Source organism: Molossus molossus, unplaced genomic scaffold (genome assembly GCF_014108415.1).
Source record: "Molossus molossus isolate mMolMol1 unplaced genomic scaffold, mMolMol1.p scaffold_m16_p_19, whole genome shotgun sequence".
NCBI lineage: Eukaryota > Metazoa > Chordata > Mammalia > Chiroptera > Molossidae > Molossus > Molossus molossus.
The window spans coordinates 45,238,232-45,377,287 of NW_023425354.1; the positions used below are offsets into that span (position 1 = coordinate 45,238,232).

A 139,056-nucleotide genomic window follows, 5' to 3' on the forward strand; every position below is an offset into this window, starting at 1 on the left:
CTCGAGAGGAGGTCAGAGGTGCGGTGGTCCCTTCTCCCCCTGCCTGTGGGGCTGGAGGCAGGGAAGTGCTGGGGTGGGAGAGGGTGATGGGAGAGGACCTTTCTCCCCCACCGCCCTCCTGGAAGGAGCTCCCGGTGGAGGCAGGGACTGCTGCGTTGTCGGGTCTACACGGCAGGAGCGAGGGTCTGAGGCAGCGGTCCTCAACCTTCCTCGTGCCGCGACGCCTGAATACAGTTCTCATGTTGTGGTGACCCCAACCATATAATTCTTTTTTTTTATCCTCACCCAAGGACATTTTTCGATATTTTGTTCAGATAGAGTGGGAGGGAGAGAGAAACATTGACGTGAAAGGGACAAGTGGCTGCCACCCGCACGACCCAATCAGGGCCTGGGACAAACTGCAACCGAGGTACGTGCCTTAGCAGTAACCGAACCCGGGTCTCTCCAGACCGCAGACCAACGCTCTAACCGCTGAGCCAAACCGGCCAGGGCTAAATTATTTTCGTTGCTACCTTATAACTGTAATTTTGCTGCTGTGATGTCTTAGGCGACCCCTGTGAAAGGGTTGTTTGACCCCCAAAGGGGTCGCGACCCACAGGTTGAGAACCGCTGGTCTAAGGGACGCCCCCTGGGCCATCAGCGAAGGAAGGGACTCCGTGCCGAGGCAGAAAGCCCCCGTGTTCCTGTGGCAGAGTGTAGGCTTCCTTAACTAGTGCGTGTTTCTGCAAGGGACTCGTTTTAGCAGCTCGAGAGGGCGACGAGAGTTCCGGCAAGACCTGTAAATCGAGTGTCTGCACTGTCACCCGCGTCACCGTCACCCTCGGAAGGGCTGGCTGCTGAGCCCCGTGGTTCTTGGGGCTCTGGGAAACCAGGAGAAAGGCGGAGGCATGCCTGCCTCCTTCCTGAACATTGGCCTCGCTCAGCTCTCAGTCCAGCGCAGAGGTCTGGGGTCCGCTTCGACACTGGCAGTGTATCGGGTGGTGGAGCCCAGCAGCGTGGGCTCGGCTGGAAGCGCTTCCGCCAGACATCCATCCGAGTGCTTCCCGTCAGCCTTCAGCGAGGGCCCAGGAGATCCCAGATGGCGACCCCTCTCCCACCACCAGTCCCGAGTGAGCTCAGTCACCCATCTGTTCGTGGGGGTCCTGCCCTGACCCGGGGCTCACCACTCTGACAACCAGACTGCCCCAGACTGTCAGTGGTCCTTCCCCTCACACCGCCACTCCGCTTGCCCGCCTGCTCAGGGCCCTGTTCCTACCACAAGGCCCTGCTGGCTCTCACCAGTCCTCAGAGGGGCCTCTCACCCTCAGCCTGCGAAGGGGGCCCCCAGACCACCCATCCTCCTGGATGAATCTCCTTTATCTGCTGCTTTGTGGTGGTGACCCTCTTCCATTTCTCTCAAACCAAACCCGCTGCCTCGGCATTTTTTCTGGCCGACTTGCCACTTATCCGACCTGACCTTGCTGTGGCCTGCAGCTGGGTCCATCCATCCAACCCTGCCACCGGTCTGCCCCACCCGGTCTGCCCCACCCGGCATGCAGTGGGTGTGCCCGGAGGGCGGTCTCCCGCTGTGTCCTGCAGCCATGAACAATATAGCACCTTTGGTTCTGCCTCCCCTGTGGCCTAGCTCTCCAGGGCTGTGCCACGGGGCTGTGCCACGGGGCTGTGCCACGGGGCTGCTCCCCCTCCTTCTCTCCGGCCTCCATGTCTCTTCCTGACCACTGCTGCATCCTCACCACAGGGCGGTCTCTCTCCTTGGGAAGTCCAAGCCATCTGTGTATGCCATCTCTGCTGATGTCCTTCACTGCCCAGGAGACCCCTGGGTCTCTCCCTCCACCCATTCCAATACCTTAAAATTCTTTGTAGAAATCCTTAAAAAGTCTAATAGTTTCTGGAGCAGTCATACACCCAACCGTAAGTGTGCCCCTGGGAGCCAATCATCACCCAGACGCTGCTGGTCCCGCCTCTTGTCACAGCCTTTGCTTCCCGGGCGGGCGCTGTGGTCCTTAGCTTCATTGCATGCCCCCACCAGCCCTCTTCTGATCCCTCCCCTGGGACCTCTTCCTACCTCGCTTTACTCCCGCCCTCCCCCAGCCCGGCCTTCCTCCTGCCTGCCTCCTGAGACCTGGTCATGCATTTCCCTTCTGCTCCATGGGGCTCCCTAGAATTTCCCACCCATGCATCCTTCCTCTGTGTTCCCCGGTCTTGGTGGGCAGCCTTAGCCCCCTACTCCCGGCTGCGGAGCCCTGCAGAAGGTCGCTGCGCCTGTGCTGAGTCTACTGTGCATCGCTGCCACCTGCTGGGCAGGGCCCTCAGGACCAGTCTGACTCCCGCCCTGCCTGGCCTGGCGGCCCTCTGGGGAAGGGGAGAAGTCCAGGGAGCTTGCTGCCTCCGAAACGCTGTCATCGAGTGGCTGGAACATTCACGTCTTGAACATGTGGGCTCTGCCATTCACCCCACAGTCCCAGGGTTCTCTAAGCCTGGGCTGGATCTGACTCAGGAAGCCCCAGCGAACACTGACCCCTGGGTGCACACAGGAGGCTGGAGCCCAGAGCTGGGAGATGAGGCTGCCTCGGGAACCTGCGCAGCGTCCTGTACGCCCCGGAGGCCTTCTGGGAGAGGCCACGCTCCAGCCCGAAGGAGCTGGTTCTCCTTACCCCCACCTGTTCAGCACTCTGTCCTGGAGAGTTCCTGAGAGACCAAGAGGCCAGTGAGCACCACCATCCACATCTGCTGAGCGCTTTGCAAGGAACTGAATTTAAATGCATTCTCTTCTCTCTTCAGGTCGTTGTAACCACCCTGTTTTGTGTATTAGCAGTAGCTCAGCCTAATTAAGAATACGAGCCATGAATTAAAATCACCTCCATTTGCCCAGCCTGTGTGGCTGGGTGGATTGAGCATCATCCCATGGACCAAGAGGTCCCAGTTCGATTCAGGGCACATGCCTGGGTTGTGGACTCGATCCCCAGTAGGGGGCGCGTAGGAGGCAGCTGATCCACGCTTTTCTCTCACATTGATGTTTCTATGTCTCTCTCCCTTCCCCCCTCTCTAAAAAAATCAATAAAATCTTATTAAAAATCAATAAAATCTTATTAAAAATAAATAAAATCACCTCCATGCCTCAGTTTCCTAATCTGTGAAAGGGTTAATAACAGTAGTGCCCACCCAGGGTTATGGTGAGGAGTAAGGGAAATATAAAACACCTGGAAAAGCAGCCGGCCGATCACACGTACTCCCTCAACGTTCACTCAGCGATCACGGAGGTTGATCGCCCAGAAGCTTGTGAGAGGAAACCTCGCGGTTGGTTCTCACAGCCTTCGTTGTCAAGACTTCCCTCCCCTCCTTCCTGCGGTTCTCTCCTGCTTGTAATCCCGTCGCTCCTTCCCGTCTCAAACCCTTGGCAACACTTGTGCTAGCCATGCCGGCGGCGGCCCTGCCAACTAAACGCATCTGGTTCCCCACTGCAGGTGGTCTGCCCGGGCCACCTCAGATAACCGCCGTGGCCGGTGCTCCTGCAAGCTTGCTCGGGCTCCCGGTGCCGCCAAGACCGGCTGACCCGGGCCGCATCCTGTTGGGCGGGCGGGCAAAGTATTAATCACCCCATTTTACAGGTGAAGAAATCGGGCCCTACAGAAATCAAGAGACTTTCTTGGGGCCTTACAGACACACAGTGATGGAACCAAAACCCAATGTGCATCTTTTGACTTCAAACCTAGTATCCTTTCTTTTCTGTCGCAATTTTGTTTTTCTCTCAAGTAGATGATTCTTAAATGGTCTGGAAAACCTTGGCAGGTGTCAACTGTAAGTCCAGTCTCCATTTTTAAGTACTTGCTATGGTCCTGCTCTATGCCAAGCCCTGTGCTTCGTGCTGGGCCTACAAAGACAACTAAGATGTCCTTTCTACCTTCCTGACAGAGCCCAGCACAGCGGTCCAGCCGCCCAGAGCCAGGCTGCTGCCTCCGTGAACATGCCCACCCATCATGCCTCACCCCTGCACTCCTGCTAGGGCGGGGCCCTGCCCGGGACCCAGCCCTCAGAGAAAGGGTAATAACCCACTCTGAGTGCCTAATTTACGTGATCTCGTGGCTCTCACACTAATCCTGAAATAGAGAGTAGTAACCCATTCTACAGATGAAACCGAAGCCATCCGAGATGGGAACGTTCCCCACTAGAAAGCAGCGTCGCCGAGTCTGACTATACTTTGCTCTTCCCGGTGCACTGCAGGGGCCTCCCTGGGCGGGGCCCCCTTCTTCCTCCTGAAGCCTCCTGCAGGGGCTGGGGCTCCACCTGCTGGCACGGCCACACTTCCTCTGGGGGCTCACCCGTGTCCTCCCTCCTGTGCCAGGGGCATGTGCTGCATTGGACATGCTCGTACCGGCCCTTGTTCGGGCGGTTCCTGGGCTCGTTGGGCCTGCCCAGCACTGTTTTCACAGATGGCCTCCTGTCCCATCCGGGCCAGCCCTCCGATCTAGTTTCCTCCTGTCTCCTAAGCATTGTTCTCTGGCAGCCCCTCCGCGTGCTGGCGCACTGGACCCCGCAGCCCCAGCCTGACCGTTTTATATTTAGCAACTGTAGCGGAGAGGAGCCCCTCACTCCCAGGAGAGCCGGCGAGTGCCACTGGGATGCTGCTCATTGGACTTACTGGCTCCGGTCGGGCAACAAGTCAGTCCTGACATAATCCCTGTGCTGTGACTGGTCAGAGCTGAGAAACACACCCTCCCTGGGTAAGGAGGTTAGATCAGCAGCGTCCCAACCGCAGGGACCGAACGTGGAAAATCAGGCCCTGCTACCAGAAACGGAGTGGATGCTGGACAGGCAGACCCGCCGGTGCGCACTGCACAGAGTAGCAAGTCTCCTGGAGACGATAAGACACATTTTAATGTGCACCAACACTCACTTAAGGTTCTCTACATGCTATGAAAATGCGGAGGTAGTAAAAGACCCCCCTGAGGCAGAATGAAAACAAAGGTAAAATAGAGCAGAAAGCAACCACATCCCTGTGGTTTTGATTTTTACTGAGGGCTGCAATTTCAGCGGTCTTCATGGAGAAGGTGGCATTTGAAAGATCACTGAAATTCTGCTAATTAAATAGGAGGGGGAAGGACCTGAGGGCAGAGGGAAGGGCCCAGACAAGGCCTTTCTTGAAAGGGGAAGAACGTGTGTGAACGCGATGCAATCAGGTGGAGGTGCTGGAGGGGTTTTGCCAGGGCTGAGAAAACTCTATTTTGGTCTTAGCCCCAAGCAGGTGCAAAGGGGAGCATGTGTGCCAGGGACTGAGGGCATCTGCGCGGTGAGATTGATCTCCCAACCAAGGACCTTTGTCCTGCCCGAGAAGATGCCCTTGAATGGGAGTAAGCCGATTCTTCCTTCACCGCGGCCGCCCTCCCTTCCCTTGAAAGCATGATTTGCCCCAGATTGCCCTGCTCAAGCTTCCTAATCTTTATTCTGTTTCTAAATGGGGGAGTCTGTGGGGAGCCCCAGGTCCCTGCCAAGCGCTCCATCTGTAATCAATCCCGGCTCTGAAATCCAACCCGTCAAAAATTCCAGCCTCACAGTAAATGTGCCGAGAGGTCTGCAGGGACGAGTTTTCATAGTGAATGAGAAGCAGAATCGCTGCCCAAAGTATTGAATTGAGGACAATGGGAACCTGATGGAGGGGCTCTCGGGAGGGGCGGACATGGAGCCCCAGCTGCGGAGGGGCCGCCAGCCAGGTCTGGGCCGCAGCACGCCCCCTCGGCCAGCACGCCGACCCCAGCCTGGCCTCCTTGCCGGTATTGGCTCTTGGTAATGGATTTTATATCTGCTCAGTGTGACAGAGGAGTCTCGGCAGTCTTCAAAGACCTGCAGAATCCCCCGTGGGCCCTCCAATGAGAAGCCGGCAGCCTCGCAGCCGCGTAGGTGGCTCTCCGGCCAGCGCGGACTTTCGCGTCAGAAAGAAATGCCAGGCGTGTTGGACACAGTTGTGGGCCCATGGGCGGTGGGGTCTTGTGAGGACAGTCTGGCCCAGCCTGGGGGCCTCGGCCTTGATGTCAGGGTCGGTCATGCTGTCCTCGTCTCTGCAGGGAAGCCGGGCCTGGCAGACCGGTGTCTCAGTCCATGCTGGGCCCCGAGACGCGCTAGGACACAGCACGGCTGCGGCAATGTGACCTGTGGCATGTGTGACAGAAGGCCACCTGGCTGTGGGAGGGGACGGGGATGCTGGCTTGGCTCTGCCAAAGCGTTTAATTAACTCAGATAATCGTTCACAGCTTTAGACACCAACAAGCCCCAGACTCCCACACTTGCTTAGGGGGCCTGTTTCCCGTCCACACAAAGGGATGGATGAAAATAGGAGTTCTTGTCATTCTGAAGGGTCAAGATCTCTTTAAAAATCGGGAAAAAGCTATAGATCCTTTCCTCAGAAAGCATACACGTGTGCATACACACATGCACACACACATGTTTATATGAACATGTGCTCGCAACACAATGCACACATAGAGTGTCCCCACCATCAATTACTCCCCGATCTCTTATTCTGAGGAGTAAGAGGAGGATCTATTACCTCCTGATCCACAGACGAGAATAAAAGCCCAGAGTGGGGATGGGTCTCACACTAAATCAGAAACCAAATAGAGTCTAGACCCCGTCTTCTCCTGTCTAGCCTGGGGCTCCTCAACTCCATCACTGTTTCTTCTCTCCTTTTGTAGGCTATGCACCCTTTTGATGCATGAAAAAAAATCTTATTTCCCCCACTCCCCCAGTTTTTTTTTTCTTATTTTATTGATTTGAGAGAGAGAGAGAGAAACATCGAGGATCTGCTGCCTCCTTCACGCCCCCTGCTGGGGATTGAGGCTGCAACCTGGGCATGTGCCCTGACCAGAAATCCAACCAGCGATCTCTCCGTGCATGAGACTGAGCAACCAACTGAGCCACACTGGCCAGGGCCACTCCAGGAATGTCTAGTCACTCACTGTGGGGAGGAGAGCAGAAATGTACCTCCCCAAGGTGAGGTTCACTGTATCGTAGGCCGAGCAGGTTTTTGTTAAGTTTTATTTTCTATAGCTTGAAATATCATTTGAAGTCTGAAAATTTTAGTTGTCCTTATTTCCCAAATACGAAATATCATAATGTTGAAACATGAAAAAATATACAGCCTGCAGCAGCCCCAACTAAAAAGCCTCTCCAGGCATTAGCGCCTTCGATCTAGCGCCTTCCTGGAGATGCCCCAGGACCCTCACGCACGGGGAGTGCCGATCACAGGTGCACTGAGAACTGCCTCCTCCACACACCCCTAAACAGCAGACAAAGGTGCTTTCCTGGAGCTCACTGGAACTCTAACTTTGGCGGGGATTCAGGAGTGAGCTGTGTGTTGGGGGAGGGATATTGCGGGGTCTGCAAGGCGACATAGGTCCCAGTATCTGAGTAATTTGCAACTTCACGGTGCAGCCTCTCATGAAAATTGTCCAGCCCTCAGAAGTGTATGACGCTTCCAGTACCCTGAGAATATCGTCCTGTGGCTGCAGGAGCCCACTGCCCACAGCAAGACTCTCAGAGGCCCCTCTCCCACTCCTGGAAGCTGGGCATGCCCACATGTCCCAGGCTTGGCCAATCAGGCCTGGCTGGAGTGAGTGGTGCAAAGATGAGGTTCCGCTAGAACCCGTTCCGTGGTGGGGGTGTCATGGTGAAGAGAGTGGCCATCAGGCCCGAGTCACTCTGCTATAAGGTAACTGTTGTGCTTGATGGTTCTAGGCCTCCTTGAGCTGCCCCAGTTCCTGCCTGCTCTCCAAATCTCCTTGCAGCCTCCTTGGAGTCTCGGAGACCCCGATTGCCTGCCACTAAATCCTCTTTTTGCTTAAGAGAATCCAGCTCTGTGCCTGTCACACAGGGAGCACCCTTGTTGCACACACAGCATCTGCACCTTGTTTTATGTCTGCAAACGAATGCAGTCCACACCCCAGCAACAAGGTGCTGCCTCTCCAGGCAGCGAGGGGCGGAGGGGCTACGGGGAAAGAGCAGGAGACTCCTTGCCACAAGCCAGTGAGCCTCCACGGGAGAGTGTGAGGAGGAACCGAGCTAGGAGCCTGGAGATCCTCCTTCAGCATATTCTGTGCCACCAACACCCTGTTTCTGATCCCAGTACCTAGGGCCCCACTCTCCTCTCTGTACAGAGGGGTGCGGGGTCCACTGAGTTGGAGCTGGGTCCTGCTGACTCCACAGGTCCCAAGTCCACATACACTTCTCATTTTTTTAACTTCCTCATTGGCATTAGGAAGCCCCCATCCACTTAGGAGTCACCGCCAGGGACTCTGGATCTGAAAACAAAGAGGTGTGCCCCCTGCCCAGCATCCTGGTCCATCACATTCTTAGCGCTGCGCCCGCCCGGAGTGCCTCTCCCTCCCCTCTTCTTACATTGCAGGACCGGAGTCAAGCCTTCCCAGGACTACTGTCCTCAAATCCTTTGCCTTCCTGCCTTTGGAAACGGATTTATATAAAATGACCAGAGGGGATTTCTAGAGCTGCTTCTTCATTCTCCGCAGCCCTTCGGGGCCACGATGTTTTCCGACGGACTGCGACCAGCAGGTAATTTAATTGGCGCCTGCCTTGTGCACATCTCCCACCCGGTTTACCGGGAGCGACTCTGCAAGGCACGCGTCTCTCTCCCTGAAAGGCTGCGATTCCGGGAGTCCCCAGAGTGTCCTATACTTAGCGAGTAATCTACTGTATCTTTAATAAGTGAAGTCAATTCACTATGAAAACCCTTGTAAAATTCAGCCTTTTAGTTATTCTGACCAGACGCACTCAAATTCCAATATGAATAGATCGCGGGAGGGTGTGGGGCTGGCCGCCTCGGAGGAAGGAGGCTCTGATGGGCCCAGGAGCATCTGTACCCTGGAGAGTCCAGACTCAGCTTCTCTACCGGACAGGCCACCTGGCACAGGGCTTGGGGAACCCGCGCTACAGCCAAGCGGCAAAGGCTCTGGGCCACCACGTGCAAGTCTAGCGCAGGCAAAGGCAGCTCAGGGTCCCGGGGGGGGGGGGGGGGGGGGGGGGGGTTTGAGGCTGCACCTGAGTCGAGGGGCGGAGCCTCACTTCTAGGTTTCCTGTCTTGTTTTCAGCTTATTTTTTCTGTCTTCTCCCCTCTAATGGGTAAGGTGAGATCATGTGCATCAGAAGGCTTGGGTTAGCACATTGCTTCACCACTTGCTGGCTGTGTGACCTAAAGAAAGACACCTAGCATCTCTGACCCTCAGTGTCCTTATCTGCAAAATGGGAACGGTCATTATAACGCCTCCCTCATCGTGTTGCTGTAAGTATTAAATGAGGTAAAACATGAAAAGCACTTCAAACACTTCTGGGCGCATAGCAGCCACTCAGCAAATACCTACTACTGTTGTTGTCGTCATTATTATCGTCTTGTTATTACCGTAGTAGAAACTAGAGCAGACACAAGGAAGGACTTCCCACTGGCCTCTCTGTTAAGAGGTCTCAAGATTTTAACAAAGTCTGGAGGCAGGAGGATGGGCAGAATGACCCTTCCTGAGGGGTCCCCTCCCCCCAGTGACTCTGTCTTGGCATTCACTCAGCAGCTACCTGAGCCCTGAGCAGTAAGGGGTCCTCTCTGGGGAATCAAGACCAATGCACTGTGAGATCTGTATCAATAAGTGCAGAGCTGAGCCGGTCTGGGGGAGGGGGGGAGGCTGCAGCTAAAACCTGCATCACACACGGGTAGTGGGGCTGCCAAGGTTCATTTCTGAGTTTGCAAGGGAGGCCTTTCCAGGCTGGCTTCAGCGCAGAACTCTTCTGCTCTCTACTGCCTCCTGGGAAGGTTCCTGGTGGGTACAGGGACACAGAGGGGAGAGAAAATGTTATCACAGGCCGAGGTTCTGGATCTGTGAGGCTGCAGCTGCAGGCTGGCTCCAGGGGGCTGCCAGGAGCCCGTGGAGACGACGGAATGTTCTGAGCAAGCGGACCCTGGCTGCGGAAGTCGGAACACTCAGGTGCTAATCTAGGGCAAAGCCACTGCCCTGCTGGGGCCTCGGTCTTGCAGTCTGTCACTGTGGGCGTGGACGGAACAGCCTCCCTGGAGAGCAATTAGACATTGCGGGACAGGGGCATGTGCCCAAAGCTCCGCCATCCGCTGTGCATGTGCCCCAGAGAACCCCTCCCACGGGGACACGAGAAGCTCCGGGGATGTTTGTTGCAGCAGCATTTGCAGCAGTGAGGAGCTGCGAAACCAAAGGGGCCGCGAAGAGGGGACTAGAGAAAAAAGATGAGGTGTTCTCACACTAAACGCCCTGATCGGTGGGAGAGGCCGAGGGACACTAACACCCGTGCTATCCCGTCCTGTTCTGGGCATCTCTGGTTAAAACAAACATAGAGATTTGGGTCTGGATGATGCTCAGGACCTTCCAGCTCGGACCGTCCTGTTTCCGGGGCCCTCGGTCGGCGTGGCCAGAGCTGGGAGCACGACAGCATCTAGGGCAAGGACCACGGCTGAGCGGGAGGAGCTGTACCTGCGCCAAGGTGTCCAAGAGCCATAGCAGGCGTAGCTCGTATTCTAGGTGCAGGTAAAGCCACTGTCTATTACACATGTTTACATAATCTGGCTGTGATTTCTGCCCTTGTCCACACCGTTGCATTAGTCATCAGGATCCACAGGCCACTCTCTCTGTTGACCTGTTGTGGTTTCAGGGTCTACACTGTTTGGTTTTCTGAGTTCTGTAATTGGTCATAAGCAAACAACACGGTGGGGGGGGCGGGGGAGCCACGAGGCTGAGGTGAGAGCCGGGGTGTGCCCTGTCCGGACTCTGGGCGCTGGCCTTGCCGTGGGCAAGGACTACTTCTGCAGCACAGTTTCAGGTTTTCACCTCGTTTCCAATTCATATTTGGTCTAAGTATAACTGGAAGACAGCTGAACTTGCTCGGGGCCAATCTCCACAGTCCTGACATCAAACAAACACAAAACAGCTCCCACGGCGGAGCCGAAGCTGGAGGAGTACACTGCAGCCGCGGGTGCCGTGGGCAGCGGAGGAGCCCACGCTCCGTCACCCCGCAGGAGCGATCGCTCGGCCTCCCTCGTTAACTGGCTCGGTCCCCACGGGTGTCCTCCTCAGAGCAGCTGCTACATCGCTCTGCCTCCACTCAACCACCCTTTTCCTTGAAGCACCGACTGCTCAGCCTCTCCAGACCCTCTCTCCACAACCCCACTGGGCAAGACAGAGAAGCAGGCTAAACTGCAATCGATGGAATGAAACCCAGGCACAGGCCTCAAGTATTAAATGAGGTAACAGCTGGCCACCTTCAAGGCCGAGAAAGAGCAGGCTGTGGTCAAGTAAGAATATGATGAGGTCCCGTTCAACAGGTTCTGCGAGGTGTCTGTAAATATCATTTCAAAACACGGAGGATACACACACGTGAATGCTGTCTGGATTTCATGGCCCACCCGTGGCACAGAGTGGGAACTCAGTCTGCAAACTAGAGCATTCGGGTTGGCCTGCGGGGTGGGCATCTGTCTTGGCTGGGGTTCCTTACATAGGGGGCTCTGAGGATCTCCTCAGGGGTCATTTGTTTTTTGTTTTAAAAAACTTTTTTTTTCTTTATTGATTTTAGAGAGAGAGGAAGGGGGAGAGGGAGAGAGAGATAGAAACATTGATGAGAGAGAACATCAACTGGCTGCCTCCTGCATGCTCCCACTGGGGATCAGGCCCACAACCTGGGCGCGTGCCCTGACTGGGAATCGAACCGGCGACCTCTTGGTGCATGGGTCGATGCCCAACCACTGACCCACAGCAGCCAGGCCATTTGTTGATCTTAAGGGAATCTTCCTGCCTCTGCAGGAGACCACAAATGAGACCCTTGGTGACCAAGTGCCCCCTTTATTGCATCAGCTGTGAGGGTGAGTGAGGCCACAGTTGTCGATATACCTGCTGAGAAGGGGCTCTCACCAGAGGGGATGGGGACAGGCAGGGTCCTAACCCCTCTTGGGGCTGATGGTCGAAGCACAGACTGGATAAGCCACAGTTGCCATCAAGGAGGAGAACCAGCAGTGCCGATGGAAGGACACATTCCACCTGGTGTCCTGGCTGGTGGGCAGAACCAGGGGCGGCCTGGGGCAAGAAGGTGGTCGTGAGAACACACCAGCCACTCTCAGAGCTATTCTGGAAAGCTCCAAAGAAGAGCGTCTGTTTCTGTTTTAGTGATTGGAGGTGGACCCCATGGCAGTGGGCAATACCAAGGGACTTGAAAATGTGGGCACCAGTGAAGAGGGGGCTAAGAAGGGTACAGAGCCCGGCCAGGAGACACCGCAGACAGTGGCTCAGATGAGCGAGAACAGTGTGGCATTGGCAGAGGCGTGGGACTTCTCTGTCGTGGTCACCTTTGATGAAGTGCTGAGCTGGCCCACATTCTGTCCCAGGCCTTCTTCCATCAGCAGTGGTCCCTTGACCAGCCCACTGCCCTGCTCTTGACTCCCATGCTGTTCAGAAAGTCACCATCAGAGTTGGGCAGCAGCCGTGCCAGGCCCAGCAGGATGGCAATACCTAGCTCCACAGTGCGTAATGTGTCCAAAAAGGAAGTGAGCGTAGCCTGGCACGGCTGCCTTTCCATGGGGCCATGTTGGCTCCTAAAGACGGTCACTTACCTTTCCAAATGCTTGCATGCCTACCGCCAGGATCGATACCCTGGCCTCGGGTCTGCCGTGTTGAGCGTCATCCCAGCCAGCTCCCACTGCCGGCCTGCAGCTATCCGATCTGTCCACATCTGTGCACACACGCTCCCAGATTACACAGCGCTGGCCTCTGCACAGGTTTTGTTCCAGTTCTCTGAGCTGTAATGCTTGGCTGGGCCTGGGAGCAGCTGGCCACTCTGGAGGCAGAGACAGAACAGACTGTGGTCAGAGGAAAGGGCCTGGGCAGCAGGTCCCAGAGAAAACGTTTGGTCTGGAACCCTGACACCGTCACAGAGCTGGGAGGCCCAAGAAACACCTGCTGGCTCCTGCTTCTTTCTCCTGCGGCAGTCAGCCGAGGTCAGCATCTCTAAATTGCTAGTTATTCTCTTCTTCAATTAAGGGCGATTCAACCGACGCAGGAAGTTAACTCCCACCGGTTAATCTAATGGCCTTGAGTCCTGAAGTATTTGCTCTGTCTGGAGGCCTGGCCAGACTTCCTCGGCAGCTGGTAACGGCCAGCACGTTCAGGAGCTGCCTGGGGAGGCCAGGGCCCCACGTTCCTGGTCAGACTCTCCATCCACAAAAGGGGACTGCATTTCAAACGGGGTTGGGGCTGTGGTGGTTTAGACAGAGGAGCAGTGGATCAAACCTGGAAGTCTGTTGTCATGTGGCAAGTCCCCTCCATCTCTGGTCCATTGTCTTCCCATCTGAGAAATGAGGGTGTCTGGCTAGGTGATTTCTACAATTCCCATCAACTCTGTACCTCCCTTTAACTGTTCCACCTGCCCTCTCCCAAGGGTTTGAGGTGACTAGACTGAGTGGTGGGAGGGGTCTCAGTGCCCACCTCAGGACACACCTCCCCTGAGCAGGATGTGTTTGCCTGTGCGTGTACGTGTGAATGCATGCATGTGCACGCGCGTGCACGCACATACACACGCAGAGGTGCCAGGAAATAGCAGGGCCCCTGCCAGATTGTAGTCACTATTGCTGCTGTGAGCCAAGGGCTTGGGAGGTGCTCAGACCCAGGTGTGTCCCCTGTGAAGCAGGTATATTGGTCCTTTGTGACCCCTCACACCCACAGACCAAGTGGCCAAACCTGAGCATTATCCAGGCAATCAGGCCTGACTGTGCCCCACCTGCAGGATAGGGGAGGGCAGGACAGAGCACAGGCCTGAAATCTCCCCCTGCATGGCCAGGAGCACCCCACTTTCTGAGCCTCTATTTCCTTCCATGTTAATTGGGGGTGATGTAACAGCCCTCAGAGAGCACCTGAGGGTTAAATGACATGATGTGGGGTATAGCCCTGAGCACCCCGCCTGTCCAATAAATATTCATTGCTATTCCCATCCCCACCTCACCCCAGTGCTGGGATCCATTCACGCTCTCTCAGCTGGTGACCAGTGGCACACACGGGAATAGCTCTGGCTTCACGACCGACCTTGGAGCTTCTGAAATTCTGTCTGCTGGAGTCAGCACTGCCGTCTGGCTCTGAGATCCAGAGTTCTTGGGACTGAAGGGTTTGCTGAGGTGGGACCACCAGTGCTACAACCAGGACAGTCTCTGCCATATCCAGATGGCCGGAGAAGCCACACTAGGGCTATTGGACAGGATCCTGGCCCTGGGGAGCTTTGGATTTGTTGGGTGAGGCATCAGAAGAACTCATGGATGGGTCATGAAGACACAGAATTCATCTGAAATGAAGGACAACATTCTCAGTCAGCACCATCCAAAGATGGAAGAACTCTTGCTGAGAGACCGAGCGCTCTGTCCTTGGATGTAATCAGCCAGGAGCTGAAGGGCCACTGATGGGGATTCAGTGGGTGGAGTCAGAGCCCTAGAGGGGTTCTGGACTCAAATGCCCAGTGGGTCTCCTTTCTGCTCCATATGTGCCCAGTTTCCATAGAGGGGCTAATGGAAGCCTGAAATCAGGACCATGGCTAGCCCAAGGATGGGATTATCTGATAGGCCATTTCCCTGGAAGGCTGGAGGTGGGGCAGGGTGTGTGTGTGTGTGTGTGTGTGTGTGTGTGTGTGTGTGGCTGGCCGTGTGTAGATTGTAACTGGGCTTTAATCCGTACCAATTCCTCAGAAGGAAGCAGAGGGCATCTCAGGGGAGAAAGAAAGTCATTTGAGAAGTAGCTTCCCTCAACCCCTTTCCAGCAGCGGGGAGCCAGGCATCTGGCCTGGGGATGTTGGGGGCTGCCAAAGGCTGGTTAGACATCTGTTGGGCCCACAGACCTGGTCTGGCCCTGACTAGGGAGAGGCCTGCTCTCCCCTGGGGCCTCCGCCTGGCTACCACCCAGGTCCCACCAGAACAGCTGGCCATCTCCTGCCCCCTGTAGGGCCTGGGCTGTGGATCCCTGGCTGCGGAAGCCAACTACACAAATCTCCCCAACCTCCGCCAGGCCTGTTCCCCAAAACGTCTGCATCCCAGGTGTGGGAGGTGGAGGGGGTACTGCTCACAGCTAGGCTACTGGCCTCCCCAAACCCCCCTCCAACCTGGAGTCCCAGGGGGATTTGCTTGTATTGTACAAGTCTCTCTGGAGTTAAGGGCATAGGAATCTCTTCCCGTCTGAGGCCAGGTCCGACCCTAGAAACGATCCAGAGTTCTGGGGTGGGGGTTGTTGAAGGGGTCCATCTCTCGTCTCTGATTTCTAGAGCCACCTCCTTCTTGGCTTCTCGGGAGCCTCTCTGTGTCCCTTTTTCCTTCCCCTCTCCTCATCTCTGCTGGCTAAGTCCCTCTCCCGTGCCAGGCACGGGGTTTCTAGTCTCTGAATTTTATCCGAATTTCTCTCCCCGCCGGTGGTTCAGCTCCAGGGTGGTGTCCCCAGCGCCGTGTCTCAGTGTCTTAGCGCCTCTGACTCCCAGTCCCCGTCCTCATCTCTGCCTGGACTGCAGTATCTCGTGTCTCTCACGCGGTCTCTGCTCGTCTCTGCGTCCGCCAGGGGCTCGCGCGCGACTGCGGTGGCCGCGCGGGCCGGAGAGGAGCGGGCTGGAGCGGCGGCCGCGGCCCGGGCGGGTGCGGGCCCGCGGGGGCGGGTGGGGCGCTTCCTCCGTCAGTCCCTCCCAGGCGGCGGGGGGGCCGGCGCGGCCGCCGCTCGGCGCCTTTAAGGGAGCGGGAGGGAGCGGTGAGGCGGCGGCGGCTGCGGTGGCGGCGGCCGAGCGCGCGGGGTGGGGGCGCGGGGCGCGGCGCTCGGAGTCCACTCGGGCCGGAGGCGGCTCGGAGCCGGGGCCGAGCCCGGGAGCTGCGAGGAGCCGGGCAGCTCAGCCGGAGCCCGCCGCCCGGGACATGGCCAAGGCGGGCCGTGCAGGTGAGGGCGGGCGGGCGCCGGGAGGGCAGGGCCGAGGCTCGGGGGAGGGACCCGCGCCGCTCGAGGAGGGGCTGCCGGCCCAGGTGAGCCCCTCGCGCAGGTGGGCGGACGCTCCGGAGGGCGGCAGGGGCGGCGGCGAGGCGGACCCCGCGCGTGCAGAGGGAGCACCGCGCCCCGTGTCCTTCCTGTGCCCACAGTCACCTCGTGGGACACCGCGTCCCGCTCGCCTTGGCCCCGCTGGAAGGGCCGGGGCTGCGGCGCCCCTGTCCAGGCAGGCTGTGGGAGCTCTCGCCACCCTTCGGAGGACCTGGACAGACCCGGGCAGGGGACCGAAGGGGCTGTCCCGCGGCCGCCGCTCCGTCCCACGCTCCCCAACCAGGACGCGCCCCCACGTCCTGCCGCTCGATCTGTCCAGGACGCGACAATCCCCCAGCCCCCAGCTTAGTCAGGAGACCGAGATTTCTTGGCAAGGAGGTGGTGCTCCACACCGCATCCGACAGTGACCGTCCTGCCCCCTCCCCCTCCCCGACCCGGGAGGCAGAGCCGCAGGTTCGGAGGTCTGTGGTGAGACCTCTTCTGGGGTCCCGTGGCGCTGCCCTCCATCAGACTCAGGCGGTGTAGCCTGCGGTGTGAGGAAGTGGGCGTTAGTCGTTCGTTCATTCATTCAGCCAGACGTTCATTCATCAACATCTGCTCTGTGCCAGGTTCTGAGCTGGGCACTGGGGATCTGGATGTGGGCCAGACTCTGCCCCTACCTGCACACTATGCCCCCCCCCTTGGGAGGCTGGGGTTCAGGAAAGCCCAAAGGGCTGGCCATACAGTGGGGGCAGCAAGCTTGGTCTCAGCAGGGCTGGCTTGTGAGGCTGGCATGTGTAAATAAATTTGCCATGAACTCATACCCAACTTGTGACCTTGGCAGGTGCCATGCCGTCTCCTGGGACTAGGCATTGGTCTGGCACAGACCCATAAGTGGTGAGAGTGATGGAGTGAGTGTGAATTCCCATGTGCACGCACTCGGCGCTAATACCACTGGGCTGTGTGTAATCCACTGCCATTACAAATGATGCGCTGAACCCTAGGTTGGGTTCAGACCCCACCCCCACCCCCTGTATACCACCTGGGTATATGATGTAGGTGCCTGAGACTATATTCCCATTCTGTCCCTGGGGAGTCCTGTTGGGGTGGGGCTGGTTGTGTGAGACACAGCAAGTATGAGACACATTTAAACACCCCCTTTCTTACTTCTCTCCCTTCTCCCCTCTTGGGGGAGGGGGGCACGGTGAGATGGCACCATTGAGACTAGAAAAGGCTACCTCTCTCCTTCCCCCACTGAGCTGACTCCTTACCCATCTCCACTCCTCCCAACAGGCACAATTCAGGGTGTGTGTCCGCCTACTGCCTCTGCTCTATGTGGGCATGTGTGTGCGTGTACATGCCCACCCCAGGCACAGATCACCTGCCAGGGCACCGCCATCGCAATAGCAGTTAATACATACTGCTTGTACTATGCACCAGGCAATGTGCACAATGATCCTGGGAAACAGAAAATGTTACTCCCCCACTCTTGAAAACATCTGGGCACAGATACTCAGAGAAATAGCTCTCTCAAGGTGGCCCAGAGGGTCTGAGCAGAGCCTGGACTAAGCACCAGCTCTGTTGGACTCTCGGAGCTCTGAGTGGTGGGATTTCTTCATCACTGCTTTTATAGGTCACCCTTCTCAAGGAATGGAGGTGCTGTCTCAGTCCCTGTCCTTGGCCTGTGGGTCCTTTGATCCCGAGGCTGAGAGACCGTGGGAATTTGTTCCAGTAACAGGTGAAGAACTGCCCTGCTTTGAGCATCAAACAGTTTGTCTTTCGTGCTGCAATTTCACGCTTGGCCCTTTCCCTCTGGGCAGCACAAACTCCCCTCTTCCGTGGATCGAACCGTCCAGGTCTTCTCTCCCACGCTCGGCTGCCGCCCCCAAGGAGCCTTTGGGTACTGACCCCAGCAAAATCGGATTACTCCTTTCCCAGCTCTTCCAGGCTACTTTGCATTTTGCAAATGTCCCTCTTCTTTAAGCTCCTAAAACTACTGAATTAAAAACAGCATGCAGTCGTGTGATGGGAGACACATTTCCCCCACTGGCAAAGTCTCTGGAGATAGATCGGTGAGCCTTAGAGTGGAAGGAGTCCTTGCAGACAGGAGTCCAAGCCCCTCACTTTTCAGCTAGAGAAACTGAGGCCCAAGGAAGAGATGGAACACAGAGAGGGATGGGTTATTCAGGACCTCCCACCTACAGGATGGTGGTCGGAAATGATCAGGTCACTATGGGGACAGATGAAATTAGAACCAAGGGAGGCTGAAGGCCAGGGGGGGAGGCGGTGGGAACCTGGCCTGTGAGTGAGGGGTCTGCTTCATGATTTGTGAGGTGTTCCCTCTAAAAACTGGCCAAGGACCATCAACTCCTGGGAGTGGCTCCAGAGCCACCGTAGTGCGTGGCTCCAGGGTCATCACACTGTCGTTGGTGACTGTGCAGCCTGAGCAGCCAGCCGTGGCCACGTCAACTGTGCCAGGCACGAGCTGCAGGGAGGCGGTGAGGCTCCTTCACATTGCCTGGGGGTCCCGGGTACAAGAGAACATGTCATCGGGTCCCAGGCTGGATGGGATCAGTCCTAGAGGGTGGATGCCAGATGGGCTATTACCAGTTCCCCATCTGTGGGGAGATGGCAGTCACAGAACAGGATCGTTCTGGTGCCTGTGCTCAGTCTTGAGAGGAGAGGTGAGGGAAGGGGAGGCCTTGCTGTTGCCCTGAGGCAGCTCTCCGGCTGGTGGCCAAAGGGGGAGAGGGCCTGCCTCGGGGATGGGGCGAAAGGTGGCCAAAGGGGGAGAGGGCCTGCCTCGGGGATGGGGCGAAAGGCAGCTGTAGGGGCCGAGGGTGGGGAAGGACCTAGGAGCTTCCCACCGGCAGGCCGCAGTGCAGCACGGACGCAGAGGAGGCCAGTGGTGGCTTGAAATGGAGAAAGCTGGGTTTCTTGGGCCTCAAGGACTAGCAGACTTTGGGCAGGAAGGTAGCGTGGGGAAGGCTTCCTTCCAGGTGTGGCTTGAACAGGGGCTAGGAGGTTGCAGTGGAACAGATGGGAGTGTGGTGGGAATGGGGTGCGTGGGCAGGAGATGCCCACCGGTGCAGAACTCTGTCTGTCTGGGATGGCGTGCTCCTAGAGGGGCGCAGAGGGCTGAAAGGAACTCTGGGGAGCATCAAAGATGGGAGCAACAACAGTGAGATTTGGGTGTTTCATCAGGTCCCTGGGAAGGTGGAGAGAGGCTTTGCCAGGCTGGGAAAGGTTTGTTCTGGTTCCGGCCAGCCCCTCCCTTCCTCTCTATGCCCCTGGGGCCCTCCCTCTACACCTCAGCTGGCTGGCAGGGGTGTCTGCCAGCCCTGGGGCAGGGTAAGTGGGAGGCCCCTGGCCAAGCAGGAATAGAGGGAGCAGTCAAGAGGGTCTTGGAACCTCTGGAGAAGCTGGGCTGGGACAACAGGGCTGGGCCTTCCGGGCCAGGCCGGAGAAACCAGTTTATTTGCTCCCAGGTGTTGGCCTCTGTTCTGAGGGGAGGAGCCAGTGGGCTTGAGTATATCAAACCCAGTCGTTCGAGTCAATGAAATACTGATCCTACAGGAGTACAGCTGGAGGACCCTTCTAGATACCCATTTTCACAGCTCTTGTCACCAGGGGGACACTGAAGCCACAGAAGGTTGTGGCAGAGCTGGGCCCAAACCTGCCTTTTTGAAGTCGCAGTTTGGACCTTGCTCAGCTGGGTCAGCTGCCCTCTCCCCATCCCAAAGCCAGACCTCCTCCTGGGACCCTGCTTCTTGGCCTCCGGAGTGGGGGACAGTGGCCCGTGTCTCAGGGGAGCGGATGTTTGGAAGCGAGGGAAAGGGACCAGCACGGGGGTTCTCAGGACGCTGGGTCGGTGCCAGGGGATTTGAGGCAAGACTCTTTTTTTTTTTTTTTAATCCTCACCCGAGGACATTTTTCCATTTTTTGTTCAGATAGAGCGGGAGGGAGAGAGAGGAAGAGAGAGAGAGAGAAACATCGATGTGAAAGGGACACATCGAGTGGCCGCCACCCGCACGACCAACCAGGGCCGGGGACAAACTGCAACCGAGGTACATGCCCTTAGCGGGAACCGAACCCGGGTCTCTCTGTACCGCAGGCCGATGCTCTAACCGCTGAGCCAAACCGCCCAGGGCGAGGCAAGACTCTTGAGAAACCGCAGACGCAGGGTGTCAGGATTGCTCTGGGATGCAGCATGGGCAGGGCCTCATGTTCTGCAATTGCAAATTCACCTTCTCAGGTGCCCAGGAGGAAGGCTGGGGCCGAATCGGATGCCCATGTCCCAACTCAACGCCTTCCTAAAACTCTGCCTCCCGGAAACCTTTGTGGACATCCCTGCAGCCTGGGCAGTGCTGGAGCTGGGGCAGGCCTCTTGCTCCTCGCTGAGCTGCCTGTCACCACAGACCTGGCTGGCTGTGACAGGCCCCAGCCTGAGACCCTTGCTGCGTCTCAGCCAAGGCTGAACGTGGTTGCGTGAGTCAAAGACAGCGCAGCTCAAACAGAAGCCCCGCCTGAAGCATGTGACCCTGAGCCCAGAGAGTGCCCTGTCCCAGCTGCAGGCCCTGTGACTTGGCTGGTGGAGGAAGCAGAGAGTGAAGACATAGCTAGACACCCCCTTGTTGGTGCTGTGTCTGTGTTGCACTGGCCAGCAGGTGTGGTATTTTCTGGTATACCTTAGTATATTGTGATAGTTCATGGCTGAAAGAGGCTTGCAAGTCTTCCAGTCCTACCTGTTTGTCGTGCAGGGTGGGAGACCAAGGCCAGAAAGGTAAAGGCTTCTTCTCCGAAGTCTGGTGTCTTCAAGGACAGAGGGTGTGAACTCCCAGAGACCAGTGAGGCTGTGAGGACGAGGGACTCCTGGTAGGACCCGGCTGCCTCCCAGGAATTCTCTGGGATTCCAGGCTTGTGAGAGGGAGGACTAGGTCAGGGATTAGCATCCTGAGAACAGTCTGGCTCATTTATTGGTAGCAGTCCTCAACATACTTTCCTGTCCAATGGGTCAACAACATCTCTTTGAGGTGAGGCCAATGTTATTCCCATTTTATGGATAAGAAAACTGAGGCCCAGAAAGGTTCAGTGTCTGGGTCTGGAAATACACATAACGTTGGAGGTGGAGCTGGAGGCAGCAGTTAGGTCTCTTCTACTCTTGGAGTCAGCCGTTCTGAGTTAAATTGTGTAACAGAGAAACACCTGGCTTTGTCGCTGGTTGACCTTGAACTACTCCTCTGGACCCCATTTTTCTCATCTGTAAAAGGGAAAGAGTTAGGGGGTCAGAATGAGATTTAAATCAGCTCCAGCTCTAATATATTGCTCTTTCTTTAGCTTCCCTCCATGCTGGCTTTACTGTGCCTTAAGGGGCCTCCCCTCCTCCCGTCTCCTGCCCCACAGGACCTTACTAGAAGGGTGGTGAGGGTTGGGGGGACAATTGGGGTGCTGAGGACAAGGACTTAGAGAGCACCCGCCTTCTGGGCTCAGGCCCAGCCCATCACCAGATTTCCAATCTGGAGCCATGTGGAAGGGGGTGACCAGAGTCCCCAGGGGTGGGGCTGGGGGTAGGAGGGGCAGGAGAGAATGCCTAGCAAGTGGGCTTGGAAATCAAATGAGATCTGAGCTCCCCACCTCCTCCCTCAACCCTCTCTACACTCTTGCTTCTAACATTCTTGTTTTCTAAGGAGAAAGGAAATGCTAAATTGTGCCCCCTTCCACAAAGGAACAGGAGCCTCAGTGAGTCACTCCGGAGGTAATGCCACCTCCTGGGCCCCACATCTGCCCTCGAAGGCCTGCACAGCTGTATGGCCACCGGCCTCCATGGAGGTCGTGTGTGGAGAGGGAGGAGGGGTGGGGGAGCCTCTGCCTGTCAGTGCCTCTGGGGTGGGAGCTGGGTCCCTGCAGTGGGGCCCCACCCGCTTCCTCGGGGCTCTCTCCAGGGCTGCATTTGTGAGGTTCACTTGGGAATGGGGCCACGGCTCAGGCTGGGGCCAGGCTGAGACCTGTGTGGCCACATCAGGACTTGGTTCCAGACTGGGGGTGGCATGGAGAGGCTTGGGCGATGGTTTGGGCGATGGCGGGGTGAATTCAGGACCCTGAGGGAGATTTTGTGGCTGTGGGGAGTGAGGTCAGTGTGTGCAGCCAGGGCGGGCAGGGAGCAGGTGACTTTGCCTCTGGACACCAGAGTTCTTGGGTGTCTCGCTGTCTCTAGGCGTCTTGGTGAGGTTCTCCGCCAGGGCTGTGAGCAGGGGTGCTCGCTGCTGATGCTCTGCCAGGGGAAGGTGCCTGGGGTCTCTGGGGGCCCGTCCTCTGTGAGGGTCAGCCAGTGTATTTGCAGACCTGGGGCAGGGGCGGCCAGCGGAGAGGTGTTTCTTCCTCCCAGATGACCCGTTCCTCTGGAGGGAGGGGAAGTAGCCGACTGTTAGCTGGGGATGCCAAACAAGGGTTGAAAGCAAAAATAGAACGCATGGGGCTCTGTCTGGGAGGGGCGCTGAGTTCTGGCAGATCCAGAGACCTCTTCTGCGCGTCTGCTGCTGACGCGTGTTTGCTTTGCTCTCCGTGTTTGCTGAGCACATCCCGCCCTGCGCTCCTGGCCGCCTTCCTCCGGCGAGACTAGGTGTGCGGGGCGAAGGAGCTCTCTGGGGCTGCAGCTGTTCTAAGAGTCTGTCTTTGGGAGTTTGGAGCATCTGGGCTGCCTGTCACTCACACACACCTCTGACCTTTCTGGGACTGCTCCAGACCGGTCAGATCATCACCCTCCTGTGGCTTCCTCCTCCTTTCCCCACCCCCACTTCCTGCCTCCTGCCTCCCGTGAGGCTGGTCCCAGCTGAGCAACCTTGGCATCATCCCTGGTGGTTAAAAAAAAAAAAAAGCTATTTTCAGCTTTCTTATTACTGCCCAATTGGGGGAGGGGGGGTGTTTACCCCTCACTGCCTGTTTGTTTCCTTCATGTACAGTGTAATCTGAAGCAGTCACGAGAGCATTATCCAGCCCCGCCTCCGGTCCCGGCTGGCAATGCTCAGTTCTCGGTGCTGGGATCTGGCACCAAATGGACAGCCCAGGGGTCAAAGCAACCTGAGGCCTCATCTCCACTCAATAGCAGCCTGGAGCGGCAGGTGGCGGGAGTGGCCCATGGGGTCACCTAGGTCCTTGCTGGGGGTGGCGCTGCTTTCATGCTGCTTGCTTTGGGGCTCATGGTAGCCTTTGGTGCCCTTCCCAGAAAGCTGGCTCAGTCACTGAGGCGAGCGTCTCTGAAAGCACCCCCAGCATGCTCCATGGAATCTGTGACCAACCTGGCCTCCCCACACCCTGGTTGGGTGCCTGGGTCCCTACTTCCCACAGGGGGTCCTGGGATGATTGGAAGGAGTGCCTTCCTGTGGATGCTGAAGGGGTCCCTCATTGGGGCTCTCCCTGCTCCCAGCTGCCCTCCTGAGGAGACTGCAGGTGACAGATGCTATGGGAACTCCCTTTAGAGGGAGGAGAAAGTTTCTTCCTTATGGAGCAAGAGTCTGGAGGGACAGAGCGGGGGCCATCTGGGGCTTGGGAGAATTGTTCCAAGCAGCTCGGAACTGTTGGGAGCCGAATTGGCAGAGCGAATGAAAGTACAATAGATAGCCAAAGCTATTAATCACTAATTAGTTCCCAAATAAAGTAATTAATGGGTATTTAAATGGCATATTTATGAGATACCAGCAGGTCTTCAAAAAGCACATCTTTTCCAAAGCAACTGATTTGGCCAACTGTGTCCTGCTGGGAGACCAGACTTCTAATCCCCGCTCAGCCTCCCAACCCCCCCACCCCCACCCTCCCCGGGAACAAGGAACCTGATGGGGGCCAGGCCAGCTTCCTCCGCCGAGCTTCCCTGTCCCCGTCTGCAAACGGGATCCTGGCCCTTCTTCACTGACCTCACTGGCTGTTGTGAAGACAATAAGAAGTGAAGGCCATGCAAATCCCTGGCAGTGGTGGAAAAGACTGTACACACTTTAGTGATGGCCCTGAAAACACCCTTGAAGTTATTGGATATGGCCCTTGACGGCGCGTCGTGCCAATTATGGCCAGCATCAGGCAGATGTCGGTGGCTGCAGTCACTGCTCGGCAGGTTGTTGAATTTGTGGCCGGGTCTGTGACGGGGTAACAGTTTAGTCTGTGTGTGATTAGCTTCATAGCTTGGTTTGAGATTGGGGTTGTGGCCTGACCTGCAGCTGGGTCTCGGTTTGTTTGGTGACCATGGCTGTGACTTGATCTGTGGCCAGTTCAAGGTTCAGGCTATGATGGAGGTCAAGGTTGGGGTTGTGGCTAATCACAGGATAATTCTGCAGCCTGGAGACGCACAGCCTCAGTCCCTGAGTCCACGGCTGGACTGATGGAACTGCCTGGTTGCCCCAGAAGCCAGATTCCTTTGGGTCCTTCAGGATCTGGGCTCCAGGTGCTGGGAAGCCCAGCAGACAGGCCCTCCTGGGACTCCTGGCATGTCCCCTGAAACAGCCTAGCTCACAAGCTCATCAGTGGCGCATACAGCAGTTTGGGAGATAGTTAGGATGTGTTTCTATAGCAACCAACCCCCAACCAGCACTGGTTTCCTTCAATAATGCCTTTTTCTGGAAGCAGCCTCTCTGTCTCCTGGCCTCTCCTCCCTCCCTGGGTGGCCCCACAGCCCCTCAGCATGGGTTGGTTGGCCCTGGATCAGTCTGGTTCCCACACTCATCCTGACCCAGGGAGGGGGCCTGAGGACGCTTCCCTGAGGGTGTCCTCCTGAGATCTAGCCCATGCTGGACCATGCTGAGCATAACAACAGCTTTCTCTGTGCCCATCCCTGGACTGGGAGAGGCTATGGCCCAGAGAGGATTCTTACCAGGTGCCTGCCTTTGGGGAGTCCCCAGCCCAGGGGGGCAGGCAGGCCTGGACCCAGTCTGGGGATAGGTGCTCTGGTGAGCACAGGCAAAGGATGTTTGGGGACCTAGCTCATAGTTTGGGGGCAGACAAGACACAGCCCCAGGAATGAGGGGAGAGGAGAGAAGGACCAGCCATGCACCAGGAGCACCCCACGAGCTTTTGGGGACAGGCACTCCCAACCTCAGGGAGAGGAGGGCAATTCCTGTTTTGCCCTCTGGGCTCCCATTCCAGGGGCCTCAGGAGGAGGGGGCTCACTCCTGGGAGTTTCCACATAGGAAAGGACCAGAGAAAGGCCTGTGGATGACCATGACTTTCCTGTTAGTGACCAGGCCTCTCCCAGCACTGTGCCAGGCACTGTGTGAGCCTTCTCTGAACAGTCATTCATCTCACCCATGGCCGCCCCATGCAAGCACTACTGTCGCTCATTTTTCAGGAGGGGACTGAGGCACAGAGTGGTGGATGGTGACATTTACTAGATCATCAGTTGATAAGTAGCAGAGCGTGGATTTTAACCCATCCCACGTGGGAGTGGGACAAGGAAGGAAGAAGGCCAGGCTCCTGGACAGGGGCAGAGAGGGGGCCTTTAGGGTCACGCTGCCTGTGGGAGCCCCGCACAGACTCGATGCCCTCACGCCACATCCTGTGTGGTCCTCTGGGACCCAGGCCCGAACTGAGAAGCAGTGAAGTGTGATCTAGATGTGTGTGAGGCTGTGTGTGTATGTATGTGAGGCTGTGTGTATGTGAGGCTGTGTGTGTATGTGGGTGTATGTGAGGCTGTGTGTGTATGTGAAGCTGTGTGTGTGTATGTGAGGCTGTGTGTGTGTGAATGTGAGGCTGTGTGTGTGTGTGAGGCTGTGTGTGTATGTGTGTGTATATGAGGCTGTGTGTGTGTGTATGTGAGGCTGTGTGTGCGTATGTGAGGCTGTGTGTGTATATGAGGCTATGTGAGTATGTGAGGCTGTGTGTGTGTGTGAGGCTGTGTGAGTGTGAAGCTAGGTGCATTGTGGGGCTGTGTGTGTGTGTGTGAGATGCTGTGTGTGTACGGGAGGCTGTGTGTGTATGAGGCTGTGTGTGTGTATGTGAGGCTGTGTGTATGTGGGGCTGTGTGTGTATGTGGGGCTGTGTGTGTGTGTTAGGCTGTGTGTGTGTATGTGAGGCTGTGTGTGTATGTGAGGCGGTGTGTGTGTATGTGAGGCTGTGTGTGTGTTAGGCTGTTTGTGTATGTGGGGCTGTGTGTGTGTGTTGGGCTGTGTGTGTGTTAGGCTGTGTGTGTATGTGAGGCTGTGTGTGTATGTGAGGCTGTGTGTGTGTTAGGCTGTGTGTGTGTTAGGCTGTGTGTGTATGTGGGGCTGTGTGTGTGTATGTGAGGCTGTGTGTGTATGTGAGGCTGTGTGTGTGTGTTAGGCTGTGTGTGTATGAGGCTGTGTGTGTATGTGAGGCTGTGTGTGTGTTAGGCTGTTTGTGTATGTGAGGCTGTGTGTGTGTTAGGCTGTGTGTGTATGTGGGGCTGTGTGTGTGTATGTGAGGCTGTGTGTGTATGTGAGGCGGTGTGTGTGTATGTGAGGCTGTGTGTGTGTGAGGCTGTGTGTGTATGTGAGGCTGTGTGTGTGTATGAGGCTGTGTGTGTGTTAGGCTGTTTGTGTATGTGAGGCTGTGTGTGTGTTAGGCTGTGTGTGTATGTGGGGCTGTGTGTGTATGAGGCTGTGTGTGTATGTGAGGCTGTGTGTATATGTGGGGCTGTGTGTGTATGTGAGGCTGTGTGTGTATGAGGCTGTGTGTGTATGTGAGGCTGTGTGTGTATGTGAGGCTGTGTGTGTATGAGGCTGTGTGTGTATGTGGGGCTGTGTGTGTATGTGAGGCTGTGTGTGTGTTAGGCTGTGTGTGTATGTGGGGCTGTGTGTATGTGGGGCTGTGTGTATGTGGGGCTGTGTGTGTGTGTTAGGCTGTGTGTGTGTTAAGGCTGTGTGTGTATGAGGCTGTGTGTGTATGTGAGGCTGTGTGTGTTAAGGCTGTGTGTGTGTATGAGGCTGTGTGTGTATGTGGGGCTGTGTGTGTATGTGGGGCTGTGTGTGTATGAGGCTGTGTGTGCATGTGAGGCTGTGTGTGTATGTGAGGCTGTGTGTGTATGTGAGGCTGTGTGTGTTAAGGCTGTGTGTGTATGAGGCTGTGTGTGTATGTGAGGCTGTGTGTGTTAAGGCTGTGTGTGTATGTGAGGCTGTGTGTGTGTATGTGGGGCTGTGTGTGTATGTGGGGCTGTGTGTGTGTTAAGGCTGTGTGTGTGTGTGAGGCTGTGTGTGTGTGTGTGTGTGACAGAGACAGAGAGGAGAAGCGGGGCCAGCCTGGATGAGCTGCATCTAAGCAGCCAAGCACCTTTCTCCCCCTCAGCCCCTCTCCTCCTCGGAGGCACTGACCCTTGAATCCCACAGGCCCGCCAGGCCGTGGTTCAGAGACGGCCTCACAGGGCTGGCACAGAAGCCGCAGCCCAGTCAGAGTCACCCGGGGCTCCCTGGAGGTCTGGCAATTTGGGGTGTTTTTTGAGCACCCCAGGGCTGTGGCTGTCACAGCAGACACCCATGTGCCCCTCCTTGTTCTGACGAGCCAGACTTCTTACTGTGGAGGAGAAAGTTCTAGATCCAGCTTCTCCTGGAAGTGGCCTGATTGCTTGGCCCTGTGTGTCTCCTCCCCCGCCCCCCCCCGCCCCCCGCCATGGCAGCCCTGCTCACCCTTCCTTCCAGGCTCAGCTCGCCCTCCCCAGCCTGCAGGGTCTCTGCCTAGGGAGGTGCCCTCTCCACCTAGGGGATGGGGGCCTGGGGGGTGGATGGCATTTAGCCCGGGTCAGGCTGTCTGCTTCTTGTTTGTCCTGTGATCTGTGCAGGGGTGATACAGGGCTGGGCCCCAAGGTTGGCATCCCAGGGGCAGGGACTGATCCAGTTCAGCTCTGTCCCCAACTCCTTCCTCTCGGGCACCATCTGGTCCAAGGTCTGGCCCAGGGAGAGTCGGCCAATACCTGCATCCGTCACCGCCCTGTGCCAGGGCTTTTCTCACTGTGAAACAGCGCCCCCCTCAGCCCGGACTCCTGGCAGCAGGGCCACGGCATCCTTCTGGGGGGACGCTGGCCCTCTGACTAAGGCTCAGGGTCCTCGTGTAGGGCAGAGCACCAACAGCAGGCTCCTGTCCCTCTGCCCATCTGCCCATCTGCCCATCTGCCTATTCCTGTGTCCCTGGGAACCAGGAGTGAGGTGGGGAAGGCGGGCATGTGCAGCGGGTAACCTGAGCCAGGACCTCTGGCTGCACCCATTCTGGGGAGACCCTGGCCCAGGAGGCCACACTGGACCTGCAGGCAGTGGGCGACGGGCCAGTAGAGGGGTTGGCTCCAGCTTGGAGCTCTGCGGGGCGATCAGGGCAGTGTGGGCGGTAAAACATCTGTTGTTTCTCTCTGGACGCTGGGGCAGGGTTGGGATAGTACCTTTCTCTTTTATCCTGATGTAGAGTTTTACAAATTGTGGTAGTAAAGGTGGGGCAGAAGGACAGTCTGCTGGAGGGTGTAGGTGGGGCCTACAGAAGGAACTCTGCAGCTTTGGAGGGGACCTGGGGGCTGCCAGAGCCTTGCCTCAACCTTGACCCTGCAGCTAAGGAGGCCACCACCTCCGAGTGCCAGGCAGTGCTGGACACTGTAGTGGATGATCCTAGTTAACAGTGATGTAAGAATTATGACACCCACTTTACAGATGAGAAAAGTGAGGCTCAGAGAGGTTAATTTGTTTCAGGTTGTAGACTAGTAAGCGGTAGCATTGAACCCAGGTTTGTGTTGCTCCAAAGCCCATGTTCTCACTTTTCTGCTAAATTTTCACCCGTGACTGAGAGCTGATGTGTGTATGCATGTGTGTGTGCGTGCGTGTGTGTAAAAGGGGGGTGATGAGGGAGAGAGTACATGGGAATGTGTCGTGGATGTGTCCCAAGGATGGGTTTGGGAAGGGGGCGTGGCTGCTGGGGGAGGCTCACATTCTCCAAGGAATGTGGGCACACATCTAGATTTTCACACCGACGCAAGGATACCCAGACACTACTTTGAAGACCTGGTGGGTGGATGGTTCTAAACTGAAACAGCTGCCCCCAGGGCTGGAGCCCCAAGAACAACCAGCAGCAGGTGTCCGGCCCCTTGCCCAGCTGGCCAGCAGCAGGTGGGAGGGTTCCTTTGGCCAACAGAGAGGAAGATACTTGGGACCCCCGCCCTGAGCACTGACACAGAGCACCCAGCGTGGTGGTCCTGAGCACAGACCCTGGAGCCACATGGCTCCGGGTTCAAATCCTGCCTCCCTCACTTCCTAGCTTTATGGCCTTGAGCAAAGGACTTCCTGTCTCTGAGGTTTTACTTCCTTAGCTGTAAGATGGGGGCCCATGATATCCACTCCCCCAGGCTTGGCGAGGATGGACCATACCTGTGAAGCAGCTAGCAGAGTGTATTTACTCATCAGACCATTTTTATGAATGTGCTTGTTTGCCCAAAACAGTTCTTGGCCCCACCCCTCCTGGGACCACATACTGGACACAGAAAATGCAGAGGTGCAAGGCCGGTACCGGCCTCCAGGTGACCAAGCTTCTGGGCTTTTTGCCCTTGCAGTTTGGGGGTCATGGCGCTCACTTTTTCTGACTCTCAAGACTGTGCGTGGCCTTTAGCACACCTGACCATGACTTCCTGACGCTCTGGGGCGTCTGTGTTCCCTCTTCCTGGACTGTGTGAGGGATGGACTCTGGGTGAGGGCTGGAACCTTAAACCTGCCTGTTCCGAGCTCCCATCCAGGACGGGCCACACTTCTGGCTCCATTTCCCCTCCCCCCTCCTCTTCCATCTCCCCCTCCAGGACAGCCTCCAGCCACCTGGCTTCCTTTCTGCCCCCAAATGTGCCAAGCTCACGTGTGACTTTACCCTGCAGTTTCTTCCTCGGGGACGGCTCTCAGCACCCGCCCGTCCTGCCCGTGTGTGTATGTGCAGGAGTGTGGGCACACATGCCCTGCCCGTGTGTGTATGTGCAGGAGTGTGGGCCCACACACCCTGCCCGTGTGTGTATGTGCAGGAGTGTGGGCCCACACGCCCTGCCCATGTGTGTATGTGCAGGAGTGTGGGCACACACGCCCTGCCCGTGTGTGTATGTGCAGGAGTGTGGGTACACACGCGGGCATTAGTGCATCTCGCTCCTTCTCATTGTTCAAGCCTCCATTCCTCTGACACCATCTCAGAAAGCCCTTCCCCTCACACCCCTTTCAAGACATTCTGTCCATCGCTGTTTCTCTTTTTTGAAATGCGACCTTTGCCATTTGCTAAAAAATCTGCAAACTGGAGGAAGAGCTGCAGGGAGCATCTCCCACCCTGAAGCTAGGTGATGGCTGTTTCCTAGCAGTATCCATCTGCCCAGGTTCTTTTTTATACAAGGGTGGATCGCTGAGATGCCCCCATGCGCCCCCTTTTCCAGAGGTTGTTTCGGGGGTCTCTGCCTGAGAGGAGGGAGGGACTGGTGGCACATGAAAAACGCGTAGAGTATATTTTTAAAAACCAGTGCATTTTGAAAACAAGGAGGATCACAGTAGACAAAATACAATAAGCCTTTGAAAAGAAATTCACTTATAGGTTTTGGCCACAAAGAAGAGTCAACAGTCAGGTGAAGGGTCATCGGAAAGGAGAGATGCAATGTGTGTTCAGCATCTGTAAATTGAATAGGTGACCAAGTTCTTTGGATGACTGGGGCCGATTGCCTTCATCCTTCTCACTCGGTGGATGTACACATGTTCATCCCTGCCTGTCCTGTTCTAAATCTTCACCTGAGGATACATTTTCATCGGGGGGGGGGGGGGGAGAGAGAGAGAGAGAGAGAGAGAGAGAGAGAGAGAGAGAGAGAAGATGAGAGAGAAACATCATCAATTTGTTGCTCAGACCAGGGATCAAACTCACAACCTGGGTATGTGCCCTGACCCTTTGGGACACTGGATGATGCTCCAGCCAACTGAGCCACACCAGTCAGGGCCTGCCTGCCTTTCCTTTAGGTTCAAGGAGAGGGACATGGAGCTAGGAAGGGAGAGGTTTTATATTGATCATAGCACTTTCCACTACTGAAATAATGCTTGTTGCTCACTTCCCCTGGCCCGTCTCCCCTGGCCCCTGAAGAAAGCAAGCCTTGTGAGGGCCTCACTTTGTCCCTAATAGCCCCCAAACCTAACACTGTGCTTGTGTGACAGGCAGATCCCTTTGGCACCCAAAAGCCCTTCCCTCTCTGCCCACCTGTAGCTGGGCAAACATCTCCCTCAAATGGAGCTGGACTGGCCTCCCTGCAGCCCTCCCATCTGCCTGGTCTCTCCACTGGGACCCCGCGAGGGCCAGCTCAGCATGCGTGATTCCAGTGTTGCCATGACCTAGGACAAGAGTGGCTTGAAGAGATGGATGCAGTGGGGGTGGTGTGGGAGGAACAGATTCTAGAACTTTTGTCTTTTCCTCGGGCTCTATCTAGCACATGCTATTTGTGAGGGGGAGGTTGGCTGGAATGTCCTTGTCTCTGTTCTTGGGTGGAGAGTACACTGTGTAGGTATGAAGGCCACCATATCCAGCAACTTCTCCCTGAACCCCCGCTTTTCAAACTCAGGAACCAAATAGACTCAGATAAACTCCAGATGAACCGTCACTGCTTAAACTCTTGCTGCTGGCCACCCAAATGAGGATCGTGGGACTGTCCTGACCATCCAAATTCTTGCTTCTTAGGAATGAAATAGATTTGGACAGCAAGGGATATATGTATATTAATAAGGAAGGTGTGATAGTTTTTAGACCTTTAAGTATCTGTTGATTGGGAAAACATAAAATTAATGTAAATTCAGAAAGAATTGGCATTTAAGTGATTATATTTTTTGAGTCACAGAAATCTCCATATACATTTGATTTATATCTCAGATTTTATTTTGTTGATTTTTTGGGGTGCTACTGTAAATGGTATTGGTGGTATTGGTTTTTAAATGTCAAATTCCAGTCCGGCCAGTGTGGCTCAGTGGTTGAGCGTCAAGCCATGCACCAAGAGGTCACCGGTTTGATTCCCGGTCAGGACAATTATCCCCATGTGGGGGCATGCTGGAGGTGGCCAATCAATGTTCTCTCTCATTGATGTTTTTATCTCTCTCTCCCTCTCACTTCTTCTCTCTCTAAAATCAATAAAGGGGGGAAAATGTCAAATTCCAGTTGTTCATTTTGGATATAAGAATGAAACTGACTTTTTTATATCCATCTTTTATTTTGGGGTCTTGCTATACTCAATGATTAGTTCCAGTGGGGTTTAAAATAGATTTTGTAGGGTTTTTATTTTCTATATAGACAATCATGCCACCTGAGAATAAAGGCTGTTATATTTTTTTCATTTCAATATGTACCCTTTTAATTTATTTGTCTTGTCTTATCACACTAGCTAGAACTTCTTCCACATTCATTTGGGAAACAGTTCCATATCCATGTTAGAAATACTCAGTTATGGTGCATTTGGATTCTTAAACTCCCTTACAGCAAATCCAGGGCCCAGAGATAGTAAACTGCTGACCAGTCAGTCTGTCAAGCCTCCACACTGGTGGGTGATAATCAAAACTTAGAGGGTCCTCCCGGGGAGTGTGGGGCAGACCCAGCTTTGCACCCAGAGGTGACTCCTGGTCAGTGTTCCCTGTGGATTCTGCCTTTTCTGAGTTACAGAACATGCTTTTGCTTGGCTCCAAGCCATAGAGTTCAAACTGGGTGTATTTTTGGCAGTTTGTGCTGGGCGGGGCAGGAGGCGCAGGCAGGAGGGCTGTGTCCCTGGGCTGACCTGGGCTGGCTTCTTGCTTCAGGAAGAGTTTATGTTCTGAGATCGGGGCTCAGGGCAGGGAGCAGTGCCGGCATGCTGCAGGGTGACAGGGTGTGGTGAGCAGAGACTGCAGTAGGTTCTCCGAGGACTTCATCATAACGTGAACCATAGCTGTGGCTGGGGGAACGCCCACCTCTCACTTGTTTATTGTGCCTGATGGACTCCTCAAACATCAGTTAGAGTTGAAAAGTTTCAAGGGACAGTCTTTGTCACGGTTTTCATTGTACATATGGGGAAACTGAGGCAGGGGCTTTGTTGATCCAGAAACTCAGGTCTCTCTGAAGAAAGGACATGTGTGCTTGGTGGCCGGGGTTGAAGCCTCAGAGAAGATAAGATATACTCTGTGGGTATGGTGGTTTCACTGTTTTCCACTGAATCTAAGATACAATCAATGATAGCATACACCAATTATAAGATACTCCAAGAAATAATAAATAATGCCAATTAAATTATGGCATGCCAACATGTAAGATGAACCCCAATTTTAAAGAGTTAAAGTGTGAAAAATGTGCATCTTAGAACTGATAAAATAAGATGAATTTATAAAATTAATAATCACATAAAATTACATGTGCAGTGTAAAAACTGAGTTTTTCCTGCCTCTTCTTATCAAATTCTACTCAGGAGAGGTCATCTCTATTGACATTTTGGTGCATGTCCTCCAGACGTTTTAATGCATCTGTAAGTGTATTTACACAATAATTATTGTTGTGAACACCTGCTATATGGTAGGCCCTGTGCTAAGCACTTTGATGCATTTTATTTCATCTTTACAACAGGTTTATGAGGCAGGGATGAGCTGTCCTCACTTTATAGCTGAGGAAACAAAGGCACAGAGAGGTGAAGGCACTTACCTGACATCACACAGCTTCTAAGACGCAAGGCCTGAGCTTGAATCCAGGCCTCTTCGACCTCAGAGCCTGATCTCTTAACTAACATGCTGCATGTATGCAGATATGAGTATGTTTTTCAAAAATGGGCTCAAAAGGAACATACTGTTCTGGGACCCACCTGCAATTTGTTTTTCCTAACCACATTCCATGAGCATTTTTCCATGTCAATACCTTAGGAGCCACTTCGTTTTGCTAACAGTTGCAAAGAATTCTCTTACAACTGTATCTGAACATACGTCCGGTCTCTATAGCATTTCTTGCAGGGTTTTTTTGGTATTGGCAGCACACTGAGGTGATCCATTGTATGCTTCCTTCTCTGATTATTTCCTCAGAAAATTACCAGGTCAATTTCCTTCTAACATGTTCATGGTTTTTATTTTTACGATTAGATTTTAATTCATCTGCAGTCACCAGTATTTCATATGTCAAGGGAGCATGCAGAGAGGTTCATAGAGGTACTGGGCACCAGCTGGTCCCATGTGAGTCCCAGAGTGCCTAGTGGCAGGATGTCCAAGAATGGGGGCGAGGACAGAGGCTCCTGTCTCCAGCTCTGTCTCTGGCTGTCCTCCCACTGGTCCCAGGGCAGGAGGTGGGTTGGGGCAGAATTCAGGGAAGGGGCCACATTCTCTGTATGTCCCTGCTCCAGAGAACCCCTCAGTGCATGTCCTGGCCTCTATAGATATTAATAATAATAGCAATGGCCATGACTGAGATACAGGCTGTAAGCATGATTCGTTTTTATCTTTCAAGCTTAGGGTTGTTGTCAATATGCTATAGATGGGGAAACCGAGGCTGCCATCTGGAAAGGGAAAGGCTTACAAGTGGCAGAGAGGGGCAGAGCTCAAGTGCAGGTCCCTTGCTCTGGGTGCAGCGTCTTTTCTCTACTGGGGGCTGCGGTCCTGGCCTGGCCTGCACACGTTGTGTGTAGAGGACACGACTAGTTAGCTCATGAGGATTTCTGCTTCTCCCTCCTCCACCCTCTGGAAGTGGGGCATGGCTATGTGACTTGGTTCGGCCAATGAAATGTGCACAGCAACGCGTTCCTTGCGGGAAGAAGCATTCACGACTGGGTGTGCTTTCCTGTGCTCTTCTCTCGCTTCATCCGACTTTGAAGCCTCGTTCTGAGGTGATGGCGTCATAAGGTCACCACCATGAACAAAGCCCCCTTCCAACCTGCGTGTGAATGAGAAATGAACCATTGAGCCTCTGAGCTCATTTGTTAACCCAGGAAAACTTACCTTATGCTCACTGATGCACCGTGTCACCTTGGCAACGTCTCGTCACCGCCTCCGGTCTCGGTTTTAGTGCATACAAGATGGGCACGCTTGTAGCCGCCCCACGGCCCTGTCTCAGCGAGGTCTTGGTCTCTGCAAGCACTGAGCACCAGGAGGGAGGGGACAGGGATGTGCCGGGCACTAGCTTACCCTTGGTCCAGGGCCCATCTTGCTGGTCTCAGGCTTGGTTAACAGGTGTGTTCCCTTTGGCAGGTGGCCCTACCCCGGGCGGCGGTGCCCCCTGGCACCTTCGAAATGTCCTCAGTGACTCCGTGGAGAGCTCAGATGATGAATTCTTTGATGCAAGAGGTGAGTGAACACCCGTCCTCCCATCATTGACTGTCTGATCTTTCTGGAAGCCCCAAGAAAGGATTTATGTTGGGGGTTAGTATCTCTCCCCATTCAGACACTGCAGTTCCACTCTTCATCCTTACCCTTCTGTGGGCTCCCCGAGGCCTGGGGCTCAGCCTTCACGCGCTCGCTCTTTGAGACATTTGCCGAGTCCCTCGTGAGCTGTGCGAGGTGCTCACGACACTGCTGTGAACTGATGGGCATGGCCACGCCCTCAGCAAGCTTGGCGTCTAGTGGGAAAGGCAAACACTAAACAGTTACACAAAGAAATGCGGTCCGGTTGGTGTGGCTCAGCGGTTGAGCATTGACCCATGCACCAAGAGGTCGCGGTTGGATTCCAGGGCAGGGCACATGCCCAGGTTGTGGGCCAAATCCCCAGTGGGGGCATGCAGGAGGCAGCCAATCGATATTCTCTCTCATCCATGTTTCTATCTCTCTCTCCCTTTCCCTTCTTCTCTCTCTAAAATCAATAAAAGAAAAAAAAGGGGGGGGGAATGCAATCACCTATGGGGTTAATGCCACAGAGTAAAAAGGCCCAGCTGTTGGTACAAAGAATGGTGATAGGGTGCGGAGGTGGCACCTAATTTCGTTAGGGGCGGGAGGTCACAACGTCCTCTTGCAGAAGTGAGGGGAGGAGGTGGCTGGGTGAAGAGTGGGACCAAGAGCCCTCGGGTCAGGGAGCAGGAGGTGTGATGGTGCTGATGCGGAAACGTGGGGGCATCCCGGGAACTGGCGGGGCACCCGCGAGCCAGGGGGAGAGGAGAAAGGAGGCTGCCTACGATCCAGCAAGTGACTCCTGAGATTAGCCCACGGATGGAGGGGAGCTGCGACGGGGTGGGACCAGCGAGGAGACTGCAGCAGCCATTCAGATGAGCAATGACGGTGGGCGGGGTGTGCCGACTGCGCGGACAGCACACAGGACACAGCAAGGGGCGCCCTTCACGTGGAGATGGAAGAACAAGAAGCATGGTAGAAAGGGTGAGAGGGGAGCAAAGGGGTGGGCGTTTCAGGCGGAGGGATCAGCCTGGGCGAAGGCTCAGGGGAGCCGTGCAGGGCAGCCTGAGGCCCAGCAGGGGGCGGAGTCTGTCTGGAATTCCGCAGAGAGGACCCTCCAGGGAGTGTGTGGAAAGAACCAGGGCCTCCTCTCTGACCTGGCAGAGTCCCCAGTTCTCACACGGCTGGCTCGGTCCCACTCTGGGGCGTCACCATATTGGGGGCGGTTAACTTCCTTCAGAGACAGGACCAACTTTGCAATGCCTGGCAAATGGGGTCTTGAAAGAGAAACAGATTGTGCTGGGGAGACATCTGGCCCCAGAACAGCACACGCAGGTCATGGGCTCATCCATGCCATTGACTTGTTTATGATCTTGGGCAAGTCTTTCACCTTCTCTGGGCCTCAGTTTCCCTTTTAGCTCCATGCTTCCGGGCATGGAGGAGCCCCAGTCCAGGTGATTTTCGGGAAGCACAGCTGGGTGGAGGTTGCTGTCTGGCTCAGGCCTCCTTCGTTCGAGGGCCTGGGCAGAGATCCCCTCCCTGATGCCAGCCTGAAACCAGCCCATTTGGGGCTCACTTCCTGTCTCCCATTGGAGTGGCTGCCAGGGCCGAGTTCCTCCATAGCAACTAAGACACAGTGTGACAGCAACGGCCTCAATATTTTGATGTTTAGAGCAAGCTTATTTAAAATATTTAAAATGTTGCTACAGTTCGTCAGGGCTCTGCGTTCTCAGATTCTCAGATGACAACACAGGCTGACTGCGGGAGGCATCTGGGTGGCTGGGGTCAGCTCCATCTGCATCCCTCGGGGCCTGCTCACCTGCTTTCCCTGAGAGCCGTGGGCACCTCTGCCCTCCTCCCCGCTGACCGCTGCCTCCTTCAGCTGTCTGTCCTCCCCGCCCACGATCTCACCGCTCAGTCTGAGGTTCCCAAATTGGCCTCGCCTCTCACTCCTCTTACTGGAAGCCCCGCCATCTCCATCCTCTCTTCCCTTGGTCTCATCTGCTCCCCCTCTTCTCCCTTCGTCCTTCCTTCTCTTCACCGACCCCGGGTTCCAGACTCTCCTGTCTCCCTCCCAGCCTCGTGTCTCTGCTCCTTCCTCCCAGCTCACCCTTCCAGAACATCACAGCCTCGGCCCTGGGAGCTGTTCCACAGGCGGCTGGGTCCTCCGACCTTGTCTGTTCCATGTGGCCTCCCTGGACAAGGCCGTTGCATGTTTCCCTGGCTCGAGGCAGTAAGAGGTGAAGCAATCCGACTCCTCTGCTCCCTGGAGCTGGTCCAGACCCCCACAGGCCTGGTCCCTCAGCATCCGGACCAGGCCATGGGGGTCCACCTCTCTGGCCTCTTTTCTCCAGGCAGCTGAGCCCTGGCCCTGACCTGGGGGTGATCTCTGTCCCCACCTGAGCAGGGCCCTGCATCTTGCTGCCTCCTGGTTCTGACTCCAGCCGCGGCAGAGCTACACGGCTACGTGTCAGCACTGAACAGGTCCCTGGAATGTTATGTCCTCCTCCTCAGTGCACCAATGGGGAAACTGAGGCCAGACCGTGGAAGGGCCCTCCCAAGATCACAATCAGCGTGGGGATGAAGGGGCTGGAACCCAGGAGTTGGATGGCCAGATCAGATCTTTTCGATTTATTACTGAAATATGGGCCTTTTCCCCTCCTTCCTTCCTTAAGCTCCAGTCTGTTGGCCCAGCACTGGGTTCACCTGGTGGGACGTGAGACCCTTATGGCTCATGGTCCAGTAGCAGAGGGGAGACTCGCAGGCTCTGGGGGCCCTGGGTGTAGAAAGAAGGCATAGGAGGGCCTGGGTCAGTCAGGCAGGAGTGTGGAGCCTGACTGGTAACCCTGGGCAGTATGCCGGCTCCTTAGGCCAAGGCAGCGGGCCTGGGGCCTGGGGCCGCTGAGGCCCTGGTTGGATGCTGCAGGGTAGGCGACGGGGTGCAGGCTCCAGGCCTGAAGAGCTGCCTCTCTTTCTCTTGTCAGTGCAGTGAAGGGACCCCTGGCCTGTCTACCGAGGTTGGCGGCCAGAGTGAGGGATGTGCCTCGAACCCAGACCACATCCGATCTGGGGGGCCCTTGGGACTTTAGTTCCATGCCCATCGCATTTTACAGGCTGGAAACCTGGGCGAGAGAATTGGGAAACTTGCTTGGAGTCACACCTAGTCAGAGGGCAGGGGCTAGAATTCAAACTCCTTCCTTCACCCGTTCCAGTGTTCCTGAGCACCTGCCAATCGAGCGCCAGGCAGTGTTCCAGGCTTGGGGAGACGGGCACTTAGACCCTGTCCCAGGCCTCACGGAGTCTGCAGTTTAGTGTTGATGGGTGTGGGTGGTGAGACAATCTACAAAAATGTACATTATATTGATAATTCACATAAATAAAATAATGTAAAGGAGCAAACACCTCCCCAAAGAAGACACATGAATGACAAAAAGTTAAAATATGCTCAACATCATTCAATGCACATGAAATACAATTAAACCCACAATGAGTGACCACTACACACCTATTAGAACAGCTTGTTAAAACAACTGGTCAGGATATGGGGGAGCTGAGGGGAGCGGACAACGGTGGGTACAACCATTTTAGAAAGTCGACGGCAGCTTCTTAAAAAGCGAATCAGAGTCACCTGCCACATGAGCCAGCCCTTCCACTCCGAGGTAATTTACCCAAGAGGAAAGAAAGCACGTGTTCAACCAGGACATGTCCATGAATGTTTATAGCGGCTTTATTTATTAGATCCCCAAACTGAAAACAACTCAAACGCACATCAACCGGTGAATGGATCAATAAGCTGTGGTACGTTCATGAAATAGGCAATAGGAAGGAACGAACCACTGCGGCACGCGCCAGGGGGATGAATCTTGAAATAAGCAAGCTGAGTAAAAGGAGTCAGATGGAGAACGAGTACACACTGTATGATTCCACTGACATAAAACTCTAGAAAATGCAAATGAATCTACAGTGACAGGAGCTGACCCATGTTTGCCTGGGGGCGGGAAGGAGGGCTAGCGGGGACAGGAGAACTTCTGAGGCTGATGGATGCACATTCACTGTCTCAAATGGGGATGGTTTCACGGGTGTGTTCATCAAAACGTATCAGATTGTACATTCTGTTTTTTATTTTATTTATTTTTTCATTTGAAGGTCTAATTGGCTTTATTGAACAATTCATGAATTGAGGTGCTCTCTCAAATTGTACATTTTAAATGTGTATGCTTAATTGAATGTTGATGATATCTCAGTAATACTGTTAAAAATGGGACGACACCCCCCAATATAACACGAGGGGACGTGATAGAGTGACTCAGTGACTGCAGGAAGCCCACAGAAGTGGCCTTGAGCTGAGAGCTGAATTACAAGAAATGAACCGCGTGGGAATCTGGGGGACAGTGCTGTGGACAGTGGAGCAGCCAGCGCGAAGCCCTTGCCAGAGGAACGGACGGGAAGGCGGGTGTGCTAAGCGTGAGCAAGGGGCGCCCACTCAGTGTCGTTGGCCCCTGCCCGGTAAGGGAGGGAGAACAGACCCACCCCAGTGGCCTCAGGACATGCTCTCCTGCCCAGGCTCAGGGGTGGCCCTGGGTGCGCCTGCCTGAAGAGACCAGAAACTCAGAATTCAGGACCCCTGGTGCACGACCAATCCGCACAATGGAAGCGTGCCCGAGCCTTGAGTGACTGTGCTTTCGCTGGGTGCTGCAGATTGCGGGGTGACCGGTGGCCTGGCCAGAAGCCGTGGCTAAGAAGAGCTCAGCAGGCCCAGGAGGGACAGCCCAGATGTCACATGGTTCCCGGCTATGAAATGCTGAGTTCTGGAGAGAAAATGAAAATGTTCTTTTTAAATGTTTTAGATAGTAGTTCCCAGCCTTTTCTTTTTTCCTTTTATTTTGTCTCTTAAATATGATTTTATTGATTTTTTGTGTTTAGAGAGAAAGGGAGGGAGAGAGAGATAGAAACATCGATGTGAGAGAGTTGTCGATTGGCTGCCTCCTGCGTGCCCCCTACTGGGGATGGAGCCTGCAACCCGGGCATGTGCCCCGTGGGGAATTGATCCGGGACCTCTCAGTCCATGGGACCGCGCTCAACCCACTGGGCCACATCTGCTGGGCAGTTCCCAGCTTTTTCAAATATGAAGCATTTTTTAACGAATCCATTTAAAATGTTTTAAATTCTTGACATTACAGACCTAAACTGAAGTTTATTAACAACATTCCACTCTCACATTTCTTATCGACAAACGGAAATAAAATTCATAAGCCAAAGACCCCAAACAAAACCCAAAACAGGGAAAAGCCTATACAAGTAAATATAGATCCCGGCATTAACTGTTGAACAGAGAAGGTGATTTTTAAATTCTTGGTGGATGGTCAAGTCATGTAGAAACCGAACACTTGCAAATGATTTAAAACCCGGACTCACTGACCAGAAATGACACAGCTGGATCTATGGAAAACAGCAGAAAGGGTTATGTGTGGACCTGCTGTGTCCTAGCTGCCCTCCATGCCCTTCTCGGAGGACAATGTCCTTTGGCGCTGCTGTCCCGACAAGGGTGCCCGTTGAGGCTAAAATGACTGCTGTGGTGTCAGACGGGTTTGTCGGGGCTGCAGCTGGGGATGACAGGCATGAGCCACTGTGGCCTGTTTCTGTAGCCAAGTGCTTGTCTTATTTAGAAAGTATCACGTGTGTCCTTAACTTTAACCTTTTACTTAGATTCAGTAAGTAGTCTAATTAGAGGAACCTTGACAGTCACCAAGCCTCTGGGTGTAAGCAAAGGCTCCTACTTGCCATGAACTAGCAGGTGGAAGGTAGGGTTCTGGGGGACGCCCTGAGCCAGCAGGCAGGAGGCCTGAATTCTTGGCCCAGCCCTGCCCCTCAGGCGCTGGGTGACCTGGGCCTGCTGTGACATGACGGTGCTGGACTCCACCTCGATGGCTTTCAGCCCTCAACATCCCAGGAGGCGCCTAACTGGCCCATGAGGCCCTGTTGGCAGTCGTGCCCAGGACCATTCCCTGGCTGTCGCGGGAAATATTTGTCTTCTGTTGACTCTCCCCGCTGTGAATAGGCACCAGCAGGCCAGGCCCTGACAGCTACAGGGGGCAGATGTTGGCAGAGTTGGGGGTAAGAATACGGGTGAGAAGAGAGCCGGGGTTTGTTTTGAGGGCACATCTGGCCTTGGGCAGCTTGACAGAGAGCAAAGCATGGGGCTCTCATCTTGGCGGGTGAGGGGAGTCCTCCTGGGGGCGCAGGAAGCTTTGGCCTGTCCTGTCTCCTGTCCAGTCTCCTCTATTGTACTTTGTTCTCTTGCTCTTTCTGAGCTCAGCTCCTCCTATGCTCCCCTCCCCCACCCTGCAGGGAGCTGGGGGCCCCGGAGCTGGTCTCCGTCCTGCAGAGACTCTGCTTGTTCCTCTAACTCCCTGGCTTCTCACAGCATCCAGGAGAGGAGGGTAGCACAGGCTAAATCATCCCACTTTACAGACAAAGATGCCAAGGCAGGGGCGGGCCTGGAAAGAATGAGGGCCACACCCCAGGTCTTCTCCTCCTGTCTGGGCTTCTACTGTGAGAACACAGCTTCTAGGACCCCAAAGGCAGGGGACACTAGAAGAAAGCAGTGCAGGTCATCGGGGGTCAGAGGACCCAGGTGTTCATTGGGTTTGGGCCACTGGTCATGTGTGACCTCAGGCAGGTCTTGAGTCTCTGGCCCTGGGTCCCTCCCACACAACCTGGAATAGGTTTGTTTGTCTCGTGGGGGGAGAGGGAGGATGTCACTGTGGGAAGCTGGGCATAGGAGCCCTCACGGAAGCAAATCATGGTGCGTTACGCTCCTGCCCCTCCCTCTCACTGGGTGAGGGAAGGGAAGCAAAGGCCAGGACCCCAAAGGCTTCTGGAAGGGCTGAGTGGGGATCCCCCCACTGGGTGGAGGCCAAAAAACATCAATACTTTAACTCTCACCTTCTAAGATCTTCCTGGCTGGGCTAATAACCCAGTTAACAGGAGAAAATCAAAGTTTAATACACACACAGGGGGAATTCACTTAGGCACAAAAAGTGCATGAAAATTCAGAGAAGCAACACTGGGTGTATGAGACATGTTTGGACAAAGGAGAAAGCGGGGGACAGGGTGTTAGATTTGAGAAGTGAGAATTGGCCATTTGCAGGTAGTTGAGGGAGCGTGGACCGCACAATGCAGGTCAGTCTTTGCTAGGGGACTCAGAGATAATGGGACGGGGTATCTAGCTGGCAGACCACTGCCTGAACCCTCTGTTTACCATACTTAATTCAAGTTAGGCATAAGGGGCCTCCTAGACTCTCCTCCCTGACGCAGGTTTGTCTGCCTGAATCTCTTGGGCAGAAAAGCGGTGTGGGTCAAAGTTCTTTCTGAGTTTCGTTTAACAGCTTAACATCAATATTCCAAAAAGCAGCTTCATGATGGCAGAATTTTGATCCCTTCAACCACAGTGAAGAGAGGGCAGTGGTGATGGCCAGCCACAGGTGGGGGGCTGGGGCCAGTGGGAAGCAGCCCCAGGGAGGGTAGCAATCTTGTCTCCCAGAGGCACGGAGCAGTGCACATCCAGGCCCTTGGAAAAACTGGCCTCGTGGCCCTGATGCACGGGGGTTGGACCAGAGAAGGTGACCACGCCCTCGGCTCCACGAGCTGGAGGTGAAGTCTTGCTGATACAGGACAAAGAGATTGTCTACTCTGAAGGCCCGTGGACCCAGCAGAAACAGAGGCCTGGGGTAGGAAGAAAGGCTTTCCTTATGGCACTGGAGGCTGTGCCTAAAGGGATATATCCAGGCTTTGGTCAAGGTTGGAGTGAGTCTGGGATCAAGGCCAGGGTTGTAGTGCCTCTAGGTGGGATTCAGCCTACCATCCAGGCTGAGCTCAGTAGGGGTGATATAGATGCAACAACTGTGTCTACACCAGAGGTCACTGGGGATGAGTGTTAACGTGCAGGGAAGAGTCACCAGAAGTAAAAAACAAAACCAATAACCAGGATATTTATCCAAAGAAGCCCTTTGTGGCCTCTGTGGGCCCTGATGGGAGGCACGTACCACAGTGAGGGGAAGCAGAGCGGGGACCTGAAGCCCTGGTTTGCCTGAATGACTCCGAAAGGAGCAATCTTGTGTGTGTGTGTGTGTGTGTGTGTGTGTGTGTGTGTGTTCTCACTGCCTTTCAGGGAACATAGTGAGAACCTGAAGGCTGAGTGAGTGTTGAGAGCGGGGGTAGAAAGTGGGGGGCGAGGAGCAGTTGGAGAGGCAGGGATGTGGTGGAGGAGCAGGGAGAGCAAGAAAGTCAGGGAACAGATGAGACAGCAGAGGGACAGAGAGCAAGAGAGACCCAGAGAGGACTAGAGAGACAGGGACACACACGTACACACACCCAGCAGAGAGCCAGAGAGACTTGAAAGAGAGCCAGTGACCCAGGAGAGAGAGAGAAGACCAGAGAAAGCACGGAGGACCTGCATGGGCACAGAGATCCTGAGGGGCAGGACCCAGAGAAAGAAAGAGAAACCCAGAGAGCGAGAGAGATCAAGAAAGACACATCCACCCAGTGCGAGGAGAGAGACAGAGGCTGGGATGGAGAGAGGAAGAGCAAAGAGTATGGAGCACCATCGAGACCCGCCCAGAGAGAGGGACAGGTGTGGCCGAGGGCACTGGGAGCCCGAGAGACAGACATCTAAGGACCAGGAGGAACAGAGATCAATGGAAAGGGATTCGGCGAGATCAGGTCTGAGTGGGACAGGGCCAGACGTCCAGCATAGAGGAACACGGCAGGAGTTGGAGAGGACACAGTTACTAGAAAGACAGACAAAAGACCAAAAGGGAAAGATGGAGGAGGGTCATGCACAAGACTAGAAAGAGAGGGAGGAGGCCGAGGAGGGTGCCAAGCGGGCGTGCTCCGACCCCAGAGCCTGGGCGAGCCTCGGGGTTCTGATTGCCGCACACAAGGAATGGGGCCACACACTGTGGAAAAAACCCGAGAGCTCGGCTGTGTGAGCACCTGTGGAACACCTGCTGCATGCAGGCACGGGGCCAGGACTCCCCACATCCTCATCTTTCTGCATCTCTTACTTACTGTCATGTCTTTTCACAAAACCGTGTTCCTCCAGGACAGAGGTGCTGTCTCATGGCACACCCTAAGTGCTCAGGAATCCATTCAGTGTTGAATGAGCATGTGGGCAACTGAGTGCTTGTGTGTCTGAGCCAGGAGACACAGGCACTCAAAGTGGGCTACAGCAGACCCTGATCACCCGACTCTGGAGCTGGGGCAGGCTGGTGTGGGGGCAGACCACAGCACAAGTGGTGAGCGTGGGGACATAGCACCCCATGCTGTGGTGGTGGGACCATCTCTCCATGAGCTGTTACCCAGCTCTGCGCTCTCATTGTGTGCCAGTCATGCTTGGAAACACCTGACCATCACTGTCTCATTGAAGCCTCACAGCAATCCCATGATGTCGTCATGACTGTGATATCATTTTATAGATGAGGAAGCTGAGGCTCAGAAAGCCGAAGTTACTGTCAAAGGTCAGATACCTCGCAGGATTGAAAAGAGTCCACGTAACGCCAGAAGTGAGCGCTCACCGTTTCATGACCCTGCTTCCCTCAGAGAAATACTACCTGATATGTGTTCATGGCAGTTTGGCTTGCGGAGCTTTTGCAAATGTAGTATATAATTGTCCTCAAGGCGGCTTGCTAGAAAGAGTCTGAGAACCAGAGTTGCTATCCCCATTTAAGAGATAAAAAAGGAAGAGTTGAGGGATGTCTGCAAAGTACAGGCACACATGTAGCCAGCTCTGGACTAGAACCGGGCAGGGCTCTGCCCAGAACACAGTGCTGCTAAGAGGTGTATACTGGTGCCCAGAAGGAACACACCACACTGAGTGTATTGTCTGGGTATGAGTGGTGCCTGGCTGCAGTACTGGGCAGCCAACACAGGATGCACAGGGAAGGTCTTCAGGGGAACAAGATTTAAGGGCTCTTGAAATAGTATATCTGGATTTAGATCCTGTTTCTAGACAGTGACATTGGGCAAATTTCTGAATTACTCCATACCTAAAATGGAGATAATAATAACTGTACTTTTCCGGTATTTTATGAGAATTAAATAAATTAATATTTTAAAAAACTCTTATAACAGTCTCAGTGCACAGTAAGGATTTTATGTGTTGTTAAACAAATCAAATACATAAATGAAATAAGGCAGGAATCATGGTCATCATCGAGACCCCCAGCCAGAAATGGGTCCTGGATTAATGTACTGAGTGCTAGAGAAATTCAGAACGCTGGACAGCTCCATGAGCCCCAGATCCACCATATTGGTTCCACCTGCTCTGTAAAGTGCTTTGGCAGTGAAGTGGGTCTCATCCCCTTATTTTTGGTTATCATGGGCTTGAGGATTCTCCTTGCCACTCTTTAATGTCTATTCTGTGAGGGAGGACACAAAGCTCTTTATCAGGAAGGCCCTTCAAAGAGAGAGGGGATACATTCCTGTGGGATTGTTCTTGAGGAAATGCCCCTTTCTTGGATGAGGGACTATACCAGATGTGTGGGCCCCAGGGGCTTGTGTTCAGTGTGGTTAGGGAATGTGGCCCCATTGATTTCTCTCAGAGTACTCTCTAAGCTCCGACTGGGGAAGAGCAAGGGTTGCGACAGGGTTGCCAGGAGGTTTAGTGATGGGGAATGAAGGGATTTAAGTTCATAAGGTTGTGATGTGGGTAAGGGTTTCACACAACTCAAGGCTTGCTTAGTGCCAGAGGTCTTCTGCTCTTCTAGTTACTCCAGAGCTGCCCCTGCCTACTCAAGTCCTGGTCCACTCAAATACTAACAGCAACTACTTCTCATGTGAAGACATAACTGTGACATCTCTCGTTGATGACCACACTCTATGCACTGAGACCTCTACACCCATCATTTTTCTTAGTCCTCACAACAACTCTGTGAGTGAGACATTTCTGGTCCCATGTTATTGATGGAAAAACTGAAGCTCAGAAAGCAAGTAACTTACCCACAGCCTAGCAGTGGCAAGGCTGTTGTGTTCTTTCCCCCCCAAACACACTTCTTCTCAAGAAATATTGCTCTTGGGGTCAGGAATGGAGCCTTCTATGGATTTTCAGCCTCTCTTGTGACTTTTTTTGCAATGAAAAACTCCGTGAATATCTCATACCTGTTATAATTACAGACACTTCAACTCAAAGAAAGGAATAAGTACTCCCTCAGATGTAAGCTCCTGTTAGCGCTACCTGTACCCAGCCCTCCCTGCTCATGCCCATCTCTACTCCTTCCACAGAGGAGGTGGCTGAAGGGAAGAATGCCATTCTCATCGGGATGAGCCAGTGGAACTCAAACGACCTGGTGGAGCAGATCGAGACCATGGGCAGACTGGAGGAGCACCAAGGTGAGGCTGCTGCTCTCGAGCGGGGGTGCACATGGCGCTGCAGGCCGGGCAGAGGGCTGGCAATTTGGGGTAGGACGTGGTCTTCTAGGAGGAGTCATTTGTCTGTCTGGACACCTCCACTTCCTGAGCCTGTGACCCCTGGATTCTTGGACCTGCAGGAACCCTCATGGGGACTTCTGCGGGGTTTTCCAGAGAGTACTTCAGCAGAGTGTCCTTAGTCCCCAGGAGCATGGGTACCTAAGGCAGGTGGCAGGGTCCGAGCTCCTTGGACTGCCAGGCCTATGGTGTCAGAATCTGTTTGATAAAGTAGGGTAGCAACTGGAGAAGCCTTTGAGAGGGAACAGGGGAGGGGGGCAGGAGTGGGAGTTGAACTTTTTGGCTGAGTTGTTAAAGAAGGAGTGTGTGGCTGGGCATGAATCCAGGAGGCTTTTTATGGAGAAGAGTTTTGACCAGGAGCTTAATCAGCAGACAAAGCAGGCATATCCTTTCAGGCATCCATCCATCTGTCCATAGGACCACATTGCATCACTGACAGAATGTTTGTCAAGCATCTTCTGTGTACAGAGTGCTGCTAGGAAGGACCAAAGGTGACTCAACTGAGTCCTCTGACTTGTGATGCATCTCACAGTATAAGTCAAGACATGAGGGAGGCAGGCTTGAGCGGAGGGTGGTTGGGCTCAGAAGGGAGAGGCAGGAATTTTAGAAGGAGGCAGGAGAGGGGGGCTCAAGGAAGGGTCCCTGATGATGAAGCGATGGAACCAGGCTTTGAGAGGCAAGTGGAGGATGCAGCTGAGGCCATACAATCTGAGATGACGTATGGGGAAACCAAGGCTCGGAGAGGAGCTGCACAGGATTCAAGTGCAATTGGAGTGAGGAACAGAGCTGGGGTCTAGCATGCTAACCTCTGTATCTGTTATCCTGAGGCCCGTGTTTTCTATCCCTCCTCCCACCCCATGTCTCACTCCTCCTTCCCCTCTTCCTCATCTCCTCTTTCCTCCCTCTCCTGGCCTTGTCATTCCTCAGGTACGGTCTGGGCCAGAGCTCCTCGCCTGGGTAAGGCCGTGCTTTCAGGAGCTGTTCGGTGAGATGGTCCCGACCCAGCCCAGGAGAGACACGTCTTGATACTGGCCATCTCGGTGGTGGCTGTCTTGCCTGTAGCCTCGGCTCCTTTCCTTGCTCCCATCCTGCCCCCTCAGTTTCGAGCCCTCCCCATGCCAGAGTACCCATCCTGAGAGATGGATGGGCCTGGGATGACTGTTCAATCTTACAAATGAAGAAAGCCAAGGCTCAGAGAAGCTCTGTCTTGCCCAAGGTCCTCCAAGTTGATGACAGCCTCATGCTCAGATTTCTGGTCTCTGGATTTCCAGACCAGGAATTTACCTCCCAAATTGGACTAAGGCCAGGCATAGTCCTGGGCCCCTGCAAAGTCAGGTCCATGAAATCCAGAGTCTTGAAGAATAGTCCCTCCCCCAGGCCACTGTGACATTCATAAGAAGACAGACTCTGAGTCAGGTCCTCCAGGCCAGTCCAGGGGTAAGTTCCCAGTCTGCACACATTTGTAGAAGGACCCTTACCTGCTCTTTCATCCACTCATGAACCCTGGAAGGGCCCAGAATGGGTCATGGTTTCCAGCTGCTTCCCCAAGACAATGCTTGGTAGCCATGAAAAGACAAACCCAGACTTGTACTCAACACCCATCTGGCCATCCATTTTCCACCACCACCCTCACTTGTCTGCCAAAAGCTGTGTGACTCAGACACAGCATGAGCTAGGGAGTGGGTGCTCGAGAGGCAGTGTAACTGGGAGGGCAGGGGAGAAGGAAGCAGAGGGGGGATTGGTGGGAGAGGCTGGAACTGCAGCTTTGGCATCTAAGAGGTCTGGGTTTGAATCTTGGCCCTGCCAGTCTGAGGCTTTGTGACCAGGGAGAGTCATACCATCTCACTGAGCCTCAGTTCCTTCATCTGCAGAGTGGGGCTAGTGAAAAAGCTGCAAGGATTAAATGAGCTAATACTTGCAAAGTGCATTCATTAATGGGTCATTCTAGCTGGACGAGGGAGAGAAGAGTGAAAGATGGTGCACAAGTCAATTCTCACAGCTTCACAGTACTCGTGAGAGGCTGAGTTAGGGGCCATGCTTTCTTGGGTCTAGAATTGATGCTGTTTCCTCCCGGTACAGAATAGAGAGCAAGAGGGAGAGAGAGAGAGAGAAGAGGGAACCAGCCGTGTTTCCAGCTCCTTCTGAGTCTCATTTCCCGGGAGATTCATAATGTGAATTCCCACAACACGACAGAACACATGCACATTAATTCTATTCATGTCAACCGTCGTTTATGGAGCCATGACAGAGGTTCAACCCTGTGCTAGAAGTGGGGGAGTAAGCAGCAGCAGGCTGGGATTGGCACTGTTTTAGGGGTTCACAGCAGAGGGGAAGACTATGCAATAAGACAGGCTGAGTAGGGGGCCATAGGAGAGGCTCTGGGGACTCTTTTGGGGAGAGGAAAGCCTGGAGACACTCCATGGGAAAGGCAAAAATCAAAATTGGTGGTATTGATAAAGATCTACTCCTGCCTCCTTCAATTTTCCATTCCTGAAACCTGGGGCTTGATCCCCTTTCGTTGCTCATGCTGTGGCCCGTCGCAGCTGCCTTTGGTGATGACCTCCAAGTTCACCTTCTGCCAAGACCCCTCTCCTGGGCTCTACACTTAGATTTTCAGGACCCTCCTTCTTCCCTCTACCTGGATGTTCTGAAGACTCTTCATGCTCTGCAAGTTCCAAATGGAGCCGATCTTCTTCCTCTTCCATCTTTTTTTTTTTTTTTTAAATCTTTATTGTTGGGTGTAAAATGTATTACAGATGTTCCACATTTTTCCCCCATTGACCCCCTCCTTCCCACTCCCGCCCCCTCCCACCTTTTCCCACACTATTGTCTGTGTCCATTGGTTATGCATATAAGTTCTTTGGTTTATTTCTTCCCACCCCTCCAACCCCTTTCCCTTTGAGGTTTGTCAGTCTAGCAATGAATTTGTACTTCTTAATCTCTTCACCTTTTTCACCCATTCCCCCAAACCCCCTCCCAACTGGCAACCAACAAAATGTTCTCTGTATCTATGAGAGTGTTTTGTTCTACCTGTTTATTTTGTTTGTAGATTCCATTGTTGAGAGATATGTATTCATTGTCATTTTGTTTGTTCATATATTTTATCTTTTTCTTCAAAAAGACCCTTCATCATTTCATATAATAACGGTTTGGTGGTGATGAACTCCTTTAACTTTTTCTTGTCTGGGAAAGTTTTTATATGGCCATTGATTCTAAATGACAGCTTTGCAGGTTAGAGTAATTTTGGTTGTAGGTTCTTGCTTTTCATCACTCTGAATATTTCTTGCCACTCCCTTCTGGCCTGCAAAATTTCTCTTGAGAAATCAGCTGACAGCCTTGTGGGAACTCCCTTGTAGGTAACTAGCTGCCTTTCTCTTGCTGCTTTTAAGATTCTCTCTTTGTCTTGAACCTTTTGCATTTTGATGATGTGTCTTGGTGTGGGCCTCTTGGGGTTCATCTTGTTTGGGACTCTCTGTGCTTCCTGGACTTGTATGTCTCTTTCCTTCACCAAGTTAGGAAAGTTTTCTGCCATTATTGTTTCAAACAGGTTTTCGATTTCTTGTTCTCTCTCTTCTCCTTCTGGCACCCCCAAGATGCGAATGTTGGCACGCTTGAAGTTGTCCCAGAGGCTCCTTACACTATCCTCATTTTTTGGATTCTTTTTTCTTTTTGCTGTTCTGATTGGGCATTTTTTGCTTCCTTATATTCCAAATCGAGGTTTGCTCCTTGGATTTACGTTCTCTATTATTGAAGCTGTGTAAATTCTTTATTTCAGTTAATGCCTCCTTCAATTCTGACTGTGCATCTATGATTTCTGACTGGTCCTTTTTTATGCTCTTGAGGCCCTCACTAAGTTCACTGAGGTTCTCACTAAGTTCATTGAGCATCCTTATAAGCAGTAGTTTGAACTCAGCATCTGTTAGCTTGCTTATCTCCATTTCGCTTAGTTCTTTTCCTAGGGTTTTGTTCTGTTCTTTCATTTGGGATGTTTCTTTTTCTCCTCCTTTTGGCTGCCTCCCTGTGTTTGTTTCTGTGTATTACTTAATGAGAGGTATGGGGCTCGCTGAGACCAGATGCTGCTTGTTTGAAAGAATTTAGGAAAAGCTGAAGCAGGATCCAAGACAGGCCAATCCTATGGTTAAGCAAGTGCCAACAGCTTGGGTGGGCCTGAAAGTTGGGTGGGGCGGGGCCTCAGGGAGTCAGCAGGGCGGGGCTTCCAGTGTGAGCCAGGTTGCTGGAGTCCCAGATATGGCGGCTGTCTGCCGCCCCAGGGAAGGGCTCACCAAAGGAACAAAGGCCTCTGACAGCACGTTTGTCCCGGAGAAAGCCCCCTCTCCAGCCCTCACTCCAGTGCCAAACAGCTCAGTTCTTCCCTGTATGTCTCTGGTGGCCCTCGAGCTGCCTCCCCTCCAAGCTTAGAGGAAGAGAGTCCGGTAAGTCCGTGCGCGGGCCCTTTAAGGAGCTGCCTAGGGCTCCAGCCGCGTCAGCTTCCCTGAGCCTCAGTTCCCGCCGGTTTTTCCAGCCAGAAGTTATGGGGACTCTCTTCCTGGCACTGGAACCCTGAGCGGGGCACCTGGTGTGGGACGGGGACCCCTCAGTCCTCAGGAAGGACCTTCCCAGCCGAGGTGTCCTCCTGATTTTTATCCGCCACACTTGGGTGTGGGACCAGCCTGTCGCTCCGCCGCCGCCGCGCCGCCTCCGCGCCCCCCCCCCCCCCTCGTGCCTCCGCCCCTCCTACCAGTCTGGATGTGGCTGCTGCTTTAATTCCGTAGTTGTAGGACTTCCATTCAGTTTGATTTCAGGCGGTTTTGAATGATGGTTGTTCTGTAGTTTAGTTGTAACTTTGAGGTGGTTGTGGGAGGAAGCGATACCGCGTTTACCTACTCGCCATCTTGACCGGAAGTCCCCTCTTCCATCTTAATTATGTTTCCGCCATCGTTTGTCTCCGTCATTCAAAACCTGTGTTACTCGGGCACTTCCAGACCGCTCTGTTTTCTCCAGGTTTGAAGGCTACTAATTCTGGGGGCACACGTGAGTGAGCGCTAACTGTATGTCTTGGGTTTTGTTTCACTTTTTATTGTGAACTCATCTTGGCCACTCCTTTTTGGTGGGAATCTCGTGTGCCCTAGGTTGTGAAAATGTCCTTATAAGAGTCTGGTCTTGTTTTTCTGTTGGGCCGCGGGTTTCACCAATCCTGGAGATTTTACATGCTCAATTTACAGTTTTGTGTTTCCATTCTAGATGGATGGTGTATGTTTGGACCCCACACCCATCCGTGGCAGAAGCTCAGGGTGTTCATTACTTGTGTGTGACTTTCTTTTTTGCTGTCTGTGAGTGGCGTCCTTGCTGCTACCCCAAGGGAGTGTGTGTGTGTGTTTTAAGTACCTTTATGGATGGAGCAGCCTTCTACAACCCCTACTGTGCAGGGGGTTCCACTTTAGTGCTTCACCAGCTTCCACAGGCTGAGGCCACATCTGTGGAGTTAACAGTGTGGTTTTCAGCCTCTAACCCCGGAGCCCCTGTCCATCTGAACCTTCCACGGGCTTCCTGCAGGGTAGCTTCTGCTTTCGCCTCTGGACTGTAGCACCCTTCTTTCCGGCACTTGTGCATGATCCATTCTTTACTTTGAGCCTGGTTATATAGTTACATTTGTTGGTAATACATTGCCCAGAATGTATGTGTTTTAATGAAGCAGACCCTTCAACATCGGTTCAATTCACTTGATTATTATTGTTTTTTATAATTGCATGTATTGTTATTTCTATTTAACATTTTTTAATTTGGTAAAATATACATAATGGAAAATACCATTTTAATATTTTCAAGAGTACAGTTTAGTGGCATTAAGTATATTCATATTATTGTGCAACTATGAACCGTCCATTTCCAGAACTTTTTCATCATCCCAAACTGAAAGCCTGTACCCACTAACCACAAACTCTCCATCCCCTGCTCTCCCCAACCCCTAGTTCCTGCCATTCAACAATCTGTCTCTAGGATTTTTTTTTTTTTATCCTCACCTGAGGACATTTTTGCATTTATCTTCAGACAGAGCAGGAGGGAGAGAAGGGGTAAGAGAGAAAGAGAAACATCGATGTGAGAGAGACACATCGACTGGTTGCCACCCACATGACCCCAACCAGGGCCGGGGACAAACTGCAACTGAGGTACGTGCCCTTAGCGGGGACTGAACCCTAGTCTCTCTGGTCCGAGGGCCGACGCTCTAATTGCTGAGTCAAACTGGCCAGGGCTGTCTCTATGAATTTTACTACCCTAGGGACCTCATGTAAGTGAGATCATGCAGTACTTATCTTTTTATGTCTGATTGGATTCACTTAGCATCATGTCCTCCAAGTCCATCCTGTGTCAGAATTTCCTCCCTTTTAAAGGCTGAATAATATTTCATCGTATGGATTTACCATAATTTGTCACGGTGAACATGGTTCTACCTTTAGCTATTGTGAATAATGCTGCTATGAACATTGGTGTACAAATTAATCACTTCATTTCTTGAATACTATTCTCACTGTAAACAAACAAACAAAGAAATCCAGTCTCACCCTGGCCAATTGCTCAGTGGTTAGAGCATCGACCTACGGACCAGAGAGGTCCAGGTTTGCTTCCCGCTAAGGGTCGGTTGCAGCTTGTCCCCGGCCCTGGTTGGGGTCACTCGATGTGTCTCTCTCACATCGATGTTTCTCTCTCTCTCCCTCCCACTCTATCTGAAGATAAATGCAAAAAGTGTCCTCAGGTGAGGATAAAAAAAAAATCCAGTCTCCTTTATCTTACTTTCCGTAGCAGACCCTACTGAAGAGTTTATCAGTGTGGAGTGTAGCTCTGTAGTGATAAATCATATTATGTTATTGCTGCCACTTAACTTTTATTTTTTACATAATAGTAGATCTTGGAGAGCTTTTCATATGGATATATATAGATTAACTCATTCCTTTTGTACTGTAGTATCCTCTACAATAGAGGGACCATGATTTACTTAACCATTCTGTAGTGATAGACATTGGAATTTCTCATTATTAAAAAAAGCTCTGTGGGTTGGAAGTATAAGCATGGACAATTGTGATGGAGACTGCCAAAGTTTTCTAAAATGACTACAACCTTATATTTCCACTAGCAGTGGATTAGGTTAGCCATTTCTCCCCGGTGTTACCAGACTTGATCTTTTCGACGTAAGATGTTCACCTGATTGATGGGTGAAGATTTTTTGTTGTCGTTTGGTTTTGTCCTTACTTGATTGCTAATGAGATCGATCTTTTCATAAATGTGTTGACCAAACCTGTTTCCTCTTTTCTGAATTTCTAAAACATGCTTTTTGCTCATCTTTCCCACTGGATAACTTGTCTTTTTATGATTGGTTTTCAGGAGTTCTTGACATATATTCTGGATACATATTTGAAATATCGGCCTCTAAAATCATGCCACGTGGCTGTATTTACTTCTTAGGGCTAGTAGTTTGTCAGTTGACTCTCTTGAGTTTTCTTTCACAAATCTTAACCGTGACATCCTTGCCAATATTTACACTGTTTGCTTATTTTTCTTATGAAAGCGCATTGCACAGGATCTCGAAATAGTTGCTGAGCAGCAGGAATGATAGCAGGTGTTCTTGTTTGATCCTGATTGTAATGCTGTCATCTCTTTTTCCTCCTCCTCCTCCTTACCCTCCTCCTCCTTCTCCCGCTCCTCATTCCCTCCTCCTCCTCTTCCTCCCCTACACCTCCCCCTCCTTCCCCTTCCGCTCCTCCTCCTCCTCCTCATTCTTTAGTTAAGCATATTGAGGTATGATTTTCATTTCATAACATTCACCCTCTTTAGTGTATTGTTCTCACGGCCGCTCCTTAAATTCCATGACTTCCTCTCTTCACTAGAATATCTCCCCAAGTAATCCTTTCAGAGAGGAGCGGAAACTGTGGTAGAAACTCTCCAAGCCCTTGCCTTTCTATGTCCATGTTTTGCCTTCTCACGTGCATGCAGATTGGCCCGTGTTCATAATCGTGTTCGCAACTATCTTTGAAGATATTCCTCATGGCCTTCTTGTTTTTGGTGTTGTTGGTGAGACATCTGAGGCAAATTTATGGGTAAGCTGATTTTTTTGGTTCTCTTCTTGAGGCTTGATCTTTTAAAATATTTGTTCCTTTTCCGGAGTCGCACGCAGTGTGTGGGTGAGGCATTGTGCTTGTTGTGCCTGCACTTGCTGAACTCTCTCTCCATTACTGTGAGGGTTTCTCTCCATTTCTTCAGGCGTTTCTATGTTTGCTCATTTGGAAACTTACCTTAGAGCCACACGGGGACCATGTCTCAACCTGCCCTTCCTGTTCTTAAGTCTTGGGTCTTGTGTGGTTCTGAAACTATTCCTCCATTCTAACCTAACAGACTACTCATCAGCTTTCTCTTCTTCAGCTGTTTCCATTCTTCTGGTCAGCTCTTCTATGGAGAGTTTTTGTTTTTCTTAAAACAGTTATTCTTGCCCGGCCAGTGTGGCTCAATGGTTAGAGCGTCCGTCTGTGCACTGAAGGATCATAGGTTTGATTCCCAGTCAAGGGCGCATAACTGGGTTGCAGGTTCCATCCCCAGCACTGGTCAGGGTGCATGTGGAAGGCAGCTTATCAATGTCTCTCTCTCTCTCTCCCTCCCTCCCTCCAACTTTCTCTAAAAATCAATGGAAAAAAATATCCTCTGGTGAGGATTAACAAGAAACAAGCAAACAAACAAAAAGATCATATCATCTTCAGATAGAGGTAGTTTTACTTCTTTTCTTTTAATCTGGGTGCCTTTTGTCTTTTATCTACCTCATTTTTCCTGGCTAGATCCTTTGGTATAATACTGAATAGAAATGGGGAGAGCCAACATGTCGTCTTATTCCTCATCTTAGGGGGAATGTTTTCAGTCTTTCACCATTAAGTACTCTGTTAGCTGTGGGCTTTTGTAGTTGTTCTCTATCTGGTTGACGAAGTTCCCTCTTATTATGAGTATGTTGAGTGCTTTTATTATGAAAGGGTGTTGAATTTTGCCAAATGTTTTTTTGTTTTTTTTTCTAATCTATTGAAATGTTCATGTGGTTTCAGTCCTTTAATCTATTAATATGATGTATTGCATTGATTGATTTTGGTATGTTGAACCTTGCATTCCTGGCATAAACTCCACTTGGTCTTTGCCATGCCACTGATGTTTTATGCTCAGGGTTTACAAATCTCTTCCTGAGTAATGTATACTAACAGTCTATGAGCTGTCACTTATGGAACTATTTACAGTCAGGGGACTTCTTGTTTTTGAAACAGTGTCATCAAGCCATATTCTCATTGAGAGGAAGGAAGCAGTCACTGCCTAAGTGTCTCTGAACATTTCCTCCCACTTCAGCTTTCCAGAGAGCTATTTTTTTCTACCATTCACCCCCTGACTCTTTTATCTAGATCGTGGTTCTCAAAGAGTGCTCCCTGGACCAACAGCATTAGCATCACTTAGAAACTTGTCAGAAATGTAAAATTTTGGAGTCCCATCCTAGACTTACTGAATTAGAAACTTTGTGGGAAAGCCCAGAATTGTGTTTTAGCAAGCCCTTTAGGTGATTCTGGTGCTTGCTAAAATTTGACAACCATTCATTATGGTGATGCTAAGTTGGTTCTAGGAATCCACAGATCCAATTCCCCATACTCCCTTCCTTTAGTCATTGAGTTTGATATCTTCCTTCCACACTGTTGTTTTTCCATTCATACTTAGCAGTATTTGGATGCATAATCCACTGCATTTGCAGTTCCTTCTTAGTCTATCTCTGAATGATGTGATATGTCTGTTGACTGCACCCTGCTGTCTTCTAATGGTTGGGGAGGGTGCAAAATGCTGCTGGGTGAGGTGAGCCATGTGCTTCTGGGTTATTTCTCTTGGGTATTCCAGCCTTCCAGAGTGTTCTGTCCCTCAAGCATTCATCTCTTCTCATGCTTTGGGACAAATGCCTCTGCCTGGCACAAGCAAGTGTTGGAGGAAGGACCACAGCACCTGCTCCTCTACCGTGGAAGCCCAGACAGTTGCTCCTGTATTTTCCATCTGTGAGCCTGCTGTTCCTTCCGAGCTGCCCACACCTTTGGCCACAGACCTTCCTTTGTAGGATTGAGGCTACTGTTTCCTCTCTCCTGAGTTGGCTTTATGAGCGTTTGACCTTGGCAGTCACACAAGACTCCATACTTCGCAGGGTCTCACACTTGCATTTATGTTCTGCTGCTAATATCTTAGAATTTTTAATGATTTTTAACAAGGGTCCCCACATTTTCATTGTTTATGGACCCTGCAAATGGTGTGGCCAGTCTCACCTTCCTCTGTCTTATCTCTCTGCCTTCTGCCTTTTGGGGGATGCCTTACAATTTGGTCTCCTAAGGACATTCCTCTTTATTTTACAGTGAGACTAAAGACTAATTCACGGAAAATATGTACTGTCATTTTCTAGGGATTTGGGGCAGGAGAAAAAAGCTGGATCATGTTGCCAGTTTACCATCTTGATCCAACCCCACTGGGATGCTTTTGAAATATAAACCAGTAATATCATTCTGCTCTGGATTTGGCAACCGGGTCTTTGCTACCTACAGAATGAAGTGTAAATCTCTAGCCTGGCATGGAAGCTCATCACCATGGTTCTTACTTCTAATAATTATAATTGTCTGGGGATAGGAAGTTCCCTATCACTACGAGAATGAAACAGCCCTGGAACAGCTACCATGAGGGGTATTATCAAGAGTCTGTCCGATCATTGCTAAACCCAGTGATCTGACTGGCATTTATGACTTCCGGGCTTTACCGCTCCCCCTCTTCCGCTCTGCCTGTGTTCCAGCCAGAGTCCCAGGGCCTGCTTGCTGACCCTCGAGCCCACTCGAGCTGCCCCATCACCCCATTTCCTGCCTTCACCCCGCTTTTCTCCTGCTTTCATCTCCAGCTCTCACAACGCACACACTTCTCAGGGAGCCTCGCGGACACCGCAGCCTCTCCCAGGCCAGCTCCACGCCCAGCGCTGACCGGTCTGCTCCCGGTGTGTCCTCCGGGTGTGTGCTTCGCCCCTTTCTGCGCCAGAAGAGGGGAGGAGCTCATGGTGCACTCGTGCGTTCTCTCTCACGTGTGCATCCAGTGCAGAGCCCCTGCTCCTCACTCTGTGTCAGACCCCGTGCAGGTCAGTGTTGGGGACACATCGATGACTCCAAAATAGACTCAGAATGGACCGACTCCCAGACTCGGGGGTGAGGCAGATACAGTCCAGGAAGCAAATTGCGCTGACAAAAGTGGAAACAAAGGACAGAGGGATGAAAGAGAACGTGGGCTTGAGCCGAGACATGAGGAGTTCAGGAAATCTTTCTGGGGTCTGGACAGACCCACAAGGCTACAGTGGACAGAGGGGACACATAGCAGGTGCAGAGGTTGCAGGGGCTGTGAAAAGGCAGGGGTGTTCGAACCACGAGAGCTCACCTTGACTGAAGTTAGGGTGCCAGTGTTGGGGCAGGGGGTGGTGAATGAGGTGGGGAGGTCAGGGAGCAGAGGTAAGGTGGGAGAGCTAGGGATGAGGCCTTGAGTGTCAGGCTGAGGGTTCTATGCAGGAGTACCCCTGGGATCCACAGAATAGTGTAAGCAGGGGAGTGGCAAGCCATTTTTTAGAAAGATCTTTCTGGAAGCCAGTGTACAAGCTCATCCCAGTGGCCAAGGAATGAGTGTAGAGGGGGTTGAACCTTGACCTTGCCGCTCCGCAGGGGCTCAGTGTTCGGGAACACTCTGAGCAGGGAGGGGGCCTGGGTCTTTCCTTGTCAGCCCAACTCCATGGATTGGGCCACCAGGCGGGGCCAGAGCCTGGGTGGGGTGCAGCTGCTCCCATCCCTGCTCCGTGGGGGCTGCCAGCACTTTCTGAAGTATTGGAGGAGGCTTCCCAGTTTCTTCTTCCCAAGGCCCATCTGTCTGAACTGCGCTCCCAGCAGCCACCCTGCTCCCCATAGAGGCAGGAAGATGCTCCCGGTTCAGGTGTTCGGTGAAAGCACTTCTGTCTGAGCTGCACATTTTCATGCTCTCGCTCTCCAGGAGCTGGGCTTGTTGGAAGGAAGGCGATTGGGAGAAAGACACATAAAATCACTCAGGAAACCACTGGAGGAGATGCTGAGGCTCAGACACCCAGGGCTGTGGGAGTTTGGGAAGGCAGGGTTGGCGGGCTGAGCCTAGGGTGGGGGACAGGGCCCTGCCCCCCAGTTCCCAGCCCTCTGTGTAGCTGTCGACAGCTTCTGCATGTGAGGAAAGCTCCATCTGCAGCAGGGCCCTGGGGCCCTGGGACGCGCCAGGCCAAGTGGGGTCTCATTTAGGTGATGGCTGAGCCAGCTGCATGTTTGATGAATCACCTTCATCCTGGGAGCCTGCTAATCAGGAAGCTGGGTTCAGCCTCCTTGCTCTGCTTGCTGCTGCTGCTGCTCCCTCACTGGGGCTGGAGGGAGGCTGGCACCCTGGCCGGGGCAGGGCGGGAAGGGGCCGAGACTGGGCGGGCAGGGGCTGGGCAGGAAGGGGCCTGGACTGGGCGGGCAGGGGCTGGGCGGGTAGGGGCCTGGACTGGGCGGGCAGGGGCTGGGCGGGTAGGGGCCTGGACTGGGCGGGCAGGGGCTGGGCGGGTAGGGGCCTGGACTGGGCGGGCAGGGGCTGGGCGGGTAGGGGCCTGGACTGGGCGGGCAGGGGCTGGGCGGGTAGGGGCCTGGGCCGGGCGGGCAGGGGCTGGGCGGGTAGGGGCCTGGGCCGGGCAGGCAGGGGCTGGGCGGGTAGGGGCCTGGACTGGGCGGGCAGGGGCTGGGCGGGTAGGGGCCTGGACTGGGCGGGCAGGGGCTGGGCAGGAAGGGGCCTGGACTGGGCGGGCAGGGGCTGGGCGGGTAGGGGCCTGGACTGGGCGGGCAGGGGCTGGGCGGGTAGGGGCCTGGGCCGGGCAGGCAGGGGCTGGGCGGGTAGGGGCCTGGGCCGGGCAGGCAGGCCAGCTTCCTGCATGCTGGCTGTACACTCACCTGGTCGGCACAAGCTTCTTCTTGCCCAGGTTGGTGCCACCTCAGGCCTTACAGCAGGAGAGACTAAGCCTGAGGAACCCTTAGTCAGTCAGGGCCAGCAAACGCCTCACCAGTCCCCCTTGCACACACTCCCCTTTCCAGCCCCCTGCTCCCCACTCCTCCGCCCCTGACTTGTAGCGGCCTGGTCTGCCTCCATGACCCCCTACGTCAGGAAGCTGCTCTGGGAGCCCAAGGAGATGGGGGTAGCTCTGTATTTGGGTCGTGTGCTCTGTGTATGGGAGGGGTGAGGCGCGTTTCATTCATTTATTCATCCAACAAATATGGAGAAGCACCGCTCTGGGCGGGGACACACCCGTGAGCAGCAGAGAAGTGCCTTCCACTGTGGAGTCTGTTTCCTTCGAAGGGGGCGGGATGGTCGAGGGGGTTGGAGGCAGACCCACAGCGTTCGGTGAAGGGTCGAATGTGGGGCCAAAGGAGGGAAAGGGTTGCGGCCACCACCCGGGCTGGGGACAGAGTGGCGCCTTCACTGAGGTGGGACTTGGGAAGAGGACAGCCCCGGCCCCTCCCCGTGGGCCTGGTGAGTGCGTGCTGCCTCGAAGCATCCAGAGCTGATTTGCAGGAGGCAGCAGGATCAAACAGTTAGAAGAGAGGACTGGACTAGAGACCGTCTGGGCAGTGGTCTGCATGCCCGTGGCGGTCCGCCTGCCCGTAGGAGGGGAGGGCGAGCGTACGGGGAACACCAGGCAAGCAGCTGCTTTATGAAGGTGGGAAGGGAGAGGTGCCCGGGGAGCAAGCAGGGAGGAAGACAACCAGTTCCCACCTCCCCAGGCACTGGTGTCACGGCGCCATGCTTTGTCTTGCTTCAAGAACCAGGAGTTAAGTGTGTCAGGGGTGGGGCAGGGCATGAGGCAGGGTAGGAGAGACATCTGCCCACCCCCAGCTCGAGGGAGGAGGACATTGAATGGAGGGGCAGAGGCAGCCATAAGTGGCCTCCCCATATCTGGCCAACAGTCTGCTCATGTTTCTTTCTTTTTCTGCAGGAGAAGGGAGTGTGCCGTGCACATCCAACATCCTCCAGGAAAAACAGAGTGAGTTAACCCTGCTCCCCCACCCCTACACCCAGGAGTCTTTCCTTCCCCTTGGATGGGTTCAAGCTCCATGGGGCTGGGGCCTCTCTGTTCCACCCAGAGCCCAGGGGGTGGCAGGGTCTTCCCCACGGTGCCTGCAGGCAGGATCGAGGGCCTGGGGCTGCTCTCTGCCCCCTGAGCTGAGCCCTGGGTTTCGAGTTCCCACACACGGGGCAGCTGGGCGTCAGAGCCAGAGTGACGACTGAGGGCTGAGGGCTGGGAGGCTGAGCCCAGCAGAACAGATGGGACCATGGGAAGCCCATGTGTTGTTGGCATGTGGGTAGAGAGAGAGGAGGATGGGAATGGAAGAAAGGCTTCCTGAGCCTTTGATACTGTCTCCTTCGGGTGACACAGCTACTAGGAACCACAGACAGTGACGTGGTGGCTGAGGTCATAGGCCCTCATTCAGGGTTATGCTAGGGTATGATCCTTGCACCCATCACCGGGAGGCCATGCCCGCAGAGCTCGGGGCCCTTGCAGGGCCTTGTCCTCCTTCATGTCATGCAGACTCCTCTGGGTTTCCTTCCGCCTGTGTTTTCTCAGGGCACCAAGCACAGTACTCCACCCAGGAAAGACTTGGTAAAGGTGCCAATTTGCAGACAGTAACCTCAGGACATAGTTCCTGGAGGTCTGGGGTGAACTCGACGGGCACTGTCTGAGCCAGATGTCTTTGTTTTGGGCAGTACTGAGTTTCGCATGAGGCTGGGGACAGGGAGAGGAGTCTGTGTGTCTCTGGGAGGAGCACGTAAGCTCAGGACTTCCTTCTCTCTCCTGCTGTTCTGATCTGTGGTTGCAGCTTTGAGGGTAGAGGGGAGGAAACATATTTCCCTTCTACCCTTCTAAGTTCTTCTAGCTGGGCTAATGAAATGGACATGAAACCGATTAACAAGAAAAATGACGCAATGCATTACCTATGCACTCACTGGGGTTCCCTAAGAACGTGGGGCCCCAGGACACATTGGGAGGCTGAAGCTTACATGCTGTTTCGGACTGAGGAGAGGGAGACAGGGGTCTGGGGCTTCAAAGGGAAGGTCGGCAATTCACTGGGACATGGGACTGAGCGAACCTGTGGCAAACACATTCTTCCGGGCCACCAGCCAGTGGGACACAGGGGGGACTTGTGTCTGTCTGTCATACTTTGTTCATGCTATGCTGAGGCGACAACTGTCTTCCTTTAGGCAGGTTTTTCTACCTAAATTCCTTTAGGCAGGTAAGGGGGAAGAAACAGGCTCTTTCTGAGTCTTTCCTTTCTTAAAAATAACCAGCTTAAAATAATACCCCAAAGGCATATTTTGGGATGGCAAGCCCTGCTTTTCCTCGGGGGGGCTCAGCCCACTCTGCCCACCCCTTCCGCAGGCACAAGCCTTCCTTGAGTCCTTCCTCCAAGCTCTTCCGTCCCTCAGCTTCAGGAGGGGGACCCGCTTCCCATGGCCGGGCTCCCGGGCTCCCGCTCTGAGGGGGCGCACAGGCCTCCTGAGAAGCTGCCTACGTGTGAGAAGCTGCCACATCCAGTGGATGTGCAAAGTGAAGCCCCCAGGGGCTGGGAGGCATCGGTGTCTCTGTCAGGGGCACCCCCAAGGTGCAGGCCACAGGTGCACTGTGGGGGGAGGGGAGGGCAGTGCAGAGAGGGGTCACTGTCCTCATAGAATATAAGGGACTGAGCTCAGCAAACGTTAAAATGTGCCCTGGGGTTTTAATTTGTAGAGGTGACTGAATGACACATGGGAGAGATCCACGCCATTGAAAGAATTCATTAGTTGCAGTTCCCAAGTGGAGGGAGCACGCCAGGCCACGCCAGGCCACACCACTCCACGCCACGTGGGGCCACGGGAAGAGCATGGGGTTTGGCGAGGAGGCTGAAGGAATGTGGGGAAAGCCGGGGCCAGAACCTCGATTGTGTTTTCTGAGGGACAGGAAGGCAGGGCGGGGGACTGCTCAGGACTGGCTCGTTCCAATGATGTCTGAGGCTCTGGCCGTCAGGGGTAGCCTCTAGTTGTCTGATGCTGGGCCCCAGGGTGACTTAGGGCAGGGGACTCGGGGCTTGTTGTGAGACTTACATGAAAGGTGAAGGCCAAGTTTTCTGTCTGCAGGAATTCACATGCCCTGGGAGGGGCAGGCTCCCCGCGGCCAGCTGGGTGCCCCCAAGACGTCCAAACAACAAAATAAAAAACATGATTCATACAGGGATGGTGAGAGAGGGAAAGAGCCCAGATCATTCCTTCGGGGCCTCTAGGATGAGGGAACTATGCTGCAGCCTCCAAGTGGACAGCGTGGGCCCTGTCCCCCCAGTGCCAAACCTCCGTTTGCCACGACACGATGGAATGGACCAGATGTTTGGTGTCTTCTAGAGCTCGTTAAAAAAATGTGTGTTTAAGTACAGACAAACTGTTGTTTTTTTCCCCACCATGGTTATAGATTGTAGTCAGAATCATGTTGCTTAAGGATATTCTTATTTGGGGAAGAAGAACAGCAGGAGTGTGGAAGTGTCCCGCGGAAGCGGTCCGTCCCTGCAGTCGGGGATTCCCGGTGGGAACCCATTTCCGGCAGGGAAAGAACAGCAGCGCTGTTACCTGTGTCCCTAGCGTCAGCGCAGTCAGCTGGGGGACAGCTTCTTATGCCCCAGGCACATCCTGCCTATAAATGTGCGCATTCAGATACTTTCTCTTCTATGAAGTGATCGTGGTAATTGATGGCCATTTGTTTATTTTTAATCCAAACTTGGCAAAATAGAAGTCTGTGATCCTTAACAAAAGCAGAATAACAGCAATGCCTGATGTTTATAATGTGATTACCATTTACAGTCATGTCCATGTATATTACCGTAATTTCCACTTGGTTTTCAAAACCTCATTAAAATCTAGGGGGGAGGTGGTACAAATTGCCCCGGACCGGAAGTCAGAAAATCCGGGGACTGGACCGAATCCAATAGCATCAAATCCTGTAACATCTGAGCTTGGAAGGTGTTGAGCGTGGGGTTGAGGCTGTGCCACTTTGAACCAGTTACCTGATGTCTCTGAGCCTCCATTTACTCAGTTGTGGAAAGATGACCATTATGGCTACTTTCCAGATTTGCTGAGGGGATAGAGATGATATCTGTGGGTGCCAGTCTGTATCTCTCACCGATGCAGTGTTAACAGTGCAGTGCCTTCTGTGTCCCCACCTCTTCTTGGTGGAAGTGAAGTTCTTGGGGTGCCACGGGGAAAAGAATTTCCTGAGGCCCCCACGGAAGGATGTGGCATCATTGAAAGCTTTACTGATGATGCAAGATTAAGAAGGTTTTCCTCCAAGGTCTCCCCCAACCCCCACGTGTCACCATGGGAAAAGTCCAGCTCTGTCTTCAGCAGGGCAAGGATTCAAGCCATGGCCCCGAGTTTCTGCTTCACATTACAGCGCAGTCCAGTCCAGCCTCGGGCCAGCTTAGCTTGTGTTCCCAGCTGCAGTCCACTGCGTGTGGGGTCTGCATGGCTGCTGAGGCCCCATGGCAGGCTAGCGCCCTGGCGAGTGTGGGTCCCGGAGCAAGAGAGTTCAAGGAAGCAGGTGCGAAGCAAGAGGGAACTTCTTTGTCTGGGGATTACGTATTCCCACATTTTCCTGGGCTTGCATTGGGGTCCGTCCTTCTAGCCAATAATCTTCATTCCCAGGTTAGACTGACCGGCAAGCACCTTCCCTACGTCACCCCAACTTCACTGTGCAGGTGCCCATTTCCCACTTTGTTCCATCCCTTCCCCCAGTGATCTGCAGGGAACGGTTGGTTGTTCCGCGGGGCGTGTGAAGTTGCAGCTTCCTGGTGAAGCTGCCCAGATGATCATGCTTATACATGTCTGGCCTCCCCTTTGCTTTCTCCCTATTATTAATATTAACTAGCTAATTATGATGGTAACAGGAGCATTTAATGGTTCTCACTTATTACTGGCTTTGGATGAGCCTTGGCAACTGGAACACCTGCTGCAGGTGTGAAGGATGAATCTCAACACCTCACGGAGCTCCGTCTTTTTGACACTCTGCTGGTCCTGTGGCTGTCACTGTCAGGGGTGTTTCCTCATGAGTCTGGGTCCCCAGGGAGCTCTCCAGAGCTGGCCACAGGAACTGTGAGTGCAGGGAAGGAGGCCTTCCCTGGGCCACCCGCAGGGGCCTTGGCCGGGGGAATGTCCCAGCATCCTCTCTGCTTTGTGGCTGCCAGGTAGCCCCAGCCTTCACCTTGCAGTTGCTTGTGCTTGTTATTTGGAACCAGACTTGAGAAAGCCAGGGGAGCCATGGTGTGTGAGACTGGGGGGGGCGGCACAGGAGAGGCAGGCCTGGGGTGGTGGTCAGGAGGCCTGGGTCTGTCCCACTGACTTGCTGTGCAGTCTGCCACCCGCCTCTGCTCAGGTTTTCTGTTGCTGCCTCTGTGTCTGCTGGTTCCCTGGGTCTGCATGTCCTTCTGCTGCAGACGTTCCCAGAGCACACCCAGCTCGGCTGCCGTGGAGCCGGGTGCGTGCACTCAAGGGACTCAGATCTGCTCCTGGAACCTCACCCCTGTCCCCCCGTCCCAAGGAAATGGCACCATGGTTCACCGACTTAAGCAAGAAACGTGTGGGTTCTACTAGACTTCTCCGTCTCTGTCACCTTCCAGAGCCAGATCAGACCCCTGAGATCAGATTCTACCTCCATTTGATCTCTCAGCGCCTCCCCCCTGCTCTGTCCCCTGTCCCTCCTCTCGCTGAGACACCATCTTCTCTCTCCTGGACGGTCCGTCCTCCCGGTGCTGGCCCCTGCCTCCAGGCCCTTCTACTCCGTTCTCCCTCGGGAATGTCAGGAGGCCTTCACAGGAGGTGGGCGTGCTCGCGTGGCCCCTGCAGCCCTCCTGTGGCTCCTCTCCAGTAAAGGACAAGCCTCGCCTCCATGTGACCCTCCTGTCCCTGCACCGCCAGCTCTCCCTGTCCTGTCCACACCGGCTTCTAGAAGGAGCGTGGAGACTGAGCACAGCTTCCTCACACAGTAATTGGGAAGCTTAGGTATTCCATCCCGCCCTGTGGAGCAGACCCAAGCAGCCCCCTTTGCAGCAGATTGTAGGAAGGACTTGGGGTCCCAGAGCGATTCCTCGGGACCCAGCACTGTTGCCTCTGCCCTCTCTGCCCCGCTCACCGCTGCCTGGAGGGGAACCTGGGCACCCCCTCCCACCTGCTTCCTGCTTCTCTGGCTCAGTGGTACAATGGCCTCTTCCTCTACACCAGGTCCCTCTCCAGGGAGGAGCCCGGCGCTCCCCGAGGCGTGCGGCTGCCTCACTCTCCCTTCCCCTCTCGGCAGCTTTACAGTGTGCAGGGTGCTGTCCAAGCTGGTCTTCCCGATATCCATGGTGACCTGGGAGCTGGGAAGGCTACCGTCATTGCCAGCGTGTCACGATGAGAAAACCAAGACTCGGAGTAAACCACCTTCTGAGGAAGGTGCTCCACCCCTCCTCACTCCTCCATCTCTAGAGCTTGGTGCCCTGTCTGGTTGGAGCTCCCACTTTCTTGTAATTGCTCTTTTCCACGCTCACCCTAGGTACCTGGAGAGGTGCCCCACTGTCCCGTGTCACGTAGATGCCCCCTCACGAGCCAGTTCCACTTCACCCCCAAACACCTCGGGGTCCAGGATGTGAACAGGAAAAGTGTGAATTGGGGAGCTTCTTCTATTTCATCCTCACCTGATGAAGGAGATTCCAGGACAGCAGGGCTTACCCTTGGGTCCCCTGGGTCGGACCCAGCAGTGTGGAGTACATGACCTGTCACATGGGGCCCATACTCATGGTTGTCAAGTGGCTTTTCCCGGGCCAGTGCCTGGCATCAGGCAGGGTTGGGGGCAGCAGGCGGCTGCCCGGGTGTGGGGAGGGGCTTCCCATGCCAAGCCTGCTCATTGCAGTGCTCAGAGGGACTCTGACCTCCCTCTGGTCCCCAGACCAAGACCTGACAATGGTCCGGATTGGGTCTCAATAGTCCAGCCTGGCCCTAGACCTTCATGCCCACCGAGGTGCCCTAACCACCACTGGAGCCTTGATTTGCCCCAGGCTGTGTCTGACTCCAGCTCCTGGTCCTGGGCTGAGCTTGGCTCCTTGACCAAATCAACTGTCAGGCAAACCTGTCAGGTTGCCACAGAAGGACAGAGAGAGAAGATGGGGGTGCTCAGCATCAGTTACCCCACTGTGGGGATGTGGTTTGACCTCACGGCCTGGCGTCAGTGACCAGAGCTCTGAATGCCCAGCCACTCAGCCCGGCGGCCTCCCTCACTGCCCCACCGGGCTGGTGCACGGAGCCCCTTGCCCACAGCTGGCCTCCCCACTCCTCTGCCTGGTAACTGGTGTCTTTTTCTGGCCTGTGTGGGCAGCTTGCTGAGCACAGCTGCAGACGGGCTATATTTAGCCGGCTTTAATGAGCTCAGGATGGCAGACATCCGCCTTGGGAGCACTTTTCTTGCGTATGTGTGCGTATGTCTATGCTCAGCATGGCGTGTTCTAGTGTGTGTGCACGTGTGCGCCCATGCATTTGTGTGTGTGCTCTGGTGTGCACGTCAGTGCATCGGTGAGTTCATTTACACAGATAAGTGTGTTTTTGTGAGCCCACCTGTGTGGTGTCTGTGTTCTGCCAGGGACGGTGCAGCTTCTGACACTTACAGGGGTGCAAAAGGGAAACACATTTGCTCATTTATTCATTTGTTTGAGAAGTGTTTAATGAGTATCTTTTCTGTGCCAGCACCTTGATAGTCTCTGGGAACAAAACAGAGCAAAAAGCGCCCCCCTCCCCAGCACTGTGGCCTTCAGTAGAGGGACCAGCCTCTGGCGGCCTGGCAGGCAGGGACCTCGCTCTCCCCAGTTCTCCTCTGGGTGCCATCCCCTGGCCAAGCCCAGCCCGAAGCAAGGGAGTGTCCACCTCAGGCCCTCCTGGGCTGGGAGGGTGGAGAGTGGATCTGCAGGGGCAAACGGAGACCATCCTGTGCAGTCCACTGACTTACACATGAAAGAACAAGCTTTTCCTTCATTTCTCTAGACACCAATTTATGATCTTCACTCTGCACACCCATCTAGCTACACTGGTGAAACTGCCCCTCTGTGTTTCCAGGGGCTCCTCAAGCCCCTAGGTCCCCGGCACCCCGGTGGGGGAGGGTGATCGTGTGGGCTCTGCCCGCATGTGTGAGCCCGTGAGCCCCAAGGGCTCCCTTCTGTCCTGGGCCACAGGCCCCTGAGGTTGTCCATCCCCCTGGGGTTGGGAGGGCACCCCGCATTAATCTCTGTCCTCCTCTCGGCCTGGGGTGGGCATTTCTTTTCAGCCTGAGAGAATCCGAGTCCTCAAATCTTTTTCTTCTGGGAAAAAAAGGTGCTTTTGGAAACAAAACCCAGGACGCTCTGCCACCATCTCCCCAGAGGCAAAGAAGCCAGAGCCAGAAGAAACAGAAATTAGTGTCTCAGGGAAAACTCCCCCTGCTGCGTGCACATCGAAGACGTTCTGGTAGCTGGTCTGCCTGTGAGTAGGTGACACATGTACATGGTGTAAAATCCTAAAGGAACAGCAGTGACGAGTGTGCCTCCTCGTCCCCTCCCCCCGCTCACCCAGTCCCTCTCCCCAGAAGCCAAGATTATGACGAGTTTCTTACAGACCGTTCCAGAAGTATTCCCGGCACACATGGACATCTCCATAAATATTCGTTTATTTGTATTTTATATACACCCCACACAGATCGGAGCATACGGTGCATTCCACTCTGTCCGTTGCTTTGCTCCAATAATAAGATATCGGGATTATCTAACCGTCCGAATACATTCAGAGGTGCGTGGCTTTGCAATGATGTGTCGCAGTTCGTGGTGCATCATTGGTTTAACCAGTCCCCTCTTGGCGGGCACACAGGTTTGCCGCCTGTCTTTTGTCTGTAGTATGGATTGTGGGCAATGGTTAGCGTTGCACGTGTGTCATTATGCACACGGACTTGGACTTGCTGGATCAGGGCATTGGTATTTTGAAAGACGTCTCCAGATTGCCCTCCGCAGAGGTTGGACTGGGTCTCACTTTCACCAGCAATGAATGGGGAGGGTTGTTTTCCCACACCCTGGGCAGCAAGGGGTTGGTAAATGCTAGTCTCAGAGGTGAAAAAATGGCATTTTAGAGTAATTTCAATGAGCATGCCTTTTGTTCAGAGGTCTAAGGTGGAGCTGTTCCCAGTTCCTTTTTCTGGAACCCACGTTCATTCTGAGGGGATCACCGGGGTGGGAGGGGGTGTGTGGGTTGGAGCGGGTTGTTGTATTTCTTTGTTTTTGTACTGGCTTCCAAGCAGAACCAGGGAGGACTTGACAGGGTCTCCTAGGGATAGCCAAATGTCCCAGCAGGTTCTTGCTCCCGAGAACAGCCTCTGTCCCCTCTGTCCTTCCTACCAGGGGTCTCTTTGGGGACAGGCTGTGCTGTGGAGGCATTTGAAAGAATGATAAGAACACCCCTTTCATATCTTATCTTTGTGGGCAACGCACCAAGAGGATGGAAGAGCCCTGGCCTAGTGACCTGGTCCAAATCCCTATCCCTTCATGTACACAGAGACACATCACTTACCCTCTCCGAGCCTCAGTTTTCTCATCTGTAAAATGGGGAGAGCAATCTGACCTCTCAGGATGAATATGAAGATGGCCTGAGACACGGGATGACGGTTAGAAACTCAAGACGGACCTTAGGAGGGCTGGTTTCTCACAGGAGAGTCCCAGGATAGGGGTGCCAAGCCCTTCCAGCATCAGGGTGTAGCACGGCGGGGGGTTTCCTGTGGTCGATTACCTGGAACCTTCACTCGGCCTGATTCAAGATGGTGACATTCCTGATCCAAGCTGGGTTCCGAGGGGAGTTGCTCCCTGGAGCTATCCCATGCTCACCTGGGTGGTCAAAGGGTTTCCAGAGGCAGGGTCTGGAGCTCAAACCCTAGTAAGGGACAGGCCTTAGTCTGAGCTAGTGTGTCTGTGGGGGGCTGACGGCCCGGTGGCGTTTGGGCCTCATTAGCCAGGTGAATCCAGCCTGGCCGGATTGGGTTAGGGAGTCAGAGGAGGGGCCTCAGCCTCTGGATCCCCAAGCCTGGCTGGAATTTCCGGCCGTAGCATCCCTGCTAAGTGGCCTCTTACATAACTCGCTTGTATAAGCTGGTGAAGAAGTCCCTGCCTGCTCTAGGCCTGCAGGGGTCATTCCTGAACCGCTGTCAACATTTCCTAGGCTGTGTTGAAACTTGGAACTCCCCAGAAACCACAGTACCCCCTTTCATCCCGGCTCTGCCCTCTGCTCCTATGACCCAAGCAAGGCTCTGCAGGGGTTTGCATGCAGCTGCCACGTCCCCTGGAGCCTGCTGTTGTCCAGTCTGGCCCCTTCCACCCTTTCCTGCCTGGTTATTGGCCTCCAGACATGCCCTCAAAGGGTCCTGAGGTGCAGCAGGGCAGGGATGCCCCCTCCTCACTCTGAACCAAGTCTCTAGTGTAAGCAGCCTCGGAGGCCGAGCGGTACCTCTGGTGGTCCTGTTACCCTGGCTCAGGCTGTTTGCAGCCTTTGGTCATGTGGCTGGGCTTGGTCACATGACCTAGGTCATGGTCATGTGACTAGACCTTGATCATGTGACCATAGGCACTTGAGAGATCCTTGAAGTCACTGCTGTATCTGATTCATCTTGGTATTTTCCATCCCGACACAAATTTGGGCAATAATCGGCAGGTAATGGTGAACTGTTGTTTTTCTTATTTTTAAAAGATTTTTATTGCTCTTTAGAGAGAGAGGAAGGGAGAGAGGGAGAGAGAGAGAGCGCGAAAAATATTCATGTGAGAGTGAACATCAGTTGGCTGCTTTGGGCACGTCCCCTGCCAGGGATGGAGCCTGATACCCGGGCATGTACCCTGGCTGGGATCAAACTGGCAACCTTTTGGAGCACAGGATGATGCTCAACCAACTGAGCCACACTGGCCAGGGCTCAAGTTGTTGTTGTTGTTTTAAATATTTTATCTTTATTAATTTTAGAGAGAGAGGAAGGGAGAGGGAGAGAGATAAAAACATCGATGAGAGAACATCGATTGGCCGCCTCCTGCATGCCCCCCACTGGGGATCCGGCCCACAACCTGGGCATGTGCCCTGACGGGGAATCGAACTGGTGACCTCTTGGTGCATGGGTCGATGCTCAACCACTGAGCCACACTGGCTGGACATGGCTCAGGTTGTTTTTCTGACCCAGCCACAGGATCGTGATTCGGTCAGCACGTTGCACATTTATTCATTCGTTGCACAAACATTTCTTTTTCCTTTTTGCATTTCCTCGCTGGCCTGTTGGCTCCTGGGGGCAGCGCGCATTTCCCTGCTCTATTTTGTCTGTGGTGTTTACATTCAGTGAAGCAGGGGCTGCGGCTTGTTTGAAACGGTCTTATCATCAGGATGACCCATGCTGGTGCTGTCTATTCAACAGATACATTCATGAATAATTTTAAACTGAGGAAAAATATGGGCTTCCTGGAGAAAACTTGGAAAATATAGAAAAATAGAAAGCGAAAAAATATCACCCCCTGTCCTATCATTTAGAGAAAACCCTTTATGAGCATTTAGTGTGTCTCCTTTGACTACACAGCCCCAGCCCACCCACCTCTCCCCACTCGGGCTTTCCACAGGTGGGGTGCTGGGGCCTGTGGAGGACAGTGGCCTGGACTGTGGCTGGTGAACACGGCGATGGCCTTTGGTTGTGCTCTGTGGAGTCTCCCGGGACCTTAGGGGCAGGGGCGGGTAGAGTAGGAAAGTGAGGCTATGGGTCCCCCAACTTCAACTAGAGCTGGTCCACTTTCATCTGTCCTGCGGATTGGGCTCCTAAAGAAAATATCTTTGTTTTTAAAAGTTTAAACACCAGCAAATGAGGGCCCATTCTTTTTTTCTTTTCTTTTTTCTTTTTTTCCTTTATTGATTTTTGAGAGAGAGGAAGTGAGGAGAGAGATAGAAACATCAGTGAGAGAGAACATCGACTGGTCGCCTCCTGTATGCCCCCCACTGGGGAACGGCCCCTCAACCTGGGCATGTGTCCTGACCGGGAATCGAACCGGCGACCTCTTCGAGGTGCATGGGTCGATGCTCAGCCACTGAGCCGCACCAGCTGGACGAGGGCCCATTCTTTCCGCTGTGTCTTGCTGTGTGTTCACACCTGCTGCCTGACGTCCAGGCACCCTGTGCAGCCCGATTCATTCGCCCACAGCCCTGCGCTGTCCTGAGAGCATGTTCCCTTCACAGCATGTCATTCTGCTGGTGCCTCCCTCCACCCCAGATGTCCTAAGCCCTTGGTGTTCCCTCAGGTTCCCAGGCCAGGGACCCTACTCAGCCAGCAGTGCGATGGGGTTGGCCAGGTACGTTGTAGCGAACCTATCAGCGCTCACTCCTTCCTCGGCGGAGGGCTCCCCAAACTCATGTTTATTTATTGCACCTGGGCTTGCCTGGGAATTTGCATCAAGCTCCCTAGTTGGAATCAATCGCTTTGAAATCCAGGGGACCTTTTCCATCTGCAACTCCCTGGTTCCTCTCCCTCTCTCCATGGTCCCCCAGAGTGACCTGCCAATCACACCTGCAGGGCTTGTCAGGGCCCCAGGGGTGAATTCTGCTGGACACGGAGGCTTGAACTCACGTGGGGCTCTGTTTCCTCAAGCGTGGACTCAAAACCTCTGACCGCCTGACTCACGAGAGGGAATGTAGGCCAGCCCCCATCTGCAGTGGTGTGCAGAGGGCATGCAAGGTCACCCTCTCACCAGGGCATTCATTTTTCTCCACGTGACTCTTTCCATGGCTCATGTCCTCCAGGGTGTGTGTGTCCTTCTCCATGTGGGTTTACCTGGGGGCGCTGAGCCCCCTGCTTGCTGCCAAATGAGGCTCTAAACCTTCCCACATTTCTTGCACCCCACATCCAAGCAAGAGAGCAAAGCATGGGGTTCAGGCACCAGATGTGTGTTTACGCCAATGCCTGTGTGTCCACGTCTCACATCATTGGACACTGTTGTCGCTACTTCTCCGGACATGCCCCACGGTCTCAAGCTGGGCCCAGCTCTGCTCAGCTGACCCCAGGGGTGATCAGTGGAGACGGGGGCTGCTGCAGGGCCTGGTGGGATGCAGGGTGAAATTGAGTGCTCCGTGTTAGCAAGGGGCACCCCGGCCTCCACGCCCCCTGGGTCCCAGCGGCAGGTGGCGAGAGAGAACAGAGGCGGTTGGCCCCCTCAGCCAAGCGGGTGGCTCTGCTTAGGGTGCCGAGTATGGGGGCGAGGACCTTGGCTTTTGTCTCAGGAGCCGCATGGCACATCGGTAATTAGAAGGATGATCACAATTTGTGCCTTTCCAAGGTGGTGATTAAGCAAAAATAGCCTCCACTCCTTGGCTGGCAGGAGGAGCTGTGGCGAGCTGGGTGGGCCACCGGTCCTGGTGCCAGGACCCACAGGGGTGCTGGAAGCAGGCTCCGTGGTCGCTGGCCTGCCTCCAAGCTTGTCACAAAACGTCACAAGAACAGCTGTGGGCTCCCCCCATTTCATATCTGGGCAGGGCAGGGACCAGGCTGAATAGGGTCATGCCGACAGACGTGAACAGGAGGTGGGCCCTGGCACCTGGCTCCCCACCACCCAGGACCCCTGCTGGCAGAGCCTGTCACCAGAGACTCTGGGGGAGCCTGGAGATGTGGAGCCACAAAGCAGGCCAGGCTGTTCTAGAATTCCCAGAGGTTCCCCGATGCAGTTCCCCCGGGGACTTTTAAGAAACGTGTTTCCCAGTGGATGGTGTTGCCCTGCACACGATTTCTCCCAGGGTTTGAGAGCCGAGAGCGGTCTCACTGGCTGTGTGCACCCTGGATCTCCACTTGCCGTGAGTTTTCATGAGAATGCCACACGGAGCCCCGACACTGTGTACACCCTGCTCTCAGGGGCACGGGTCTGATGGGGACACAGACACGTGACCTCTATGCACAGCCATAGCCAGGCCCGGCCCGGCCTGCCGTGCTGAAGCTCTGAGAAGGCTTCCCAGAGGTGGCGACAGGCCAGCAGGGTTTGGAAGGACAAGTGAGAATTTGCCGGTCTGCAGCGGGAGGAAGGGCTTGCCGGGCGGAGGGCTCGGCACGAGCAAGGGCACGGAGCAGGGAGCGAGTCACGTCTCGTGGGTGAGTCAGAGCCAGTGGCCTCAGTGATTGTGGGACTGTCTGGTTCTTGGAAGAGTAGAGCCCTTGTGGGCAACGTGCAGGCAGGGGGCCTCTAGGCGGCCTTTCTGCTCGTCTGTAGAGGCTTCTGCCGAGACCAGGGACACACTTTCAGTGGGGCAACTCTGGTCCTGTGAGTCAACTCTCCAGGGGCCAGAAGCTGGACCTGGCCTCCCCTCTTCCCTTTCCCAGAGCAAAGCATCTCTGGCGTCTGCTCACTGAAAGGCTCCACCCCGAACAGCACAGGAGCCAGACTCTTCCCTCTGCTAGGGAAGGGGTGAGATGCTGAGAGCAACCCTGCCGGGCTCCCATCCCCGTCGAGTCAGGAGCTAGTGCCTCAGCATGGTTTGCAGCCAGGGTCCAGCACTTGTCCACTGATCTGATGCCCAGAACATCGCGTGGGCCCCAAGGGAGCTGGCCGCAGGCTGATCAAGGATGCGGGTGCTCCTCCGTCCGTGGAACCAGTGAGAGTGCAGGATGCAGCCCCCACCTAACGGAAGGCATGGTGCCCAGGAGGTGGCAGGACCCTCGAGTCTTCCCTGAGACTTATTTATAGCCTCGTTATAATAATTTGTGGCAATCATGGTGTTTAATCCTGTAATCACACTGCAAGCAGGCTCCCTGGTGCAAACAGGCACCCAGCCCAGCAAGGCCCGGAGCCTGCCAGGGCTCAGGGAGGACTTGGGGACAGGGCCGGAGAGTGCGGAGGCGGCAATGTTCCTATCAGCCTCTGGCCCTATCCTTTTTTTTTTTTTTTTAATGTGTTTTTTATTGCTTTTAGAGAGAGAGGAGAGGAGAGAGGGAGAAACATCACATCCATTGGCTGCCTCCTGTCCACCCCCTACTGGGGAACCAACCCTGGGAATAGAACTGGTGACCTCTTGGCACATGGGATGATGCCCAACGAACTGAGCCACACCAGCCAGGATTGGCCTCATCTTATTAGCTGTGACCCTGTGCCCCACAATGCACCCTGGATGATGATGATGATGATGATAACGAACACATAGTATTTACTATGTTCCATGAACATTCTAAGCCCTTTCCATATATGAACTTGTTTATCCTCATCACCACTGTAGGAAGTAGCTGCTATTACTATCCCCATGTTCCAGATGAGAAAACTGAGGTGCAGGTTATACAGCTGCTAAGAGTCAAGATTGGAACTCAGGTGTTCTGGCTCCAAAGCCCATGGCTTCCACCAGGTCCCCCCCAGCCCCTAAGTCAGGGGCCGCCCAGGCTCCATCGCCACGAACTCAGCCTGCCAGGCCCTGGTTGCCCCTGGCCCGCTTGCCCACAGCGGCACACGCGGCCGCACGCACAGCCTCCCTCAGCTTCCCTCCTGGGTGCTCTCTCGGGCTGGTGAGCTGTTCCCCCATGGCAGACTGGGCTTCAGTCTTTGGGGTGTCACTTATCAATCTGTGCTCCTCTTTCTTCTGCAAATTGAGGATTTGTGTGTCCACCTCCCCAGGAAGCCATGGAGGTCAGACGGATGGGGGAGCACTTTGTCAAGCGCTGTCTTCTGTTGAGTGTAGGGCTCCCTTAGCTGAGTTCCTGTGCCAGCTCACTCAGCCTTCTCAGTTGTGTGGCCGGGGACAAGTGACTTAGGTTGTTTGAGCCTCAGTTTTCTCATCTGTAAAATGGGGTAATAATAAGAGGACCAAAACTCAGAAGTTACTTGTGGAGACTAGATGTGATGATACCTGTAAGGCACATAGTGCCTGGGACATATGTGCTCAGTAAAATGGCGACATCCTCTGTTGTCATTTATTCTGATCCTGTCCCCAGGGCAGGGCCCAGGGCCCTTCTAGCCAGGTCCAGGGCAAGGACTCTAGAATGTTAGAAATAAGGCAGGAGAGTCTGAGTTGCTGGCAGGAGCCTTAGGAAGTGCTGGACAGGCCTCAGAATGCGTTTTTCCTCTTCCTCCTCCAAGCCAAAGCCCTCCATCATTTAGGGAATGATTTCCTGTCTGTGTGGGGAGCAGCTCCGAGCTCATAAAGCAGTTACCCTAAGACCAGGGTTATGTGTATGAGTACAGACTATTTCAGAAGCGCGCTCCCTGCTGTGAACCTTGCAGAGGCCCCCTCCCCTGGGGCCAGTGTGGCCGAGGAGATGTTGACACGGACACACATTGGCCCGGGCTCCCACCCACACCTGCCAACCCACCGCAGGGTTGACTGCGAAGCCCCTGGGAAGGATACTCCCCAAATGTGCATCCCAGGAGGGTGCAGCAGGCTCGGGTCAGGCTGTGGGGGTGAAGTGAGAAGAAGGAAGGGCCATCCTTGCCTAGAACCAGCTGCTTTAAGAGATGAGTTCCCGCCCTGGCCGGTTTGGTTCAGCGGTTAGAGCGTCCACCTGCGGTCCGGAGAGACCCGGGTTCGGTTCCCGCTAAGGGCATGTACCTCGGTTGCAGTTTGTCCCCGGCCTTGGTTGGTCGTGCGGGTGGCAGCCACTCGATGTGTCCCTTTCACATCGATGTTTCCCTCTCTCTCTCTCTCCCTCTCTCTCCCTCCCACTCTGTCTGTGCAAAAAATGGAAAAAAAATGTCCTCAGGTGAGGATTAAAAAAATAATAATAATAATAAAAAAAAAAAGAGATGAGTTCCCTGTCACTGAAGGCAAACAAGTGATTCACCATCTAGCTATGAGGTCAGTCACACAGAGACAGTGATATCCTTCACACGGGGAGATAGGAGAAGAGTCGAGGTCAGCTTGATGGAAGGAAAGATTCCTCCCTTTCAGCACTGGGGAGGCAGTGAGGGGCTGTCGGATGTCTTTGAGGTCTCTCTGCAGCTGACAGTCCAGAGCAGTGATTTTCAGCTATTAGATCAGGGGTCAATGCACTTTTCTTTAAAGGACCAGATAGAAAATATTTTGGGCTTTGCGGGCTGTGAGGTCTCTGTGGCACCTAAGCAGCCACAGGTAATACGTACATGAATGGGCATGGCTGTGCTCCAATAAAACTTTATTTACAAAAACAGGCAGCGAGCCAGATTTGGTCCAAGGTTGTAGTGTCTGTGCTGGAGGAATGGGAGCTCGGGAGGGTTGAAAGCCAAGAAGCACTTCCTGAGGCTGGAGGCGCTGAGCCCAGGCGGCTGAAGAAGCAAGGAGGGCGTGTCTGGCAGCCAGCTGGCTTCACCCCACAGCTCCAGGGTGATGGTGATGATGTTTGGCTGCAAATACTGGCCTTCCTCTGAGGGCCCCCTTCCCCTGCACGGGGTTCCCATCATTCAAGGCCGAGCTGGCTCTCTGATAGCTTCCAACGTATTTAGGTTTTGTTTTTGTTTGTTTGTTTTTTAAATCCAGCAACTGGGGTGATTCCAGAAGGATGCTTGGCCCAAATGTCTATGACGAAGTGGGAGCCACCCCGCGACCCTTCTACTGTTGCTGTTGTTATTAGTGAAGGGAAGAGGGACAGCTCCTTTCTGGGATGACCCTGCTGGCCTTCCGTCTTTTAGGAGGAGAAAGGTTTCATGTTGTGTTGAGCTCAAAGGCCAGGGCCTGGGCAGGGTGACTCCCTAGCGCCCACAGTACCATTCTGCCGGCCCAGGCCTCCTGCCAGCTGAGCCCTCTGTCCCGCCACAGGAGAGCTGTACCGCGTTTCCTTGAGAAGACAGAAGTTCCCGGCCCAGGGCAGCATTGAGATCCACGAGGACAATGAGGTCGGTTTCTGAGGCTGTCTGGGCCCTCCTCTGTGGTCGGGACTTCGGGAAGAGCCCTGGGGAGACAGGCTGCCTCGTTTCTATCCAGCTCCTCATTTGACTTGCTGTGTGACCCTGGGCAGCATCCCGTCCCTCTCTGGGCTTCTGACTCCCATACGATCAAGAAAGGCCTCTTGGGACCCTTTCTACCCTGACATGGAGGGGTTTGCCTTCCTGGCAGCCTGTGCCCCTCACTCTGAAGGCACAGGAGGTCCCATCATCTAGGGGGGCCTGGAGAAGTCCCGACTTGAAGCTAAGACAGGCTGGGCGTAGTGCCCACTTCCCTGGCCACAGCCCGTGTGTGTGTGTGTGTGTGTGTGTGTGTGTGTGTGAGATTCATCTGTGTCACCCCTCCCCCATCCTATCTCCCTGCTGCCTGTCTCTCTCTGTCCCCCTTGATGTCCCTTTCAGGAAGTCTGCTCACAGCGCTCCTGCAAGACGCAGGTCCTCCTGCTGGTGCTGCACGGGGGGAACGTCCTGGACACGAGCTCAGGGGACCCATCCTGCAAGGCAGCCGACATCCACACCTTCAGCTCCGTGCTGGAGACGGTCACCCGTGCCCACTTCCCTGCGGCCCTGGGCCACATCCTTATCAAGTTTGTCCCCTGTCCTGCCATCTGCGCTGAGGCGTTCTCGCTGGTCTCCAAGTGAGTCCCTTTGTGCTCGTTGGGCCTGGCTGGTGCTGGTGGCGGGCGGGGGGTGGGGTGGGGGAGGAGGGGCATGGGGAGACGAAGTGGAGGGGCTGCCCCTGCCATGTGGGTACCTGGTGGGCAGGGGGATACCTGTTCAGGCCTCTCTGAGATGTTAGGTCCTGACCCACCACAGGCATCACTGGTGGGAAGAGTTCAAAGCAATGAGCACCGTGTCCCGAGGCCTCTGCCTGGGACCAGGTGGTGCCAGGCCTCCATGGCGGCTCAGCAGGCCCTGGTCTCGTTGGCCCAGGTGAGGAAGCGGAGGCACTGAGAGGTTAAGCAAGGCAGTTGCTCCAGCACCACCTAGCGAATGGAGCCAGGAGTCAGACCCCGGCAGCTGACCCCCAGGCCACATAATTAGAGCCCAGTGTGCAGGGGTGCTCTAATGGAGGTGGCACAGGGCACCGAGGACACTCAGGAAGAGGGCCAGGGAGGCTTCCCGGAGGAGGTGACTTTGGTGTGCTGTGAGAGTAGCATAAATAGCATGGTTAGGTGTGTGGGCTCCTCGGTCAGCCTGGGTCTGCGTTCTGGCTGTGTGACCTGGGGGAAGTTATTTAGCCTCTCCCTGTCTGTTTCCTCATCTGTAAAATGGGGATATTCTGGAGAAGAACCACCTCCCAGAGTTACTGGGAGGATCCTGTGTGCTAGCGTATGCGAGTCACTTGGCACAGCGTGGGGCACACAGAAAGCGCAGGGTGGGGCTGCGTTGTGACACGTTACCGTCCACGCGGGGAGAAGGTGCTCCCTCCGTTGGTAGACAGAGGCTGGGGAGGGAGGTGTTCCTGACACCCAGCAGAGAACGGGGTGGCCGGGACAAGGCAGCATGCTTACCAGGCCTGGGTTCTTCATCCAAACTTGCCCTGGTCCCCGTGGGGGGTAAATAGGGAGACCAAGGCCCCCATGAGGACCTGGCGGCCTGTGGGAGATCCCACCCACTGCTCCAGGACCAGAGGGCTCTGTGCTTCCCTGGTCCCTGCCCTGCTGAGATAGCGGGAAGCCAGGCGGGTGCCGGGAGCCAGGCGGGAGGCCCGCACAGATGACCTGGGCAAGGAAGTCCTGCGCGCCTGCAGCACGCACGTCCGACAGGGCGTGTGGCAGATTGTGGGGACAGGGAGCTGGGGACTTTCTGCAGTTAGGGGTGAACAGAGGCCAGGGGCACCTCTGTCCTGCCCCTCACTCCCTTTCATGTCAACTTTGCCAGAATCTGGAGGCTTCACAGAGGGGAGCCCTTACCTGTGTGGGACTGGGGAGGGTGGACAGGGCGTCCCAGCCTCTCAGTCAGGTGGGGCCGTGAACAGGGCTCGGCAGTGCTGGGAGGACCAGGGGGCCCATCCTCAGCGTCCTGCTGGTCCTGCCCGGGGCAGGCAGGGCCTCGCTCGCCTGTCTGGGAGAGAAAGGAGAGTTGGCTCTGCGTGGGGGTAGAGCCCTGCTGATTCATCTGTGCTCCAGGACATGGGCAGGGCCCATCTCAATCAGAGCTGGAGGGAAGGGAGGCGATTAGGTCCGCAGTTCCCTAGCCTGGCTAAGGGCCAGAATCCCTGTGTGGTTCTTGTTAAACCACAAGGCGGCGGCCTCAGCCCTAGGGCGTCCGAATCGGGCAGGGAGGGCCCTGGAATCTGCTCTTCAGCAGGCCCCTCTGCTCTGCGTCTGCTCTGCAGCAGGATTTGGGGAGCTGAGCTGACGTGGCCCCGTTCCCTTTACACTCCGACAGTCAGAGTTAATTGGGCTCATTCACAATCAATCTCAGGATCCCCCCAACCCCTTGCCCCCAGGACATCTGACCCCCAGAGCTGGGTCACCCAGCCCAGGCCTGATTGCCAGGAAGATGGATGGCCTGGCCACTCAAGGGGACAGCGGGCAGCGGGAGGGAGCGGACTCCCCGAGGTGGCGCCTTGCCAGGCCATCCATCAGCTCTAATCACTGCTGGGAGGGAGCTCTTTCTCAGCTAATTAAAATCTCTCCGGCTGCAATCGAGGCCTGTTTCCTCTAATTTGTGTTCTTTGGAGATGAGGAATGGTTGTTGGCCGGCCTTGCACACCATGAGTCTCTGTCACCTGCCCCCAGTTTCAACCTCGGTGGGCTTGAACTTAGGCTACGAGGGAAAAGCAGGCTCCGAGTAGGGATTGGGCAATCCCTTCCCGCTGTGGTCCTTCCTGGCCAGAAGTGTCCGATGCTCCAGGGGACAGAGGCAGGACAGGTGGGGTGGGGGAAGGGGCAGCTGGGAGTTGGGCCCATATGGGTCTGAGCCACCCAGAGGGGAGGCAGGGAGGTGAGGGGCCCATGCGGAGGTTGGACAATCCATGGGCAGGAGGCAATAAGGCAGACTCTCCTGGTCCTTTCCTGGGTCACAGATCTTCCTGCAACTCGTATGAAGGCTCTGGGTCCTTGTCCCAGAGAGATGGACACACTCTCGTGCACACAGCTGCATGCCCACCCCAAGCTGTCACAGGCCTGGCACACCCTCTCTCCTTTCTTCTTCCCCTAAAGCCTTCCTTGAGGCCTAGTTCAAACGCTCCCTCCGCTAGGAAGTCTGCCATGATGGTATGTCCCCACCCGGATCCACACCAGTGACTTCTTCCACAACTGGGTGTTGTTTGGTGCCATGCAGAATAGGGTAGGCGAGAGCTGCTGTCACAGGAGTCTTCGGGGCCCACATCCAGGCTGGTACAGGACGGACGCAGGGGAGGCAGCACAGGCTTGGCTCATGCACCCACACCCTGCCCCACTGCCTGCGCTTTGTCTCGAAGAGCCCGGAGTGGAGGCCCAGTTCCTGGCCAGTACGTGCTCTCTTCTGCCCAGTCCGAAGCCTGAAACCCGCCCTCATGCCCAATCCCGGCTGGGCTGACCTTGGTCCCCTGTCTGCAGCCTGAATCCCTACAACCATGAGGAGGGCTGTCCCAGCAACAGCCAGGACCATGTCCCTCTGGCCGTGCTGCCCCTGTTGGCCATCTCCTCCCCGCAGTACCAGGACGCTGTTGCCTCTGTCATCCAGCAAGCCAACCAGGTCTACGCGGAGTTCCTCGAGTCCCCTGACGGCACTGGCTTCAGTGGGCAGGTAGGGCCGCCCGCCCACCTCCCTGCCTGCCCCACTGGGAAAGGGTCTAGACCAAGCTGGTAGGAGCCACAGTTTCTGAGATTCAAGGAGAGTTTTGAGATCTTTGGGTTTGACCTCATTTTACAGATAGAAAAAGTGAGGCCAACATCTGAGTTCTGATTGTGAGTCTATGCTGACCCCTGGCCCCAGCCTGGTTCTTGTCCTCAGGCTGACCCGGCCTCAGTGTGACCCCTGACCCCAGCCTGGTTCCCGTCCTCAGGCTGACCCTGGCCTCCAGTGTGACCCCTGACCCCAGCCTGGTTCCCGTCCTCAGGCTGACCCTGGCCTCCAGTGTGACCCCTGACCCCAGCCTGGTTCCCGTCCTCAGGCTGACCTGGCCTCCAGTGTGACCCCTGGCCCCAGCCTTGTTCTTGTCCTCAGGCTGACCCTGGCCTCCAGTGTGACCCCTGACCTTAGCCTGGTTCTTGTCCTCAGTCTGACCCTGGCCTCCAGTGTGACCCCTGGCCCCAGCCTGGTTCTTGTCCTCAGGCTGACCCTGGCCTCAGTCTGACCCCTGACCTTAGCCTGGTTCTTGTCCTCAGGCTGACCCTGGCCTCAGTCTGACCCCTGACCTTAGCCTGGTTCTTGTCCTCAGTCTGACCCTGGCCTCAGTCTGACCCCTGACCTTGGCCTGGTTCTTGTCCTCAGGCTGACCCTGGTCTCAGTCTGACCCCTGACCCTAGCCTGGTCCTGTACTTAGGCTGACCCTGGCCCCAGAAGGAGCACTCTTCTCCCCACTGGGGCTCTCTCAGGCCTCCCTGGAACAGGTTTCTTGTTATCCAGGTGACCTGTGCTCCGGATTGGGTGTGGGGTGAGGGGTCAGCAGTGGCCAGGCCTGTGGCCCCAGCTGTGCCTTCTGCAGGTGTGTCTCATCGGGGACTGTGTGGGGGGCCTCCTGGCCTTTGATGCCATCTGCTACAGCGCGGGGCCCTCAGGTGACAGCCCTGGCGGCAGCAGCCGGAAGGGGAGCGTCAGCAGCACCCAGGTGCGGGCCAGAGGGTGGGAGTGGGGGAGGGGTCTGTCCTTGGGAGCAGGGCCTCTCTGAGGGCAGTGGCATTAACCCTTAGCACGTGTACCATGTAATCCAGGTGACGAAGTATTGTATCACAATCTTACAAGAGTAGCAAGAGATTACTACTGCAGGCGAGGACACTGAGGCCCAGAGGAGGCTAATTTAGGGCTGGTCCCTAGGTAGCTGCCCAGAGTCCACTGAACTGCCAATCCCTCTGGAGGCGGCAGACCCTGTGACTAAAATCCCACTGCTGCTGTTCTGTGGCTTTCCTGCTCCATTTGGAAGGCGTATTGCCTCTGACGTCTAGGAGAAAGGGGTCACTTGTGCCTGGGGGAGGAGGCAGGGCCCAGAGTCTCCAGTGACTGCGGTGCCCTCCTGTCTTCTCCTTGGTCCCAAAGGACACCCCAGCGGTGGAGGAGGAGTGCAGTCTGGCCAGCAGCACGCGGCTCAGCAAAAGCAGCATTGACGTCTCTAGCGTGTCGGAGGATGAGGAGCTCAAGAGACCGTTGCCACGGAAACAGAGCGATTCCTCTACCTATGACTGTGAGGCCATCACCCAGCATCATGCCCTCCTCTCAAGGTAACCACTCCCTGTGCCCCACCTTCCTTCCAGCAAAGAGTCCAGAGCAGAGAGCACCTTGGCTTAGAATCATCTGGGTGGCTTTGGACCAGTCATATGTCCCAGGTCTTTCCATGGGGGCCCATAGGCAAGCCTGAGACCAAGGCCACTCCCCATGGGCCCTGGGCGGAGGCCCCGGACCCTGCATCGGTCTCTGCTCCACTCCAACTTTTAGAGGCGGACAACCAGTCTCACATCTCTGAGCCTCAGTTTCATCTTCTGCTACGTGGTTAATGCTGCCCAGCCCACTTTCCTGATGGTTTTAAGAATCTAGTGAAAAAACAGATACATTGTAAGTGTGTTTGGTGAGCTACTCCAGGTGTGTTTTCCTCAGATGAGGTGCTAGAAGCAAAGGAAGTCAGGAGCCTTCCTGGGACCACACAGCCGGTTACTGAAGGGCTGGGCTCAGCATTCCGGTTTCCCCGCCCCCAGGACACAACAGGTCTTAGGCCGGGCAGGGCCCTCCAGGAGCTGTCCACCCTTTCACTTCCCAGAAGACTCGTGTTCTCTGACACCGGCCAGCTGAATTGTCTGCACATTTATTCAGGACACAGTGGGTGTTGAGCATAGACCCCAATGGGAAGGAATGCCTCTTCTCTTCCTCCTCTCTTCCTTCCTCCAGTGCTCCCTCCTTTCTTATCCAAGTCGTAAGTAGCATTAAGTCAGTTCAGCGTTTGGAAATCAGACGGCTCACCACCCAGCGGGAGCCGCTGCTGACACTTTGGTGTTATTTTCTTTCACTATATCCTTTCTTTACATTTAGTTTTCCTTAAAAAAACAAAACAAAACAAGCAAACAAAAAAAACCACACCCTTATATTGTGATCTTTTCATCATATAATTGAAAATACTCGGTAGACATTCTTAATAATATTTTATTGAGTAAATGGACACATTTACTTAATCCCCGTCATTGGACACTTTGACTTTTTCCAATTCTTCTAAATTATAAATAGCGCCCTAGTGACGACCTTTGTGTGTAAACATTGATGTACATATTAGGGTGATTTTTGTTTGCGTGGATTCCTGGAGGAGGAATTATTAGGTCAAAGGCTCTGCAGATTTAAATCTCTGACTATCCAAAGCCCCTCTGACAGACGATTCTCTAGGAAAAACTGGTTCATCCTTGAAAGGGCCTTTAAGAAAGCCCCGAATCTGGAGAGTAAAGGAAGTTGGAGGCTCTCAGTAAGTAGCTGGTCCAACACAGCCAGCTTTTCCCTCTGGTGCAGGGACAGATGGCTGTTTCTTTGGCAATTAAATAGTTGGCATGTGTTTAGGGACCACGCTGTACATGAAATATATATCGTTAAACACCAGCGTCATCATCCGCACGGGGAGATGCTCACACCGCAAGAGGCAGAGGAGTGTGGCGTCCGGGACCCTTGCTCACACGCTGTTTCAGTTGTGGTTCCTGAAATCCCCTGCCTCCTCCAACTGGAGGACATTAGTTGAATCTGCATTCAGTTAATTGATTCATAAATCACGTAATCCCACCGGATTGTCTTAAACGTAAAGCTGTACTTAAATGACAGCTGGAAGGCCAGGGAGGGCCCCAGTTTTCCTGCCCATCCTGGGCCAGCTGCTCTGGGCCCGTGGGCTAAACATCAGCTTGAACTCTTTGGGGGAAATGGATGCCTGGTACGCGAATGATTGGAATCTGTGTCTTGTCATTTTCTCTCTGAGCTCTGCTTCATCTGCAGGCTGGAGGGGAGGGAAGACCAAGCCGTTAGCATCTGTGTCTGCGGGTTGCCTGGAACATGAGTTACAACCAAAGCCCTGAGCCTGGCAGGACTTACATCACCCAGCTGGTCTGTATATTGGCCAGCTGGGCTTCCCTGGTAGATGGTGCAGGAATTCGCAGTGTGTAGGACGCTTAGGTGTTCTGAGTGTCCCAGCGGTTTTAGTGGTCACACGTATTTGTTTAGGGGTTGTCTGTGGCTGCTTGCGTGCTACATGGCAGAGTTAAGTGGATGTGATGGAAACCGCATGGCCCTCAAAGTTGAAAATATTTACCATCTGGTCCTTTACAGAAAAAGGTGGCCGACAACCCCTGCTTTAGCCAAATGTTGGCCAGGCCTTAGTGACCAATGCTGAGATGGTTGCCAACTTGTATTGATGGCACCCGGCGAGTGGACTTTGGTCTGGGCCCTGTCCTAGAGACGGAGGGCTGGGCTCTCCATACGCAGACTTCAGGCTGCCCTGCTAAGTGAGAACTTCACTTCCATGGTCCTTCCCCAACCCGCCCCCTGTCTCCCCTCTCTGGCAGCATCCACTCGAGCATGCTGAAGGATGAGGCTGAGCCCCCTGCGGCGGGGGCGCCCCAGCTCCCTGAGGTCAGCCTGGGCCGCTTGGACTTTGATGTGTCTGACTTCTTCCTCTTCGGCTCGCCCCTCGGCCTGGTCCTGGCCATGCGGAGGACGGTGCTGCCGGGACTGGACGGTGGGTGTGGCACAGCCTGGGGGCTGAGATGCCTTCACTGTGTCGAGGCCTCAAGTTGGGGAGGTGGGGATGGGGCAGGGGCGGAGAGGGTCACAGAGTTGGGGTAGGTGGACATAGAGGAGAAGAAGAAGGAGGGGGAGAGGGGTAGAGGAAGAATAGGGTAGTTTCCCCAGATGGAGCAAAGGTGAGGTAGTCTCTGGTGGATTTCACTGTCCTTGTCACATACCCCAGCCAATCTGTGGCTCTGCTGTTCAGTTGCCACGCTCTGTGTGAAGAGAAACCATAAACATGTACCCTGCTGCACCCATCCATTCCTTCCCCAGTGCCCAGGCAGACCCCTGCAGCCAGGCCCGTCTTCGTGATTCCTGCACGTAGTCAGGCCCGCCCCAGTGCCTTTGCTCATGCAGCACCCACAGCCGAATGCCACCCTCCATTCCTCTAACATGCACACCGAGGCAGTGTGCACCAGCAGGTGGTTAAACCGTGATTCTGAGCATGCGAGAGGCTGGCGGCACCCTGGAGATGGACAGACCAGGGCTTCTCACTTCTTTTGTCCCAGAGCTCACTGACCTACAACACAGAGCAGAGAAAAGAGGAGGGGCTCTGCATGAAGTGGGGAGAGGAGAAAGAACCCCACCACTGCCCTGATGTCACTAAAGAAAGAACCCTAGGGCACCCTGGATGTGGACGGTCCTGTCCCCTGACCTAGAGGGAAAGGGTACACACTGACGAGGAAGCCTCAGTGGAGACACCTGCTGGTCTGTGAGAGAAGTGTACTGCCGGCTCTGGCCAACCAAGAACTCGACCACCAGGCTTAGGAATTGAGTGGGAATTGGAGGAAGGGGGCAGCTGATCCTGACTGAAAGACCCTGGGTCAGCTACATAGACCAAATAGCAACTAAGTGAAAGCTGGAAGAATTTGAAGGAGTTTGACCAGTGGAGATAGTGGGGAAAATGGCCCATGGGGGGCGGGCAGCCAAGGCACAGAGAAAGGAACACAGCGAGGCTGACTGACCAGGGCGGTTCAGATGGCCACCGTGGCTGCAGGGCTGGGTGCTGGGTGGGGCAGATTGGCGAGACCTTGAATACCAAACTGAACATAATGGCTTTGACCCTGTCGGTAGCAGGGAGCCAGGCATTTCTTGAGCAGAGCAGTAGGCTGCTCAAAGCTGCACTCAAGGAAGCCTTCCAAGGCCACGGGAGCAGGTGCTAGCAAGGGGCCTCCCCTCTGAATTCTCCCAGGATTCCAGGTGCGTCCTGCCTGCAGCCAGGTCTACAGCTTCTTCCACTGCGCGGACCCCTCCGCCTCACGGCTTGAGCCGCTGCTGGAGCCCAAGTTCCACCTGGTGCCGCCCGTCAGCGTGCCCCGCTACCAGAGGTTCCCACTGGGCGACGGACAGTCCCTCCTCCTGGGTAGGCTCTTAGCAGTGGGAGATGGTGTGCTGACTGCAGGGCCACCATCGCTGGTCCAGGCTGTCAGAGGAAGGAGTGAATAGACCCAACTGGGCAGGGGCTGTGTGCTCTCGGGGGGATGGAACAGGCAAGCGGCTGACTCACCTGCTTTCCAAGCAGCTCACCTGGTGAGCACCCGCTCTGTAGAGGCATCTTGGGGCACAGATGCCCCTCCCCCTGATAAGCTCATGTGGGGGCCAGGATAATACTCCAGCTGTCAGACCTGATTGAAAGTCCCGGGGCCCAGCAGAGTGCTACTGCCCAGTGCCCAGCCTGGACTCTGGAGGAACAGAGCAGGGAATGTCTATCTCATCCTGGTAGGCTTCATGGAAGAGGCGGCTTTGGACCAAGGCATTTGGACAGGTGGAGAAGAGCTGGAGGATGGGAGTTGGGGGGGATCTTCTAGGTTGGGAGCAAGGGCAGATGGGTTTGGGGGAGGGCCAGTGGCCTCCAGGGCTCAAGTGGGGTGGGCTGGGCATACACTGGGGTGAGGCCAAGGGGAGGCCTGTAATGGGCAATCTAGGCCTTGGAGATGTGAGCCTTGGCTCCGTACCCCAGGGCCTGTTCAGAGGTTTGGGCCAGATCGTGGGGGCAGTGCTGTGGATGCGGCTTCTTCAGGGTTTAAAACCAGCCCCCCACCCCATTTAGATGAAAACTTAGTTTCCAAAGTCCTGCTCCGTAAGAACTTCCACAGACAGAAGAGGCCCTGAAACCTCCCTCTCCCACCCTAAAATGTGCCTCTCTTTGGCCAGGGCATCGCCCGCCCCAGAGAGCACCTGGCTCCTAGGCTGCAGTCCCGGTCACTCTGGCTCAGCCGCAGAGACGGTGGACATGTAGCCTGGGGTCGCGGGTCACCCATGCCCCCGCGGGTGCTCTGAGGCACTCTCCCAGAGGCATCCTCGTCAGCTCTGTCGGGGGAGGAGGGATGGCTGGAGCCCCGACTTGTGCCTGCATAGCCCACAGCTTAGAGGACATGAAACCCAGTGATGTGCCATGGGGAGGAGTGCCAGCCAGGGTCTGGAGGGCCGAGAGTGCAGGTTGCCTGGGTGGGTCATGGCTGGGCGCCCGCCTCCCACCCAGCACGGGGCTGGCGCAGCGCCGGGGTCCAGCTGAGACGTGCTCCTCGGCCCTGACGGTGGACCTCCCCTCCAGCGGATGCGCTGCACACCCACAGCGCCCTCTTCCTGGAGGGCAGCTCCCAGGGAAGCCCGCCGATCGTGGATGCCCCCCCAGCCTCGCCCCCTCCGGCCCCGAGCTCCCAGCACCCGGAGCGGAGGATAAGCCAAGGCAGCTCACACAGCGAGAGCTCGGAGTCCTCAGACAGCCTGGCACCCCTGGGTGCCTCCCGCAGTGAGTGAGGGTCTTCGGGGGCCCTCCTTGGGTTCAAGGGAGAGGGACCTTCCTCTGGGTGCTGCCGACCTCTGCCACAGCTGCCGAGGGCAGGGGAGGAGGGGGAATGGGAAGCCGGACTGAACTCTGACCTCAGAGAGCACTTTGACCTCTGGCTGTAGACAGGGCCCTGACCTCTGGCTGTGGACTGAACCATGACCTGTCGAGGCATAGACTGACCTCTGACCTCAGCCAGAGCCTTGATCCCTACATTCCGTTTCCCCTGGGAGCCCTGCTGACCAGTGGCAGCCTGGGTGGGATTGTGGGTGCCTCCATGGGTCTCCCTTCCCGGGACCACTCGATGACACATGTCCTGGGGGGGGCGGGAGGTGCGAAGGGAGACAGCACAGGTCCTGAGCTCATTCTGAGCTGGGTGCTGCTCACACTTGCGCCCCGTGTGGGACGTCCACACAGTGTCTGTGCAGCAGGGTCCCACACTGCCCTTGAGTCAAGACCCAGGTAGTCTTCTCTGTCCTCACCTCCCTCTCGGCCCCACAGTCCTGGCCAAGTGGTGGGGTGCCAAGCGCATCGACTACGCCCTGTACTGCCCTGAGGTCCTCACAGCCTTCCCCACGGTGGCGCTGCCCCACCTCTTCCACGCCAGCTACTGGGAGTCCACGGACGTGGTGGCCTTCATCCTGAGACAGGTACTCTGCCCGGGGCCTGGAGCAGAGGCTTACCCTGCAGGCCCGCCGGCCACTGGGAGGTCATTGCAGCTCAGCCAAGTGGGAGGGTGACATGTGCTACAGAGAGCCCTGGCTTCTGGCTAACGGTCTGGTACTTTCTAGAAAAGTAGAAACTACATAGGAGAATGTACCCATATTTGAACCTGGGGACTGGGGTAATACAGGTCTGCTCCCTGTGGGTCCAATGTCCTACCTGTCAAAGAGCAGGTGGAGCAGAGGCCAGTGGCCAAAGGACAGCCCGGGAGGAGGTGAGGGTGGGGTGAGGGGTCAGGCTACATGCAGCCTGACGGCCCAGGTCAGGCATTTGATGGGGTGCGGGGTCCAATCAGAAGCCATTGCAGAGTTCTGAACAGGGGAGAGATATCAACTGACATGTATTTTTAGAAGGAAGGCCGGCTGCTGTTTGAGGGGAGCAAGCATGAGGCCCTTCACAAGGAAAGCAAGGAGCCCAGCTTCAGGAGGGTGGCGTGGGCTGTGTGCTGGTGGTGGAGGTGCTGAGGGTGTGAGCCATGCTGAGGGTGTGAGCCGTGCTGAGGGTGTGAGCCGTGCTGAGGGTGTGAGCTGTGCTGAGGGTGTGAGCCGTGCTGAGGGTGTGAGCCGTGCTGAGGGTGTGAGCTGTGCTGGTGGTGGAGGTGCTGAGGGTATAAGCTGTGCTGGTGGTGGAGGTGCTGAGGGTGTGAGCCATGCTGAGGGTGTGAGCCGTGCTGTGGGTGTGAGCCGTGCTGAGGGTGTGAGCTGTGCTGGTGGTGGAGGTGCTGAGGGTATAAGCTGTGCTGGTGGTGGAGGTGCTGAGGGTGTGAGCTGTGCTGAGGGTGTGAGCTGTGCTGAGGGTGTGAGTTGTGCTGAGGGTGTGAGCTGTGCTGAGGGTGTGAACTGTGCTGAGGGTGTGAGTTGTGCTGAGGGTGTGAGCTGTGCTGAGTTGTGCTGAGGGTGTGAGCTGTGCTGAGGGTGTGAGCTGTGGGGAAGGTTTGAGCTGTGCTGAGGGTGTGAGCTGTGCTGAGGGTGTGAGCTGTGCTGGGGGTGTGAGTTGTGCTGAGGGTATGAGTTGTGTGAGGGTGTGAGTTGTGCTGAGGGTGTGAGTTGTGTGAGGGTGTGAGTTGTGCTGAGGGTGTGAGCTGTGCTGAGGGTGTGAGTTGTGTGAGGATTTGAGCTGTGCTGAGGGTGTGAGTTGTGCTGAGGATTTGAGCTGTGCTGAGGGTGTGAGCTGTGCTGAGGGTGTGAGTTGTGTGAGGATTTGAGCTGTGCTGAGGGTGTGAGTTGTGCTGAGGATTTGAGCTGTGCTGAGGGTGTGAGCTGTGCTGAGGGTGTGAGTTGTGTGAGGATTTGAGCTGTGCTGAGGGTGTGAGTTGTGCTGAGGATTTGAGCTGTGCTGAGGGTGTGAGCTGTGCTGAGGGTGTGAGTTGTGTGAGGATTTGAGCTGTGCTGAGGGTGTGAGTTGTGCTGAGGATTTGAGCTGTGCTGAGGGTGTGAGTTGTGCTGAGGGTGTGAGCCATGCGGAGGGTTTGAGCTGTGGGGAAGGTTTGAGCTATGCTGAGGGTGTGAACTGCGGTGACAGGACTTGCTGATGTCCGAGCTGTGAAGGAGAGAGGAGGCCAATGGACCCTGTCCCCCTTGAACAGTTGCAGTGGTACCATTTCTTAAGGCTGAGAAAGAGCAGGGTGGGCTGGGGAAACCGAGTCCGGGATCTGTCCTGGAAGGTGAGGTGCCTGTTAGATGTCGAGAAGGTGAGCAGAGTCTGGAGCCTAGGGATGATGTCAGGCTTAGAGATAAAAATGGGCGGTGATGAGAGCTCGGATGACGTTGAAAGCCAGTGACCGGTGCAATGCTGCGATTTTGACACCAATTCCAGGATGTGGTTTCTTCCCTGCACCAAGCAATTCTCCAAACCCGCCGGGTGTCTTACAATTCAACTCAGTCCTGACACTGTCTACCTGCAAATAGCTCAGGTCCCACAGGGTCATGGTTCGGTCCCACCCATCTGACCCCAACCCCTTCAGATGCCAATCGCAAGTCCAGGTTGTCGCCTGGGCGTCTGAGGGGCTGATCAGAGGTTCCGATGCCCCCCCCCCCCTTGGGTTGGATTTCCTTGCTAGAGCGGCTCACAGAATTCAGAGAGACGTTTTTCGTAAGAGATTACTGGTTTATTATAGAAGGATGTAACTCAGGACCAGCCAGATGGAGGAGGCGCGTAGGACAGGGTGTGGGGAAGTGGGGGGCTCTGCTGCCCTTCCCAAATCCCTGTGTGCCCTGCCAGCCGATTTTTGGAAGTTGTTATGGAGCCTTTATTACACAGGCATGGTTGATTAAATCACTGGCCACTGGCCGTTGACCCACCCTCCAGCCCTTCTCCCTTCTCTGGAGGTTAAGGGTTGGGACTTAATGTTTCAACCCCCTATTCACAAGGTTGGTTCCCTTGGCAACCGGCCCCCAAAAGTCACCTCGCTAACATAAAAGACACCTTTGTTGCTCTCATCGCTTTGGAAATGACAAGGGTTTTAGGAGCTTTGCGCCATACATGAGGGTGAAAAACAAATATATGTATTTCTCATGAAAACAATCACAGCGCCACAGATACGGAGGGCATTCCCATAGAGAGAAGTCCAAGGGTGAGTTCTGTAGTGCCAGGGGGAGAGGGGGAACTACCGAGGAGACACCCCCTAGGTCGGAGAGGAACCAAGAGAGGGTGGGTGAGAGCGGACCTTCGAGTCAGGCAGAAGGGAAGTCACCGGCCAGGTTTGCAGACTGGCTTCAGCGGAACAGTGGGGACAGAAGCCTGATGGCAGCGGGCAGGGGGAGGAGGCAGCTAGGGAGGGGCGCCGAGCCCAGGGCGTGGGAGAGCAGAGAGGGGTGCCAGTCACTGCAGAGACAGCAGAGGTCCTAGCAAGAGTGTTTTTCTTTTTAAGGTGAGAGCGATTACAGCACATCTGTGTGCAGAGAACGGTCCAGGGAGAGGGGCCAGCCGGTCCCTCAGGGTGGCGAGGGAGTCCAGCAGCGGCAATGGTCTCGAGGGGCGGGAGGGGCTGGGGCCAGGGCTTCAGCTGGCCTGAGGTGGGGGCCGCCTAGGGAACAGGAGGGAAGGCGAGAATGGGCACAGACGCAGGGTGCTATTGAGTGTGGGTGTGGAGGACAGAGGCCGCTCCCAGCCAGAGAGCATCTGTGGGTCTGTGCTCTGGCCCCAGCTGTCAGGACAGGTGGGCAGGGACGTGAGTCCTGCGGGCTCCAAGCTGGGAGGTGAGGGGGTTTGGGGGTGGTGCACCCTGCCAGCCTGGAAGGAGGGGGAGGGATTGAGGGGCCTGACCTGGAGCCCTGCTTGGCATCTGTCAGGTGATGCGCTATGAGAGCGTGACCGTCAAGGAGAGTGCTGGCTTGGATCCTGCTGTACTGAGCCCCGCTAACCCCCGAGAGAAGTGGCTTCGTAAGAGGACCCAGGTCAAGCTGCGGGTACGTGCTTGTTGGCGTCACGCACTGGTTGGGAGGTGGCCTCGGGCAGGTGAGGCTGCCCTGGGGGCTGGGCATCCACAGGGCAGGCAAGGCCTTTGATTTGCCCCTCAGAGCTGAGCGCCCACACATGCTGGGCTTCACGCTTAGACGAGGCCCATGGTCCTGCCGTGGGGGCGGGGTGGGGCATATGTGAGATGGGAGAGCCGGTTCCAGGTGGCCTGACTCCACAGGAGCCCCAAGGATGGGGGTCCAGGGCGCTGGGGCTGGTGAGATGCCAGTTGTGGAGCAACTGCTATGCCAGGCCTAGTGGTGTGGCAGTGAACTGGAAGGAGCCCTGTCCATGACGGTGGGGCTCAGTCTGATTCACCAAGTGTGGTCTGGAGACATAGTTACCATGACAGAGGAGGCACAGATGAAGAAGCAGGTAGAAAGAAGAATTGCAGGGCAGGTCATGCACGGCTTCCCTGAAGAGTCACCTCTATAGGGTATTGAAGTACAACTAGGAGCTCGGTTTGTATACATTCATTTATTCACTCAGTAAGCAATCATCATGCCACAGACACAGCCACTGCTAGGGGGGTACTTCAATTCAGACATAGACCCCAGTCCTAAAAGGTAGAAGGTGACCAGTGCTCCATGAGTGGACTCTTTTTGTGTGTGACGTATTTATTGTGCTGTAACTCAGGTATTATACAGTTTGCCCACTTAAAATTCAATAGTGTTTAGTGTATTTACAGACAAATGCAACCTTACATCTACAATTAATTTTAGAATATTTTCATTACCTCAGAAAGAACCCCCTTACCCTTTAGCCATCAGCCCCTCTTCCACCCCCCAGCCCTAAGCAATCAGTAATCTACTTTCTGTCCCTGTAGATTTGCCTATTCGGGATATTTCACATAAATGGAACAACGCAGTATGTTGTCTTTTGTCTCTGGCTTCTTTCACCTAGCTAATGTGTTCAAGGTTCATCCACAATGTAGCATGTACCAGTACTTCATTCCTTTCTATGGTTGAATAATATTCCATTATATGGATATACCACATTTTTGTTTATCCATTTAACAGTTTTTGGACATTTGGGCTGTTTCTACCTTCTGTCTACTATGAATAATGCTACTATAAATATTCATATGCAGGTTTGTATGTGGACAGATGTTTTCATTTCTCCTGGGCATACACCCAGGAGCAGAATTGCTAGATCAGATGGTAACTTTAGTTTTATTATTCGAGGAACTACTGAACTTGTCAAAAGCAGTAACATCATTTTACATCCCCCCTGCCAGCAGTGTATGAGGGTTCTGATTTCTCCACATCCTCGCCAACACTCTGTCTCTTTGATTCTAGTCATCCTAATGGGTATAAAATGGTACCTCATTGTGGTTTTGATTAGCATTTTCCTAATGACTAGTGAGGTCAAGCATCTTTCCATGTGTTTGTTTCCATGGATCAACTCTTGCCCCTCTGGTGTTCCTGTAAGGGGGCCTGTGTCCCGCACTTGACAGAGTGTGTCCAGGGCAGGGTTAATGACCGGCTCCTCTCTGGGTCCACAAAGCCCAGCTAAGGGACCTGTGCAGACGAGGTGACTGCAAATGTTTGTTGAACTGAATTAAAATTCCATGGGAACTGAGAGGAGGGGAGGCCATCTTTAGGGAGTCCAAGAAGTGTTTCTGGAAGGGGACCAAGTTGAGTCAGGTCATAGTGGATGGGCTGGAATATGGGGGCCGAAGGCCAGCGATGGCATGTAGACTGGGGGGCCCAGTGGGAACAAAGGCCTGGAGAGCACTGAAGAGCCCATCCCGAAAGGACCAGAGGGGCTTGGAAAGGGAGCAGCAGGAAAGAAGACCGAAGGGTGGGCCCAGCTTAATGCTGAGCTCAGGATTTCGGCTTCATCCGGTGGGCACTGGGCGTTAACAGATCTTGCTTTATAAAGCTGATGGCTCTGGCAGGGTCTGTCTTTGAATAAGGAGCTTCATTAAGAAGCTATGAGCAGAGCCCAGGCCCTGGGTGACGCGGTGTGGGCAGAGATGCCACGTGGGCTGTTCTCTAAAGGAAGGGCCACCGGCCCGAGTGACTCGGGTGTTGAAGCCAGGCCGAGAGTTGGGGGTAGGTGGGCCACTGGAGGCTTTGAGCTGTGGAATGAATTGAAACCAGAAATGAAGAAGGGTGGGGATTCAGCAAGGGGGGGACGCCAGAGTGACCGTGAGTGGACACGCGCAGGAGCTAGCTGGTGTGGGGCACCCGGGACTTTGTCACACTGTTCTCTCTACTCTTGTACGTTTGAAATCTTCCACAAAGAAAAGATGATGGTAAATGGCTCTGGGATGTGGGCAGTGATGTGGAAGGAAGAAGTGAAGGTGACCGGCGGTTTCCAGTCTAGGAAGCCAGCAGGATGACCGGCTGTGAGGACGGGCAGTTCCTCGGGGCTGTGGAGAGACTCGAGAGCAGAGAATGCTCATCTCCAGGAACCCCGGCGCTCCTTGGGGACAGCACTCGGGTCTGCTCTCCGCATGGGCTCCGTGGGAACCCGTCTCGGCACCTCGAAGGGGTTAAGAGGAAGGTGTGATGCGGCAGGTCCAGGTCCCTCCAGCCAGTCCTAAGGACAATGTGATGAAAACACAAGGTCCGGCCCCACTTGCGAAGGCTGAGCTGGTTCTGTCCTTCCAGAACGTCACTGCTAACCACCGGGCCAACGACGTGATTGCTGCCGAAGACGGCCCCCAGGTCCTGGTGGGGCGGTTCATGTACGGGCCCCTCGATATGGTGGCGCTGACAGGAGAGAAGGTACAGAGGGTGGCATCCCCACTGCGACTGGCCACCTGTGCACCTGGTGACTTGTGGTGCACACGGCGCACACACCCCCCACCTGGGGAGGTCTGGGAGGGCGACAAGGAGCAAGGGAGGAACTTGGTACCTCTGAGAGGCCGTGGGGCTGCAGCGGGCAGAGGGTGGTGGGAACCAGGAAACGCAGGCAGGACCCCAAGCTCCGGAGCCTGCTGTCTTGGCAGACAGCTCCCCGGCTGAGCCCCTAAGCCAAGCCTGCAGCACCCCAGCCTTCAGTGAGTTCCCTGGCCCCCTCGCTGCCTGCAGGTGGACATCCTGGTGATGGCAGAGCCGTCCTCGGGCCGCTGGGTGCACCTGGACACGGAGATCACCAACAGCAGCGGCCGGATCACGTACAGCGTGCCGCGGCCCAGGCGCCTGGGGGTCGGCGTCTACCCCGTGAAGATGGTTGTCAGGTGAGACCCAGGAAACCTTCTCATGGTGGCTCCACCCATTTTCACCACCCCTCCAGCCAAGCCTATCCAGAAGATGGGGTCCTCGGAGTGCTGTCGTTTAGGCCTTGTCCCCGTCTGTGGGGAGAGAGAAAAATGGACGAGGTCCTCACCAGGTTCTTTGACCCTGGCCCCAGACTGAGCTCTGACCCCAGAGGCCTCAGGCTGACACCTGCCCTGAACACCTGGCTGAGCACAGCGATCCTTTTCAGGGGCGACCAGACCTGTGCCACGAGCTACCTCACGGTGCTGCCCCGGGGCATGGAGTGCGTGGTGTTCAGCATTGACGGGTCCTTCGCGGCCAGCGTGTCCATCATGGGGAGTGACCCCAAGGTCCGACCGGGGGCCGTGGACGTGGTCCGGTGAGTGCTACCTCCCTGCAGGGGACATGTCCTCCCTGGGAAGGAGCCCGCAGACCTGGGTTTTTTCTGGTTTCCTCTAGGAATTTCACTGGTCTCTGGGGCAGGAGCTGGGCAGTCCCGGCTTTACCGCCAATATGAATTTACTGAGCGTCCTGGAGATGTTCCCAGCTGCTTTCTGGATCCCAGCTCCTCCTTCCCTTCCTCCTGCCCCCCTCCCTTCTTATTCTACCCGAGCATTCCCTGCGGTGGGTCAGGCCTGGCCTCTCGCATTCTGACCCCCAGCAGGATAGTGTCGGTGTGTTCTGATGACCTCTCGCTGTGAGGCAAACGGCTGCAAACGCAGCTGCTTAAAGTAATAACGTATCCTTCTGTCTCATGGTTCTGCGGGTTGACTGCTTCTTCCTGTGGGGTTCTCATGTGGGGTCTCTCTAGCAATTTCAGCCGGAAGGTGGTCTGGGCTGGGATCCTCTGAAGGCTCCACTGGGCTAGATGTTCAAGAGGCCTGGCTTCCGAGCACCGGGTCTCCACATGGCGGCCCCCTGGGAGGTCGCAGACTTCAGATTTCATACCGAGTGGCTGGCTTCCCCCAGTTCCTAGACACCCAGGCGGCAGCTGACAGCCTTCTTAGGACCCAGCCTTGGGAGTCACAGTGCCCTTCCCACTGCATTCTATCGGTTATAAACTAGTCAGAAGATCAGCCCAGATTCAAGGGGACAGCACCACATCGAGGTGTGAAGACGGACCCGTGGCTCACGCAGGGACCGTCTTGTGAGACTAGCTAACATACAGGGCTAACAGAGATGGGGCTATTCCAGCTGGTTGGAGAAAGCAGGGTAGGCTTCCTGGGAGAGGTGGCCTTGTAGATAGGCCTTGAAGGATGGATGTGTGTATATTTTCCACTGATGCCATTGTACGAATAGCAGCAAAGGAAGAAAGGTAAAAGAAATGGATTTAGATGGATAGGCCAAGAAGGAGATGCAAGGTGAGAAGGACAGGGAAGAACAGAGCATGTGTGGGGAACAGGTGGACAAGTTTGGGGTAGTTGGATTTTGGAGATTAGGACAGGGCAGGGGTGTGGCTGGAGACACAGCCTCCCAGGGTCATTGTATTGCTGAGAGGGGTGCAGAGGGTTTTGCCAACAGAGAAGCAAAAGAGGCACCACTTCAGGTCCTCCTGCCCTCCTTGCCCCCCGCCTCCATCTACCCTTCCCTAAGCCAGGCTCGGTGCTGGCACGGATGCAGAGGGAGGTCCTAGGAGGAGGAGTTTCACAGTCCTGTGGGGAAACGGGTCATGGGTATGAGACCTGCTCCAGGACTCCTAGTGATCAGAACCCCAGGAATAGAAGATCCTGGGTCCTGGGAGTTCCCTGAGAGGGGCTGCCCTGCCTCACCCCAGTGGCAGTGATCACTCTGGGGAGAGAATACTAGCTTGTCTCGGGGGCTCCCAGGGGACGGCTGACCTCTCGATGCCCACTGGCTCTGTGGGAACAGGTCATGGGCAGGCTCAAAGTCATCCCAGGGGTCACCCTCCCTCTTGTAAGGCCGGGCCATTTATTTCCATTACAACATCTCTCCAAACCCCTCTGAGTCCTCATCCCACAGCTGGGAAGGGGAGGCTGTAGTTGGTCCTTCCTCTCGGGGGGTCCTCTGGAGCTCTCATCTCCTTCCTGTGGGGCCACTGTGGTGCTCCCCAAACCTTGCTGCTCATCAGAAGAAGCTGCTTTTTGTCCTCACAGATCACTGGACCCCACCTCGAACTAACCAGACTCCCCAGGGGTGACACCAGGGCCTGTGCTTTGTTACAAAACCTCCCCAAATCTCTTAGACCATCTTCCAGGTCTGGAAACCCCCATCTGTAGTAGCCAGTAGGTGGCTAGTGCCACAGAAGCTCCCAAATAGGTCTGGGCTTCTCTGACTTTTTCTTTTCTTTTAATCCTCACCCAAGGATATTTTTCTGTTTATCTTCAAATAGAGCGTGAGGGAGAGAGGGAGGGAGGGAGAGAAACGTCGATGTGAGAGAGATAAACTGACAGGTTGCCTCCCACACAACTCCAACCGGGGTTGAGGATGAACCACGACCTAGGTACGTGCCCTTGGTCGGAATCGAACCCGGGACTCTTTGGTCCGCGGGCTGATGCTCTACCCATTGAGCCAAACAGGCCAGGGCTTCTTTGACTTCCCGCAGCCAGGGTGCCACACGAAGGCAGGGAGCTCTTCTTGCTGTACTGTAAGAGCAGAGAGGAGACCCTGGTTCTACGTGGGAGGCAGGGAAGGCTTTCTGGAGGAGGGGCCTGGAAGATGGGAGGATGGGACATAGGGAGATGGAGCCGCGGGACTGTCCCGGGAAGGGGTGTGCAGCAGAAGCGTGCAGGCTTGTCTGGGGCAGCCCAGCAGCTTTGTGTGACCTGGGGCAGCCAGGCTCAAGGGTACAGCATGGAGGGCCTCAGGGCACTGGGAACCAGTGGCTTTAGGCAAAGGAGAAGTCAGGTTAGATTTGTGATGTACAAACATCACCATGGAAACAGTACAGGGGATAACAGTGCAGCAACTGTATAGAGCCTAGCATGCTAGGAGCCTTTGGGATGGATTAATTTCGTCCTCAGGACGCCCTGTGTGGTAGTTGCTGATATCCCCATTTTACAGATGTGGAAAGCGAAATCCTGGAGGTTTAGTGACCCGTCCAAAGTTGCCCGGCCCTGGTTAGATTGAGTGGGGGGAGTGGAGGCGAGAGGCCTGCCCGTGGCTTTCTGGAGGAGGGGCCTGGAAGATGGGAGGATGGGGACACACAGAGACGGAGCTGCGAGCTAGCACGAGAGTCAGAGTCGAGACCCGCGGGCGCACAGCCTGGAGGCGGAAGGAGGGGCGGCCAAGGGGAAGGAGAGGACTCCTAGGCACTGTCTCTGGCCCCAGAATTGAATTACATTGGCAGCACCACAGAGAGGGGGCATGGGCAGAGGGGCAGGAGTGGGAGGATCAGTCGGCCGTGAGCACCCTGTGCCTATGGGCCATTTAAGAGAAGGGCTCAGCTGGGAGTGTGGATTTGGGGGTCTCCCTGGTTTTTCCTAGCGCTTCTCGACAGCCCCTCTGGCTTCTCAGGAAGGCAGCCGGTGGGGCAGGCTGTGGGTGGCGGCCGGGGCGGGGCCGGGCTGGACACTGCATTGCCCTCTCACCAGGCACTGGCAGGACCTGGGCTACATGATCCTCTACATCACTGGGCGGCCGGACATGCAGAAGCAGCGAGTGGTTTCCTGGCTGTCCCAGCACAACTTCCCACAGGGCATGATCTTCTTCTCAGATGGGCTGGTGCACGACCCGCTGCGGCAGAAGGCCATCTTCCTCCGAAACCTCGTGCAGGAGGTGAGTGTCCAGCCGGGGCGGGAGCCAGAGCCCTCCAGGGCCCTCCCCCATGCTCCCCCCCCCCTTCCTCAACCCCCGTGGACCTCCTCCGCTTACCCCGCCACCTCCCGTGTGCAAGTGGATGGCCAGTTGGCAAAGCACATTCGGGGGATCTCAGTGGGTCCTTTTCCAGCCTTCCAGGTAGGTATTATTCTCAGAGGCAGATGAGAAAGGCAGGCTCTGGACTTGCCCAAGATCTGAGTCAGACTTTCGTCCTTTGTCTCCTGACCCTAAAGCCTACATCTTCTCTCTGCATTTGGTTATTCATTCAACAGACACGGAAGTGCCTATTATGTTTCTTCCCTGTCCTCTGTCTTGGGGCCACACAGAGACAAACAATGCGGGACATGCTAGAAAGAGCTTTGAGCTAGATCCGAGGGTTGGCTGTCAGTGTTCCCAGGACGGGAGGCACACCCCCCTGGGAGCGCAGATCCTCTGGCCCTCCCCCAGACCTACTGAATCAAAAACGCTGGGGAGGGGCCCAGCAAACGTGTACTGACAAACCCTCCAGAGGATGCTGGTGCTTACAAAATTTTGAGAGCCCCTGATCAAGACCAGGGGTTGACAAACTATGGCTTAAATGGTTGGGGGTAGGGGTGGGGATCAGATGAAGAACAGTTCCCGACTCGTGAAAGATCTACAAAACTCAAATTTCAGCGTCCAAAAATAAAGTTCTGTTCCAACACAGCCAAGCTCATGTGCTATATGTTGTTTACGGCTACTTTTGAGCTACAGTGGAACAGCTGAGTAGCTGCAACAAAATGCTAAGCCTGAAATGTTTCCTATCTGGTCTTTCACATAAAAAGTCTCCCAATCCTTGATCCAGAGGAAGAGGAATGTGCAAATCCTCCACTTCCTGGTGTGTAATTAGAAAAGGCCCTATTGGCAAACAGAGTAGAAAGAACCTAGCTTTGCCTAGGGAGGGCACAGATGGCTTCTAGGAGGTGGGAACTTTTGAGCTGAGTCTTGAAGCGTGAGTATGAGTTTGTCAAGTGGCCAAAGAAACAGCATGTGCAGCCCTGGCCGGTTTGGCTCAGCGGTTGGAGCATCGGCCTGTGGACCAGAGAGTCCCAGGTTCGGTTCCCACTCGGGGCATGTACCAAAAAAAACACAAAAAAACCCCACCAGAAATGGCATGTGCAAAGGCACTGAGGTAGGAAGAGCCTGGGATGTTCTCAGAACTTCAGGATGGGATGCAGTGGCCAGGCCAGTTGGGAGCTGAGGCCCTGGAGGTTATCAGGCACCTGAGGTTGGTAAGTCTTGAAAACCACAGAAGCCAGGCCCAGACCATGAACACTCTGCTGAGGGCAATGAGGAGTTATGGAAGAGTTTAAAGTGGCAGTGTCTAACTTGAGCTGTAGAAAGATCCCTCTGGCAGCTACGTGGAGAACAGATTAGTGGGAGAAGCAAGAGGTGTGGAGGTCAGTTGGGAAGCTGTTGCCCAAACAAGAGAGAGGAAGACCAGAGTCTAGGTGGTAGCCATGGGATGGAGAGAAAGGCAGGAGAGAAAGGAGGGTAGAATCGTCAGGAGAGGTGTGCACAGAATTCAGGTGTGGATAAGGCCAGAGAAGCTGAGAGAGACACAGTGATGGTTTCATGGAGGGAGTGAGGAGCTCTCAGATGGTCATCTTGAGGACCAGGAGAAATCAAGGTGCTACTAACCTGATCTGACTGTAGCTTATGTCTGTTTTGTCACCAGTACATCTCCAGCATCTGGGGCAATGATGACACAGGATAGGCATGCAATAAATGTTAGTGGAATGAATTAAATGAAAGGGGACCAGGCTGGAGGAAGATGAGCTCATTTGTGGACACATTGAGGCTTGTATCACCATGGGACACGAGCTATGTCAAGTCCAGCTGAAGCATGTCAATGAAGCCATGGGAAGGGGCAAGAAGGGGCTGTGCTGAGCCCCCAAGAGCAGCGAGAGGAGCCAGCAGAGGAGCCAGAGAGAGCCAGATGGGGGCAAGGCCAGGAAAGAAAAGCTTCCTGGTGTTGGGAAGGAGAAGGTTTTAAGAAGGAAAGAGTGTCCTTGGGAAGAGGTGTGGTTGATGAGAAATGTCCTCATGATGAAGACTGGACCCTGATGACCTCGGTGAAGAAGGGACGCCTCAGAGGCTAAGGGGGCAGAAGCAGTGGGGTGAGGAGCAGACAAGGTGGGTCTCAGCCCAGATGCTGATGTGGGTGGGAATGGACTCACTGGACTGAAGTGACGGGAGTGAGCTGGAGCGAATCAGGAGGCAAGACAGGGTGGGGCAAGGAAGTTGCTTCTTCCTTTGGGCTAAAGGCAGGTAGGGGATAAATCAACTAACGAGGAGAGGGTCAGTGGGCTGAGGAAGCCCTTTCTTTGGTTCGACTTCCAGGACTGGGTAGCAGCTTAGGGAGGGAAGTAAAAATCAGGAGACATAGGGGGGGTGGGGGGCTTGGGGAACAGAAAGAATGCGTGGGGCCAGAGCTGCGTGGTTCTGTGTTTCCCCAGAGGCTCTCAGAAGCCAGCACATGGGAAGGGGAAAGGGGATGTGGAGAAAGCCCAGGCTTGGTGTTGCCAGGGAATGTGGGCGCACGAGGGGCCAGAGAGGGAGGCCCCAGGGAGCCCAGGCCGGGTGCGAGGGGTGAGGCGGGAGAGGTGTGCACAGAATTCAGGTGTGGATAAGGCCAGAGAGGCTGAGAGAGAGACAGACGGGAAGGAGCAGGGTCAGTGTGGGAAAGCGCAGGTTCAGAGCTCAGAGGGGGCAGGTCTGGGTTCATTCTTGGAGGTGACAGTCACTGACCTTAAAGAACCATGAGGCTCAGGTGGTGGGTGGACCATCCCTGTGAACAGGACGTCATCCCAGGGATGGTGGGACTTAGGAGGAAGAAAAGCTGTCACAGTTGACCAAAAATCTCCAGTGGACTTGGGGGGAGGTTGAGTGGGAAAGAGAAGATGACGTTGATGAGGGGCTCCAAGTGAGGACAGCGAGATGGTGAGCACCCTAAAGGAGGCGGGGTTTCATCCTGGTGCGGTGGGCAAGGATCTGGAGGTGATGCTGAAATGAGGAGGAGCTGGGTAGTTCTCTGAACTGGGATGAGGCTTCTAGGGAGGACATCAGACCAGCCAGCACAAGGCAGTGGCCAAATGGGGGCCATGGTCTGGTCTGGTGCCGTGGGGATGGCACAGGGTTGGAGGCCAGACAGGATTTGCTCTAGTCCTGGCCTTGTGATATGTAAACCTGGCAGTCAGTTTCCTTGTCCAGAAAGGAGCGCTTTGCCCCACAGTTAGATAACCTACGGCTAGTGCTGCTCAGCTAATGGGGTGGCCCTGACTTCACCAGGCAGAACCCTGTATTGGGCCTGGGGTGCAGGGTTGGGGCAGAGACGGGAGGCCACTGCAGGGTAGACATGACTTGGACTCTATCAGTGTGCAGATAAAGGGTCCCCAGCATGTTTCCTGGGGGATGGGGATCCAGGAATCCTTTGGGGGCGGTTTGACTGGGCCTGTCTCTCCCTCCATGAGCTGCTCTGTGTTTCAGTGTTTCATCAAAATCAGTGCTGCCTATGGCTCCACAAAGGACATCTCCGTCTACAGCGTGCTGGGCCTGCCGCCCTCCCAGATCTTCATTGTAGGCCGGCCCACCAAGAAGTACCAAACCCAGTGCCAGGTGGGTGGAGGCTGGCTGGGGCTTGAGGCTGGGCAGTGGGGGCCAGGGAAAGGGTAAAGGGGAGTAGGTGGTTATTCCTTTATTTGTTCATTCCTTCATCTGCTCATTCATTCATTCATTCAACAAATACTATGGGGCACCTGCCTCAAAACAGATCCTATGTTGGAAGCCGGGGGGAGTCGCCAGTGGAATCCGATGTCATGTCATCCAGTCCAGGGAGATGGAAAAATTTGCAGACAGTAACAGTCCAGTGTGGCAAGAGCCATGATAAATGATGGGGGAGCTCAGAGAATGGTGGGATCCCAGACAAGAACAGCTAAGCTGGACTTGGGGCAAGGTTTCCTGGGGGATGGAGATCTAGGAATCCTTCCGGGCAGAAGTGTGAGGGATTGTCCTAGAGGGGCCTGAGGTTGGAGGAGCATTTGTGACAGGCAGCAGCAAAAGCAAAGGTCAGGAGGGGACAGACAACGTGTATATTCTGGGAACCACAAGTGACCGCTTGGCTGAGTGTGACGCAGGAGGGCGTAGGGGAGGGGCCGATGGCAGTGGATCCCAGGTTGGGACTCTAAGTCTTCAGAGTGTTTGTGATTCAGAGAGGTTCCTGGGGCTGCAGGTGGGAGGTGGATGGAGGAAGTGGAAGGGAGGAGAGAAGTCGGAGGGTCTGAGAAGCATTTGTAGGCTGGATGGACTCGATCTGCTAATGAACGGATCAGATGTGCGGGATGAAGGAAAGAGAAAGCAAGGATGGCACCCCGTTTCTGGCTTGGTGAGAAGCAGGTTGAAAGAGCAGACTGAAGGGAAGGTGATGATCTTTTAGGGCATATTGAGTGTAAACTCTGAGAGTGACCAGCTGGTGCAGGGTCAGAAGACAGAGGGACCCCCAAATGGGGATCCCTAGAGCAGCGCTGATCTCAAACTGTAAACGCGCTTGTGGATCATCTGGGGATCTTGTTTAAATGCAGGTCCTGATCCTGTAGGTCTGGGGTGGGGCCTGAGGTTCTGCCCAGCAGGGGCCAGGTGCTGGCGGCCCACAGGCTACTTGCTGAGTGGCAAGCTGAGCACACCCTGGGAAGGATGTCAAGGGCAGTTGTGGGCCCCAGAAAGTAACCCAGTTCCAAGGGGTGGAAGGTGGATGATGGGAGACTTATATTCTGAGATTTTACTGAAAGTGACAAGGATGGAAGTTTCACCCCCATCCAGAATCCAGAGAATTCCGAATGACCCAGATGGAAGTGCTCAGTAGTGTGAAGCAGGCAGGGAGCCTTGAATGGTAGTGAGCGTCCAGTTTCCTGGAGGTTCCACAGGGAAGCTGCTGACACCATTGTAGGGTGTCCCAGAGTAAGGGTGATGTTGGGGTACAGGGTCAGGCCTGGGCCTACCCCCTGCCCTGCTGGCCTGACTCCTGCGCCCCCCGCAGTTCCTGAGCGAGGGCTACGCTGCCCACCTGGCGGCGCTGGAGGCCAGCCACCGCTCGCGCCCCAAGAAGAACCACCCGCGAATGATCCTGCGCAAGGGCAGCTTCGGCCTCCACGCGCAGCCCGACTTCCTGCGGAAGCGCAACCACCTGCGCAGAACCATGTCGGTGCAGCAGCCGGACCCGCCCGCCAACCCCAAGCCGGAGCGGGCCCAGAGCCAGCCGGAGTCCGACAAAGACCACGAGCGGCCCCTGCAGGCGCTCTGCTGGGCGCGCGGGCCCCCCAAGTTCGAGTCAGTGCCCTGAGGGCGGGGCTGGGCACGGAGCAGTGGGGCCCTGCCAGGCTGCCTGCGGGGACAGGAAGGGCTGTCTTCTCCCCGACACAGGCCTGTTCCTGCTTTTTTCCTCCCGTGTCTGTCCAGCAGTGTCCGACCACAGCGGGGAGGGACCCTGCCTGGCCTTGGGGGCCTCCCTAGGCTGCAAGGGCGCGAGATCCCTGGGTCTCGGCGCAGCCACCGCCGCCTCCCCGTGCCTGCAACTTCAAGCCCCAGTCAGGGTTGATGTCTGTGTAATCCGGGGTGCGGGCCTGCCGGGAGCCGGAGTGTTAGACAAAGTCCATCTGTCCGAGTTCTCCAGGCTTCGGCGGTCATGCCAAGCAGGCCCTAAAGGGAGAAGCCCCCAGACCAGGATCTGCAGCCACTGACAGGTGTGGTTTCCCGGCTGCCTGGTGGGGAGGCGAGTGGCATTTGTGCCCGCCCTCCCCGTGACATCCTGAGTCACCATCTCAGGCCTGGCTCTCTTATGGCAAAGCGGCCACTTTCTGGGAGTGAGAGGATGGCCCTGGGCTCATCCTATGTTCAGGTGTCCGCCCTGGCCTCCAGGGGGGGGTCTGGTGCTGGCGCTTGTCCTCCTGTGGCTGTTCATGTCCCGCCTTCTTGTCCTCAGTATCTTTATCATTCTCCTGTGGCCCTTGAGGACAGGTGTTCCTCTTCCAGAGTCCTGCCTGGTGCCCTCCCGTGTGAGGCTGCGGCCTTGGGCTCTGGCCTAGCTGGGCTAGCTGTGAGCCCTTGAGCCAGCTGCTTGCCCTCTCTGGGCCCCGCCTTCGTATATAATGGAGAGATCTCCCCAGCTGAGGTTAAATGGGTGCGAGTTTTGACTCCTAGGCTATCCCGCACTTCTACCCTGCGGGGCTTTTCAGGCCCAAGTGCTCCTCTGGGGGCCCAGTGTCCCCACAGTCTGAGAGCAGGGTTCTGGGTGGGCTCCACCACTTCAAAGGAAGCCTCTGGGGAGGGGGCATGGGGTCCCTGTTCCATGGAGAGGTTTGTTTTGCACTGATGCCCAAACCCAGTGTCCCAGCAACAGAGACATCCTCCTAGAGGGCGCTGATCTGCACCCCCAACACTGCCCAGGCTGACGTCTCCCTTTTGGCTCCTGGAAGGCACAGAGCTGAGATCCCAGAGTTTGGGGTTCATATCGTTTTGGCTCAAACTGTTGTACTCTCTTTCCTTCCATTTGCCACTCAGCTTGGTTTGGTGCCCATAACTTTCTCCTGGGTCATACCCTGAGGTTGGGGGCCCCTCGAAGTCTGTCTGCGCCCTCTTGCTGCCAGGCCCTTGGCCTGGACATTGGTCTCCTGGAGCCCGGGCCAGCCTTGAGCCCCTCGTGCCGTCACTGAGGCGGTCCAGCTCTCTCAGTGGGGCTGTGTCTTGGGCCAGGCCGCCCCAGGGCCCAGACATGTGTACACAGCAGGCACTCGTCAGCTCAGTGTCGCTTCTGCTCAGTGTCTACCTCTTGCAGCTCCCACGTGGCCAGAGTCCTCCCCGATGGCTGCGGCTGGTGGGGGCGGCTTGCACCACTGGCAAGCGGGGCACCCTGCTGGGGCTGGAGGAGTCCGGGCTCCCAGCCCCTAACCCTGCTCTCTCTACTAGAAACGTGTCTTCTCCAGTCTGCCCACTCCTGCCGCACCTGCCCACCTGCCTGCCAGCTCTCTGCGTCACCTTCAGCCCTGCACCTGCATTTCAGGGGTGCCCAGCTGCTGGCAGGTCTCTGGGGAAGGGGTGATCACCCCCCAGCTTCCTCTCTGGTCCTGCCTCCTGGCAGTTCACCTTCCTCTTCACAGGACCTTTCTCGGCTCTCCGTAGGCACCAGTTCATGTGGCTTAGCCACCTCATCCCCAGCCCTTCCCTTCCTTTCCAAAACACCCTGAATGAAAGGTGGGAAGACTTATTCTGATTTCCTGAAACTCCCCGTTATCTGCAGAAGCCACTGACGCATCCCTCTCAAATGATAAAACAATTAGCGTGAGATACTGCTCCCCCTCTTCGATTGCTTCTGCCTTTCCTGAGAACCCCAGGCTTGGAGCAGGAGCGAGAAAGCATATGGGGACACTGGGGGAGTTTGGAGTCCATGTGAGGATTCTGTGATTTGGGAGTTTGGAGCTGGGATGCGGGACCTGGCAGGAGGGTCACCACCCCCTTCCTTTCTAGAGCTCTGGATTGGGGCTCCCAAGACTCACACCTGAGATGCTGGAGGTGTACAGTGAGCTGTGAACACGCGCTCATGGAGCTTTGCTGGGTGCGTCTGTGGTTCTGCGCAGTGACCAGACTCAGACAATGTGGGTTTCAGTTCTGTTCTCACGGCAACTGGAACCAATATGCACTTTCTCTACTAGTGGCTTGTTCCATTTTGTTTGTTCAGTTATGTTGGAGAAAAACAGAGAACCAAGTCATGTTCTCTGGAGGGGGCCCCTGCCTCTCCCCAAGTAGTTCTGTGACCCCAGTCCGGCTGTTTTCTAGAGAACCCTCCCAGCTCCCAGTGTGCCTGCTGCTCAGAGCTGGAAGACGGATCTTCCCGCCCAGCCAAAGCTGCCTGTTCTCACGTGGCATGTTTGTCTTCCCAGTTTGGTGGCTGTCCTGCCGGAGGGCCTGCCTGCTGCCTCCCTTTCCGTCTGCCCTGTTGGGGGTTCAGGGTGCACCCGCAGCCAGGGCTACTCTTCTGGCATCTGGCATCATGGGTTTTTCTGAAGAGCTCGACTCCTCCCTTAGGCTCCGCAAACCATTAAAAAAAAAGAGACTTTTTTGCATTTGGATGAATGGCCCTCTTGCCTGGACACGGCTAGAGAAAACATCTTTGAACCCTAGTATTGAGAGATTTTTGGGGGGGTGTGGGCTCTCGGAAAGGGAGGCAGTGACTATGGCTTTCTAATAACTCCTTTGACCACTCTGGACCCCCTACCCATGCCCAGGAGTGTCCTGCAGACTGAGGTGGCACCAGGGTCTCAGTGAAAGCGGGCGTGAGGCAGAGCGCAGTGGGGCGTGGGCTCTCTCCCACCCTGCCCGCCCCGCCCCGCCCCGGAGCGGTGCCCAGCCTGCCAAGGAGCCTCGCAGCTGCCCCGCCTTAAACAACCAACTTTCCCGCCGAACCCTGGGGGTTTGGGTGCCAAGTGCTCTGGAAACCAATCTCTTTGGCTCTGCCACAAGAAGTCACCTCCCTCCTTCTGCTCCCTCTGGGCTTAGGGGAACTTTCTTAAAAATCATACTTAGGGTTAAGTCCAAGCAGCGAGGCCTGGTCTGGGTCCTGCTCTCTTTGCTGAGAAACTAAGAGGGTGGCTGAGATAAGTTATCAGTCAGACCCCACTCTGGTGGGGACAGGGAGTGGCAGGTGACACCAAAGAGGGGCAGGACAGGAGGGAGGCTCACTCACGGGGACCCCCACCCTCGGACCCCTCCGTCCTTCTATTTGTTTACTCCGTGGTGGCAGCCTGTCTGACCGTGTCTGTGGTCCGACTGTTCCTAAGTGTGTGACTCCCAGTATTATCTGTGGTGGATGGTTCCATGGTGGAAAGTTTATTCTGTGCCTCATGGCTGCCTTGTACAAAATCCGTTAGGAACGAAAATGTAAAATATCAGATTTCTAACAAGACAAAACAGCATTACAGAGTTAAAAGATTTTTACAACTGGTCTTGATTTTGATGTGAGCTGGTTTTTAACTCTTCAACGTTGTCACTTAAATAAAAACCTTATTTGCCTTTAAAATGTGCTTTGCTCTGAATGAAGCTGAGACACCTTTCCCGTCAGCTCTGTTCTCCCTGAGCCGGTGCTGGGAGTGGGGGTGGGTGAGGGGGACAAAGCCTGGCCCCAAACCACAGACCTGAGTGGCATGGGGGGGGTGGCGACAGAGAAGAGATGTCAAATACAGAGTCTTTATTACAGAAGGGCAACATTAGCAAGGGACGTTATGCACTGATTTCTTCCTAATAAAATGACAAAGCCGGTTTCTTAAATAATTTCCAGAAGGCAGAGATTGCTACTGAGCACGGCTACTCCTCCCTGCCACCCACAGTGCCCGGTGCTGAGAACATAAATAGGTACCCGTGGGCCCCAGGGCTCAGCCTGGACATCTCTCCCATCCCTTTTTTTGGAGCGGAGACAGGAGCTGGTTCCCAACAGCCGGGCACTGGAAACATGGGGTGACTCCTGGGCGCACAGCTCAGCGCTCTCCAACACCTTCTGAAGCCTGCCTTTCATGTGTGAAAGCGGCAACCCCAAGGCTCAGGTGTGGGGTGCGCTTCAAAGCCCAAAGGGAGTGGGATGAATGCTGCAGGTCTCCTCAGTCTCTCCGAGTCACTCCTGGGCTGCGGCAGGTGGTCTCTGCTGGGCTCAGATGTGGTCGGAGCAGGAGAGCAGAGACCCCCAAGCAGCCTCCACTGGGCCTTTGCTAGTCAGGTCCTGTCAGCGGTGGCCCAGCGGTACTGCCAGCTCCGGGGGTTCCTCCAGGACTCAGGGGGCGGGAGGCACGGATCTTAGGTGTGGGGCATGGGGGTCAGGTACGGCTTGCTTCCTGCAAGACAGAGCTCCCTTCGTGCCCCAGGACACCATCGCCTTCCCCCAAAATGAGAGCTGGAAGGTGGTGGGGTCGGTAAGGTCAGCAGCTCAGGTCTGAGCTGGTAGGAAGACCGCATGCTTCCTACTCTGCCGGGTATCAGCTCTGTGGGTTTTTCCAGGAGACTCAGTTCTTTACCAGGCCTCCAAATACACATATGTGCTCGAGGAGGAGGAGGAGGGGAGGAAGAGGGTGCGGAGAAGGATGCTTGGCAGGATGGCATTACCTGAAGGGCACTGTCCTCAGTCACGAATGAGAGAAACGGTCATGTCACCCCTGGAGATGGGAAAGCAGGAGAGACAGATGCCACTGGGTGCTGCAGGCTCTGAGGGCCCTCCCAGCTTGGACTAGATAAGATCAGACCTGGCAACACGGCGGGAACTTGGCACACTTGGCATATCGTCAAAGCTGGCAGGGAGCCACCTAAGAGCTCATCAGGGCCACGTAGAAACGGCCCCAAGTTAGGGCGGCTCCAGACCCAGGCCCTGCCCTAAGGGTGGGGTCCTGAGCAGACAGACCAGGAACTCCTGCAGCCTTGCAGCTGTCCCCAGTTCCACGGGTGGGCAGGGCAACTCCATGGGGAGTGTTGGAGGCAGGGCAGGTCTTTCAGGTGCCTGGTGACGTTCCAGGTGATGGACAAAGATGGGGACCCGAGGCCCAGAGGACCATGTATATCCAGGGAGCATCCTTAACCACCTCTACAATCTAGGTCTTTCGTCCCGTCTTATGTTGCAGAGGAAGAAACTGAGGCTCAGAGAAGGGGCGGGACTGGCCAGGGTCACACTGCGGGCCGGAGCCGGAACCAGAGGCCCGCCTCCAAAGGGGACCCTGCTGCTTTGAAGCATGGGGATGGCAGCTTACCTCTCTTCAGCCATAATGGCCTCATCCAGCTCCTGGGACAGCTTCTGGAGATGCTGGATTCCCGCCCCCACAGGCTCCAGGTCACTGTCAGATTCACTGCACAGAAGGAAAAGCCACGGGCCCCAGTGACTAGCAGGAAACCTGTGGCAGGAGTCCCCCCCCCCAACTCAGCTCTGCAGTCTGGGGTCAGTGGGGGCTGGGCATCACCAAGGCTGCTCCGGGGAGTGACATCGGAGCAACTTGGAGCAGAGAACAGATGGATCAAGGCTCATGAGGTCAAGGTCAAGGGAAGGTGATCCTGTAGAAAAGTGAGCCCTGCCATTCCCCACACGAGTCTCAGCTTCAAGATGGCTTCCAAACGGGCGTTTCGGCTCACCAGGAGCTGGGAGAGTGTGGAGGAGCAGAGCTAAGCTCACCCTTTCCTTTACAGGTGGGGAGACTAAGGCCCTGGAGACTTCCCTAGGTCCCTGGCCAGCAGGGGGCAGAGCTGGGCTAGAACATGGATGTGACTCAGCTCAGGGGGCCCCTGGCTCCCATGAGTGCTGGGGGCAAGGCACTCCTCCACCTACCTGGGGGAGCAGAGGGGCTCCGTGGAGGAGTAGGGGCTCCGGAAGGCGGCCTCCCTCCTGGACCTCCGCAGCGGGTGGGCACGCGGGCCCCTCTGGGTGGAGAGGCGGTGCCGCTCCCTCTCCCAGGGGCCCGGAGTTGAGCGGGCAGGGGTGGTTCCAGAGAAGCGGGTGCTCCTCTGGCTCAGGCTGCGAGCGTGGGGGCTGCTGTCCTTCGGCGTCTCTCTCCTGCTTCTCCTGGCTTTCACCTGGGTTTCCACCAGCCACTTGGTGCCAGTCTGGCAGGACTCCTGGATTCTCTGACAGGTACGTGGAAATGTGATCACAGGCCGAGCGTGAGCCACACCTCCGACCCCTCCACCCATCAGCCGTCCGTGCACAAGCAGCTTTCAGTCTCAAGGGTGAGGGACAGGGGTGATGCCATGTGACATGGGTCCACTGCAGGGACCCGGTTCAGAGCCCCCAGCGTATGAGTGCAGTGGTTAGCAGCAGAACCACTCTGGCTCACAGAGCCTCCGTTTGCCAAAGTCCAACCCTCTTTCAGACACAGACTGACCCAGAGACTCCAGGGCAAAGCCTACCCCCCAGGATATTGTAAGATAATTTGTCCCCCTGCTTCTGGTCTTGCATCCTCCACACGGATGCACAGAGAGCCTTCTCAAGGGTAGTTCTATCATGACACAACTCAATACCCTTCCAAGGCTGCTCGTCACCCAGAGTCCAGTCCTAAGGCTTGAACCGTTCACACCAGTGTGTGTGTGTGTGTGGGGGGGAGAGGGGGGCTGTGAAGGCTGTTCCCCAGCTAGACTGTCTTTGCCTGGGCAAACCAGAGTCCAGAGTCCTTAGAGCAAGACCCAAGTCACATTTGGTGACTTATGTGACCTTGGGCAGGCTACCTCGTTTCGTCTCTGATCTGGGGGATCAAACTCATAGGGTTCTAGATACGGATGAACACTTGGCTCAGAGCCCTCTCTACAAAGGGTCCAGAAACATCTTCCTTCTCCCGTATCTTCAGATTCCCAATCAGATACCAAGGAGAACCCCCACTCCCACCCCAGTTCTCTCCCTGGAGGTCTGTTCACTCTCATGGCCTCGGTCCTTTCTAGGCAACACCTCCATACAGCTCTAGGGCTGAAGACACATCCACTTGGAAGGCCACAGGCACCTCACACCCAACATAAATGGCATATTCCTGCCCACACCTCTCATCTGACACCCAGCCCTCTCAAATCTCCCCTCTGCGCAGCCTTGAAGTTGTTTACTCCTCTGCAAGGCAGGACCCCAGCCCCCCCTCCCGGGAGACTCGGCTTCTAACCCCTTTTCCACCAAGTAGTGAAAGACCAAGTTCTCATATGCTAATTAGACACGATTCCCACCCTGTTGTGAATTCTTCCCACTGGCTCCCAGGACTACCAGTCTCTCTTAGGAGTGTCTAAACACCTTCAGCACACTGGACTGCCCTCCCCCCACTACCCTCCTTGCTCTCTTCTGCTCTCCCTCAGCTATTTCATCTATCTTATCCGCGCCTCATTCTTCTCGGGTCCTGGGTGAATTCCATGGACTCTCCTCATCTGGGAAGCCTTCACTGACTAAGCTGGTTTTTGGTACCCTGCCATCATCAGCCACTTGCTTTCAATTGCCATCACAATACAGTTCTATTAGCTTGTATTGTGAGGATGTTTCCTCCACGACACTGTTTTCACTCACTCAGCTATTTGTTGAGCACCTACTATGTGCCAGGAAATGTTTGGGGTGCTGGGGACACAGCAATGAACCAATCAGTGTCCCTGTCTTCATGGAGTCTCTATTCTCGGGGGCTCCTGAGGGCAGCAGTTCTCCAGCAGTTGACCTGGACATGGTCAGCGTTACCTGGGACACAGCACCCAAGGCGTTCTTAGCTGAGCGAGCCGCAGCCTGGAGGCCCTGCTGCCCTGGCTCTGGGGCTTCTAGGCGTTTCCAGGAGGGGCCCGCCCCTAGGTTGAGGCTGACTGCTCTCAGGGGCAACCTCCTTTGGAACTGTCTACAGAGGGAGCCCAGGGCTCTGCTGGAGGTCTCCAGGTGGCCAGGTGCAGGCTGCAGCACCTCGTTCTCCTCCAGCTGCTCCTGGTCCCTGAGAGATCTCCTGCGCACGGACGTGCTCACACTGGGCCAGCGAGAGGCCATCTGCCAGGCCAAGTCTGTTCTGTTCACCAAACCCTGGGGAGGAAGTCAAAAGGCAGGTGAGCCAGGCATCCTCCATCCCATTTCCAGGCTCCCCAGAGACCCTGAGTACCAGGGAGGAGGTGGGATGGAGGTCCGTGGGATGGGGTGGATGGCCCAGGCTAAGAAGGGGTGCACTTGGCAACTGGGGGTGTGGGAGGAGTATGGCTCCTGAACGGGGTGGGGTGGTGGTCGTCAAGGCCCAGAGGAGGGCAGAGGCTGAACAAGGCTGTTCAGCATTTCCTGCAGTCCCTTGCTGTGAACGTCCCAAACAGCTGTCTTTTCTTCCCAGCCTCCTCACCGCCGTCGCCCCAGGCAGGCTTGGGAGGCAGAGTCGGGAGCGGCCCTCCTCCAGCCTCAGCAATGGGCCCAGTGCACGACCAGAGCCTTTCACAGCTCGCCCGGACCCAACTTGCTCGGTCCAGACCCTGGCCGGCTGGCCGGAGCCCCCCATTTCCACCGTGCAATACCCAGACGCCCACACGCGTGCCTGTCCTAACGAGACAGCCCCGCGCCCCCCAGGCCCTGCCTTTCTGAATAGAAGCCCCACTTCGCTCCGGCCTGCACTCACCCAAAGCTCCCGCGTCCACCGGACAGACGCCCAGCGCAGACGCACCTCGCCCACCCCAGCCGATTTGAAACTCCGCGCGGATCCGCCCCCTGGCCCTGTCCTCACAGCTGATTGGCTCCGTCCCCGCCTCTCCGTCGAACCTGGGATCCTATTGGCTCTCTGCTCTCGCGGCCGTGAATCCTGCTCTCAGATTTGCTCGGTCGCCCCATTCACCCCTAGGACCCCCGCGGGGCTGGGTGCGGCGCGACGCTGTCCGCCTTTGTACCGCGGGTCCCGCCCGCGCCCCCTCCGGGACTCCCAGGCCCTGGCCGGGCTGGTCTTACTGGGCGGGGCGGAGGCGGGGTCCCGGGCCTCCAGCGTCCCCTCCCATTCTGCCTGGAAGTCTCACTGGTTTTGTCGCAGAGAACTCGGGGCCTGAATTCCCGTGGAGGTTTTGTTTCAAACTTCCCTCTTGACCCTCTGCCGTCCAGAAACAAAGCACTGCGCTTCTGGTTCCCCATTCTCGCCACCCTCGTTCTGCACCCTAAAAACCCGTCCTGGAAGAGGGGGCAGAGGGGAGTACACCTCCGCTCTCTCCTTACACCCCTTGGCTCCCGCCCCCGGCTCACGGACCCCTCCCCTCTCTCTAGTTAAATGCCTCCCTTTCTTCCCATAACCTCCAAAAAAGCATTTAGAAAGCCACCCCCGCCCCTTAGGGGGCCTCAAAGCCTCACTGGCCACTCCATCCTGGGTTTTCTTGCTGCCATCTTCATCTGGTCCCCCGACTCCTCTCCTCTCTGGCCACTCTTGCTGATGGGGCTCCTGGTAGCTCCGTCCTTAGTCTCTTCTTCATCTCTGGGTGATCACACCCACCTCTCTGGCCTCAGTTCTCCTCCCCACCCCCTGCAAGGGATGGTAGGAACCATGAACATATATGGGGCACTTTCTGTGCACCAAGCACTTTATATTATGAGCTCATTTGCTTCTCCGTGCAGTCCATGACTAGGTGAGGAGGCTCAGGTGCAGAGAGGTTATGTTGGTTCCCAGTTTTCCTCAGTTAGTATGTAGCAGGGCCAAGGATACAAACGTTGCCAGTCTGGGACCAGGGTCCATGTGCCGCGACACCACCCACACTGCCTCTTCTCAGCCTGCGCCTCTCCCAGAGGGGCATATTTAACACCTCCTGGAGACCCAAATCCTCCCGGGCCCTGCAGGCACCTTAATCCAACACCCCAGCGAACATCACCTGGTCTCTCCCAGCCCTCCTCCTCCTTCCCCATGTCCCCTCGCTCATGTCCTTCCAAACACCCACTGGTGTCTGAGAGATTAAACACTGTGCTAAAAATGGGCCACCGCCCTGGTCAGTGTCCTCTGCACTGAAAGGTTTGGGCTCATCCCTGGTAGGCGGCGTGCAGGAGGCAGCTGATGTTCGTTCCCCTCTCACATCAGTGTTTCTCCTTCTCCCTTCATCTCTCTCTCTAAACATCCATAAAAATATATATATATATTTTTTATCCTCACCCGAGGACATTCCTCCATTTTTTGTACAGATAGAGTGGGAGGGAGAGAGAGTGAGAGAAACATCGACGTGAAGGGACACATCGAGTGGCTGCCACCCGCACGACCAACCAGAGCCGGGGACAAACTGCAACCGAAGTACGTGCCCTTAGCGGTAACCGAACCCGGGTCTCTCCAGACCGCAGGCCAACGCTCTAACCGCTGAGCCAAACCGGCCAGGGCCATAAAAATATTTTTTTTAAAAATGATCCACATCAATAAAACAAATGCATCCTTACCCCAATGGAGCTCAAATGTAGTGTGAAGGGAGAAATGAACATTAATGAATCGAGTGATCAATTAATCAAAAAAAATTATGATGCAAGAATCATGTCATTTAAAGCTGAGACCTAGAGAATGAGTTAATCAAGCAAAGACTGTCTGTGTTTGCGTGTGTGGGGTTTCCTTGCACAGGGACTATCACATTCAAGGGGACCAGTATCCAAAACACACGTATGTGCAACTGAAACAAACAATTTTATGTTTTTATTTTTTTAATTCTCACTTGAGGATATTTTTCCATAGGTTTTTAGACAGAGTGGAAGGGAGGGAAGGGGGGAGAGAGAGAGAGAGAGGAGAGAGAGAGAGAGAGAGAGAGAGAGAGGTGATGTGAGAGAGATACATTGATTGGTTGCCTTCCGCTCAACCCCAACTGGGTCCCGGATCAAACCTGCAACTCAGATGCATGCCCTTGACTGGAAATCGAACCCACGACCCTTTGGTTTGTGGGCTGATGCTATAACCACTGAGCACACTGACTAGGGCCAGAGTAATTTTTTTTAGGAAAAACTAAATTGAAAGTGTGAGAAAGACTAGTGAAAGTGGAACACTCAGAAACAAGTCTCTCAAATTGGATCGTCTGACCACAGTGTCAATCAGCACCTGTCGCATGTCTGGCATGTCACATTCATCGATGCAACAGCTTGTGTCTGTCCAGCCCTTACCATGTGTGTGCCAACTGCATTTCTTTATTCTTCCTTAATCCTCACAGCAGCTCCATGAAGTAGATACTATTTTTATTCCCATTACGGAAGATGAAACCGAGATTCACATGGGTGCTGTCTTGCTCAGTGGAGGCTGAAACCCTGGGTGTCAACACCTGCATTCTTAACCTTTGGCTGCACGGTCTCCTCAAGCATCAGGAAGGACTGAGTGAATGCCCTCCCTGCCTGGGGCTCCCCCCCAACCCCAGAACCGTAACTGGCAGGCTAGGTGAAAGAAGAGCAGTTTCCATGGCAACGAGAAGAGGCGACAGAAACATTTTCTTCTGAATGAGAAGGCTGTCTCCTTCTGCCTTTGCTTGGCTGGTGGAGCCAGTGGGTGGGGGTGGAGGATGTGCTGAGGTGAGCAGACTCCTAGTGGAGGGGTGGAGGGTACAGGGGCTCCCGCTCCTCCTTGTAAGGAGGAAAACCAGTCAGTTGCTACAAGCAGAGGCTTTCTGGGGTCCTGCCCCCCCCTGCCCTGGGGGCTCCCTGTCCAACAGCAAAACTTCCATCAGTTTTCTTGTCCTCATGGGACTGTCAGTCTGAGGGAAGCAGTGGACATCAAACTGCAACATCCCATGAATGGGAAATGCTAGGGGTGGTGAGGGGAGGTAAAGGGGGTGGAAACCATACATGAGCTGGGGGTCAGAGCAGGCCGCCCTTAGCATATGGGTTGTAGCTAAGGACTTAGGGGGACAAAGCGAGGGTGAGGCCAATGCTGGGAGGCCAGAGCACTGCCAGGTCCCAGGACCAGAGGAGGCTGAGTGAGGCGGAGAGGGCAGGGCCCGGATGGCAGGAGCCAGGAGCTGCAGGGCTCCTGAACTTATCCGCAGGGCAGTGGGAAGCCTTGGCTGAATCTGCAGAGGGAGTGGGGTCATCAGAGTTGCATTTGAATGAAGTTCATTAGGAGGTTAGTTTGGGGGCCAAGTGGTGGCTGAGAGTCTGTCTGGAGGCGGTGGCCTGAGCACCTTACTCTTCTCAGCAGTGAGCCTGAAACCACTGGCATGAGCTTCAACACCTTCTCCTCATGCCCGCCCCTCTGCCACCCAGGCCCCAGTCGACCAGGTCTGCCTCCTCTCGAGAACTCTGCAGCCCCTGTGTGTTCACCCTCTGACCTTCTACGAAGGGAAGCAGTTGAAACGGGGAGAATTTTAAGTGTGAGACATTAGATCATTTCCTTCCAGTGTGAACAACAGCAGGCAGAAAAATGCGTACAACCTGAAGCTTAGTATGATGAATACTTACAAAGCGAACAGCCATGCTGCTGTCACCAGGCGAAGAAACAGAACATCGCTGGGACCCCAGAAGCAGTCTTGCCCCCTGCTGTGTGCACCCCCGCCAGGACTTTATGGTAATAACGTCCCTTTTTCTTAGTTTTCATTTTGTCTCCTCTGCACGCAGACTGCTCTAGGTTGCTGTGTATGGAACAGAAGAGGAGGGGCCTCTGCACCCTGCACCCCGATTCCCTGCCTCCAGAGAGGAATGGAGCTGGGCCCTCAGGAAGGGGGGATCTGAGCACTCAGGGAGGAGTCCTGGAGGGGCCTGATCTGCTGGCCCAGTTTGGGCTCCTGGGCCCGGACCAGTTAACCCAGGCTGGGCCTCCTCGATACGAACCGCTCCTCATGGGAGACGTCCAGGGGTTCTGGGTTTCGGGGTCCCATTCACTGCTTTAGGGAGGCCTCTCAACTTCCAGGAGAGGGAGGCAGAAAAGACTGATTTTTCCTCTTCAGTTGGAAAAATGGAGCTAGGGATAGGAGATGCCTAAGGCCACAAGGTCAGGAAATAAGGTGGAATTGCCCTTGGAGTGCAGCTCTGGCTGGCTCCTCCAGCATTCTCAGCTCTCCCTGTGTCAGGGCTCTGTGTCCCCTTCTAGGAAACCAGTCAGTCCGGGGTCCAGAAGAGAAAGGTGCTGTGCTCAGAATCCTCATCACCCTCAGGACCTTGTACAGCCCAAGTACAAAAATCTGAACTCACCACAAGGTGGCGCCAAACACCAAGTCGTCACATGTTTCTTTTCACTAGCCCACAAAGGGGACCCATGAAGCTCTGCCTGGGTCCCAGTGCACGGGGCAGAGACTCTCCAAAGGGGACAGGAGACCCCGCTGCTCCAGCCAGACCTTGTAGGGGAGGCTGGAGTGGGGTTGTGGAGGGCTCCCCAAATTTCTCCAAGTCTGCCCCCTGCTTCTCTTACTCCGTTTAGGGTTCTCCCAAGCTGGAAGCCTGCCACTCTTCCTTCAGCAATGGCGCATGCTCTTGTGGGTGGATAGACTTTGGGGAGAAGAGGAGGGGAAATAGGAAGGAGGGAAGACAGGGACCGTAAAGACCACAGGGCCTCGGTCTAGGGTTCAAAAGGACTAGGAATCTGAGACCAGGGCCAGCACCAGGGAGCAGGCAGGGCTGAGGGGCTCGGGTCAGTCTCTCCTCCTCTCCTTCAGGGCCCGAGGCCTCTCCACTGCGAGTTTCCTCGCAGCCGTCTTCTTTAAGAAAGCTCCAGCCGGCTTGCTCTCTTCCTGAGGTGGCACAGACCAATGCCCGTGCAGTAAAGTCAGGCAGGGGCCTCGCGTCCCTATGAGAAGCAGTGGATGAATGGGATGGAAGGCTAGGTGGCCTGGAGTGGCCCCGAGGAGCAGCCTGGGGCCAGCTTGGGGCTACCTACTTAACTCCTCTAATTCACACCCCTCCCGCAGGGCAAATCCCCGTCTTAGCCTGAGTGCCTTCCCCGTGAGATTATCTCAGCCTGGGCTGGACATCTTCCTCCACCTGGAGCCATGGATGCCGCTCTGCTCCTGAACGTGGAAGGGATCAAGAAAACCATTCTGCACGGGGGCACGGGGGAGCCCCCAAACTTCATCACCGGATCGCGGGTAAGTGGGGCCCATCCCCCCAGACCAGATAGGGACCCTCCGCAGCAGCCCCTGCTTCCCGCTGGGCTACATGGCACTGCAGACAGGTTTCAACTTTGCCAAAAAATGACTGGGCAGGCCCTTCCTGGAATTATCAACCTTGAGGCATCGGGGACGCTCTGACTCGGCCCATTGACTGGGCATTTTTGATATTTTGCAAATTGAACCGCAGCATGGGATGGGGAAAGGGCCTTGGGAATTTTCTGGAGCCCCAACTGTTGAGTGAGAAGGAGGGGCCCTCAGGGGTCATGGTATTTGGCCGTAAATCTCTGGTGGGCTTCCCTGGGTGACGGAGTGGCTGTGTCTGTGGCCTCGGATTTAGGGCTTATTTAAGGAAGGACATCTAGACCCACAGAGCTGTCAAGAGCAGGATGCGGTCATTTAGGAGGGAGCGGGATCCTCATCCCTGGGGCAGGCTGGGCTGCTCTGGGGGTCTGAGGCATCTGAGTGGGGTTGGGTGAGCTGACCTTTGAGACAGCCTTGAGAGTTGGTGACAGTGGGGTGCCTTCTTCTGGGCCTTGGGAGGCATGTCTAGACCAGAGTCCACTCTCTTGGCGACCAGGTGACCTTTCATTTCCGCACCATGAAGTGCGATGAGGAGCGGACGGTGATAGACGACAGCAAGCAGGTGGGCCGGCCCATGCACATCATCATTGGGAACATGTTCAAGCTGGAGGTCTGGGAGATCCTACTGACGTCCATGCGGGTCAGCGAGGTGGCCGAGTTCTGGTGTGACAACATCGTAAGTAGGCCGTGCTGGCCGTTCCCTGGATTTGCTTTCTGCAGGGCCCCCCCACCCCCTTTGCAGGGCGGCCGTATTTCAGGAAAGTGGCAGTAAAACAGAACTCACTTCCCGCCACCGTAAAGCCAGAGATGGATTCATTCAAAATCCCCGGAAGTGACGATCAGGGTCGTGGCCGGCTGGTGCGAATGTGGGCGCAGGGCCACGCCCTGGAAGCGTGAGCCTGCCCACCCCACAGTCCTCACTTCTGCAGGATTGTTAGATCCCGGAGACCTTTGGCCATTGGTCACTCTTCTGCCCCCCTGTCCACTTTTCTAACATCGCAAGATAGTTTTCACATCCATGCATTCCTGCAAATCACCCATGCACGTTAGTCTCCTTGTTCTGCGGCTCAGGTAGCAACGGCAAAACTCACTGATCGTTAAACACTCATTTCTTATGGAAACTTTCAAACACATAAAAAGTTGACGAAAGTATACTGAACTTCCAGGAACCCGTCACCCAATGCCAGCCTCCCCCCACGACCAGTCTTGTCCCATCTCTCCCCGTCCACGTCCCTTCCTCATCCCATGTGGCTCAAGCACATTCCAGATACCACATCATTTAATCTGTAAGTACTAGAACTAACATCTCTAAAAAGATTAAAAACATAACCTGAATATCGTGATGACATCTTTTAAAAACACCAGTAATTCCTTAATGCCAACTGCTATCCGGTCACTGTTCAAATTTCTCCAGTTGTGGCTTCATTTACTCTTTCAAGTTGATTTGTTCATATCAGGATCCAGACAAAGTCCATGCACAGAGCTTTGTTGATGTCTCTCAAGTCTCTTTTTATCCATGGATTCTCTGCCCCCTTTTCCCCTTGACATGGATTTTTAGGAGGGATTGGGTCAGTCTTCCTGGAGAAGTTCTCATATTTTGATTTTGTGGGTTGCTTCGCCAGGAATACTTGTCTAACATGTTCCTCTACTAACAAGCATTTTCTAGAAATTGTGCTGTGTGCTTCCCATTGGGAGGTACTCCATGTCCGCTTACCCCTCTTCTTGTGATGGTGGGATTGATTGATGGGCTCAGATAGTGACAGCCTTGACTGTCACCTGCTGGATTTAGCAGCTATGGATGGTGGATGCCCAGACTCATTATTTCACCAGGGACATGGACCTTTCAAAAAAGCAATGAGAGAGAGAGAGAGAGAGGCACCGAGTTTGAACTTTGCTCTGTCTTTGTTAACTGTGTGACCCTGGAAAGTACTATCTCCCTTCTGGAAGTCTAATTCCTCATTTAAATATAAACCAGTTCCTATGTAAGGGGCTGTTACAGGGATTAGAGGTAGGATGTACACCAGGGCTATTCATGGTATGGGGCAGTTGACTCCCTCATTTTACTGATGATGAAACTTAAGCCTCAGAGAAGGAAAGTAACTTGCACTGGATGGAACAGTTAAGGGACAGAATCAGGGTGGGGACCCTGCTCCCTTCACTCCTTAACCAGTGTCTGTTTCTCCTAACAGTGTCTTAGTAGAGTCAGGCTGCAACGCCGTCCTCTACCACTAGGGGATCCCAGCCAATGCGTTATTCATTTCTTCATCCACTTACCAGATACTCGTTCAACATTTTTCCTTTGTACCAGTCCCTGTGTTGCTCTTCATCCTGATATTTTAAATTCCTAAAAATACGTTTTATTTTTTAATAAGTCAAGTCTTCAGACAATGGGCTTCTTTGTGGTTTCAATTAGTTTTAAATACTATCTATTGACTTTGCTGACAACGAGGAGCTCTTGCACTTTTAAAATCGATATGCAGCCTGGCTGGTGTGGCTCAGTGGTCGAGCATCGACCCATGCACCAAGAGGTCACTGGTTCGATTCCCGGTCAGGGCACATGTCCAAGTTGTGGACCAGATCCCCAGTCGGGGGCATGCAGGAGGCGGCCAGTCGATGTTCTCTCTCATCGATGTATCTTTCCCTCTCTCTAAAATCAATAAAGAAAATAAATAAATAAAATCGATATGAACCTACAATTTAGGCCACATGTTAGCGGCTTGGTCACCACAAGGGCCCCTCTCCATATACATGTTTACTGACACAGGTTTGCATAGACGGCTGTCAGTGGGTCCTTGATTGGTTGGTTGATCTGTTGTTTGCAAAACCACAGCTGCTGTCATTCCTGCAATGTCGTGTGACTCTGTCATTCCTGCGGTGTCTGCCTTCTTTTGGCCACATCAAGAGTCACATGAATGCACCGCCCGTCTCACAGGCTGGTGACTTTTATACCACACTGACTGTTGGCTTTTCCAGTAGCCCTCCACATCTCTGAGCCCACAGCTGCCATGATTGTACCCACGCGCGTGCGCGCGCGCACACACACACACACACACACACCCCTTCCTGAGTCATTTACCTGCTTATACATCCACCCTTTATTCATCCTTCTATCCATCCACACACTCAGGTATCAATTCATCCATCCCATCTTTCAACCAATGTTATTCATAATCTCTCTTCCATTATTAAGCATCTACCCATCATCTATCTATCTATCTATCTATCTATCTAGAAAATATTCACTGAACACTGGATTTGTCCTGTCTGGGGGTTAGGAGTAAAACAGGCAAAATCCCTGGCTTTCAAGGAACTCGAATTCTGGAGGAGAAGCAGACACCTCAGCAAATACAGAGCAGAACCGCCAGCACTGTGGCATCATTCAGTAAGGACAGAGTGCATTAGGGCCACCGGAGAGGGGTAACTAACTGCTCTGGGCCTTAGGGGACTGCTTAACAAAGATGACATTGAGCTGGGTGTTGAAGGATGAATAGGAGTTCACTAGGTCTAGCAGTGGGATGAGAGTCAGCACCCAGGCCAGGAAGTGTGAAAACACTAGGCAGGTTGCATTGAGTTGGCCCTTCTCTGTTATGGGACATCACTTCACTTCAGAATCTGAGTTTTGGAAAGACAAAGTGATCAGTGGGGCAAGCATGTTTATTTGACAAAGGACTTAAGAGGCCTGGTTTTCCCCCAGCAGTTGCTGCTCATCACTCCCTGCAGAGCCCTTTTCTTGGACAGTCCTCACCGGAGCACCTTGAAGTTTAGGTCTCTGCAGGAGCAGGGGCCTTCTTCCCTCCCCTTCCCTCCCCTAAACCAGAGGAGCAGAGTGAGTCAGGGGCTCTGGGAGCTTCTGCCCCGAAATAATCCCTTTCTGTTGCCCCCTGGCTCCCACCCCGTAGGGAGGACACTGGTTTCTATGTGGGATTTTTGCTTGTGCCGTCTTATGAGGCCAGGGGTAGCCAGCTAAGGTTCCACAGGGGCCAGGAACCCTGGCTGACTGGAGATCGTCGGCCCTCAGCTCCCACTGGACAGTTGGCATGTGAAGCTGGATCTTTCGAGTGTTTGAGACGAACCCGAAATCTTCGTTAGCATGTAATCTCTCTCGATGCTTAAATCTGGGCGCCTAGTTAATAAAAACCCTTACAGTACGAGGGGTGAAACATACCAGTTTGGGAGCTGAATAGGCCTGTAGCATGCTAGTGTGCAAACTCCAGTGTAGACAGCCCCTCAGACGGAACCAGGCTCTGTCCTTGAGCCCCAGAGAGAGGCAGTGGGGTGGGCTGCCCCAGTCACAGCCCTGTGGGCTGAGTGGGTGCCAAGGGCTGGAGTCTAGCTCCAGGGAGTGCCCGTGACTCTGGCTGCCCTGCTGGCCTGCAGAGTGGGCGCAGAGCTGGGGTCTCCACCCTCCTTCCGTCCTGTGAGGTGCTGCCCGGAGCGGGTGGGATTCTGGAGTTCTGCCCCTTCTCTGGCCTGTATCTTCCTTCCTGACATTTCATGTCACTCTTGGTGGCATCCCACAGCCCACCATGCTGACCAGGCCCTGGCGGTACTCGGGCAGCCAGTGTCCAGTGGGACAAGGCCTTTGAAGTCATGGCCTAAATGTCGCCTGACCTTGGGGTCCACTGCTCGCAGGCGACTTGCTGGAAGCAGGGGCTGTGAGCCGGGGCTGCGGCGGCAGGGCCAGGAGTACCTCTTCCCTGCGGTATGCTGGTCCCGGGGCCTCTCCCCCCCCAGGCCAGCCCTAATCCCAACAGGCTTACCCGCCATCTGGTCACCTCTCCCAAAGAAGCCGAGGGCATTCAGGGCTCATCCTGGCTGGTGGGGGCAGGGAGAGGGTGACCTTCATCCTCATGCCGGTGACCCAGAGGCCAAGCTGAACCATTTCTGCCTCATTCACTTCCCAGGGGTGTGTCTTTCCTGGAGTTGCCGCGTGGGGCCTGAGATGGGCCATGTCAGGACCCAGCCCAAGGACGGGGGTCCCCAGCTGGGTGAGCTGAGGCCCAGGCTGGGCCTGAGGCCATGAGGCTGCCTTTCCCAGGTTCCTCTACCTCAAGGGTGACAGTCTCAGCTCCCTGAGCTGGCTGAGGCTGTGGTGAGCTGGACCTATATCCACACCATCTCATTTAAGCCCTACAACAGCCCTAGGACTGGACAGGTGCAGTGAGGGATGGGGGAACTGGGGCTCAGGGTAGGCGGTGGCCAGGTTCACTGTCCGTCAGAACACTGTCAGAAGCCAACCCGGCCCTCTCGAACCCAGAGCCCTGCCCCTCCCGCTGTCTCCCTGTGAGTCACAGGCTTGGTGGACTCGGGGTCTCCTAGGGAGAGAAACTCACTAGAGTTGACTGCAGGGGCCCACCAGTCACAGCGAGTCATTGCGGTTATAGTGTGAATCATGGCTCTGTCATTTTCAAGCTGTTTGACCTTAGGCAAGTTACTGAATCTTTCTGGGCTCCAGTTTCCTCATCTGTAAAAGGGGGTTAATAGTGGTGCCTCCCTTGTTGGGCCACTTTAAAGATGAAGGAGCTAACAGACATAGAGTGCTTTGCTCGGTAACCTGCAGCTATTAGTGGGGGCAATAGGTGGTCATAGCCATGGGGAAGTGTAGAGGGGCAGTGGGGTGCTGCCGGGGGGGCTCAGAGTGGGTGCTTGTTGAGGCCCAGCTAGCTCTGAGTGGACAGCCCCAATGCCATGCACTTGTCTTTCCCACAGCACACGGGGGTCTACCCCATCCTGTCCCGGAGCTTACGGCAGATGGCGGAGGGCAAGGACCCCACGGAGTGGCACGTGCACACGTGTGGGCTGGCTAACATGTTCGCCTACCACACGCTGGGCTACGAGGACCTGGATGAGCTGCAGAAGGAGCCGCAGCCTCTGATCTTTGTGATCGAGCTTCTGCAGGTGGGGTCCTGGGGGTGGGGGTGTGGTGGGAGGAGAGGGCTGTCCCAGCATCAGAGAGCCACAGGGTCAGGGGGCATCATGGGAGCCCGACCGCACTGGTCAGTGGCCATCACCCAGAAAGGGTTCCTAAACCACAGGAGAATTGGAGTTTAAACACCCCCCCCCCAAGGTACTTTACTTTTTCTAAGGGAAAAGCCCATTTGTTTTCATTTTGCAGATTTTACTTCTATTGGCTCTCTACTTTTTTTTTATTTTTTTGGTCTTCAAAAGTTTAGAATTCTATCTCCATCCCCAGTCCCTATGGTTTGTAAGTTCAGACCTGATTGTCCAACGTCGGGAGAGGCAGCATGGGGCTAGCCACACCCCCTCACCGCGAGACTGACAGCCCGCATTTATGGGGTCTGGGAGAAGGTCAAGACCGCTGCAGAACTCGCTGTAGGACTAGCTTATGGCCAAGGCTGAGGTTCAGCCCCAGGCGTGAATACAAATGAGAGAACAAGACACTCCAGGGCCTGTTTGAAGCCGTGGGGTGTGTACACTGTGCCAGGGAATCACTCTAAGGTGCTCATTACAGACATTGTACTTTATGACCACAATTTCCCAGCAGATGGCCATGCAGCACCTTGTTCTAATGACATGAGTGTTACGGCAACTTTCTGAATACTGGAAGCAAAGTGTGTGACCAGCAGGTGCCTCCTCCTGATTCGCGAGGAAGCGCTGATTTCGGGAGGGCCCGGGCCTTGTTGCTTCCTTTCCCTGTTTTTGTGTATTTGATCTGCGAGCAGGGTTTCGCTGGCGGCACCTCACTGTGGGAACGCAGAGCTGACTTCAGTGAGTGTGCTGGGGTCCCTACCTGCCAGGGTGCAGGCGCCCGGGCCCCACCTTGCTGACCTGCAGCTCTTGGGCCAGGTGGAGGCCCCGAGCGAGTACCAGAGGGAGACCTGGAGCCTGAGCCACGCGGAGAAGATGCAGGCGGTGCCCATCCTGCACGGAGAAGGAAACCGGCTCTTCAAGCTGGGCCGCTACGAGGAGGCCTCCACCAAGTACCAGGAAGCCATCGTCTGCCTGAAGAACCTGCAGACCAAGGTGGGAGGATGCTCGCCATCGCCCCCCCCCCCTGCCCTCCCCCCTGCCCCAGCCAGGGCCTCGGGGAGGGCTCCCGGCAGCAGCCAGGGCTCACGGCAGCCCTTTCGCCGCCGGCAGGAGAAGCCCTGGGAGGCACAGTGGCTGAAGCTGGAGAAGATGATCAACACCCTGATCCTCAACTACTGCCAGTGCCTGCTGAAGAGGGAGGAGTACTACGAGGTGCTGGAGCACACCAGCGACATCCTCCGGCACCACCCGGGTGGGTGCGGGGAGGGCGCGGGCGGGGCGGGGCTGGCGGGCCGCAGAGTCGGGGCTCCGACCTCCGTCTGCCCTTCAGACGCTGGCATCTAAACTTGCCACCACCTGGCAGATTCCCGAGTCTGTATCCGTTTCACAGGTGACGGATGAGCAGTGCGAATTGTAGAGGTATTGTATTTTAATGTGCATTCGGACAAATATATAAGTAGCTTCCAAAAACCTGTGATCGTGTGGAGCAGTGAACGGGCTTTTCGGAAAAGGGCCACCAATGCAGAGAACACCCTTGAGTGCTAGCGTCTGTGTGCACAGATGGGCAGTGCCACCAAGCTGTATGTGAAGATGGTGTTCGAACTCATAGGAACCACATCGGACACACTGCGCGCCAGGCGCTAAATTCTCGCACCTGTCACCTCTTTGATTGGTACCATAGGCCTGCGGGGTAGGTGCAGGGATAGGGCCTGAAGGTACACAATTTGGGGAGCTTCTATAAGAAGAATAATAGAGCCCTGGCCGGTTTGGCTCAGAGGTCAGATCGTCGGCCTGCGGTCCAGAGAGACCCAGGTTCGATTCCCGCTAAGGGCATGTACCTTGGTTGCAGTTTGTCCCCAGCCCTGGTTGGTCGTGCAGGTGGCAGCCACTCGATGTGTCCCTTTCACATCAATGTTTCTCTCTCTCCTTCCCACTCTATCTGAACAGAAAATGGAAAAATGTCCTCAGGTGAGGATAAAAAAATAATAGAAAGTTATGAATATAAAATTAATTATGAGGCCATGGAAGGGTCTGCACAAGGGTGGGGAGTCACAACTGCTGTTATTATCTCCATTTCACAGTCAAGGACATGGGCTCAGGAGGTACAGAGAAGTGAAGGGTCATGGTCCAGGTTAAGGTTTTTTTAAAAATATATTTTTTTAGCCCAGCAGGTGTGGCTCAGGAGTTGAGCTTGGACCCATGCACTAAGAGGTCACTGGTTCCATTCCTGGTCAGGGCACGTGCCCAGGTTGTGGGCCCGATCCCCAGTGGGTGCATTCAGGAGGCGGCCAATGATGTTCTCTCCCATCAATGTTTCCGTCTCTCTCTCCCTCTCCCCTCCTCTCTCTCTAAAATCAATAAAGAAAAAAATAATAATGATTAAAAATATATTTTTAGTGGTTTTTTTTAGAGAGAGAGGAAGAGAGAAATAGAAACATCGATGTGAGAGAGACACATTGATCGGTTGCTTCCTGCACGCCCCCTACTGGGGATCGAGCCCGCGACCCCGGTGTGTGCCCTGTGGGGGCTCTCAGTTCATGGGAGGACGCTCAATCTGCTGAGCCGCACCTGCCGGGCAGGTCAAGGGTTTTGTAAGCTGGAAAGGCCAGCCGAAGGGGCTGCCTCTGGGCCTGGGTGGCAGCGCCAGCTCTATCGTCCCTGCAGGCATCGTGAAGGCCTACTACGTGCGGGCCCGAGCTCACGCGGAGGTGTGGAATGAGGCAGAGGCCAAAGCAGACCTGGAGAAGGTGCTGGAGCTGGAGCCGGCCATGCGGAAGGCAGTGCGCAGAGAGCTGCGGCTGCTGGAGAGCCGGCTGGAGGAGAAGCGGGCGGAGGAGCGGCGGCGCTGCAGGGACATGCTGGGCTAGGGCGCGCTTGCCTCCGGCCTTCCCGGCCTCCCTGTCCCCGCCTCCCACAGGGCACCCCCACCAGCACACGGCCTGGCTATTTCTGGTGCAGCTGGCTAGGGTTATGGTGTCCCTCTTACAATTTAAAACTAATTAAAAAAAATCTTTACTGAAGGATATTTTTTTCCATTGATTTTTAGACAGAATGGGGGCGGGGGAGAGGGAGGGGAACATCAACGTGAGAGAGACACATCGACTGGCTGCCTCCTGCACGACCCTGAGCAGGGCCGGGATTGAACCACAACCAAGGTCCGTGCCCTTGACTGGAATCAAATCCTTGACTCTTTGGTCCTCGGGCGCATGCTCTAACCACTGAGCCAAACCAGCCAGGGCAAAAATTCATTTTTAAAACCAAAATAATATATACGCATGGTAAAAATAAAATCCCCAAAGTGCTGATGAATAAAAATGAAGTTTCTTGCCCTGTGTTTCTTATTTCTAAGCCCAGAGCCAGCGATCTGACCCTAGTTTTTACTCTTCTGGTAGTTTTCTTTGTCCCCAAATAATATGTTCAAGTCACAATTTCTCCACGTGTCATTTTACCCCATGCTGCCAAAAAAAAATGAGAATTTAATGTTTGGATGCTTTCTCATTCCTACCTTCCCCTTCTCCCAATTCTGGATAGGTATATTTTTGGTTCCTTGCTTGGTTATTTTTGTTATTTTATATATTTCCTCCAGGACTCTTTATCCAATCCCATTGACTCTCGTCTGGATAGATGGAGGGTGGCAGCCACTGGGACCCTTCCCCCACCCCATCTCCCACCTTGTCCTACCTTTACTTTTCCATCCCCCGGGCTGTTAGTATCTTTGCTCTGCCTGTAACCAAACCTTAATCTTCTGTGCTTTGTCCAAAGGTTGACTCTAAGATTTGGAAATCGATACCCGGCATGTACATGAAATGGCCATGTGAGATTGTCTCTCTGCGGGGCCCCCGTGGTGCTGTGACAGCCTTTTTTTCTGTGGCTCCAAATTCAAGAGCCCCTGGCCACAGATTGAGGATATTCCTGACATCAGAGGTAGCGGCAGTTATTTTAATGGGGGGTGTTTTAATTTTTCTCTTCTTCCTGGCTTTTGCAGCACCAGGAGATTTGAGGTTAAGCCCTCCAAGGAGGAAAGGGCTCATTTTGGCTCAGACTTGGTCTCTAATGGGCTACCCAGGTGTATTGAGAGAGAACCCAGACGAGGTTTTAGAGACAACCACAGCAGGGGAACACTACGCACATGACCTGGAGACGCTGGAAGAGGAGTGTCCTGGGCGTTTGCTTTAGAGTGGCCAGCAGGGGACAGCAGAGGACAGCAGAGGACTTCCCCTGCTCCCAAGGCCCCGGGAGAGAGGCACAGGTGGTGTCTGAGCCACCATCAGAAGCTCAACAGTGGCTGAGAAGGAGATCAAGAGCCTGGCAGGAGGCATTATATGAGGACCAGACTTCCCAGCCTCCATTGTCCTCTCCATTTTCTGGATGTAGTGTTCCCACTGGCCATCCCTTTTCCCGGGCCAGCAAGGATCTCACTTCCTCTGCGGTCCCTCCAGCAAAATGATGCCTGAATGTCCCAGGACGCTGCTCGGTCCTGTCCAACTCGTCCTGTGGGCAAGTCTCTGATTCCGATGCCCCGAGACATTTACAGGCCCAAGTCAAAAGAGGGGTGAGGGCCAGGACCCCCGTGAAGTGTGGTGGCATTCGTACTTGAGGAGGTGTGGAGACCCCCTTCCCTGTCCCAAACCGGAGCAGTGGTTAGGGGCATGTCTGTTCAAAGAGCCCGGAGATTCCTTTTCACACGCCATCCAGTGGATGGAAACCAGGCCACATTTTGGTTCATGACTTTTCGGTCAGCTTCCCCAGCTTCCCCGGGCCCAGCCTTTCTAGCTGCACCTCGTTCTTTGCGGCGGACCCGTGGCATGCTGCCGGGTGCGTGCCGCCTCTTCCTCGCGGCATCGCGAGGCTCTGCGCTTCCCGGAGGCCGCCCTCTTGCAGGATAGGTAGACTTCTCGATGGTCACTTCTCCCTTGTCAAGAACACTTCTTGCTTATTAGTGTGCTTCTCTTGTGTAAATTTTGTGTGTGTGTGTGTGAGCATGTGTGAGAGAGAACAGGGACACCTCATCTTATCATCACAATCACCCAAAGGCAGCGAACGGGACAAGAGCACCACTTTTCAGGAGCTCTGGCATTTCATGCCCCATTTTACCCCATTTTACTGGTGCAGGGCAGCGGCTGCAGGAGTGGGGGGCTGAGCTGGGGCCCCACAGCAGGCAGCCTCCATCCAGGCTTTTGGTCCCTGCACAGGCTTCCTTGTGGGCTTTGGCAACAGCCTCCAGGGAGGTCCTGGCTGGTCAGATGGATTCAGGAGGTTGCAGGGGGCATCTCCTGAGGGTCCCTTTCAACCACTTCCAAAGGATCCACCTGGAAGCCTTTGTTTTTCTGAGTGCCCAGCAGGGGGCAGCAGAGTAAGCAGACTGTGGTCCCTGGGCCAGGAGATGGGGATCCTGCTGGACCTTCCTGAGAAAGCTTTGGGCTCTAGATGTGGGCTCTCCATGAGCCCTGACCACTCCTACTCCTGCAGGGTTAGCCTGGCTGGTGACAGGAAAGGAGGTGGGTAGAACCGTGGAATCAGAATGCCAGTAGACTAGGCCCTCAGTCCCCACCCTTCGTACAGATGGGAGAGGCTCAGACAAGGTTAGTAACTTCTTAGATTCTACTTGAAACCTGGAATCGATCCAGGATTAGTACCTAAGTTCCCGGACTTCTGGGCCTTTTTTATCTGACACGGTGATGCCTCCCTTCCCGGACAGTCCATACATGAGCATAATGTATTACCAAAAGAAAAAAAAAAAAAGGAGGAGAAAAATTAGGGAGCAGCTCAGAGCATGTCCATGGCCTTTGTTTGGGAATTGTCACTGGTTAACCACGGCATTTGCTCGCAGGTGTGAGCCACCCTTCTGACCTTAGCTGGAGTTCACACAGACCTCAAGATCAGAGAGGGCTGGGTGGTCCGAGGCATCCGTCCCCTCGGAGACTGTGCAGGTGTCTGTTTCCTGTGGCTGCAGCAGCAAATTACTACAGACTCAATGGCTGAAAATAGCGCAGGTTGATTCTCTACAGTTCTGGAGGTCAGTGGTCCTCAAGGGGGTCAGCAGGGCTGTGTCTTCTGGAAGCTCTAGGAAGGGACCAGCTTCCTACCTTGTCCAGCTTCTAGAGGCCACTCCTTGGCTCGTGACCACTTCTCCATCTTCAAAGCCAACAGTGTAGCATCTTCCAGTCTCCCACGGTGTCCCTCTGCTTCCGTCTCACACCCCCTCTGAGAGTCTGTGACCCTCCTGTCTCCTGCAATTGCATTGGGCCACTGGCTAATCCTGGATCACCCCCCACGCCCCATCTCAGACCTTCAGTTAGTCATGTGGGCAAAGTCTCTTTGGCCTTGAAGGGACCTATTCACAGGTTCCGGAGATTGGGATATGGCACCTTTGGGGCCGTTACGGAGCCTACCGCAGCCAGTTCGTCCCCCCTTGTCACTAGCCCTGTCCTCTGGCCTGCTGTGTCCTCTGACAGGTGCCTCATGTGCTGTGCCTCGGCTCCTGGCCCCCGGCTCCAGGTGGGTTTGGCACCGGGAGGCAGAGATCTGTGTGGAGGAGGGGAGGCTGGGCTGAGGCTGTGTGGTGGCTGTGCTCTTGGGCTGTGGTCACACCGGGGTCAGGCAGCTCTTTGCATCCCCCCGGGCCCTGGAGCACTGGGGCCTCCTCTGGGCGCTTGCGGCCTGGGCGGCCAATGGTCCCCACCAGCCAGGCCCTGAGTGCTCCGCATTCCTTGCTGGACCCCTCGGTCGCTCCTACACCTCCTGCAGCTCTCCACAGCACCCCTTTGAGGGGGTTCCGGTTTCTGCCAGGACCCCGATCAGGTCTCCTCCAGGCTGGAGGGAGGAAAGGAACGCTGGGAGAGCTTGGCGGGCAGGGGCAGGGCAGAATTCGAATTCAGGCCCACATGTCGCACACAGGAACTAGAGTCAGCATTTTCCTAGCCCACGGGGGCACGGCCCCCTCTCAGGAGGCGAGGACACCCTCAGTCCCAGGCTGGGAGAAGGGCTCAGCCAGAAGTCTGAGGGTTTGCGTGCATCCAGAGGTAGAGGCCATGGCAAACATCTGCTCGTCCACAAGAAATGGCCAGGCCACCTCAGTCCGGTGCACGTAGCCAAGAGGTCAGCCTGGTGGGAGCCCTGGGTGCTAACAGGCACCCCTGTCTCCGTGCTCCCCCCCTTCGTGGGGGGCGCTCACACCGCTGTGATGACAACGCCACAGCCCAGCTTTGGGTCCTCTCGCAGCTGACATCTGGGCGCTTGGTTTTCATCTCCGTCCCTGGGCCTGCCCAGCTTCGCACCGGAGACTCAGCCTTGAATTTCACCTTGACTGAGTCGCCCGTGAGTGAGGGGCCATCTCGACCCCCTCCAAGCACCTGCTGTTTGGGAGGGGGCTGCTCCCTGCTCAGCTTCTTCTCCCCTCCCTCCCCCCTCTCGGGGCTTTCATGGGAAGATGAGGTTAAGCCCCCTTCTTATTTATGGTCCTTTCAAGTGTGCAGAGTTCCTGGCCTAATTACAATTGCTCCTTTACTTCAGGTATTCTCATTAGTGCGAGAATCTGATGAGCAGAGAATCTCGCCTTTCCTCTTGCCGCCAATAAAAATATCATCGGAAGACACAGAGCGTTTGTCCCTCCTCGGCAGCCTCGGGGCTGGCAGCTCTCACGGAGGGGGACAGTCTGGAGGGCAGAGGACTTCATCGGTTCTGTTCACTGCTGTGTGCGCAGCAGCTGGCACACGCCTGAGCTCCACCCGGGGCTCGGAAACTTCGGCTGAATGAGTCATTTTCTTTATGACAAACATCCCAGTTCTTACAAGGACCCTCAGAAATCATCCAGTGCAACACTGTGTTTTGCAGACGGAGAAACTGAGGCTCAGAGATAACAAGGGACACGTCCAGGTCACAGCAGTGACACTGGCAGACGCAGGGCTGGGATGGCCTGTGTTGACCCTTGGCCGGGGTTGGCCAGCCCACTCGGCCTTTGAAAGTCGTGATGGAGAAAGTCCATCACGACTTTCTCTTTCTGCCTCACCCCCTTTTCTCTGTGCCCGCTGGTGGCATTACACAGCATTCCCTCTTCTTCCTTCCACGCACCCCCCGATCTTCTCCCACATTCCTGATGAGGCTCCTGGTTTGAAGTCTCCTCTCCCACAGGCTGGCCAGCCCTGGCCCCCCGCTGGGGCTGCCCCTTGATCCCAGCTCCCCAGCCCTGGCACAGCTGGTTAGCACGGGCGGGGCAGGACCACGGCAGCCTGCCAGCTCCTTGGGGAGTCCAGGTGGCAGCATGCAGGCAGCATGACTGGGGAGCAGTCGGTCCCCCTGCCCCCCAGTGGTGAGAGAGGGAAGTCAGCAGGTAAGTAAGAGGGAAATGAAGGAGCGGGCAGAAAGGAGAGGGGGGTAGGGAGACAAAGAGGAGGCAGGAAGAAGAGAGGCAGGGACAAAAAGAAAGATTAGAAGGAGAGGAAGAGGGAAAAAAGGAAGAAGAAAGGATTTATATTTTTAATTATTTTTCTTTTACTGATAGAGAGAGAGAGGAAGTGAGAGGGAGAGAGAGATAGAAACATCGATGAGCGAGAACATGGATCAGCTGCCTCCTGCATGCCCCTCACTGGGGATCAGGCCCACAACCTGGGCATGTGCCTTGACCGGGAATCGAACCGGCGACCTCTAGGTGCATGGTCAACGCTCAACCACTGAGCCACACCGGCTGGACTAGAGAAGAGAGGATTTTTAAGATCTGATTCCCCAGGTGGGATACCCTTATATCCTAATAATAATTCAAACCTGCGGAAGGTATAAAATGTCCCAACTAAGTTTTCCCTCAGAGTCACTGGGCTCAGCCGGCAGGCAAGTCCAATTCACTAGGAGCTAATGCAGAATGGCCCTGAGCCCATATCCCAGGACCCGCTTCCCACCAGGACCCCGGCCGGAGGGGCTGAGAGTGGCACTGTCCCATGCGAACATAATACCAACTGCAGAGGTAACTGAAAGTTTTCCAGTAGCCACGTTAAAAAATAAAAAGATACAGGTGGCCTAAACTTTAAACCAATAGGGCCAAAAACACTATCATTTAATCAGTTGAAGCATTGTTAATGAAATACTCTGTATTCTGTCCCGCCCCCCCCCTTGAGTTTTCGAAGTGGACTCCACCCCTCCAGCGCAGTCTGATGCAGACCCGCCACATTGCAAGTGCTCTGTGGTCACACGTGGTTGGTGGCAGTGTGGCCTAGAATGAACACACACCCCAATCCCGCTCTGACCCCGGGCCGCTATACATTGGTTTTATTCATTCTTGAGCTTCTTATAAATGTAATACGACAGTCTATTCTTTCTGCGGGCTCTAAATGCAATAGGCCGTCAGCCCAGTGCGTTAATCTGGAGGTGTGTTCCTGGTGGTCTTTGCCGGGGGGCATTGATGATAGTTTTGGTAGCGATTGGAGAGACAGACACAAACCAAACAGGCCACCTGTCATCCCGGCCGTGCTGAGGGCTCTGTGGCAGGCTGCCCGGCTGCAGTTTCCAGTGTGTGTGCTGAGCACTGGCCAAGTCCAGGGACCCCGGCCGGCCTGGTCGTCATCCTGGGGATGTGTAGTTACTACCAGTTCCCAGTAGATGGCAGGAGAGTGTTTTGAGGAAGGGGAACCTTTGCTTCATCTGCACAGTTGCCATATTGGCTAGTGCCAGGCAGTAGGTTTCCAAGGGCAGCGCCTGAGGATGTCCGCCTCTGACGCTGGGCAGTATCAGGGGGCCGGAGCCAAGCTAGGAATGCCAGCCAGCCCAGCGGATGCCCGGGACCCGGGATTTCTCTCCTCCTTGAAGGGTGTGGCGTGAGGGAGAGGTGGCCAGGGCTGGGACTGGCGGGTAGGACAGGATGAGGGGCGGTGGCGTCTGGGTTGATCACCCCTGCAGACTGGCCACAAGAGGGGCTACTAGACCCTTGCAGGACACACTCCCAGGAAGCTCTGGAAGGATTCCCACCCTCCATGCCCCAGATGGGACTCTGTCTTCCTGGGTTGTTCTGGGGCAGGTGGGTCTCCTTTCCCAGCTGGAGTGCAGGTGCCCTATCCCTCTCCCGACGCACGTGGGGCCCGGCTTCCGCCACGTACGAGCCCCCGTGGCTTCTCCAGCACACCCCCGTCTTCACCCCTGCCTGCCCCCTGCTCCTCTGGGCTGTGCCCCAGCAGCCGACCTGCGTGCACGCAGCCACGGCTCCCTCGGCATCTGGCTGGGTTCTCCAGTGGCAGCCCCGGAAGGACACTGGGGGCGGGCCAAAAGCGAGGCTGGGGTTTTGTTCCCTCAGCTTTCTTTTTAAAAAACTTCTCATCCAAGGGTATATTTTTGTTGATTTCAGAGAGAAAGGACGGAGAAGAGAGAGAGAGAAACATTGATGTGAGAGAGAAACATCGATCCATTGCCTCCCATACAGGCCCCCACCAGGGATGGAACCCACAACCTAGGTATGTGTCCTCACTGGGAATCAAACCTGAAAGCTTTTGGTGTGCGGAAGGATGGCCAACCAACTGAGCCACCCGGCCAGGGCCCCCAGCTTTCCTTCGGGGGGCTCCGGTGCCCTGTTCCCGGCTCTTGCTGTGTTAGTTCCTGAAGCTGCTGTAAGAAATCACCACACCTCTGGTGGTTTAAAACACCAACTTGCTGCCTTCCAGTTCTGGAGGCCAGACGTCAGCAATGAGCCCTATGGGACGAGGAGGAAGGTGTTCGTAGGGCTGTGTTTATTCTGGAGGCTCGAGGGGAGACTTCGTTCCTTACCTCTTCCAGCTTCTGAGGCCACCGGCATTCCTGAGTCGGGGCTCCGTATCCCCCAGCCTCTGCTCCTGACATCACCCCTCCTTCCGTTCTCTGCCTCCCTCCTACAAAGACTCTGATAACAACGAGCCCACCTGATGATCCAGGACTGTCTTCCCATCGCACGATCACACTCACAAAGTCCTCGCCATGTGAGGAAACACTGACAGATTCCAGGGATCAGGACATGGGCGTCTTTGGACGCCTTTAACCTGTGGGCCACAGTTGGCTTCAAGGTTCTGGTGCCCACATCCCTCCTTTGCCCCAGGGGTGGTAACGGCCCCTGGCTGTCAGGAGTCAGGGGTACGGTGCTGTTACGGTTTTGCTCTATCCTGTCCTTGCCTTTGTACACTCCTCTATAAAAACCTTCTCCAAATTACCCTGATTGAGGGTGCTATTGGAATCCTGTTACACCTCGGCTCGTACACCTGCCCAGGTAATTAATTTTCCAACAATCTTTTTTTTTTAATCCTTACCCGAGGACATTTTTCCATTTTTTGTTCAGGTAGAGTGGGAGGGAGAGAGAGAGAGAGAGAGAAACATCGATGCGAAAGGAACACATCGAGTGGCTGCCACCCTCACGACCAACCAGGGCCGGGGACAAACTGCAACCGAGGTACATGCCCTTAGCGGGAACCGAACCTGGGTCTCTCTGGACCACAGTCTGACGCTCTAACCGCTGAGCCAAACCGGCCAGGGCTCCAACAATCTTTGAAGCGAATTTTTCACTCTCCCTCTCTCCCACCCCATTTTTTGTTCGAGGAATTGGAGGGCTGGAGAGGTTAAGTAAGCTGTCCTAGGTGACCTGGCCAGGTCACGGCAGAACTGGGATTTGAGCCAGATGATCTCTGACCCCAGAGCAGAGCTCTCGTCCAGCTGCCACGGCCTCCGACAGCCTGGCCTGCAGCTGTCCCCTCCGTGAGGCAGGCCCTGGCTGAATGGTGACAATGCAGTGATTTTCAGGGGACCGTTCCTCAGTGGTCCTCTCGGCCGCCCTCTTGCGTATGACAGTGGGGTCATGGCTGCCATCAGTTTTTGTCAAACTAAAGCTGACTGTGGCTGTTACCCATTTGTCACGATGGTTCCCCGGAGTCCCTCAGAGACTGCTGCCTCCAGGGCCACATCAGAGGTCAGCATCCAGTAAAGGTCAGGAGCAAGGGCTCTGGAACTGGACAGGCGTGGATTCCTAACCCAGTCCGACCACTGACCAGCTGTGTGATATTGCGCGGGTTACTTAACCTCTCTGAGCTGTAGTTCCGCATTTGCACGACGGAGGTTCTGCAGAAGTATCTCCTTGGGTGGTTGGGGGGATTAAATCAGTAAGTGGACATACAGCGGGGGAAAGGCTGACCGCGAGTGTCAGGGCGCGCTGGCCGCTCTGATTACTGTGATCACTGCACGCTGTCACCGAGTCACCTCATGCGCACGGCCCAGCCTTACGTTTGCCTCATGACGCCCTGCGCTGCAGTGTCCTTGGTCTTCTGGCAGGACACCCCCTCCGGGGCTCCAGGTGAGAGTGGATTTTCACAGCCTCCTGGCGGCTCCTGCAGCGTGGGCGTGAGGAACGCCCAGCCTCAGGAGCCCAGTGCCAACGGTGCGACCTTTCACGGACGTCCCTTTTTGTAATAAATATCACCGGTGGCCTTCAGTTCTTTCACAGCTGCTTTTCAGGACCCCGTCGGGGACTTCAAAGCAAGAAAAGTGACACTGATCTCAAAACTTTGTATTCATCCCACCGCCAATTCTGCGTTTGTCTTTGTAGAGGTGCCTGCTCCCTTCCCCGGACGTCCCTCCGCTGGCCCCTCAGGCTGCCCCGTCAGTCCCCAGGCTGGTCTCCAGGGCATACAGACGCCCGGGTTTAGATCTGAGGCCGGAACATGAGAGACATTCCGTGGCCCGCAGGAGGGGAGTCTTGGCAGTGGGAAGCGAAGAAGCTTCCTCCCCGTCTGTGAGGCCACCAGCTGTCTCTCCAAATGCTCCTCCCTCCATGCCTTGTTCTGGTTAATTTAAGAACCGCTGCCTCGATGGAACGTCTCTGGCTGCGTGCAGGAGCCGGCGCCCCGGGAAGGCTGCTGCGCTGGGAACCACACGTCCGCTGGGGGCTGCAGGCGGGGGTCTCTCGGGGGGCGCCCTTCATTGTGAGGAGCCTCCGTTGTGCAGGATGGGTAACTGCATCTGGTTATTTCTGGGGAGAATTGAAAGCAGCCTGAGAACTTGTAACTGTGGTGGAGGAACCTGGGGACAGAGGGGACGGCTGGTCACCATCCCCTTTGCTCCCTGGCACACAGCCGCTGCTTCCCAGGCCCCTGGCAGCCAGAGGGGTTTACATGCCTGAGCGCTGGCCGGTAGACCAGGGGTGCAGGGATGGGTGCCACTCCTGGGCTTGGCCCCTGAAATCCCCGCATGGTCACCTTCCTATCTGCCGACTCATGATGCCAAAGTGTCACTGAAGCTGAGTGTGACGATGGGACACCCAGCACAGGGGGAGTCTGGACCCACAAAGGGGATCAGCAAGGCCAAGCCTTTTATTTGAAGCTGTGTGTGTGTGTGTGTGGGGGGGGCACATGGACAGGTGACCCTGCCACCAGGGACTGGAGTCCAGGAGCAGAAAGGATTTCCTGGGGTTGGCGACACACCTGCATGGGCGATGGGTGCTCAGAACGCTCGGGCTCCACAGGGTCAGGCGCGCAGAGCACTCGGAGGGACCACGACTGGCAGGTCAGAGTCGTGTTCAAGGAGGAAGACGCTTCCCTTACAGGGGGCGAGACCGTGATGACCCGGAGGCATGGTCCCCTCTGGAGTCGCAGGGACTCGCCTCGGGTAATTTGGGACGGGACCAGCCATGGCTTCTGCAGGCAGAGGGAGTGACTCGGCCCAGAACCTCTGTCTTCCTGCAATTTCCGAGGATCCACTTGTGCACTTGTCCGAACTGGTAGGAAACCTTGGCCCCCTTCCGACCTACGGCCTCGAGGCGTTCCCTCTGGGTTGTCAGGGTCTGAACTCCAGCGCTGCTCTGGGATGGGG

The 139,056-nt window shown here is 55.0% G+C and overlaps 3 protein-coding genes across 5 annotated transcripts; 2 read left to right on the forward strand and 1 right to left on the reverse strand.

Annotated features, from left to right (window-relative positions):
- Positions 1 to 15,784: 15,784 nt before the first annotated feature.
- Positions 15,785 to 108,002, forward strand: PITPNM3 (PITPNM family member 3). 2 transcript variants are annotated; one of them, XM_036269263.1, is made up of 20 exons: positions 15,785 to 15,956; positions 35,174 to 35,269; positions 46,586 to 46,693; positions 60,843 to 60,890; positions 77,672 to 77,748; positions 78,199 to 78,434; positions 81,345 to 81,534; positions 82,436 to 82,558; positions 82,984 to 83,165; positions 85,470 to 85,642; positions 86,885 to 87,055; positions 88,247 to 88,444; positions 88,982 to 89,130; positions 92,494 to 92,610; positions 95,278 to 95,394; positions 95,701 to 95,849; positions 96,098 to 96,247; positions 99,420 to 99,603; positions 103,153 to 103,281; positions 104,699 to 108,002. In XM_036269263.1, exons 1-20 carry the CDS (start codon positions 15,935 to 15,937, stop codon positions 104,999 to 105,001), a joined length of 2,922 nt encoding a protein of 973 aa, XP_036125156.1. In that variant the 5' UTR covers positions 15,785 to 15,934; the 3' UTR covers positions 105,002 to 108,002. The 2 variants fall into 2 exon arrangements, with proteins under 2 accessions (XP_036125156.1, XP_036125157.1); XM_036269264.1 differs by lacking the exons at positions 15,785 to 15,956; positions 35,174 to 35,269; positions 46,586 to 46,693 and adding an exon at positions 54,857 to 54,879.
- Positions 108,003 to 109,797: 1,795 nt separating this feature from the next.
- On the reverse strand, positions 109,798 to 113,168 carry PIMREG (PICALM interacting mitotic regulator). The gene is made up of 4 exons (XM_036269876.1): positions 112,874 to 113,168; positions 111,008 to 111,303; positions 110,439 to 110,534; positions 109,798 to 109,853 (listed from the first exon to the last, which is right to left on the reverse strand). The coding sequence occupies exons 1-4, from the start codon at positions 113,165 to 113,167 to the stop codon at positions 109,820 to 109,822; spliced, it is 720 nt and encodes a 239-aa protein (XP_036125769.1). The 5' UTR covers position 113,168; the 3' UTR covers positions 109,798 to 109,819.
- Positions 113,169 to 119,003: 5,835 nt separating this feature from the next.
- AIPL1 (aryl hydrocarbon receptor interacting protein like 1) lies at positions 119,004 to 128,293 on the forward strand. 2 transcript variants are annotated; one of them, XM_036268559.1, is made up of 6 exons: positions 119,004 to 119,157; positions 119,759 to 119,938; positions 124,972 to 125,160; positions 126,070 to 126,246; positions 126,364 to 126,505; positions 127,918 to 128,293. In XM_036268559.1, the coding sequence occupies exons 1-6, from the start codon at positions 119,062 to 119,064 to the stop codon at positions 128,118 to 128,120; spliced, it is 987 nt and encodes a 328-aa protein (XP_036124452.1). In that variant the 5' UTR covers positions 119,004 to 119,061; the 3' UTR covers positions 128,121 to 128,293. The 2 variants fall into 2 exon arrangements, with proteins under 2 accessions (XP_036124452.1, XP_036124453.1); XM_036268560.1 differs by having other exon boundaries at positions 119,786 to 119,938.
- Positions 128,294 to 139,056: the final 10,763 nt, after the last annotated feature.

Bases quoted from the DNA above. Each gene is read 5' to 3' on its own strand.
- PITPNM3 (XM_036269263.1), top strand. From the start codon at position 15,935: ATGGCCAAGGCGGGCCGTGCAG. The intron at 77,749-78,198 runs GTCGGTTTCTGA...TGTCCCTTTCAG, and splicing joins AGATCCACGAGGACAATGAG to GAAGTCTGCTCACAGCGCTC. The intron at 92,611-95,277 runs GTACGTGCTTGT...CTGTCCTTCCAG, and splicing joins GGACCCAGGTCAAGCTGCGG to AACGTCACTGCTAACCACCG.
- PIMREG (XM_036269876.1), bottom strand. From the start codon at position 113,167: ATGGCCTCTCGCTGGCCCAGTGTGAGCACGTCCGTGCGCAGGAGATCT. The intron at 111,304-112,873 runs GTAACGCTGACC...CGTACCTGTCAG, and splicing joins CCTTGGGTGCTGTGTCCCAG to AGAATCCAGGAGTCCTGCCA. The intron at 110,535-111,007 runs GTAGGTGGAGGA...CCTTCTGTGCAG, and splicing joins GAGCCCCTCTGCTCCCCCAG to TGAATCTGACAGTGACCTGG.
- AIPL1 (XM_036268559.1), top strand. From the start codon at position 119,062: ATGGATGCCGCTCTGCTCCTGAACGTGGAAGGGATCAAGAAAACCATT. The intron at 126,247-126,363 runs GTGGGAGGATGC...CGCCGCCGGCAG, and splicing joins TGAAGAACCTGCAGACCAAG to GAGAAGCCCTGGGAGGCACA. The intron at 126,506-127,917 runs GTGGGTGCGGGG...TCGTCCCTGCAG, and splicing joins CATCCTCCGGCACCACCCGG to GCATCGTGAAGGCCTACTAC.